Source organism: Styela clava, chromosome 7, assembly GCF_964204865.1.
Source record: "Styela clava chromosome 7, kaStyClav1.hap1.2, whole genome shotgun sequence".
In the NCBI taxonomy this organism is placed as follows: Eukaryota; Metazoa; Chordata; class Ascidiacea; order Stolidobranchia; family Styelidae; genus Styela; species Styela clava.
The window spans coordinates 18,281,065-18,425,243 of NC_135256.1; the positions used below are offsets into that span (position 1 = coordinate 18,281,065).

General features: G+C 35.6%; 7 protein-coding genes and 1 long non-coding RNA gene across 12 annotated transcripts in view; 3 read left to right on the forward strand and 5 right to left on the reverse strand.

The window, feature by feature from the left end:
- Window positions 1–2,362: 2,362 nt before the first annotated feature.
- Window positions 2,363–13,335, forward strand: LOC120328161 (uncharacterized). Its single transcript, XM_039394579.2, has 5 exons — window positions 2,363–3,916; window positions 4,347–4,540; window positions 6,372–6,518; window positions 10,972–11,167; window positions 11,689–13,335. The coding sequence occupies exons 1-5, from the start codon at window positions 2,670–2,672 to the stop codon at window positions 12,137–12,139; spliced, it is 2,235 nt and encodes a 744-aa protein (XP_039250513.2). The 5' UTR covers window positions 2,363–2,669; the 3' UTR covers window positions 12,140–13,335.
- Window positions 13,336–14,187: 852 nt separating this feature from the next.
- On the reverse strand, window positions 14,188–27,229 carry LOC120328109 (uncharacterized). Of its 2 annotated transcripts, none has more exons than XM_039394513.2 (10): window positions 27,082–27,229; window positions 24,290–24,422; window positions 23,481–23,604; window positions 23,137–23,305; window positions 22,278–22,515; window positions 21,462–21,572; window positions 20,677–20,874; window positions 20,223–20,458; window positions 19,058–19,198; window positions 14,188–15,157 (listed from the first exon to the last, which is right to left on the reverse strand). In XM_039394513.2, the coding sequence occupies exons 1-10, from the start codon at window positions 27,182–27,184 to the stop codon at window positions 15,027–15,029; spliced, it is 1,584 nt and encodes a 527-aa protein (XP_039250447.2). In that variant the 5' UTR covers window positions 27,185–27,229; the 3' UTR covers window positions 14,188–15,026. The 2 variants fall into 2 exon arrangements, with proteins under 2 accessions (XP_039250447.2, XP_039250448.2); XM_039394514.2 differs by having other exon boundaries at window positions 24,290–24,419; window positions 27,082–27,228.
- Window positions 27,230–42,398: 15,169 nt separating this feature from the next.
- Window positions 42,399–44,483, forward strand: LOC120327687 (uncharacterized). The gene is made up of 2 exons (XM_039394028.2): window positions 42,399–42,981; window positions 43,295–44,483. The coding sequence occupies exons 1-2, from the start codon at window positions 42,532–42,534 to the stop codon at window positions 43,712–43,714; spliced, it is 870 nt and encodes a 289-aa protein (XP_039249962.2). The 5' UTR covers window positions 42,399–42,531; the 3' UTR covers window positions 43,715–44,483.
- Window positions 44,484–45,279: 796 nt separating this feature from the next.
- On the reverse strand, window positions 45,280–57,068 carry LOC120327686 (uncharacterized). 3 transcript variants are annotated; one of them, XR_013477207.1, is made up of 11 exons: window positions 56,913–57,068; window positions 56,033–56,737; window positions 55,428–55,687; window positions 55,033–55,197; window positions 54,258–54,425; window positions 53,984–54,151; window positions 52,252–52,416; window positions 51,869–52,030; window positions 50,775–51,754; window positions 50,125–50,660; window positions 48,472–48,611 (listed from the first exon to the last, which is right to left on the reverse strand). XR_013477207.1 is itself a non-coding variant. In XM_039394025.2 (10 exons), the coding sequence occupies exons 1-10, from the start codon at window positions 56,941–56,943 to the stop codon at window positions 47,824–47,826; spliced, it is 2,115 nt and encodes a 704-aa protein (XP_039249959.2). In that variant the 5' UTR covers window positions 56,944–57,068; the 3' UTR covers window positions 45,280–47,823. The 3 variants fall into 3 exon arrangements, 1 of the variants encoding a protein (XP_039249959.2); XM_039394025.2 differs by lacking the exons at window positions 50,125–50,660; window positions 50,775–51,754 and adding an exon at window positions 45,280–47,943 and having other exon boundaries at window positions 48,441–48,611; XR_013477206.1 differs by lacking the exon at window positions 50,125–50,660.
- Window positions 57,069–70,310: 13,242 nt separating this feature from the next.
- On the reverse strand, window positions 70,311–79,327 carry LOC120328642 (uncharacterized). Its single transcript, XM_078114836.1, has 14 exons — window positions 79,112–79,327; window positions 78,415–78,576; window positions 77,995–78,282; window positions 77,705–77,789; window positions 77,191–77,403; window positions 76,927–77,115; window positions 76,559–76,824; window positions 76,186–76,350; window positions 75,570–75,737; window positions 75,294–75,461; window positions 74,429–74,593; window positions 74,063–74,224; window positions 72,019–72,189; window positions 70,311–71,340 (listed from the first exon to the last, which is right to left on the reverse strand). Exons 1-14 carry the CDS (start codon window positions 79,196–79,198, stop codon window positions 71,221–71,223), a joined length of 2,409 nt encoding a protein of 802 aa, XP_077970962.1. The 5' UTR covers window positions 79,199–79,327; the 3' UTR covers window positions 70,311–71,220.
- LOC144425276 (uncharacterized) lies at window positions 79,198–81,844 on the reverse strand. The gene is made up of 3 exons (XM_078114837.1): window positions 81,070–81,844; window positions 79,693–80,991; window positions 79,198–79,436 (listed from the first exon to the last, which is right to left on the reverse strand). The coding sequence occupies exons 1-3, from the start codon at window positions 81,089–81,091 to the stop codon at window positions 79,348–79,350; spliced, it is 1,410 nt and encodes a 469-aa protein (XP_077970963.1). The 5' UTR covers window positions 81,092–81,844; the 3' UTR covers window positions 79,198–79,347.
- A 13,636-nt stretch (window positions 81,845–95,480) lies between these two features.
- LOC144425135 (uncharacterized) lies at window positions 95,481–99,031 on the reverse strand. Its single transcript, XM_078114506.1, has 2 exons — window positions 96,708–99,031; window positions 95,481–96,339 (listed from the first exon to the last, which is right to left on the reverse strand). Exon 1 carries the CDS (start codon window positions 98,599–98,601, stop codon window positions 97,396–97,398), a length of 1,206 nt encoding a protein of 401 aa, XP_077970632.1. The 5' UTR covers window positions 98,602–99,031; the 3' UTR covers window positions 95,481–96,339; window positions 96,708–97,395.
- A 12,276-nt stretch (window positions 99,032–111,307) lies between these two features.
- Window positions 111,308–144,179, forward strand: part of LOC144425183 (uncharacterized) — a 32,980-nt gene continuing 108 nt past the window's right edge. The window contains exons 1-7 of one of the 2 annotated variants that reach the window (XR_013477364.1): window positions 111,308–111,377; window positions 112,063–112,124; window positions 113,343–113,461; window positions 117,622–117,742; window positions 134,501–134,539; window positions 135,097–135,211; window positions 143,606–144,179. The exon at window positions 143,606–144,179 is cut by the window's right edge and continues 108 nt beyond it. This is a non-coding gene — a long non-coding RNA (uncharacterized LOC144425183). Of the gene's footprint in view, window positions 111,378–112,062; window positions 112,125–113,342; window positions 113,462–117,621; window positions 117,743–134,500; window positions 134,540–135,096; window positions 135,212–137,163; window positions 139,262–143,605 lie in introns of those variants that run through there. The other variant, XR_013477363.1, reaches the window with a different exon arrangement.

Genomic DNA, 144,179 nt, shown 5'->3' on the forward strand with positions numbered 1-144,179 from the left:
GACGTTGGAAATATGTCTAGGGTTATGCCAAGAAATTACAAAAGAAATACTTCTAGAGGTTGACATAAAGAAGACATGGAAGTTTGTTCATTTGTCATTGATAAAAAAAATTGTTGTTTTTCTGAAGCTGTTTACATTCTTTTGAAAATTGTCATGTATTGTCCTTCATGTGATAAGACGAACATACTATTTAATATGCTAGAAAAATGTTCTGTTTAAATTGTTAATCCTAAGACATCTAGGCGTTGATGGAAACATTATGCGACACAACAAGGTTTATTTTGTTGTAGCCTATGCCCATCCCGTCCACAAAATGTTCAACTTACCACAATATTTTTCAGTTGAAAATCGCGCGTAATTTCCGATTCATTTCCATAGCAACACTGTGCAAATATGACAAGATAACTGAGGGGTGGGTGCAGCGCCGGATTACCCATTAAACAATATAAGTACGTGCTTAGGGCACCAAGCAGAGAAGGGCACCACATAAATTTTAGAGCAAAATTTTATATAGTTTATCGGTGTTTATTAAAATATTACGAGTTCACCAGACGACTCAAACTTCAAAATGTTCGATTATTTTTTGTCGTCAAGTATCATATTAACCTTCTTTATTAAAAATAAACACAGAAACTTTTTTTAGACACGAAATAGGCCTATGAGTCGTTTTCTTAAATTATTGTTGTTTTTTCTTCCTAGTTTTCTCCTTGTTGCTGCATTTTTGTTCTGAAAAAATTCATTTTCTCTTCAACAATTGGACCAATGAACTATTTACACTTTGTGGCAGCTCCACGATCGCATTTCAACGATCTAGTGGTCAGCGAAGTCGGGAGTTTTTTGATAAGGTAGGCCAGGGCGGTCCAAACCCTGTCATGCTGATACATTCCGTGCGCTCACAGAACAATTTTAGCGTATTTTTGTATCTAATGGAGGAACGCTTATGAGTTTTTTTTTAGCTATTCCAACTGGGGTTTGGATCCCGAGATTCAAATCCCTTTTCTAACGCTTTGTGCCTTTATTTTAGTAAAAACACTCCTCTGTTTTCAAGCGTCGGCCATGTGCCAGTGACAGTGACGAAACGCAGAGCCGACTTAATTCCGCGCAATCCAGTTATTTTTAGCTAGGTCCCGAAATACCAACTTAGACGGACTTGGTTGGTATTTGACGATGGCACTAAGCTTGCTCACGCTGCAAGTTTTTAAATTACTCAACATAACAATTCGTGATAAAATGATTGTCGCAGGAAAGATGACATAAGGAAAACAAGGCAAAACAGTTTTGATATTTTATCATACGTGGTTGGAGTAAAAAGGGAATTTTAGTTATTATTTATAATTTTACGAAACCAGATGGCAGATTTGCCAGCATACATATCTTATTATTTTTTCGAAAATTATTCGGAAAATATAAAATAAAATTATACAATACCGGCGTAATACGCTTCGTCGACTCGCGAAATTACTGTGACTAAGAAAAACGCCGCAAATCTTATATTCGATAGTTTTACCCGCGGACATAAGTTAAGTTTTACCAAAGCACGACGCGTGTGAAGTTCTTTAAAGGTAACAATATCTACCCAAGGCAGTAGTATTTCAGTAAAACAAACAAGCTAGCTAGCTACATGTAGGAAAACATGCCGCAGCTAATGGTAGATCAGCATTAGTGACAGAAGAACTTAACTAAAACACAATTAACTTTGGATAAATCGTGTCATAAAAAGTGGTGTCCACAGCTATTGTTTTTATCTCGGTATTTTTACTGAAATACCTCGACGAGATAGTCATGTTACGCATGAAATATTTTAAAACGCGTTATCTCCATTCCTTACAAGTTAATTCAAGCAGAACCGTTCGTCATATCGAAGTCGCATAGCAACGTGGGGAAACGATACGCTGTGTTAGAACGACATTCTACACTCTGCAGGTTAAATTATGAATACATACATATTTCATGATTTTAGGTTCTGTGTGTCAGCTACATACTAAATAATGCACACTTAACAGTATACAAGAATGTTAAAAGTACAGGGAGTGTGTCATTGTTAGTGTTTTGGTAGAAATATCACCGTAAATTTCAGAATTCGCAGGAATGGAAGTAATCTGGTAATGCAGTAATGATTCGCAGTGAAAGTTGGTTACCCGAGCCTCAGTCTATTATGCGTCTATTAGCCTACAACCATTGAATACCGTCGCTTATGTCTTTATTTTTTTTTAAAATACTGAAATAACATTGATTATTGCATCTTAAATTACTCAACCACTCTGATTAACAAGTCTATGAGCTCTCTTTGGTAAATTTTTTATTTCATTTTCTAAATTCAACCTTTGAATTAAACAGTGAGACTGGTACCCTTAGAATGGCGGTGGATAATATTCAAACGCTTATAGAGCTTGTAATTTGCAATATTTAAGTTCGTTGTTAAAAAATCACTTTGAAAACGATTTCTTCCAAGATTGTAACACTGATTGACCTAAGCCACTTAGGATGGGAGAAGGACGGCAAATAGTAAACACACTTTGACGTTGACCAACCAAACTTAAGCCAAATTTATATACAATTAATTTGAAGACAGCAGCCGAAGCTAAAAATTCTCAGCAATGATCGTTGAAACAATGTTTTTATATTATTTGTCTATAGTTTATTCTCTTTACGTCATGTATGCTTGATAAATGATGTCAGCGTCAGTTCAGCTAAATACCGCGGACGATCGTCATGTTGGAAAGACGATGCCGACGATTAAGCCTAACGTGCTGTATAGCACTGCTAAATTACGTATTGACAGAAGTACCATTGAGGACTCGGAAAATTCAAAATATGGATCCACAAAGGACATAATGAGAGCACTAAGTATGGATGATAGTAAATGTACTAATAACGATTTGCAAATCTACAGGCCCATAAAATCGAATTCTCGAACGAGCAAGCGTAGTGTTATTTTGCACCCACCATCTCCCTGCGCTGGTGTGTCAGACGAGTGCATTGCAATGGTCAGAGCATGCAGTCATGATCATGATTATTCCGGTCCATCACTGGAAGTGCTATCTCCTCGATCTATGAATGATGGTAAAGACGTTTTTAAGCGGCAAAGTATTTCACCTGGTGTAATAATTAAGCGCGAACCGGATGAAGTTATAGACGTTTCGTCTCTGGGAGCTTCCAAAGAAATAAATAGAACACCTAGGCCTGCAAGATATAGACCGGGCAGGATTGTGTTGGTTCGAAAAGGGTCGATTGACTTAAAAAGTGTTGCTGGCGCTCAGAAGGATCTATCTTCCGCGGCTGTGGAGAAACGGTCAACAGAGAACGTAGTTTTTCAGGCGGATACCAGAATCTTAGGAAGATGCGAAGAACCAAAAGAGCGGCAATCAGAACGAGATTCAAGTTTCACTCTACGAATCGGCAATGAGTCTAAGATTTTTAAAGATTGTAACAATGATTTCGATGGAGACATAACGTCTCCGAGACCAAGTATAACCCCTTTTCCACCTGCCGAGAAACGTCGATCAAGGCGGAGCTCTTCGACTTTCGTGAAAAAAGTAGACCTTGTCAATGATGACGCGGTAAAATTAGACAAAGAAATCAAAAAGGAGCCCGATGACAAGGATAGTGAAAATTGTAACGTCAGTATAGATTCCGCTTACTCATCTCTAAATTTTTCTTCCGCATCTAAACCACGGACTCCCTCTGGAAATCGACCGGCTTCTGGAGGTAAAAGAAGCGCCACTTGTGGGCTTACGTCGTCATCGTCATCTGGGGCGTCTTCCGATGAATGGAGTGACCTTGAATCTCCGAGAAACCCGCAATCAAATTCAACCACATTATTAACAGATCCCGACAATGCTGCTACAGAAAAAGTCGATTCAGATATTGAAAACGAATCAATCACCGTCGGAGTTATTTCTGACGATAAATCGAGGTATGCTTCAACATGATCCGTAGACAATATTATGTATGTGCCAATTACAAGGTTGATAGATAGACAAAATTGAATGGAGTTATTTGATTAGAGGCCATCTTGTACAAGGCGACCACAAAAATTAGAACTCAGATCGTTTGGAACATATTCCGGGAAAACATAACTTTTGAGCAAAGCGTTCTAGATCACTGAAACTTTTCGGTGCAATCATACACAGAAGTTCAAGTGCTGAAGTGTTAAATAAATTATCGTAATTTTCGTAGAAGTAATTAAGAAATTTATGAGTTCTGTTTTTGGGGGTTAACTTAACTAATTCATGAAGGCATGCATAAGATGTTTTGCTCAAATTTGAAATCCTTGTAAACTATATAACTCATTGATTATGATTTTTGTCATATATTTCCTTTCATTTTAATTTATTTTATGTCAGGGGGAAAAGTCCTCGTCCTTCCATAACGGCGTCTCGTCATCATCGAAAAATAACGTCCGGCAAAAAACTGAAAAAGCATTCCGCGCAACATAATACGACAGAAGTAACCACAACAAATCCTAATACTTATCAACAGAAATCACAAGAAAAGATACAATTTGTACCGACTCCACCGACAAGAAAGCCCAAGAAAGGTGACAACGCATTTATAAGTTGGTGTTGTTTGCATGCAGTTCTTAAATTAAACGAATTGTTAGTGAATGTTTCTGCATTTACGTGGCTCAATTTGCGTTTCTTTATTTAAGTTCTTCAAAATGGTAGAAATAAAGACAGCAAAATTGTTTGGAATTTTATACCTCATCCTTTATTCATTGATTAATATATCTGTAGCGCGAGGCGCAATGTATTTCCTTAAATTCATAAAAATGACAAACAATTAACAATTAAACAATATAAACGGGATAGGGTAAAATATATTATTTTTCTTACTTGACTAAAATTCGTAACTCGTAGTTATAGAAAGTTAGAAACACATCAGATATTTCATTTGGATAATTTTTTATAGGTTTTCGCTACTTATAAATACTCTCCTAATCAATGTTAAGGAATCTATGCATTGTGCAGGGCACAAGTTGACGAATTATAAATAATTTGTATAGTAGCACCATGCAAATATTACGGGTTTGCTTGTTTCATCCTATATAAAATATACAACTTAGGTCAATTTTACAATAAAACGCATACTATTTAAAGACACGCATAAAAATTCAAAAATATCAGAAGAGGATTACAAATTTTTTGCATTGCAATATAGGAATATGTGCTTTTTGAAGCTTACGTCTGCTCTGGCTGAGCTCTTGATAATTATCGTAGAGGAAGTGATAGGAAGGAGAGAGTGTTTGCCTACTATATTAGTTTTCAATTTTAACGACTGTGACATCCCTTTTCTCTACTACCAGTAGTGCACGTGCTTCAGCGCAGCATAATAAAAGTTGTGTTGTGGCAACGTTTTCTTTGTTATGGATTTAGATTATGTCTCGGTAAACTCTGTTTTCGTATTATATAATACAATGTAATACCTTCCATGGTCCACAGGTAATTCACGCTTACAAATTCCATAAATGAATCTGGAATTTGATAATACATATTTTTCATGTCCCGAAAACTTACACTATTTTTTATAGTCGGTCAACTTTGAAAAGAGATTTAAATTAAAGTTTTCATTCAATGAATACTTTGTAATCTTTGGCACAGGCCTGATTGAGTTTATTCTGATATTTTCTTGTTCATTCTTTGAATGACTTTCATTTCCTTTGTTTGCATTGTTATAATATTGTAATCGCAGAGCAGTCCTTGAGACGTCATAAATATTAAATTAATATTTTTCTAGTTCAAATAAAGCAAAAAGAAGGTCGATTAGTAAGCATTTTCGCCAATGATTTACAATGACATTGGGAAATAATGGTGAATAAAGCTTATAATAATCAATACATCAAGCATTACATTACAAAATAATTGTTTTGTATAAAGCTTTTTCATAAAACAAAAATGTTGAAGAATTTGAGTTTTCCGTCCCACCTAGTTAAATATTTGTAAACAATAGTTAGATACTCTTCGGATTTGGTATTGTTAATAATATATGTTTGATAGAAGTAAAGCAATGCCTGCTTTGTTTAGGACTTCTAGGTTCTGGGTATTCAATTTATCAACGATACGAAGATGAGCATACGAAGAATAACCAGATGCCTCGCTCTCTTTTATATGTTTTTTTTGGAGTAAATTAGAAATCAGTTGATGTAACGGAGACCAACTATACCTATCCTTAATATAAATAAAGATGGCTATTCTATAGAATTTTTTTTTCTGTCATGGTTGAACCATGCTTGCCTGAAAAAGTCTGAGCTATAGATCTGACGAAATTTTACACAAATACATTTGTGTTAGTGTTCAACAAAACTTCCGATACACATTACAAAGTTAAATTAGTTTCCAATGCACGAATAAATAAAAGTTTTACTTTTTTAGGAAAATATTACCGATCGGTGCCAATGCGATTACGAGCTTTGCCTACTTCGTTCTGGGAAGAACCAAATAGAACAAACCCTTCATCTTATACTATTCTACCTCCAGTACAACCTTTGTTCCATCAACATGAAAATGAGGATATTGCAGGTAAAGCATTTGAAATTTTATTTGTGAGATTTCCATTACCGTCCTCATTCCGAACAAGGCTTTAGGCAAGCAATCAAATTGAACTGTCTAGCTAATATAACCCAACATACTGGATTCTTGGTGGCATACTCTGTACTTTTTGATTGCTCGCCGAACTAACAGTCCTTGCAAATACCTAACTATTAATCTGTCAGTCAGCAGTTTATTTTTACACATGCCGAAAATACACATTGTACATACAGAATAAGAAAAGATAAAAAAAATGCATTTCAGTGTGAAGGCAGAGCTATCTATGACAGATATTGTATTAAGCATTGGATTAATTGAAACCGCTATAAGCACATTCCTAAAGGCCTATATATTTAGTTCAATTTCAATACGGACCATTTATACTTCCCTAACTTTATGATTGATATGTAGTGAATAGTGATTGATTTTTATGTTATTCCTTAGTAATCTAGATTTTCCCAACATTTAGTTTACAACGATTAAATCATTATTAAGTTAGTGCTTTAAAAGGTAATGCGTACAATTTGAAAATACTTGCCACCGGGTACTGTAATCTTTTATAATGTATATCATTTTAATAATGTCTGCCAGTATCCTAGAAATATTTTTGCCAGCGTAGTCTTGCATGACTACCGCCGCACCTCAATTGTAAATTTAGGTAATGTTATAAGCTCCTACGATGGTTTGAGATGTCATTTGACCTGGAACGACTTATTTTAGATAAAGTTCAATTTTTGTGTTCGACCTCATACTCGAATGATTTTATACTATCGAAATAGATATATACTACTACTCAAACATACATTAAAATGCTTTACGTAAGAAACTACATTTGGCTTGATGTATTATATATATATATACGACCTTGGTCAAAAATCGAAATTAATTATTACGTATATGGTTGTTTCAGTAGGGTAGGCATCGCTCCGTATGTTTGTCTCTGTACATATTACATTGCAACATGCTAAGTTCGGCATACATCGAAATTACTACGTTTTGGGGTATTATTCGGACATATATGTCATTATGACGCCTAATAAGCATTTACAATAATGTGTGTTCATATCAGCTACCCACACAAGGTAAAGAAACTTGTATTTTGGTTATGATTGAGTTATTAGTGACTTACTCCAAGTTTGCTACTAAAATAAATGGACCTGGCCCAAAATCTTCGTTTTTCAAGCAATTATCTGAGGTGAGATTTAGTCTGTTCTAATTTTATCACCAAGCAACAAATAAATTTAAAAACTATCAAAAATTCACTTTTGAATCTATCACCCAAAAATTACTTGAAATACGTTCGAAGCGATTTTTACAATTTGGAATGCATAACGATGGTATTTGCATGCGGACCTATATTTTATGTTCGTTAAATATTTTAATTAATTGATTTAGTTTTCCCAATTCTATTTTTGGCACCTTTATAATAATTCAGGATAATTCGAAACGATTTTAAAATATATAAAATAAAACGACTTTACTACGCAGACGACCTAACGCTATTTTTAACTGCTGACTATTTCAGCTCCACGCTTTGATGGTTTGACGTCATTCTTATCCTTGAATTACGAAATAAAATAAATGAAGACAACTCTAATTTGTTTAAGATTTTGTAGCAGATTGATGTAGCAGTTCGCTAGGCGGGATCAAAGATGTCGAGAAACCCTGGCTGCCTTACCATTTCCAAATCATGATTCATAATTTTATGACAGTTGTTTATTTAAAACGTGTCTGGTAGCCGTAGCATGGAAATGGAATTAGGTCTTATGGAAATAAGTAGTTGCTTTTGCGCGTCAAAAATAGATATTATATTTCTAAGTGGTGCATTGTCTTGATTTCTATTTTAAACAAACCTAAAGCGCAGCGGTTTCCGAACAGCGGTTTTGTTCGTGCGGCGCCAAATTATCAGGGGAAAAAACCCACGGCACACTGATACGAAAAAATGTAGCTTTTTAATAAAACTCAATTTAGTGATCGTTATTGTGTACTTTGAAAAGTCAATTCTTCGACCTCATCTCTGCCTGGTTGTACTTTGAAATGCTGAAAAAAATCACTCGAGTTCTATAAACTACGTTCAGCAAATAAATAACGACATACAAAGGTAAAATGAACTTATTGATTCCTATACACAGCATTTAAAATAAGAAACAATAAAACATTTATAAAAAATACAATATCTAAAATATGCAATCATATTTTAGTATGTTTAACACAATTCTGTTAATTTTCGCGTCGCACCCTTTGAGAACCGCTGGTACAACGTATGTATGGGATTTTCACAGCTTTGCCCCGATCAATATAGAAAGGTGGTATGTTTAATGAAGTCAAAATATAATATTCTCGGCTTGCCATTAGTCTTCTATTGTTCGATAACGTGGTTCCAACGTGGTTTAGCCCCAACTCACGACTCCCATGATTTAGGGTAATTGGGTTATAATACTTATAATACCTATGCTTGGATTAATATCTCAAATCAATGCGATTATTCAGGTAATAGAGTAAATAATTTTGACTGATAATTGTGGATAAAATCGAGAATAAAAACCATGAATGATATTGTTTTTTACAGCAGTTTGTTTTTTCGAAAAATCATCGAGTCTGAAATAAGAAAATAAATGATATATATTGCAAACGTAGCAAGCATCTGTTTGGAATACTGCAATAAGTATTGCAATTTTACGTACAAATATTCCCGAATAAATTTGACAAATTTGAGTTAATATTTCAAACTCTTTGTGCTAGAACACAATTAAAAAAAAACTAACTTTTAAAAACTAAATGTGAAAAGCAATTTTTAATCTGAACTTCTGAAATGAGCATAAAACCCATCCCTCGTTAAAAACCTTTTGACTCCAACTGCAGCTCCACATCTTCGAGATAACGAAATTTCTAGTATGAAAACGTTGCGTTTGGTAAGGCTCATTCTGTTCTCATTCGCCAAAAGCAACACTGAAATCACAGCCTTGCTGACACAACTGAACAATACTGAACGCTCGTACGCTGTGCTCGAAAATTTCTTCTATTTTGGAAGTTGTTTGAAGATGTTTTTCATTTCCTCTCGAATAATTATTAATGCGAACTAGGTAATTCATTTTTAACCTTACAAATTGAATTACTGGCAAAAGGTCATAGTTGTAATTTACGTTGCATCACTACGAACAAATAGTTTTTTACATGCCTTTATTCTGTAATTTTGTCAGGGCCAATAAAATCACTGCTTTTTGATAGTAAATCAGATAATACAGGGTATTTCGCACCAAATTAACTAGGATTTTGTTGAAGAAATATTTCTTGTTCGGTATTCGGTAAATTGCAAGTAAATTTATTTCCCCTCTGTTGTAGTCAATCAAGTTAATTTAGTCGAATAAAATGTTTTAGCATTTCTACAGGTTTTGTCTAAATACCCTCGGGACATCTTCATACTTGAAATCAATCTAGTAGTGGAAGTGGAATTTAGTACTTTTAACGCCACATAAAAACAATGACATAATATTATGAAATGGGTTGTATCAAATTACCGACAAAATATTCCATATTCGTTATGGAATGCTGCTGTCTGGTAGAAGCGGAAACATAGAAAGCTTTGTTTCAATAAATGTGCTAATTGTGCCATACTGTTGTGGAACGAGCAAATCTACCACTCCGTATAGTGATTCCTCAGTAGCACGTTTTTATCAGCGAAAAGTGTATAATTTGCACATATTTATAGTCACTAATTTTCATTATTACAAATTCTCTATTTGATCATGCACCGTTCTTATGCTTGATTTATCCAAAGGTGAAAGGGGTATATGTCGCATTTTTGTGTTTTAGGCCAGCAGGGTCTTGCGCATGCATCCTGTCTAAAACATTTATAATATCTATCTGTCATATCTATTATATACCATTTTGCTCTATTCTTGAACGATTTACTGTCTCGCTATTAATAATTCTTTCTTCAAATGAAGTAGTCGAGTTAGATGAAAATGTGCGCTTTTATACCCTGAATGATTTCGAAGTAAGTCTGTGAAGAGATTCAGTGACTGCTTTTATCTGGCTGTGTTCGGAGCGAAAGGCGAAGCATCGTTTAACGTCAATATACAAAAATTAATTTGAACCCCAATTTTGCGCTGGCTAAGCTGTTGATTAGATAGATACTCTATTGATACTTTACTTACGGAGTCAACAGTTTTTTTTTCTCGAACCTATAATTTTCCTCGAATGCGTAGTACTATTCTGAATGAATGATTATTACTACCTCAATAGAATGTTAGCATGACAGGCTTGACAGCCGTATCATGCTGAATTCCAGGTGTTAATACTATTGCTACCATGATTATATATTCGACTAAATTTATGCATGGCAAACTCTGGAGGACAAATTTTGAGAACGAACTTCTTACCCAGATTCAAATTGTAACGGGACTTTTCCAACATCCTGCATTTTATATTATTTCATTGACAGATATCCGGCCAGTGACGCCTCCAAACGAAAAAGAAACTTCGGGATCAAGTCGTCAAACTATATCTGCTACTGGTTGCGATCGGCCCAGAAATCGAACAATTATAAGGACGGGCGATACTGATTTATTGCTCAGATTATTTGATAAAGTTGAAGCAAAACAGCAAAATCAAACTGGGATAAGAGCGAAGCGAGGAAGGTGGGTGGTCGAACTTTTTGTTAATAGTGATGGCTATAAGAAGACCTTGTAATTATAAAGGTTTCATAATAACAAGTGCAGTAAAAAATATTGCCACCGTTTACTTTTAGGTAATTTAGCAGCGAAATCAATGTTTGTTGATTGGAGTAGCATGTAGCTACACTACTGCTTCGTGCTCTATGTCCCTGCAGTGTCAGTGAATCGATATGCGCTGACTGCTAGGACGATTTAGAAAAAGTCGGCTATAATCAGTAATTTGAAGATTTTGCTTTACATTTTCACAATTTTTTTTTGTAATGCCTCGCTCGAACAAAATCAGGCAAGCAGTTTGCAACAATTATAAGATATGTATCGATTATTCTTATTTAACTTCTTGTCTGGTGGAGTCTTACTTTGGTCAGACGAAACGTTACAGAAAAAAATTTGTGAAAGTTTGATGCAAGACCGTTAAACCACGAAACCTGAATTGTTGATGGTAAAACTTTGAAAAACGATTGTTTTAATATCTTCATTTATTTCAGACCGAAACGTCCATCATATTGTACAATGACCACTTCTAGGCGGAATCACAACGACAATCCATGTATTATGAATTCAATAACAGAAAAACTATTTCCTAAACTATCTCTGGGTCACCGGCATCCTATCGCTGCCATGATGACTTCCTCAGCAATAGCAGCGTCGGCTGCGCTACCTTTACGACCTGTCTCTGACGCCACCACAGAGGAGCCAACACAGAGTCACGTCACAAAATTCAACGGATCTGGTCCTCAAGACTTCAACTCCGCTATGTTTTTAACGGAAGATGATTCACCAAGCTCTAGTTTAAACTTTGGGACCGAGGTTGCGATGGAAATGTCTTCATCGTCCCCATCGCCGACACTTCAACCGAAACCTTCGCCAATCCTCCCGCAACTGGTTATGCAAAAAGAATATTCTCATCTTTTAAATGAATTGGCTGCAGTTTTATAGCCAAGCCATTTTGAGTGCAAAACTGAATAGTAGTAGTTCTTGGTTATCTAACTGAAAAAATCTAACTCGTTATCGTTCCTCTTTTTCGGATTTCTAATTATAGGGTGGAATCAACAACTCGTTTTAGAGTTTTATCTCCAACAACTGCACTCAGAGTGCTGTGGAAATGTATCTTCATAAATAGTACATTGATTAGCCTATTTCGGAAGTTTGATCGCAATTGGTGTAAAAATGGACTTTTTTGACTGAAATCTACACGCCGAAATCGTTGGTTAGTTGGTTCTTAATTAAATACCTTTGTTCAAGTTATTATTCACAACCTATCGTTAGAATTGACTGCCTGCGTTTTAGTAACGTTTATAATAGTACAATTTCACGCCACCACCTCGAAGAAGATCTCTAAGACTCAAGAGGTAGAGAACTTTTAAATAATGCTAGGGATTTTTGAGTTCAAAGCAGCTCCGCCAATTGGTCATAGGGCTGGGCATTTCGAATCGAATAGTAAATTATTCGAATAGGTTTAGAGCAAAATTTCGAATCGTCGCCATCTTGTTTTTTTTCCGCCAATGTTCAAGGTAAATTTCTTATTTTTTCAAATTTTTTCAAATCAATTCTAACATACGACTCTTTTCTGTGGTGAGTTATTGATGAAAACGTGTTTTTATTGTATGTGAATGCTGAGCAATTAGTGATATATTCTACGTTTTCAGTAATTTATGTGTCTGGAGAACCTAATACAATAAGAAAGTTACATACAATTTCATACCTTCCAAGTATTCGAGATTCGATTCGATTCGAAAAAAATATTCGATTCGATTCTGAAATCATCAGGTATTCGGAAATGCCCAGCCCTATATGGTCACATTCTAGCAAGTAGCAATAATTTTATTCTTTCTAAACACTTGATATTCTATCGTTTTCCTTTGTCACATTGAACGTGAAATATTGAACCACCTACTCCTTATGTTTAACCGTTATCCTACAGCTGCAATACTAACACTGTTCACTTGACATACAGCAGGATATGTATAGCGCCATTATGGCTCGGTTTATCACGATCCATAAACATTAGCGTGAATATGTTGAACGTCACACAAAATTCAGTTTTCTCATTCCAAGACTTTTTTGAAAAGTCAACAGTATTATTGTGCCTAATTTTGCTTCCCCTTTTTCACCCTGCAAGTGTTTAATTCTACTTTTTCATTCAATAAATGGAACTTGTATCGCTTTATGGGCGACTGAAGTGCTATATTTCGATCATGTTATCTACTCACGATTATTTTGCTTTTCCCGGGGTGGTTGGTCAACTTATCGAAAGCATGAAAGTTTGCAACAAGGATTTAGTCCATGTATATATATAAAGTAGTCGATCGTACGATTTATATTCAATATTCGGCGCTCCAGAAATGTGTGTACCAATATGGAGGTAACTAATTTTGTTCGCCCATTTTACATGAAATTGTGTAAAGGGACAGAAACCTATGAGCAGGGGGTACATTCACTTAGCTAACACACACAGTCCGCGAACTCATAATAGAACTAAAATAAGGAAAATCGGAGTAAAATTATGGCCTGACCATATCCTGGTACACACACGACGGTAGTACCCAATATTCTACAATGGAGTGCGAAAAAAAACCATGACTTCTATCAGAAATTAAAAGCAATTAGAAAATACCCAGCTGCTTCACAAATTCTATTATGTAGAGGTGGACTATAGAGCCCCCAACAAATCAAGCTCTACCACAAGGCCACCATGTATATGTTATACGCGCAACAGATTGTCCGACGCGGTAACCACATAGTCATCACTAAGTAAGGTATAGAGGTTCAGTGATTTGTGATTCGATGCATGTTACTTGACACAATGCAATATGTGTTTCTAATGATTTCCATTTCCTGATAATATCCATAACTGGGTCTGCCTTTGCGACAATCTTTCCAATGCCATGGCTTTGCTATAGAGACGCAAACGTCCGGTCTGATATATAGTTTTTCTTATACGTTTATTAATGTAAAACCTATAGAATGAAAATTTGTCACACACACAAGGTTTTGCGAAGTTTTAATGAAAAATTGCAAAACAAAAACACAGTGTAAAAGCAAAACGATACAAGAACACAATAACTACTTTTTTTCTATAATACAGATAAACGTTAAGGTGCTTTTAAAACTCAACATATATATATAATGTGGGGCGTGAACAAATCTTGGTTTGTGTTAGAGAAAGCACAGAATCAGAACAACTAAAGATGATATATTTTTGAACAGATTTGATAATAACTATTTCATGTCATTTATTTTCTATTAATAAATTTGTCGTAGAAGGCATGTTGTAAGTAGAAATAATTGAAATAAAATAGACTCTGTATAAAAAGAGCAATACGGCATATCATGACGACGTAACAATAAAGACTACAAACATCAATTCACCTTGTTTCAATTTTGTCAGCGTCGACAAAATTTTACAGACTTCAAATTATTGAACAAACTTTGGTAAAAAATTTCCTGGCGTGAACACAAGTTAAAATATATTATGTGCATTTAATATGATAGGTTTTAGAGTTTATATGGTTAAAATTATTTATTTTTTTGGTGGATTGGTATCAAGAAATATTAATACATCTTCGAAGAAGTCGTATTGATGAAAGATAGGAAGACTAAAATAGGCAGTGGGCGCAGAATTTCCGTCATTATAATACATAAAAAAACTCAGTCAATATAAACAAAAGAATAAAAGAGATTGAAAAGATGTATAAATGTTGACAATTCTTCAAGGCGGAATCGTCTAGTTCATTGTTTATTTAGAACAATCATTGATTGCAAATCTTCGCTGAAACTTATCATAAAGAATGGGTTTGTGAGCAATTAAGTGAATTCATCATCTTTAAGACGTCGGGTGATAAATTCCGCATGCTTTTCCTTGGTAATGCTGTGGACAAACACATCTACCTTCATAACAGACTCCGTTGTTTACACATTTATTTGTGCCACATTTGATGCCTTTCTGTCGCTTTGCTGCAAAGATAACAATATGATATAGGCACAAATAAAATATATGAAGCCAAAGTGGATCATCCGCTACATGTCTTCCAAGAGCACACTAGTTTTGGGTAGAATATTATTAATTCACTCAAATGAGAATGACGGACGAGCGGGAAAGGGTAGATCAGTGCGATAAAGTTTACACTCAAGTTCAGTAATATAAAGGAGAATTTTAGGAGTAAAAGCGGAATTTTAAAAAATTCCCTGAGAATTGTTCAGATGGATTTGTCCAAGTTCAGAAGGATGTGGATCATCTCGCATCCTCCAAAATTGATATAAATGTGTTTCAGTTTCGTATGCATTGAGTTAGGGTTTTAATATTTTTTCCGGATAAAATAAAGTTTCACATATTAAATGATAAACCACTACTTCCCATACGCTAACCCAGGGGTCGGCAACCCCTGGCACGCGAGAGGATTTCTCGTGGCCACCAAGCTATTTGAGCCATATTCAGATATTTATTTTCGTAGTGCGACAAACATTCTGCAATTGAACAAAAAATGCCAAATCGACAAATTCATTGAAAAAACATGCAATATTTAACTGCAATCGACGAGGGGTCGAAATTTGTACCCAAAATCGGTGTAGATAAGCGTGTGCAGTCGATAATCCCCCTCTTTTCAAATTTTCGGAAAACTGAAAAAGTCGCAAATACCGCATGCGATTGTTTTTTGCTAAAATTCCTGATTGTTTTTATCAGCGTGACGTGTTATTTAGGCTGTAAACACTTTCAGTTGGTGTTTATTCTCCCTGAATCACAACAATTATTTCACGACAACGATAATAATTACTTTATTTTTGCCCAGCGCTGAGAGTTATTATCCAATCAATCGAAACTAAATATAATTAGGCATGTTTATCTCATAAGTTTACATCAAAAGATTGAGTGGTATTTCAGACTAATCATGTTTATATTTCGACGCAAGAAGACGTAACCGCGAGTTACGTTGGACACAAAATTATATTAATATAGAAGAAAGTTTTAGATTCTCTGTCATGAAATGAATGTTTTAGTGGAAGTTGGTATACGCTGAAAAAACTCGGCCTTTTTTACGAGCGCGTAATCGCGGCAACTGTTTCAAAAGGGAATGGAAATTTTCGGTTTTTATATTGAAACACCCCCTTTCGAAAATCCTGACTGCGCGCCTGGATGATTTTCATCATTTCACCAATTGTACACCAATTTACATGTAGCCCTATAAAAAACGATGAAATAAAGGCGCTCGGTAGTATGTGCACCAAGATGGCGGACACCGGAACGTAGAATATGTAACAGGTTTGAGTTAGGACATAATTTTATTCCAATTTTCCTTATTTCAGCTCTATTACGAGTTTGGGGACTAGCCGATTGACTCCCGTAGTATTTGTACCTGAAATTATAGCCCAATCCTAACCTGGTACACACAATACGTTCCGGTGTCCGCCATCATGGTGCAAATACTACGGGAGTACCAAAATAAATTTTATCTTCTTTAGTATTTATCGCGATTTCATTGTTTCTGGCTACAAAACTAATCGCGAGTGGCCTTAATACCTCTTACTTAAGTCGTCCAAAGACAGGTCGGATGTAGAAATGTCGTATGCCGAAATCTCTCGCAAGCTAGTTTCCATGCACTTTATCCAATACAATAAATTTGTTTTTCATCCGCTTACTATTCAAATCAGGTAGTTGGCTATGGAAACCATACACATGAAAATGTTTGGCACGCGAAGGTGCTCATTATTCATAAACTGGCACGCCAAGTTCAAAAGGTTGCCGACCCCTGCGCTAACCAGTATAAAACCGATATAGACATGGAATACGAAAAATTAAAGTTTTCACCATTTGATAAAATTATTGGTCACAAATTAACCTACGATAAGTTTTGGTGAATTGTTGTTGAAGTTGTTAATAAAACTCGCACTCCTCCGCAACTAGTAACCCAGTCTATCTTAAAATTTCAACGCCTACGTTTATGAGTTTCAGAAATGAATACAACGTCCATCAGAAGAAATCATGTACTGGGAATTGCGGTTTATCACTCACTCGTGAAGTCATGTTATGGGAGGATATGTAACAACGTATTTACTATGGGAAATTTCCACACACGTACTGTCCATGACTTTCACAAAATTTGGACTCGAAAACGCTGACGCTGAATGTAGTTGTTTAAAACAATAGCATTCTAAAGCTTCATCCACTGTTATCACAATGTTTTCCATAACGACATTATTGTTTTCATATCTCAATGGTGAAAACTTTCCCTAACTTGACGTGCGGAATATTTTTGCGTTATTTTGAATTCTTTCCTGACCGAAATGATTTCTTTCACATCTGAAAGGGAAAATTCCATTTCCGTGTATTTGAAGTTTTTGCATTAATGTTGCGAAATTGTTCGACCAAAAAGGTACATTGTAAGCGTATATGATAGAAGTAAAAATCGCCTTGCTCATCAACTACTATACAAATAGATTTTGAAATTTGTAGCGGTTAAAGCTGTTTGTTGTCGCTAGGAGATTATTACTTTTATGCATTTTAAAATTACTCTGGGCTCTATGGGATTTTTTCTCACTTCGAAGTTATGTGTGATGACGTCGTCAAAACTAAAATTTGCGCAACATGCCGTGGTCCCGTGCTCACATCTCAGTGATTCGGTGGTTAGACTGTCGGTACTGTATAATATTTCGGGCTATTTCGTTTTGGCTCTCGTTTTCGTGTATTTATTTGACCATTGCTCTCTTGTTTCCGTAACAATGACCAATCATGTTCACGATGATGTAACTATTCACACGTTTTTTTCGCTCAGATGGGTTTTCAAAAATGAATATAATCATTGCCTCGCTTTCATTCTTTTGCCTGCCATTTGCCAGTTTTTAGTTGCGTTTCCAAATATCAAATATTCGGTGTGCATGAAAAAATTAATGTTCATCATGTTTTCCGGGGAGTTTCTGTTTAGTTGTAGTAATCCAAAATTAGTCCCGAAAAAGCAGTTATAAATAAGGCTAAAATTAGTTATTAGCACATGAAACGACACATAGTTAAATGTTTATAATAAAAACGATAGCTTTGAACATGTAAAGCAGTTTGTAAGTGCCAACTTGCAAAAACACACACAACACAAAATGGCAAAGTATAGGGAAAATTCCAGCGGGGAAGTGGGCAAACAGGTATTTTGCTATCTGAAATCCGGATATTATTGCGACGGTTAACCGGATAAGAAAGTTAAAAAATAATACATGTTCTCTATTGTGATTTTGATATTTGTGTATTAAGTGGCGACTGACATCCACTAGGGTCTTAGAGCATATTATAACAAGTAATGTAAAGAATGAAAGAGGCTGTTAAGAATTCAATTGAAAATCTTTGAGAAGTTAGTGAGGACTATTCGATGTTTGTGCCATTTGGATTCGGGTATATCGTCGGGAAAATAAGGCAAATGGAGGTGTGTTTTGGACGTGGTTCAGGGCTGGGGGCTGGCGCGGGTGGGTAGTACATTTTTATTTTGCTTATTATATGGTGCATGATTTTCTTTGTATTCATGATTTCATTCAAGTATATATATATGCTCATACAGTGTATGAATATACATTTACAATAAAAATGTTTAAATGCTTTTTAATCAATTCATCACAAAAATCTCGTGAAATCGATTCTCTAACAATTAGCAGTAATTATCCGGATCTAATATCTGAGGAATGTTTGCTCGTTGTACGCATAATATAATATGAATCCCCTACTTTGACTTCAAACAAATTAAATTGGAAATAAAATTGAATGGCAGTTAACTTTGATGTTTTGGTCGTTTGTGGCATATCTTTGGTGTTTAGTTTTTATCGTGGTGTATGATTACGTCACAAATAAAACTTATTTTCATTACGTATTTATCAATTTACCTCGCATGCGTAGAATTCTTTTACGTACTCGCTGACAAAATCTACCTCTATATCCTTGTTTGCATCTACAAGTTGTCAATCCTGGGATACATATGCCGCCATTTTTACATGGACACGATGACTCTGCACCTGCTGATTTACCTGGAAAACCAAATTTTCATTGAGAGTTTGTCAAGCATTGCAGACATAAATTTGTTTTTTAAAATTAGGGAAGATTTTCTGAGAAAATAGTATTGCTGCACAGAAATTTCCCGAAAAATGTGGCGACTCGGAAGTAAGCAATTTATTATAACATACAAAGATTTCTGCCCGTGTCAAGTATATTCGAAAATATGAGACGGTACAAGTATGAGACAGCAATATAGTAGACCAGTTACAAGCCTTTTAGTTATGATCGGTACTTGATCAAGGCGCGAAAATTTTTGTCGCAAAATAGGAAAAATATTGACCTTTTGCAACACATTTAGTGACGTTGAATGCGACTGCAAAATGACCTGAAGTAAACTTCAAAAAGAAAAGATTCACGCGTTGGATTGGATAATATATGGAAGGCTGGGTGGCGCCACTTTTTTGACCGAGAGTAACCTCAACCAACTTTCGCGATTTGTGATAAGCAGATGACTCAAGACTTGTACGATGTTTACCAAACGCGGTAAAAGCGGGGTTGGGTAGTTTTTAATTCCCAGGTTTACTTGAACCCGACAAACTTTGTTTCATAATCGTTCGCATGTCAATATCGCTTTATTGTGGTTTTTATTACGTTATTAGAATGGCCAAGCTGACCAAGTTGTTTGGCTGTAATATACCTGCAAATTAAAAAAAAAAAAACATGTTTTTTTCAGCTTAACTTATGAATAAACATTGTCACTCATTAGAGTTATATGATAATTCGTTTGGCGCTATGTGGTTATGGAGAATTGCCATACGAAGTTCAAATGTTCGTATGGCCAGGTGCATACAACCCGATTATTGCCAAAGAAAACTACCAATGGTATATATTATTTGAATCGTCGAGAACAGCCAAACTGTTACCCGTCGAATATATACTATATCCACTAGCAGTACTCTAGTTACGTTATAAACATCTCGACAAAACATGGAACTTCATAGTAACGCCGTTTTATGATTGTGCGACTATTACAGATTGTAGATAAGGACTCCTTACCTTTCCGTCTCGTTGATGTTTTTCTGGGAATTCTTTTTCTACAACATGCTACGCCGGTTGTTGTACCTTCAACGTACACACAGGAACGAAGACGTTTTCGCGAAAGCGTTTGTGACTGCGATTTGGGGTTCACATCTATCCTTCCTCGCTGCATGCAAGAGTATCCATTTTCTTGAAAATTTCCACAGCCAGCGCCAATGCCGGACATTCGATTGGCTATATTGTTTGGTCTACACCTGAATGTAAATGCATAAAGTATGGAATCATATCATAAGCATTGCATGGGAAGCTGTTGCATACACTACTATTATAAATGAACAAAACTGAGATATTAATCAAATAGATCACTGTAAAAATATGCAGTATTTCATCGTTACTCTGAAGGGTACAAGCGTGCTCACACATCAAATAAAACGACACTTTACTTTCCACATTAAGTATTACAATATCTTACGTGGTACAAGGATAGAACTTGGATGAAGCAGCATTGTATGCGTAACATCCCGTAATATTTGTCACTTCTTGCCAGTTTACATAATTCAGCGCATGCATATTTTTAACAGAGCATACTTTCCACCCTCGTGCACATATTTTGTTCGATGCCCGTTTCACATGTCCATTCCATTTGCCATCACAAACCGCGACATCGGAGCTGTAAAAAATAGATAGGACCTTGAGAATTGATTTATGACGAGTAAGTAGGGTAGGAAGAAAATGTCTACCCAATAAGTTGCAAGAAAGATTAGAGTTGCGAGAATTGTGCTGAGAACTTCATATGTTTAGCAATGCGAACTGCATTTTCTATAAAAGCTGTATCACAAAAATGGTTTCACGGAATAAACCAGACAGAAATTTCAACAAAGATTATCCCTAAAACAAATCACAGCCTGAAAGAACGGAAAAACGTAGTTTGGGTAAAGTACAGCTGAAAGCAGCCTGCCCTAGAGCTTGACCAGCACTTCTACAAAAAAAAACAGCAAAAATGTGAAAATTAAATTTAAAAACACTCAAGTGTCATATACCATCTTCAAGATTTTCTTCATCCAAAGTATTTGATATTTATCGATTTTTGTTTAAATGAGCGTATTATTATTATATACGATATACAACACTGCATATTTGCCTGTTTGCTATATTATTTGCAACTATTTTGATGATTTTCTGTTACAAGAGTAGGGACTTAAAAAAGTCATGGGTGGCCAACAGCGCATGTCATGCGTGGGGTCATGTTTCTATTACCTTACAAGCATTCTCCCTCTGCTTCGATTCCGGCATGCTATTGCAGGCTTGTTGTTTTTCCGGAATTGTTCCACGTTCAATCTAGTCCCATTCGACAGAGAAAATCCTAAACTGAAAAATATTGGTCAAGTTTCAAATGCGTTTCTATCATAGAATAATAGTTATATCCGATTGACCTTGCAATATGGATGAATTAAGTAATTATTGCCTATTCATCCATTTGCCTAACTTGGACCAAATCTATTGTCTTATTGGCTTTGCTCGCCATTACTCCTAATACAATAATGCAATGATTAGAAGCCGATGAATGAAATTTTGCAGAATTAACATTGAAAATGCAAATGAATGTGAATGGGAATCGATACATCCTACTTTCAATTATTGCAAAAACAAATTTCAATCTTCGATATAAAACGCGGTGACCTCGGTCGACATTGCAAAATCTTCCATTTGAAAAATTTATTTTCGAAGAAAAAAAAAAAGAAATAACCATGTTTCGTGAATATTATAGCAAAAGCTATAAATAAGATTCGTCCGATCAATGTTATCATCAATTGTAACAAAATATTTTTTTCCCAACTAAAATAACCCAAGTTGGCAGACAAAGTCATCAATTCCAAATATATAATAATGTATTGTATGTACACACGTAATCACAAATATATTTATTTACCTTATGTAATTGAATATACATATTTCAATTTGGGGGATTTATATTCAAAGCTATTCCCCGGAGTATAAGGAGTCGGAAATTATACTCCATAAGTCTGAGCCCCATTCGGATAATTTTGCCTAAATTTATAGACTTCAAATCACCTGTTTATAGCCAAACACTGCCAATATCCTTTGTCTTTAGTCGCGACTGAATTTATAGTCAAGCTTCCGATTGTACTATATTCTTCAATATGTTTATCAATCGATACAGGAGAACCGTTTTTAAACCACTTATAAGTAGGCTTTGGTTCCCCGGTCGCTTGGCAGTTCAAAGTCACGCTTGACCCTTCGAAAACGTTGATACTTTCTTCGGGTTGCACCACTATACTCGGTTCATTTTCTGAAAGTGGATGATTCGTAAAATCAAATTGAGCAGTTAGGTTAGTTTTTCTTATGACCAACCATGTAACAAGATGTTGTTATCTTTGATTAACGTTTGCACCATTTCAATATATTATTGTATAAGTGGTTTCAACCATGTTCGTTTAAACACAATGACGTAATTATTACACTCAGTAAACGACAGAATGATAAAAGCTATTCAATTGTTGAAGCGCTTTAGGAAACCATTTCCTAAACTATTCGTCGTTCTTCTAATTTCCCCCTGGTGTCTGAAGATTACATGGGAGTTAATTTGAGAGTCTACTGTTGACTTTTTCAACAACAAAATGATTAGTTCGATATATTTTTCTGACTAACAAAATTATACTCCTCAACGAAATGCGACTTTAGTTTGCTTGGTCACAATATATTACAAATAAAAATGCTTTGTAACTGCTGCATTTTTCATACCTACCACCTTCGAGTACCACGAGGTCAGTATGTTACAAAAGTATAATTCATCTTAATTAATCGAAGTAGAATCTAGAAGTCGACAAATTATAAATAAACATACGTGTGTTTTTTTGCTTTTCTTATACTGTTCATTGTTTATGCCCTTTCGAGACAAAAAAGCACTGACCTGCAATTTTATTTCGGCAACACAAGACTCCTGATATCCAGGGTGCATGATGACATGGTACATATTGTGGTATATGACTAACACTTGCATCTATTCTTCCACCACCGAAGCAAGACAATGAAGATTTGTTAAATCCAACACAATCTGCACCAATGGCTGCCATCTCAGCCTAGAGTAGAAAGGAACAAAATTGTGAATAAAGTACAGCTTTCGGTACTTTATTTTTAAGTATTAATTGGAGACAATGAAACTAGGACACATAACAAAAGGTGACAAAATGTACTCAAAAGTTAACAATGGAAGTTTTAAATTTATTGGATATTATTTTTTGATACAATTCTTACTTCTCGTGGTTTTCCTTCGCAATTAGAACAAGTACGATCATCATGAGCAGCATTGATGGCATAACATCCGCTTACGTGTGTCGCTTCGTACCAAGATATTTTGTGTAAGACCTCCACATCATCCCTGATAATTAATGTTATGTTTACAAATATATATAAATTTTGCCAGACGAAGCTTATACCGATATCGCAATACTCGGTGGTGTTTTTTACTTTCAATTAGTAGATTTTATTTGAATTACCGATCGATTTACTGGAATACTCTCCCACAATAACCCCTTTTGAAATTTTCAAATTGTATTGGTGTTTAATTACCCATATAACAGTGTGTAAACCGATGCGGCGCAAACAGTGAAAAACCCATTTGGTTACAGGTTCCTTTTTTTTGCAGAAGTATTAATGCTACGTGGGCGTAGGCGGGTGTTGTTTAACAAATGTTTGAATTTCAATGCAGTTCAAGAAGGCGATTAAAGAAATAGGTTATTGATTTTGATGTCATTAGCTATTAAAATATACAAATGTGCTGGGGAATTTGGTAATACAAAATTTAAATACATAAATATTAGGTTTACAAGCAATTTACATCAAAATATTTGATCAGCTGGTTGTAGGTCGCATGTAATTTTAAATTCAGTTCATTTTCGTCTAGTGGCTAAATATAATACCAACATCAGTATAATATTACTTATGATAAAAAAGTTCTGAATTTAATGGAAAAAAATCAGTTGTGTCACTGCAATTCTACCAAACACCGTAATGTACAAATACAAAGGCGGCAGTGAACTATTCTTCCCATAGCAATATCTCACCATGTACAAAGATGCCACACACTTCGACAAATATTATTTGCAGATTTGATATTTCCTGTCCAACTACCAGCGCAGACAGCGACATCATCATGTCCTATCAGTTCGTGTTGCAGTCCCAGGCATGGTAGTCCTGCTAAAGAAAGGGGAAGATGTTGCGAATTTGTTTACAATTTCAATATAGCATTAAATAAAAGGCGTTAGACTAATTTTATCTTAGCCCAAGCAATAGTAGAGCAATAATGGACCGATATTATATTTTACGACGATCCTATATCGCCAAAACTTGCCGATGTCGATATTCCGATACAGGAAAATCGGCAATGACTTTACACATACAGAAGATGGAATCTGAGCTATCCAGTTATCAAAAATTTTACCATTTGCTTTCAATATTGAAAAGTGCCATATTTGATAATTGCATTATTGTTTGGAATAAGGGGAATAACGGCGGTCATCTCACGTTACCTCCGATTTTTTTTGTAGAAAGTCTCGGCCACTGCCAACGTGACGAGCGCAATCTGCAGTACTCAAAGAGTGGCAGGGGTGTTTTTCTCAAAATCTACATTTTTGCATTAGTGGCGAGGGCTTGCTAAAAAAGATCAGTTATCTCTACATTGCACAGAGATTGAGAAGATTTGAGTAATTTCCAAAATATTCTATTTTTCATCAACCTTTCTCGCAATAATAGTAGCCGTGTGTTTTTCCTTTTATGTTGCAGATTCAAATATCTTTGCCACGCTATGTATGATTTGATGACTTCACGCCATAAACAAGTATTGACGGGGTATATTTGCACACTTGGGTTAGGTCTCCGTATAACAGCTATAAATGGCGACAAATATATTTAATTACTGGGTAAAAATAAATACTAAACTGATGGGTAATTAATCATTTACATGAGTGTAGATTTGAATGAACGAACGGTAACAGCATTTTAACCTCTGATTGCCAGCACATAAAATATGAACACGAACATTTTCATTACAGGTAAATTGAGTTTATGCTGCTGGTTGTAGGTCAGAGATATAGGGATCTTTAGAATAATAATGCTTATGTAACAATAAGATAAAACATGGTTTTGTTAAGTGCTTAAGATCTTTGCTGGTTTTGTTACTTAAGCGAACCAATCGCTCAATAAATATTTACCTACTTTTAAAGCAGCGTTATGATCATAATTTGATCGAGCATAGTCCTTTAATAAATCGATCACTAAAGCTCAATTTTATCCCCATTGAAAAGCTAACGAGCTATTTGACATGCCAATCGGGTCACATCACTACCATAAAAAGCGCAGTGATATTGATTTAATTAAAATAAATTCACAAAATTTGGCACAGTTGGCTATTAAAATGACTATACGTACGGAATTACGCAACACATTTTCGTTGCCGTACATATCACCCAAAAGCGATCAAATTAAGGTTAAACTGACACTTCGACGTCGTTTTTTCGCAATGTGTAATTGTAAAATGAGAATTTTCAGTACCGGTTACGTTTAGCAGGGCGTGATCTTGAAAGTTCACCTTTGGACTTTCGTGATTCGTCAGACTAAGATAACTTTCGCCGGGGCGTGATACGTGCACAAAACACAGCATTGAACATGTCGGATGGAGTAATTTTCGTTTGAGTTGAGTGTTCATATGAACGAATAAATTACGGTGTGGTTTATTTTAATTATAATATTACAGGATATTTCATCATCACAATTCGATCGTATGGTTCGTAAGTGAATATTCGCCAAATATGGCTCACGTTTTAGTACGTTGATGTCGAGTATAATTTTCTAGGTTTTGTTTCGTGTTGAATGGCGCTCATTTTTACCCGTCTACTTCACTAGCCCGTATCACAGCTGATATATATATTAATAGTAGGCTTCGGACCGTACAGCGGAATGTAGTTGGACTTTGAACGGAGTCGGCGTGTGGTATTTTGCCCAGTCTCTCATTATTTTTTCTTTTAAATAATTTCAATTTTCTTTTAAATAATTTCAAACGATTCTGTCAATGAGAAATTTATAGATAGAATATTACTGAAGTATCTAAGAGCCGAACATAGAACGCATTTCCCAATGTGCGACAAACTTTCGTGTTGTGAAAACTATACTCGAAAAGTTGAATTTATTTAAAATTATTTCTCACACAATCGCGATTCGAGATAGTCTACACGCAAGCTGGACTAATAGACGAAAGGCGCTCGAAATGCTATATAAATTATTACTTCAAATCTGTTATTGGCGGACCGATACAGAAATGAAGACGTCGTTTTTTAGTGGTTGGGAAAGCAAATATCGATATTCAATGATATCGTTTATTAATTTTCATTTAAAGGTTTAATATGGTCTCATGGATTTCCACACGAGTAAATAAAACTTTAACCTCCCCAATTCTCCATTTTGCTTATGTTAAATTTGATTTGAAGTGTTTTGAGTCTCTAGTATTTAATTACGTCATTGTGATAGCGATTGAACATACGTCAAACGTAGCGGCACAGTTGAATCATTGTTTCTTTGACACTATCACAATGGATTTTATCAAAATAGTAATATCCTGAACAAGGTAATATATATTTGGATTCCCATTCCCTGTCCCTGTCCCTTAGACAGCTATGACGACAAATCCATGAAAAATAATGTTTCGATTTCGCAAAATCCAAAAATCGAATTTAAAATACGTATTTCTAAATACGATACAAATAGAAGTCGTTTGCAATGTATGAAAACAAGCGACACAGTCTGGTTCATCATAAAATGCTTTTCATATACTTTACTATATCAAAACACAAATGTCACTTACCACCGTCAGCATCTATGTTCACAGTTTCTACAGAATAGACGTCTGCCAGTAAATTCGCAGAAACAATGATTAACATCCATTTATGATATATATAATCGATCATTCTGATCTTATCAAATATCAAATATCTCTATACGATTTTATCTTCAAAAAAATAAAAAACTTTGATATGATTTTACAAAGATTTAAAAATCAAAAATTCGATAAAATGGTTTCAGTCGCATAAGAAGAAAACTAAATGAATCGAATTGACGTTCTATGATTCAAAATCCAGTTTCAATGTGAAAACTCGAAATTTTCATTCGCACAAAAAAGAATTTTCCATTTTTAGGACTTATAAATTCGCAATCCAATTCACAGTTCCTTGTTTAGATCAGCATTCGATATTGGTTATCGCTCAGACCTCTGAAATTGTCGACTGACTGTAGGACTTATACCAACCGTTTTATGTTGACCAGAGAGGGGAATCTTTGCGAGTCGGTCGAGTTCTCTCTCGTTCAAAGGTCGAATTTCAAAACGAGAGAATGTATTTCCGGCCGGTTCAGGCAAATTTCGGTACATGTTTCTCGATATTTCAGTTTTTGTCATTAATTTATCACGACAATTCGAATCGTTTGTGTGATTAGTTGAACTACTGTATACGGTTCGGTGAGACCAGCGCAATATCCTAAAAGGAAAAAGATGTATATTAAAGAGCGGGCTATATTCAGAACCGTAAGCTCGTCGATACACTGGAACGATGTTTGTAAAAATTGTTTCCCTTATATCTTTAACCAAGCCTTAGGTATATTGCATACTCTTAATACTGCAATCGGCATTTACTTCGTGTCGTCTGAAAAGGAATGCATCCCCAGATTTTGATTCTTTTAAAAAACTACATTCTCGCAAAATCACATTCCAATATTTTTTTTTTCCTCCAAAAGTATATTTGCACAAAATATTGTTCCCGTAAGTTTATATTTTTGTAAAAATCAGTTTTCGGTAGATCACATCATCTTGAAAGTATACGTTCCAATAAATTACATTCTGGCAAAAAGCCATTTTCAGAAAAACTACAGTCGCATACAAGAGTCAGCATTTCAAAAACATGAGTGTTCGTGCAATTTTGCTTTATTCCGAACAAATTGCACGTGCCTAGAAACACGATAAACATTATTTAATTATTTGAGTTGCAGTTTTTTTTAACTTGCTTTCGAGTTTCATATAGATACATTTTCGTGTACCCACATACGATTATGGGTCCACATTGGTAGAAATGTAGCACACTAAGTCCACACATTGAGTAAAAATATCTCAGATATGTTATTATATTTCCCTCTTTATCAATTTGTATATATTCAATATTTGTATGCTATCTATACTAAACTATCCATTTGTTTATCCTGAAATCTCATGGGCAATTAACCAATACCACTACCGCAAAATACCAACCAGCCTTTAATGAATAGCCTGTAATATTGTTTCCATACCTAACTAAAAGTTCAGCTTTAAAACCACCGGTATTTATTATTACGTCTTTCACTATTTTTCCCGTTCGAATTATCTTATCTCAAGCAATGATTAATATTTGCTACGTGATGTTAATTTGAGTTCTCAAATTAAACTTGGAACTGTTTTTCGTGATGAGTGACAAAACTAAGCGAAAATTTGTATATTATAAATTATTTGAATATAGAATATATCAAATTATTAGAGAGTTACATTATCTATATCTGAAATTCGGCAAGTCCTCCTTATACAGTAATAAAAGGGATTATTATATATTGTATATTCATATTTTATGTTACATTACAGTGGTTCGCTCTCTCATTCAATACATAAATTATGTATGTTTTATGAGGAATTATTACATTTAAATATTAATCTTTTGATTCTTCAAATTTCACCGTATGCCTTTGATGGTGTCAAGATAAGAGTAACGCTGTACAAAGTGAAAACTTCGTGGTTGCAAAATAGTCTAACACGTCAATCATTTGGTGCAAACAGATTTCAGAAGTCTTACTTGCAATATGTAATTTTGAATGTATAATATTGCCGTTTCATATATGGGGACTTTCGAGATGAGTTCGCCGCTAACCACCTTTTATATTATTGCCCAAGGTTATACTACTAGTATACGTTTGTTTGTTTTCAACTGAATAGGGTCAAAGTATATCGAAGCATTTTGGTATCAAAAACCCATATCATTTACTGACTTACATGCTTAAATTTTGTTCATAGTTGAGAATCATGCATCTGTAAAAATGGACTAGAGAGGTTCGAATTCCCCAGGGAAGTCGAATATATTTTGCCAAACGATAATATTCTAGTTGCATGTGTTTTTAGGTTAAACTAGAGTAAAAATTACTTAAAAATAAAACTTGTTTCGGAAATATTCGGAGACTTGTTGTACACTACAAAGAATGGAAGTAAATTTTATTGTATTTTACATGGATTTTCTCTGAAATATCTGAATTAATTAATGGGGCGGGCTGCGTATATGTAACCCGATTTGACACTGAACGATTTTTCTGTTCTTGCATCTGTTTAATTCCATATTGATCAATAAAATTCTGATAATTTGTAGGAGTTTTCATACGGTATATTTCTCAGTCCATGCTGATAAAAAGTGCAACTATTGATTTTTATAATGAGTTAGCTTATTTGCAAAAATGCACGAACTGGATTCATTTTATGAAAAATAGTATTGTTCAGCTTAAAATGTTCGCAATTGCTTGCAGTCATGACTGACCAGTCCCTTCAAATATTTTGCGTAATAAGTGAAGGTGAAATGAATTGCCGTGCAAGTCGTATCTTTTATATATTCTGCAAATATATTTTATATATAGATAAAGCACATATTCATTTGGTTGGCTCGCAAAAAAAATATTCAATATTTCTATATTATAATCAAAAAAAAAATAGGCCCCAAATGTCATTTGGGGGCTCTACGAGGGGGACTGAAACTTGTGACGTCACATGAGGGCATTCTAACATGTTCATTTTTGGATGGTAGGAAATAAACAAAAAAACGCGAAATTTTTTTGTTGTTTGAATTTTAAGTGTAGGAATAGCATTGCATGGACTAAATTTCTAGAATGCCGAAGAGGTGTTATTGTAGAGGTAGACAGACGCATTGTACGAGAAACAGTGCTATAGAGAGGATTGTTATTAGCATCTAACCTTACCGGAACCTGGCGTCAATATTCGATGGGCCGTTCTAATTCCCGTGATTCTCAAATAGGGTGATATTATATTTCGATTCTCACCACTACTACTTAGTACTTATAAGACTTCTTATAAATCTTATACGACCATTTGTTGTGTTATCGTTGATGGTTTAACTTCACATTCGCGTCTTGACCCACGACACTTCCGTGTCGCATGTACGGACACAGCTCTTTGTCAGCATATAGTGGTCGCCATTCGGCAATACAGGCATGAGGTTATTTGATTTTACATTGTATAAACCGCCTTACCACGTAAAGCTTTTATGTGTTTATCTTGTCTCTCTCGACTTTATACGTATTTTTCTTCTTCTCAGTGTAAACAATACTATATGCAATGTTTGTATGCTAGCTCTACCAGTGCAGACCAACCGTTAAGCTCAATGGTTCCTATCCTTTATATGAAATTCACCCCTTTTCCTATTTTGCAACTCTTTATTCTTCTCCGAGTGTGCATATATAACTACTTTATTCATTCAATCTTTAAAAGATCCCTTGGTAATGGTATGCGTGAGTCGTTTTCCCGTTTTTGCACAGTTTAAGTAGTTTTTATTGTGTGCACAAATAGGTATTACCAGTGGCGGCGCGTGGTCATTTTGACAACCGGGGCAAGCTACTGCGGGACCAAGTCACCCCCATCTACGGGGACAGGATGAGCGCTGTAAGTTCTCCCATCATTTTATGAGTATAAAAACCATTCCATCAGTAACAACCAATCGGCAAAAGCGACAATTTTTAACGATAAGAAAGTGTCTTTAAAACCGGTCCAAGGGATTAATAAATATAGACATAGTTTATTTTGAAACCTCTTTCAAAAGGAAAGGCAATATTTACCCAGATAAATACAATGACATATTAACAGAAACTTCGGGAAAGCAGACAAAACCTAAAATAAGGTTTAAAACGTTACTGTGAAGAAAGGAAAGTTAATGCAAAGATAAGGACATGCGTCGCTCACTAATAGATATATATGCTGCTAGACTTCTACTGCTTGAACATATATGCAACACGCCGCGGTTTCTTGGAAGCAAAAGGCTCAATAACGCGCTGATTAAAGTCATGCATCCCAGAAATAACGTCTCTGTGAATGGATAAAACAGCCAAGGAATTTAATCTATCTTGCTTCATTGTGTTTCTGAGATACGTTTTAATACGCTTCAGCGTGCTGAATGTTCGCTCTGCGTCGGCGGAAGAAATAGGCGTCGTCAAAATGAGGTCCAGAAATTTTGCAGACGCCGCAAAGGTAGTTACTAGAGTGTTATCTATGAGGAACCCATAGAGCGCGCAAGTTGATGTGATGTCCAAAAAAGTTTGATTGGTGTATATACATCGCAATTCATTTTCCAATTTACCCACGTTTATCATGGGGTAAAATTTGGAGACAGTAGCCAACAAATGGATGGGAAATTGACGTGCAAATTTTGAAAAATTTCTGGGGTTCATCAAAGAGAACGCGGCAAGGTGTTCAGTGCGCAGACGATCGCCTATTTGATTCACCAGAATGTCACAGCATTCCTTTGCAGACAAAATCAAACGCTGCGTTGTTTGCCCGCTGCGTAAAGAAGCACTCCATGTGTCTTCGTATTTTATTGTTTCCCGGATACGAGATACAGCATCGCAGAAGTCTGAAATACACGACTGCACAGACGCTCCATCCATTAGCCTTGACTGCAATGCGCCGTATAATACAACCACGTGATAGAATATTGTGGAGAAAAAAGCGAGAAAAAATGAAAACTCACCATCTTCTAGCAGACGCTTTAGACCTGCCGCCTCCCTCACAGAGCGTTCGTCCCAAACCGGAGAGCTCTGAATGCCATTGAAACACTCAATGAGCTCAGACCTAATTTCGGACACGCCCTGCACCACGCGTGATTGGAAGTTCCAACGTGTTGGTGCACAAGCTGGGAGACGGCGGCTACATATCTGGCGAAGGAGGTCAGAGCGCTTAGACGAAACGGAAAAAAATGAAGAAAACCCCGAAACATTTGCAAAAAAGATACGGACGAAAGGGGTATCAAGACACATATTTTCAATAACGAGGTTAAATTGGTGTGCATAACAATGTAAAAAATGCGCATGAGGAAAATCTTCTTTTATATGAACTTGAACACCATGTTTCGACCCACTCATGACTGCCGCGCCGTCATAAGTTTGAGCTATCAATTTTGACTTCGCGTTGTAAGGCTGTAACACTTCTTTCAGTACAGCCGATATTCCGCAAGCCGTGCGATCAACGATTGGTACGAAGCTGTGAAATCTCTCGGTAGGTTTACCATCTTTCACAAACCGTAAAATCACAGGCACTTGGGAAACGCACGTGATGTCAGTTGTCTCGTCAAACTGAATCGAAAGGAACTGGCAATTCTCAATTTCCAGAGCCAAATGTTGTAAATAAATTTTATACATTGAGTCGAGCAAATCATTTTGGATATCCTTAGATGTCCCTTTCGAAACAGTTGCGGCATCAAGATGATCTCTCAATACTGTATCTAGGGATGCGGTGTATTCCACCATATCCAAAAATACCCTTCTATTAGAAGAGCCAGCCCGTTCATCGTGCCCACGGAGGGACAGCTCGTGACAACCAATGAACTTCAAAACATCTATCAATCGACCAAGAACATGGCGGTTTTTCTCGACGTTTTGGTTGTGCCGACGAACAGAAACCGCGCGTCCTTCATCCAACTGTGCTGCAATATTAACATTTCCGAATGTTCGGTATTTTACTGCATTGTCCAGATGCTCCATAGAAGATTGATGATTCCTGGCACACTCGGAAAGATGTTTAAGATCTCTAAAACCAAATTTACACCAACGTGAGTCACGGGCGGTAGCAAAAAGTAGGCAATAAAAACAAAAAAGTGCATTTTTGTCCTCACTGTAACACAACCATTCGTGTTTTTTATGCCAAGTTTCTGCGCAGAATGTACGCCGACGCTTTCCTCCGTCATGGGATTGTTTCAGTGAACAATTTTTTGGTTGATAAGGCCCAAGACGTTGTACCTCTAATTTTTGTTCCAGCGGCAGCTGCGAAAACGGAGTGAGAAGTAGTGCATCAACCTTATTCATTATGAGGTCTAAGGCTAAGAAATGCGAAGCCGGAAAGAAGTGAGAAGCTCAAAAGGAATGTGGAAAATCGAAAGCAAATGGACTAAAGGTCTCTAACTGATTCAAATAGCGAAACAAGCGACAAAAACGAAGGCGAGGAAACTATCAACTCTTCAAGCAACCAACGAACGAGAAGGAATGCGTGAATATGTCAACACGTTGTTGTAAGAAACGTCGGCATTGTGTCGTCATAATTTCGGGGCTAGCCCCGATCGGCCCCGATGATTTAGTAAAAGAAACAGAAAACAAACGAGAAAAACGCGGCGAGTGGAAGATAAAAGAGAGAATACGATATACAATGAGCAACCGGGGCAAAATCGGCGTCGCCCCGTCGACGTTCGGCGAAGGCTTTGCGAGCGAAAAATGAACCATGTCGGGAGAATATGGCTAGTGTAGACAGTCTGTGCAACCGATATTGAGGTATTTTTCGTATATTCTTTATTATACCGAAAAAAAAAACGGGGCATTGCCCCGGTTGGCCCTATTGACGCGCCGCCACTGAGTATTACAATAATAATATTAACATGATAGCAATGCTCAAATATATAGACACGAAGACCAAGACGATGCGGTATCGAATCTTTCACAGGATCGGTATTCAGACAACCAGATCATCGAGATGTGATCACGGAACCACGGCGAGCAATTTTTAATTTTGATGACGTCTTTACACAAAACTTCGAAGTGAAACACGAATCCCATAAACCCTACAGGTAATTTTGAAATGAATAAAAGTAATAGCTTTCTAGTGACAACAACCTCTGAAGATTTCAAAGTAATTAGTCCAGTAGTTGAAGAAAAAAGCGATTTTTCGAAACAACATAATAATAACAAGACGATCGACCCGCTTACTTCGTGTTCAATAATATTAAAAAATTAAAGATAATAATTATACTACAGCAAATACAAAGCAAAATTCCTCTCCGATTGGTAAACGTTGCTTCCAGCTCAAGGCACACCCGGTTTGTCACGGCACGCTCCGGAGCACGAATTATCTTATATGAATATACATTATATGAATATTAAGGAAAACTTACAATAAATAACTTACGAGAAATAATTTATTAAGAACGGTCTTACATATGCATCTACAATTTTAATGTGTCGACAAAAATGCTTATTTTTGCCCTGCTTATGGTCTTCGACGATTATTGATTATAGTAATTTCATAATTTCACGCCCAAGTTAGAAGAATAACTGACTGAGCTCATATAACCCTCAATGAAATAGTTCAACGAAATTTGAAGATAAATAAACAAAAGATCGATGCTCAAATATAAGTACACGAAAGCCAGAACGAAGTAGTACAGGTAGGCAATCCCTACCGGCACAGTAGTGTTCACGTTTAACGCGATCGCGGAACCGCCACAAGGTGCGCAATTATGCATGATGTCGTCGCACACAAAAACGAATCCCATAGAGCGCACAGAAATTTTTGAAATAAATGAAAGTAATAGACTTCTAGCGAAAAAGACAATGAAAATTTTAACGCAATATGTCCAGTATAGTTTATGAGAATTGGGATTTTTTCCTAACGATAAGAAGAAAAATACCAACATGAACAACAACATAATAATAACAAAACGATCCCTATGTACATTTCGTGTCCAATAAAAATTATTACGTCAATAGATTTCTTAGGGTGGATGAACTGTCGTCATATAGAGAAAACGTTTTCCAGAGTCAACTAAAGCGTAACTCTGACCGTAACGATGCAAGTGAAAACTGAATTCATTGGAATTATTTAGAATGCTATAAAATACAAAATTTGTTTTGAATATACTGTTCATCATTGTCAATTAGTTATGTTGTTTTTCGTTTTAGAGTCTCATTTGTTGCAGGAATAACAGCAACTATGACAACAATCACTGATCACGCGTCCTTTGTGACGTCACACCCCATGACGATTTTAAATGAACCACTTGCTGTGATTTTAAGCGAATAATATAACACTTGAATCTTTGTGTCATAATGTTCATTGCTTATATAGATCAAGCCGTGTTTTTGTTGTGGTTCTGCAGTCTCATACTAAAACTTTAATGAATATTATTTTACTGAAGTAGAGATTTAGAAGTGCCAGATGTGACTGGAGAATGCCATGCCATACAATGAAATTGACAATCTACTTCTTCCCAGGGGAATCTGCTGACTTTATTATTTTGTATTTTGCCTGGTATTTTCCCTCGTACATATCAAACTCCCGTCATTGTATTGACTAATTTTCGTCACCAATACACAAATTACATTACATATCAAGTTGAATCTATATCTTTGATCGATATCTCATTTTAGATTTCAGTCAAAATTTTGATCTCGTGGGATTCATAATAGGTTGCCAGAGTCGGAGTTAATGTTGTGAGCCCAACGGTCTTGGGGCGTGAAGAATTAATCACAAAAATAGCACGCGAAAATCGGGAGGGGGGGGGGGGGTCGAAAGATGAAGCTCATGGGTGTTTGATTTAGATGTAACTCATTAAAAATCTTCTAATGGTAAACTTTTATATGTTTTAAGTTTCTTAACTTGCGGCGTTAAAAAGGGCAAGGCATGGAGGGAGACTTCTTAAAATCCAACGTACTATATTTTTATATGGGATTCGGCCCATAGCAAATTGAAAGTACAGTAGGGAGTAAACAATCAATGGCAATTTTTTTCAGATTAGATTCGATTGGTTTGGTTATTGATGATTTTCTTATTAATTAAGGTTCGTATTGGAAAATACGATGATTCCATCATGAATATGTATTTATCAGATATTCATATTTTATCATGACTACAGCATATCGTATGTTTTTTTTTAATTTTTAGTCGGAAAAACTCGCTCCAATTAAATTATTATTTTTGTATAATGTTACATATTTCTCACTAACAGCATTACTTAACATCTTTTTGTTATTGTTGTTATGACCCAATTCATTGCGTATTTAATATTTATTTTACAATAGCCAGATTACGCACTCTAACTGCATTCACAATTAATTAATCCATAATTCAAGGCATTTTAACAAAGAAATTAATGTAATGAAATCCGGAAATCAGTAATTATACAATATATTCACAATACCGGCCCCTGCCACGTGATCTGACTTTAATCTTTGCAGATTCAGCGCGAAGCATTGTTGATTATTCATTCATTATTCCTCCTATTGTGATTGTTGCTGTTAATAACGCGTATATTAAATTGATTCGCTTTGCTAGAATAAGTGTTTCCATGTCATAGAAGTTCTTTTTATGTATAATTGTTTTACCAATGGCCTATTTATCGTAGTCCAAGGTTGTCCGACTTCCACTGTGAAATGATTGATTACTAAATTTTGACAACTGTGGGGCATTAAAGGATATTTTCTGACATACGGGCAACAATTTTTGTGTTACAGTTTAAAGCTGGTTACAAAAATACAATGCGGCAGGGACTCCAGTACCATATCAACATCACTTCTGTCTATTGACTGACTAAGTTAGTCATAATAACACTATTCAATTCAATGACATTGGTGATGTAACAAAGATTTTTCAAGTTATTTTTATGACGAAACAATATGCAATCGAGATACCGGTCAGAGAGCGCCGACTTATCGATCTAGCGGCGTGTATCCTTCGCTCCGAACTCAATAGCGACACCGCGTGTCCCATCACTGATTAATTAATACCTCGCCAATTATACGACATAATTCATCCGAGTGATGATATGATGAATGCACATGCGAAATTTGGAGCAGATTCAGCAGAATGAGACCACTAATTGTTATCTATACCAACGAATGTGACGAGAACCACGGATAATGAAGCCGCGGGCCTGGGTTCGGACCACCATGTCCTATTTAGCTGTTGTGGCGCTTGCATGTCCCTAACGATGATGGTTCTGCCGTGAACTTGGTATCACTCTATACGCCAACCGAGGTGAAAATATTCCCTATCTAATTTATATTGAATGATAGAAATGGGTAATAATGATATGGGATTTTGGAAAATTGTAGTTTCTAACGACCGATCAATCCTTCGATCGCGCTATATGAAAGTTAAGTATTTTTTGAAATATGATGCTGGCGTTGTACATATGAAACAGCAAACAAGAAGCAAAATAACGATCTTGGACCATGGACTAATATAAAAAACGCAGATGTGTGGAACATGTAGGTACAATAAAATTGTTGGTCGTATAAATAAAAATACTATGTCGATGTAGGGATGTGTACAGCTTTATATGTATGAAACTCAATATATCAACTTAAAATCGGGTGTAACAAATATCTATGTTTTTGTTTCAACTGAGAATACGGTCTCCTAAAGAGATGAAAACTGGCGTAAAAAAACAAATTGCCGGAAAGTCGATACTAAAATAAACGAATGAATTTTGACCTTGCCTTTGATCGAAGATTAGGACGGGCGAAGAAGTCATTTTGTAATTAGAGGGACCCAGTTGTAAATAGCTGAGGTAATTTTGTTTTGCATACTTTGATTAGGCTTGGGCAATAGACGATTTCATTTTAAATCCATATTTGGTTGAAATACAATGGCGAAAATGTAAGTACGGGCCACCTATATATTTGTTGTAAATATGAAGGATGCTTTATATAATCGCCTAATAGGCGATACAAGACCAAATGGGAAATCGGTGATAGTATGTCGGATACATCACGATATCTGTCTGTTTCGTCAATGGCAAAAACTGTGAAACACGCACGTTACAATAAACATTGATTGTGAATTGATTTATACTTTCCGCCGTCTGTTCACTTGCATGTCATCAAGGTTCATGGCACGAGCAAAGCGACTGGCAAGGACAAACGAAATTAGACAAGATATTGAAAAATTACGGACCAATAGAATTCTCAAGAGTAAAAAGAACGAGTATTCAGCTTTCAAAAATGAGTCAATGGTTAATCTTGAATAGTTGCGATAAAATACCCAAACATTTGTTTATTTTTCAATATAGAATCATTGTGTTCGTTCGGTTTATTAGATACAAACACTCGCATCGAAATGCGCACGAAGACAAATATTCTGACTCACAAATGACATATTAAGTAGGAAATAGGACAAGCAGTAAATTTATACGAGAGATTATTTTCATTTCCAATCTTTGTTTCCACTCGGTAATATCTAGAGCATGGCATAAATTTATATACGCCTTTATGAATGGTTTGGTTGAGGCACTGTAGATAATACGAATAAAGTGAGCAATAAAAAAGATTATTTTATACTGGACTCGAAATTAGGTCATCCACATGAAGGAAAAACGAATCGTAACTGTGAGCTGCCTCACTTAGTCAAGCCAGTGAGGTATTTTTTAAAGTTATCCAATATATTAAATAACACGAAACCATATTGACCGTCTGTATAATTGTTGCATAAAAAGGTTACCTTAAAAAAAGATTAGCAACAAAATGTTCGGCAAATGTTTGAATTAGAGCAAATTGATAGACATCGATAAGAGACCTACCGGAATTGGTAATTCGACAAACGAATATACACAAATTATCAGGCATGAATTTGAAAGGTGAAACACTTGAAGATCTTTCATAGTTTTTTACAAACCTGGAAACTCTTATTGGTTTTGAACGCGTGTTCCTGTTGCATGTACACCGTGGGTAGGGTCAGAATCAAAATAGAATTCGTTCATTTCAATATAATCCATTTTCCTTACATTTAATTTGCATAATGGGATATTACACGACAAAACACACTCGCGGGAGTTGAGAGGATGTCATCGAATTTGCACACAGCAGATGCCGCGCAAATTAAGCATAATGGTTTTTCTTTCGCAGATGCGCAATCTCTCGTTTCAAATATGACGATTTGCTATTAGTCTATTATTTGCTATTTAGAAAGTAGGTCGTTCAGGATTTCTGCCAGCTTAACGTTATATTTTATTCACAGTTTTATTTATTTATGTGCGACTTGAGGTGTGGCGACTCGAAGATATATACACACGTTCAATTTAATTGATATGATAATTATATTTGATAAAATGTGCGCCATTGTCTCAATTACTGTTGCGCGACCACGTGTGTAAAGTGTTGGTGCATATATGTATTGCCGGTATACAACAGTATAATTAATAGCCTGACAATCTGTTTTCTTATTGTGTATCTCGTTTGAAGTTTTTTCTTATTTTGTATACAACAAATGTAAAAAATTTAGGAAATACTTTCAAATGCTTAAAATTAGATTGAGGTGTTAGCTAAGACAGAAAGACTTTAATTTCTCCTACGTGCATAATTTTGATACCTGTACCGTATATAAGTATACAGCATAACGATTCAAAGGCAGCCTAAACTAAACAATGTTATTGGTCGTATGTCAAAGTGAAATTATACATTACTTTCTTGTTAAAACAGACATGAGTTTCATTTGGCAGGAAAACTTTGTTTTATAAACCATTGGTCACAAAAGCCTAATCAACTATGGTAAATTCGGCTTATGATAATTTAATATTTTTTTGTCGCCCAGCGCTTCCATGGGTCGTCAGAGGGCTTTGAATGGAGAGATCTGTTTTTCGACTAGATAGCTTTACCGATAGCAACGGAATGCGCATTTCAACATAGCAAGCATTTCAATATGACGCGGCTAGTAGTAATTATTGTCAAGATTGTCAATAAAGCAACGCTAATATAATTTGATGATAATGTATGTATTTCCATTTTATTTCACCATGGCGATGTTTTTTCACGTTATTTAGGACATTCTATATAGATAATATAACCACTGAGCATCTGTTCAAATTTTCATGTTAGATGTGTTTAATGACGCTCATATCCGAATCCCGAGCTTCGTTTTTTCAGATTTTCTTCTCGTGTTTTTATTTTGATGATATTGATTATTTTAATTTGAATTCACTATGTAAAAATTTACATAAACAGTGATTTCACAAATCCTATAATGCCAAATTTACAAAAATAGTCTTCATCTGTTTTCTTAAACTTATTCGGGTAGAGTTTATTTCAAATACTTTGTTTTATTGTTTTTGTCATCACTAGGGGTAGATTGTTATATCGCGAACTTTAAAATTGGTTTTCGATAGTGCAATCAAAGTACAGCAAGTCTTTATTGATTTTAAATTGCAACTTAAGTAAATTTAGTCGGTCTCAAGTGAACGAAAGTGCTGCTGTGTGATTGGATCATTCCAAAGACTGATAAAATTATGGACTATTTTTAGTTTCAAAGGTCACTTTTACAAATTAGCGTTCATTGTTCAATTAATTCAAGGTCAGTGCGATACAAACTTGAGGCGGAACGACTTCTATTAACGAAATTCCACGTAGTAATGCAACCCGAACTGATTTTAGAAAGACACGCGTCGCAATGATTTCATTCTCTTCTCCGCTTAGCTTATGATAGATTAAGAATTTGCGATGTAAAAGCTATGAATAAATGGCACATTGGAATTAAATTCAATCTAGGCCCAGGTTAAATACTTTCGCTCTTTTCCTTTCACTCCAAATCTGCGAAAGTCTTAATTATTCACTTCAAATCCCGGTAGGTCCGAGATATACAGACGAAATGAATATCGGCTTATGCGTTGTTCGCGCCTTCACTGTGTTTCCCGCTATGCTAAATTCGCACAATTCAGAGACGTGCGACGTTGACGAAAAAATTACCACAAAGAGGGAGGATTTAAAGAATATTAATAAAGGATCACACAGCAGTATTACAAATTCTGAAGACCGGTAAACATCATCTGTCAGAGCGATTTTTGAGGTAGACGAAAAGGGAGTGAGTGCGTCGAAGCCTGCGATATGATTTAATGATGTCTAGAGCTGAAATTGGCAATACTAATGCACATTCTAAATAAACAAGGATCGCTATACAGTTCATCGGCTGTGGATATTTAGTTGTTATCAGTCGTTCAGTCATACTGTTACGAAATGTGATGCATTGTGAGATCGGTTAAGGCTTTTTAGCAATACACCGACATCGATAAGACTTAGCACTTTGTCTCTCCATAGTCCTGTAGTCAGTTTATAAAAGAGCCATCGGTGGAAATAAGTGGGGCTAATTTTGTCGATATTGGAGGTTGAAGATTTTAGATTCTGACAGTTGTCATTTCCTTCCAACTTCATTAATTTTATAAATTATGAGGAATTGATTGGATTTGTCAAGTTTGTTTCGATAACATGCGAAATTTCGATCCCATAAGTGCAGTTTACAGCGAAATATATATGAAAAAGTTCAGACAAGAAATTACAATAACAAAAATCAACATCACATGTAAGGCCCTCAAGTTTATATAATGACAAAATAGAATTCTATCTCGTAACTGTTACAGTGTTGTTCTAACGGTGACTTGTTGTTTCAATATGCCTGTTGAAATGCTTAAATAATCGCGGTCTCGTCCCTCTTATCCATACGCTATAAATACACATGGTGATAATTCAGTTAATCATTTGTATTTGCTAAAGGAAAGAATTATTGCTGATTTGGAGGCGCTTTCGCATCAGTGATGTGAGTCGGTCGGGATTTACAGGCGCAGGTCGAGTTCAGTGTTGTTTCAAAATGTTTAAATCTCAAACTTACGTCAATATTCTATGTCATCATTCTGTAAAAGCGATTGTCATGCGCGAGTATTATCACTGTGAGTACTTCTCATTTGAGTACTTCTCAACGTACTTTGAGACCCGCATCTGGGCTTCAGGAAGATTATTCATTCAGTTGAGGTCGGGTTGTATTCACGCCTAAAGAAGTGATTTCGCTTTCATTTGTTTCATTTTTTGATGGACAAAATTGTAACTTATAAAATCTATATTACTCGGGCGGATAATATCATCATCGAACATGCTTGGTCCAACAAAAAATGAATTGAACGCAAACTAATTTTGCCAACGGGCAAAATCATGCCAGATGTTCAGCGATAAACAATGCGGGAATTCATTAGATTAATTATTCATTGTTGTCGGAGAAAACAACTAACAAGATTTCCGTCGTCCACGTCCAATAGTTCAATGGTAGACAATGCATGCACTACTTTTACCGGACGTTCTCTAAAATCACTAAATATAATTTTTTTCATTTATTATATTGTTCAGATTTCATACCACTACTTTGAGTACATGATTAATAACTTCAAAAAGTAAGGGCTTCATAAAACGAAAAATATATTTAGTTTGATTGCGGGATTGGAGTAAGGTATTAACGATGTCTTCCTGTACTACATTCTCTTGCTACCTGCAAAGTTTAAAAACGTCAGCAGAACTTGAGGGAAAATTAGACGGTAACGAAAGCATGGACATATCTAATGAAGAATTTGCTGAAAAGATGCGCCAAGCATCTGAAGATAAACTCAAAAGTTTGAACTCTAACACTTCGAACAATTTCCGGGTGATATTTCCCGTTATTCTTGTCATATCTATATTAGTTGTAATTGCCGTGGGATTTTTGCTACACCGCCTTATCTCATCATTTGCTTGGAATAATTGGGCGATGCCTCCTGAATCCCAAGAACAAGACTGCCCGCGATCAGGGAGGTTTAGACGAAGAGGGAGAGGGGTTGTTAGAACCATCAGTTCTTACGTTGATGTGCCACCTAGTTATCGTCAAGTTATGAAAACGAAAAAGTCAGAAATGCTACCTCCAACGTATCAAGAAGTGAGTATTGAAATTGGCGTTTTTAGAGTCGGAGAAAAGTGTCACATGACTCTTATTCTCCCACATTATCGAATCCAAATCCATGCCGCGTTTCAAAAACTTGTATTTAATATTTCCAGCTACCGGGGTGAAAAGATTTCCACTACGGATATATTGTGAACTTCTGTGTATCTTAGCAATAAACTACGTGACGGATTGTCAGTATATGAGATACTTTATCATGAATTTAGCATTATGTAATGTTTCTTTTAACACATTTTTGTGCCTTCTTATGGATGACATTTGATTAACTATGTAAAAATTTGCATTTCAGGTAATGACTGGAGCTGTTAACTGCGCCTATGTTTCGGACGAAGATTCTGTAACAACATTAGGAAGGTATCAAATCAACATAGACGACGGTGATGCTGGTGAAAAAGGCAATACGAATTCTTTGGTTCATTCTCGAACACATCCAAAGACAATAAACGACGTTCATAATATTTTAGTACACACTGCTGAAATATTTTCACCTCCAACTCCAAATAACGAAGTTACTAGTTCGGACGAGCAGCCTCGAGATAACCCGCTGACTGGGTCTGACGAATCTGTGGAAAGTTTGTCTTCTGGTGTTACTGTTGTTACTATTGCTGACATCAATATTAGATATTCAGATGATGATGTAATAAGTTCTGAAAACAGTGAAACAGACAGTCAAAGTGACATCAGTGAAACAATATGTTCAGCTGTATAAACTCTGTTAAATGCACGAAGTTGTTCATTTTGAACGGACAATGATATCGTGGCAATGAAGAAAACCCATCCGCCGCACGTTCCCGACTCACAGTAATACACTCGGCGAAAGTACACACTATTTTTATTTAGTATCCGTAAGCGGGTATTGCCATACCGAATAGCGTCTTCGGGCTAAGTTCATATCCAAGTTAAGTCACCCGATCAGAGTACTTGAGTGCTATATTCAGTTATGTTTTTTATGCTTATTGTGATCTTCTTCCAAATTGAGCCGCATTTTAATCTTTATTCAATCCATGTTTCTCTTTATGTATATGCAAGAAATGATAATGGCTACAAGGCTCAAGAGGCAGGTTGTTTTCTTCACGCCACAAGCTTTCAGATTAGCATTCAAGAAGTCTCATCTTATACTTTTGTTATAAAATTATCATATGAAGATATAAGTAAATTATTGCGTTGGCGAATTGTATTTATACCAGTAGCCTTATTATTTCAATTCGTTAATGAGGATCTACAGACTCATCTCAGACATGTACCATAAAACATGAATGGTGGTCACTGCCGATTTCTCACCTACTCGTGCCGTAAAACGCATTGCACTAATGCGCCTTTTATTCTTTCGGCACCGGAAAGCGTACATTTTTGTTGATAACAAAACTCGATATGCACTGTATTTATGTATTTGTACCTCAATTTTGCGCCCTCCAAGTGCGATTTAATAGTCGTTTCATTGTACTTTTTACGCACTGAAAACAATTTTTGTTTGAAAATACCTTGTGTTTCCATATATATATATGTGGGGATGGTGGTATATAATTAGTTGAAAGGCGTCATGCCCAAAGAAATATGCGTATAGCGGGTGTATGAATCGTTCAATGATTCTTGGATTTCAGAGTTCAAACGTTCCGGGTGTACTCATGAATGCCACGGAAAGCCTGCAACAGGCATTTCTAATCAAAATATTAACATCACAGAATAGGGTGGAGCGTCGTCAATACGCCATCCGAAGGTTGTCTGCCTGTGAAATTACTAATTCAATTGGTAAGCATTAGGAAGATGTAAAGAAATAATTACTATTGGAACTGATTACGAAAATTTGACAATTTCCACTATTTTATTGCAAGAGCGTGTAATTCAAAGCCATTCAACAAGTGTGCATTCTGCCGCAGTTATATTAACATATCGACATTTTAGGGAAGTAGTAGCGAACGCTTTGAATTCACAATATTTCTAGCTGTGCTGAATGCACACTCTGATGCTGGTAGCAGGCACACGCATATATTTTTGCGGCATTTGCGCTCTTGAACCGTTGTGACGGAACCATCCCAAATTTTACCTTATCACGTCAAACGTCACGCTACGGTTAACCGGTTAATTTTATCCGTTCAACGGTTAAAGTGTTTTCACTGAAATTCCCAGCCCTACTAATCAGCATGTCGTTAAATGCACGAACTCGGCGAAAATGAGAAGCCTCATATGCAACCAGTATTTATGCGGGAGCCCAGCAAATAATTCGACTTGCACAAAACAGTATCCAACGTTTCCCGACTCAAAGATTCTGTGTAATATGATAATATCACTTTCTCAACCGCGAAGACTCAATCTGACGATATATTTTCATTTTTTCTATTTTCTATATCTCAAGACAAAATAAAAGCAAATAGTAAAAAAATTAAATCCCGATTGCATAATCAAATTACAAAGTATATAATCACAGCGATTCAAACAAGCAAAATGCACTTCAACGAAAACAATTCAGGAAAGGAATTCGTACGTCCATTTCGTGTCCAACGCTTAGGGAACCCAAAATTGTGACAAAATCTTAAGAAAGGTTACATCTGCTGGGCGTTGTAAACAAAAAAGAAAATATGTTCAATGCATGGAAATACAGTGTGCGTTGATAGATATTGGAGATGTTTCTGGCGCAACAAAAATAAAATACCATGAAGATACGGTTTTTAATAATTTAATAAAAATGGAGATCGCAGTGTCGCTTCATTAAATTCGTCACAAATACCGTACAATCACTAGAAATAAAGAAACTGAATAATATATTTAGCTTTTGGTAGTTGCTTTCACGTATGGGAAATTTGCACTTCAACGATAAATTTAAAAATTAAAGTTATGAGCTATGAAACATAGCTCTAATAACACAACAAATAAAGTGATGACATACATCTGTTCTAAATTGTTCAAAGGTTCGCTGTATACTTTCAGTTAGTGTGCAACAATACTGTTGAATAACTCGAAACAATCAACATAGGTATTTAAACAGCAATGTACAATGGTCATTTGAAACCCAGCTCACTCGGAAAAATAAAAGTGACTTAAACAAATCAATTTTATTCCCACGACAAAACAATTGTAACATTAGCTCGAATGATAGATATGGTCAACCAGTGCATGATTTTTGCATTTTTTGTGTTTCATTGTGAGTTTTTTTATTGGGAAAAAAATTTTTTTTTGTCCTTTTTAATATTTTTAACACGACAGATATGATCAAGTTTTTAAAACTGGAACCTTTTTCACTCGTTTTACGTATTTCCTACTGGAGCATTAAGCGACTTTTTAATAAAGGCGTAATTACATGAGAAGTTTTTGTATATATACGTTTATTAAAATTTAAATGGACGTGGTGCTGCAATCATAGTTTGTATCATCGCTCTGAAAGAGAAAAGACATGATCGCATCACCACGTCCATTGAAGTTTTAATAAACGTATATCCAAAAACTTGACATGTCATTACGCCTTTATTAAAAAGTCGCTTAGTGCTCAAGTAGGAAAGACTTGAAACGAGTAAAAAACGTGTCACAGTTTCTAGAAAATTGATCATACTTGTCATGTTAAAAATATTGAAAAGGGCTAAAAAATTTCATTACAATAAAAAAGCTTACGTTCACTAGGGAACCGAAAAACTACGGAAAATGAAAATTTATGCTTTAGTGACCATATCCTCCATTCGAGCTACTGTTTTTTTTTTTTTTTTTTCTGCCACTTCTAGGTTTACTTATTTCGGAAAGAGGAGCACAGACGTCGTGCGGTTCCTTGCACTAGTCGAAAATAATACTAGTTAACCAGATAATTGTTCCATACGTGGATATGATAAGCCTTTTCTTATTAAAAGCATATTTTGATATGATTTTATGATTATGAATCTGTCCTATGGGCAATGTCGTAAAATAAAATGTTTTTATGTCTCTAAAACTTGTTTGAGAAAGCATCTATGGTGCTACATTTCATTGCATGGGATGTGAATTAGATACGAAACATTATAAAACGATGGTCGTTTCAGGAATTGACTTATTAGGGAAAGTATAAGGAGCAAAATCTATAAATGATAAGGAACCAGACTAGATTAAAAAGCTAATTTTGATAAGATTTATGTACTATCAGACACTTTTTAGTTATTGTTACTAGATAAACAATGTAGCCATATATACCTCTATACCATATATATATACTCGTATGTTGTCCGATTTCAGAAAAGTGCCTGTATGGGCAGAGAAACGGCTGATAACTAAATAAAATCATGTTTTCATCAGTCGTGCATTATTGTTTAAATAAATAAGTGGATATCTATGTCAACTATTCAGTATAAGAATAGTTAACTATTGATTGTTCCATGTATAAATATGGATCCAAAAAAACAAATGACGAAACAATAGGGATATAGGTTAAAGTTAATTGAAGTAAATTAATATTTTTCAGCGGTCATAAGTGCTATTGTTTATCTTAAAAAGTACAAAACAAAAAACCCATACATGGGATTGGTAATTCGCACAACTGAGGTGAATTACATTCACAGAAGGCAATGCATATTGCACAGAAAGTACAGTCATGAGTCATGACAGGTAAGAAACATAGAATATAAGTTTGACAGGCAATAATAAACGGGTATATTGTCCACTTCTATCTATTAAATGCATTTGATATCAAGAGGCAAGGTAAAACAATGCACAATGTTTTGTCCTTGCTATCAAATATATTCCATAAAGTCATAAACAAATGTGCGGCCGTTATCAATATCATTCATTTCTTACCAGTAATGCATGTACTTAATATAAAACACTGGCTATAATAAATATTACAGTGAACCATACAACAAAACATCATGAGAGTACATTGGTTTTGTATACAAGATATTTCCGCATGTCGATAGAAGGAGTGAACTTGATGTTGTTTATTGGCTTGATGCTGTCAGTTTTGTAGCCATATGTAACACGAAGATTCTGTGGAATTAACAATAGAGTGATTACTGTAAATACTTACAGCAACTTAGTGGGTTGTTATTAACTTTTATTTGCGTTCAAACAGAATAAACAAACGCAAAAATTTAATTTTTGCAGTCGTTCGCAGTCTTTAGATCACGGTTCACTATACATACCTCTATGCTTGGAAGTTTATATCTGCTTGCATTCTAGAATTTTTAAATATATATATTCTGCAGGAAATTTTTTTCAACCAATTTTGAATAACATCAATTTCAATTATATTTAAAATCTTTAGACAATACTAGAGTCGATAATGCTCGGATTTACATGATATTTAAATTCAGTCACTTTGTTAATCGTGAATTTCGGTAAGTTTTCTATACTAACTGATCATACGTGAGTCAAGGAACAACAACATCGACAAAAACCAACTTAAAAAAAAAAACCGAGGAAAAAATTTCGAAAGCCCAAGATCAGAGCATGAAATTCTATATCTACATATAAATTTCACTTACTTTGTTGCCAGTATGATCCAATGTTGTTTGCAACAAATCCAAGCAACCTTCAGACATGCGGGAGAAGCATACAGTTAACTCTTTTTTAACTTTTGGAACAAGTTTGCAGACAACTTTAATATACTCAGTGTCCACATATCGCTCTGAATCACTGATATTTAGAGTCTTCAACTAGAAGAAAACAAAAAATCGAATGAATATAAAATATCGATACCTACACAGCTTTGTGGGATAGGTTTGTCAAATTTATACTGGGGTAGAGAAAAAGATAGTTCAATCACCGACTAACTACTACAGCATCTGATTGAAATATTCCAAAGCAGCAATTGATTGATGAGGTAATACGAGTGGAGAAACCTATGACAGGCCAGCAGCACCTTAAACCACCTCCAGAGCCCACACGTACATGCAGAATAAAAATTATTTTGTAGGGACAGTTTCTGAAAGCTAAGTACAATACAATCCATCATTATAACAAATGTAAAATAAACGCAGCGATGCATCGATCGCACAGAAGTGTAATTCGCAAATTGACCGAGAGTAAATAATATTCGATCTTCTGTTTTGCATTCGGTTTAGTAAGGTCAAAAGTCACCGGAGTATTAATCCAAATATGAAACCAGGGAAAGACAAAAATGGTTAAATGGTGGCATAACTCTGGCCAGATATACCATAGGATCGCATTTTGTGCAGTAGTCCGGTGTGTCAAACTGTATCACAAGTCTCCAAAATATCCAGTGTAATCGATTTAGCGTTGCCACATCAATCTGATAAGCACTGCTTTTTACTAATCGATCTTTAGATCGGTAAGTATGTTGATAGGTATTTGTCTGTTTGATGCACGCGATATCTCACGAAGGCGTGGTTGCTCTCTCCAAATTTTGCACGTGCATTCATCATATCTCGGACCAGAAACCTATTGATTTTGGATGAATTATTTCGTATAATTGACAAGTTATTAATTAATTAGTGATGGGACATGCGGCGTCACTATAGAGTCATGAATCAAAACCGCAGTTTCGATCGATAAGTCTTCGGTCTCCGACCGATATTCTCGTTTGTTTGTTTGTCTGTTAGATACACGCGATATCTCACGAAAGCGAGGTTGGATCTGCTTCAAATTTTGCATGTGCATTCATCATATCTCGGATCAGACGCCTATTGATTTTGGATGAATTAAGTGGTATAATTAGCGAGTTATTAATTACTGAGTGATGGGACACACTGTGTCACTATGGAGTAAGAGCGCAAAACCTTTTTCATTGCGCAATTTCAGCTTTGGTCTTTAGTATTTACAATTTTACAGAAAGTTTAGAAACAGTATTCCTAGTACCGTACTGAAATCCGCCAACAAATTTCACCTCCGAGTGATAACTATTGACCACTGCCTCTGCATTTCCTCTTACTTGCTTGAAGGTTGATCATTACAACACCTTTAATTCAGATGGAAGATGTAGAAGAACTCACCGAGTCTTTTGGAATTGGAATTTTTTTGCTGTATGTCATTTATTATACTCTACACATAGTATGAAAACGACGAGGGGGCAAACGCCAAGATCTCCAACACAAGATATGCACATAGCTTCAAAACACTGACAACTACCGATGGGTTATCACATCAAGTAGCATTTCACCAATATTTTTGTATTGGCATATGTACACCACAACAAAAATCTTACCATACCTTGAGAGGTTCAGCAGTCATCATGTACCTTCATCCGAAGTCTGGGTGGTCATTGATGATTCCCATTTAGCAACTATTATGGTCGGTACCACTTTCAATGTCAGGTCTAGCTCACACAGTGATCTCAAAATTACTTTGAATTTCAAAGAAGAAATTCACTGGAGATTGACAGAACAGTCGTATCAGCGCTGGTTGCAATCTAACATAGTATACCAAGTAGTCTATGGTGCTATGCCAGGTAGTCTGTAGTGCTATGCCAAGTTAGCATCGAACTGAATTCAGCCCGGAATTTACCACCATTAGACTCAAGCAACTGATATGTTGCTTGCATGACTGTCAGTAGTACCAACCATTTCTATCCTGCTGCCAGAACAGCTTTGATACACCTAATATGCTAGGTCAATTGCTTTTGACATATGACCCTGCAGTTGGCGTGGCAGTCGCTATGGCATCAATATTTGTGGAGCACCTTGCAGGTGCCACCACTGCCATGTCAATTCCACAGTACAGTCACAGATGTATTAGCCAGATTCTTCCTATGAAAGTAGTTCATTTTAAATAGTGTGCACATTGAAGACTACCAGTTGTTATTCTTCAAAAACAAAAAATATGTCATTTTCGGTTCAATTCTGAATAAAATTTAAATATACCTGAGAAGAACCAAGTTCGTCCACGAAAGAATTCAGTTGTCTTGTGTTGAACATGCATTCACTCATATCGAGATTGACAATAGGACAAATAGTATTCCTAGTACCGTACTGTAATCCGCCACTAAATTCCATCTCCGAGTGATAAATATTGACCATTGCCTCTGCATTTCCTCTCACTTGCTTGAAAGACCTTTGATTCAGACGGAGGATGTAGAAGAACTCACTGAGTCTTTTGGAATTGGAATCTTTTTGCTGTACGTCATTTATTATACTCTACACATGGTATGACGATGACGAGGGGGTAAACGCCAAGATCTCTAACACAAGATATACACATAGCTCCAAAACACTGACAACTACCAGTGAGTTATCGCATCAAGTAGCACTTCACCAATATTTTTGCATTGGCATATGTACATCACAATAAAAATCTTACCATACTTTGAGAGGTTAAGCAGTCATCATGTACCTTCATCCGAAGTCTGAGTGGTCATTGATGATTCCCATTTAGCAACTATTATGGTCGGTACCACTTTCAATGACAGGTCTACCTCACACAGTTATCTCAAAATTACTTTGAATTTCAAAAGAGATCAACTGGAGATTGAACGAACAGTCATATCGGCGCTGGTTACAATGTAACATAGTATACCGTACCAAGTAGTCTATGGTGCTATGCCAGACAGTCTGTGGTGCTATGCCAAGTTAGTATCGAACTGAATTCAGCCCGGAATTTACCACCATTAGACTCAAGCAACTGATATGTTGCTTGCATGACTGTCAGTAGTACCAACCATTTCTATCTTGCTGCAAGAACAGCTTTGATACACCTAATCTGCTAGGTCAATTGCTTTTGGCATATGACCCTGTAGTTGGCGTGGCAGTCGCTATGGCATCCATATTTGTGGAGCACCTTGCAGGTGCCACCACTGCCATGTCAATTCCACAGTACAGTCACAGATCTATGAGCCAGATTCTTCCTATGAAAGTAGTTCATTTTAAATAGTGTGCACATTGAAGACTACCTGTCGTTTTCTTCGAAAACAAAAAATATGTCATTTTTGGTTCAATTCTAAATAAAAATTTAAATATACCTGAGAAGAACCAAGTTCGTCCACGAAAGAATTCAGTTGTCTTGTGTTGAACATGCATTCACTCATATCCAGATTGACAATAGGACAAGTTCCAACCATTTCGCCAACATGTTTAACACCATCACGTATTGACACATTGTCACTGATGTTTAGTGTTTCAAACTGTAATCAAGAAAGTAAGTTTTTGAAATAAATCCAGGAAAAGGGTGAACAAATGAACCTGATAATGCATGCTTCTTCTGATAAGCACAAGAACACAAATCATGACATTTTATAATAATAACAATAAAAAGCTAAGGTTTTTGGTTATCCACAAATGTAGGCCACTTGCAGATATATAGTTGAATATATAAATCATATCGTAATATATTATAACATCCTACCTTATGCCCTTGTAAAGCTTTTCCCATCGATTCAACTTGATCTTCCGTCAGCTCACAACCGGATACATTTAGGTCTTTGACATTATGATTTTTTATCAGCAGTATTAAGTCTGATTTGTTCTCAAACTCCAAACATTCATTATAACTGATGTCAAAGGCACGAATCTTAAAAGAGACCATGGAAATAAATGTTTTTGTCAAATAAAATCAATCTTGGGCTTTTCTATGAATCTTTCCAAAACAACTCATATTATATTTGAAACAAAGGAATATAATAAGCAAGATAGTTTGGTGAGTTTTTTCTGAAAATTGTTTAGTAGCAGTATAATTTTAGTCGAGCGTTATACAATTTTGATCTGAAGAAGCTTAATATTTTTTTATACTCTGTCGAATAAATTATCAGATTATCATCAAAAAAACCTTTGCTTTTTCTGTGAAGCATATTTTATCCGCCCCTCATTGCCCTAAATATTTTCATTTGAGGTTGTGTGACTTCAAATTAAGTTTTGAATTTTGCAATATTTCTACTATAGTACAAGAACATTCTTTCAGATGTCTCATATTAGATCAGTGATTTTCAACCTTTCTGCTGGAGCGGAACCCCAATAAAACATTTCAGAGGCTCGTATACTCATTTATATATATATAAGCAAATCTATTCTAATACTGGAGAAACAAAATGATCTGTGAGTTGAATAAAAGTGGCAAACATAACAGGTATTTAGTTATATTCAAGCAGTATACATGTAAGGTAACAATGTAGAATCTCAGATTTGGAGTTAAACCAGCGGAGCCCACGGACAGTACTGGTGAAACTTTTCGTTACCATTGTTTTAGATCAGGGGTGTGCAACCTTTTTCGCAGGCGGGCCAAATATCAATATGGGTAAAACCGCGGGCCGCACCTTCATTTGACATGGGCTTTCTTTTAGTTGCAGGCACAAAATAGTGTCTTTTTGTTATTGATCTCATGTCGTCATCATTAGGGGTCCTTGCAGAAATTATGAGTAAAAACGAATAAATTTCTTAAAATTGTAATTCAAATGTATTGCCACACCCAATTTCAACGAATTCAGTGAGAAATTTGCTGCTGGATTGTTTTCCCGACTACTTTTATCCAAATTGGCTTAAATGGAGCAATTCGATATGACGCCCATTTAAAAAAAAATATGTAACCGAAAAGTTCCATATTTGAAGCCATGACGTTTTTCAAATGTGGAAAGTTATTTTGGTTGAGATGTTTTCGGTATAATACGCCAAGATTTATTTCCAATTACTTTGCTGTCAAATCTTATTCTAGATTAGATTTAAACAAAATCAACTGATAGACTGAAACCAAAATTCATTTAGCTTCTGTATCTCTTAATGTTAAATTTTTTCAAACTGCTATCCAGTTGCCTTATCATCAATTGCCCATTCTTACAAATTCATTAGCGACTGCTCGGCTGCTCCCCATTGTCCTCTAAATTGTTCGCTGCTCGGCAATTGACAGCTTTGTGAATCGTGTTGTTCGCTTCGCTGTTAGGACGCTGTATCGTCATGGGCATATATAATAAATTGGACTCGAATATAAGCATTGCAACGCAAAGGGAACCAGATCAAACTAAAAAAGAATTTTAGCTGACCGTACATCATTCAAAATTGGCACTTCTCCGCGGGCCGCACAATTTTCCCTCGCGGGCCGCACTTTGCACACCCCTGTTTTAGATGATAACAGTAATGATGTTTCTCACCGAAGTTCCAGATTGCAATGACTCCCGTAATGCATTGATTTTCTCATTGGTCAATTCGCATTCACTCAACCCAAGAAAATCAACATCATTCGTATGCAGCAAAGAAACGATGATTTTGAAACAAGAAGATGTCATTTCAGGATTGTAACTCAGATTCAGATGTTTTACCTAGAAATATCAGATTTAGTCGAAAGTGACACGCTTTATTTCATGATTGATATTCAAAAACATAGTATAAATATGTTTAATAAATAACAATACTATTGTATCTTGCCTTTCCCTCAAAAATATTTATGGTTAAAGATTTTAGGTTTTCTTCTATTATTCCACAATTCATCAGTCTCAATACTTCAATTGGTAATTTCTTCATAATATCAGCTAGCGAAGAAAAGTCTTGAATACTTGTGTTATGGCTGAGATCTAGCCCAATGAGTGTCTTCACCTAAATTAGTTGATAGAAAGTATGGTATGTTAAATGTGACTAATGGTATCTAAATAAACCAACCCTGAATTGAAAGTAGGATAGGATAGGATTTACATATTTATCCCGGGGAGAGGAAAGCCGATAAGACGGCTTATCCATATGGCGAACCACGGCCTCTCGTCCGGCTATCATTCCAAGTCGGGTATGGGATTAGTTATTAGTTGTTTGTTTTCAGAAGCATGGACTTGGTGGTGGAGGAAGCCATAACCGACCAGCAGTTACATGAACCACCCAACGATGGCAAAGAGTCCAGCAATCCTCTCGCACATAACCATCCCTGCATGGGATTCGAACCTGCGAACCCACGCAGAGTAAGTAGAGGTGCGGTGGCGAGCGTATTCCTAACGCTTAGCCCGTTGAGTCACACCGCCGCGCCAGGTAACTTGAGCATTCAAGTGAGCCATGGGAACAATAGTACAAAAACATGATTACAATGGATTAATGGATAGCTGAGGTGCAATAAATAAGGTAGGTTTCGATTCACCAACCACATTCTCTAAATAAACCTATTACCTCATGAATTTCAATAATGACTTGATAATAAATTTATTTCATTAAATCTTACCAAGTTCGTATCATCAAGAGTCTGGGACAACTTTCTTAGAAACTCTTCTGAAATATCATTTTCACTCACGTTGAGTATTTTAGATTTGCAGTTTGATAAGATGTTGCAAATCGTAGGCAGTAGAGTGGATATGTTTTCTTCGCAGTTAACTGAAAACTCGTGTATCTATAATGTACAAAATTGAGGAAAATAAAGTATTAACTGTTTGTATGCTGTTTAAAGGCCCTTGAAACTAAAATGAAAAAACTAGTAAATGCCAATGGCCATATTAATTTCAGAGTACCAAATATTCAAATAAAAAATAGTAGGCTACTGAACCTGATGATTCATATTTTCGATAGTTTTTTTTTCATATTTTTATCATTTAGACCAAAAAAAATATTTTGAAATCTCACATGGCAAAAAGAATTCTTGAAGTAAGAGAGAATGGTGTCTGTTGTCAGGTTTACATCACGCAATGCAAATTCTAATATACTAGATGAAATACTGATGACTTTTGAAACAAACTCAATTGTAGATTTTGTAACATTTGTATGAGCGATTTGAATCTCATTCCAATGTAGTAGTACATTTTGTTCTCGCCATTTTTCGATTATGTCATGAGGCGTTTCTACTCCATTAAGAAAATTTGACATGAGTTGTTCCACAGGTAAATCTAGAATAAATGAAAAAATTGAATAGATGGAATCTCAATCTATTTCCAGGAACTCAATAAGTAGGATACTAAAGTAGGAATCTCAACTTGAGCCATAAATGTAAGTAAAAAATTCAATGGATTTCACTTGACTTCAATTATATTCAGCTTAGCGATATCTTTTCAACAAATACCTTCTTTTCACTCTTGTTTACAAAATCGATATTCAATTTGACAACCGTTCCAAAATTATTAATAGGCAGGGCAAATTAATTTTTTTACTCATTTCATATATTAATTGTTTCTACTTACAATTCATAATCGTGAGTGAATATAATGATAGTTGATTTTGATATGCATTCTCACCTCCAGTTGTTTCCTTGGGCATCCTAACTTTTAAAGATGTGAAATCTCCAGTTTCTTTCAATGCAAGGTGGTGTCTTTGTAAATCTTGAGAATTGAATATTGCTTTATTCTTATGAATTCCTGTGTATACTAACATATTCAATTTTCCAAGAAGATCCTCCATATTCAAAATATTTTTCGACCCTATCATAACATCTGATATTGAGCTTGGCTTAAAATAGTCATCAGTTTTTATGCCAATGATGGAGTATGTCAAGAATACTGGAATGTTGCAAAGCGATGAGAGTGAAGTTGATTTCAGTTGTGGAATTTGCATTATTTCAATTCCATGTGTTCCCCCAAGATATCCTATAGCAATCATTTCAATAGAATCATGAGTCAAATCACAAAAAGCTATTATTTTCTGAGGCTCAGAATCATTTGAGTTGAAATATCTCTCAGATGTAATGACGCGGTCATGAGGAAACAACTTTTCATGAATCAGCTGCAACAAAATTCTCTTTCCACAATTACGGGATTCATAATCCAAGATTTCAGGTACATCCAAAACAAATAGGCATTTTCCTGGTTGCTGTTTGATCATCTCTGATATGGATATCTTCTCCTCTTTATCAAGTTTGATATTTTGAAAAATAAGATCTTCTGGTGTCATGTTCCTTTTTGGATCAAGATTTTGATAATTCAAGAAAAACATGGGGCATACATCTGAAAGAGTTCGTGTGTTTTCATTCATTACTACTTGATATATAATTTTAAGTAGAGTTGTTTTACCGAAACTTGCGAAACGACAAAATATTTGGTTTCACTAGAGCTGGTTGATATAAAAATTTACTTCAATATAATTTTTTAATGTTAATTCATTCAATTATTCTCAACTTACCCCTATATCCAGTTGATTGGGAGGATTCCATGGTTCTTTTTTTTAATTCCGTTTATTTTCATCTCCAAATTATATTATTTTATGCATTGCTAATAATTGAAACTTCACCCTACATAGACTATATTTGAATTTCACTGCATATTAGCAAACATACAAAACATGTTATTCATAGTTCAGTTCAAACTTGATTTATGCTAAGTAATAAAGTTAGGGTAATCGAAAGTATACTGCTTATCAGAAATCAGACAATAAACAAAGCTACAACAAATTTATTTAAATTGTATAGTGCAATAGGATTTAACTGTTAATCTTTAGGTCAATTTCACAAAACATGTAGTAATCATTCCAACAATGTTGAACAACAATATTCCAACCAGGTTGAATTATAACTATCACAAAATGAAAAAACAAATTAACAGATTTTGATAAACTTGGGATTTGGCAATTGGCCTTCAAGATCTACGAACATGTTTCATAATACCAATAATTTTAATAATCTGAATTCTTTAAAACATTTTTCAGGAACAGAAATGTGAATATGGTGTAAATTACTTCAAACATTCAACAGATCATTTATATTTATCATACAGTTGTTTTTGACTTACAAGAAAACATATAGTTGCAGATATAAATCACACGAAAATTTTATAACTCAATAGTAAAACACCTCATATTATAAATGTTGAAATAGATTTCAATAGATAAATAATTTGATATAGTCAAGTCAAGTTTTAAATTAAAATATTATATTACCTGTGCATACAGTTTCCTCGGTATGACGCCAATAATACTTCTAATAAGTAACTCAATATTTACAAAACCGATGTACAAATATTGAATGAAACGTTGACGAAAATCTACCTTCACATTAGGAATTTTACCCGGTGACAAGGGAGGTTTCACAATTTACAGTAACAATTCCTGGCGCATCAGAGTATCATTATTCCTATTTTCTCACAAAAATATACCTATCATATTTTTTCCTAAAATTTTTGAGTTATCATGAATATTAAACTGGGATGAACAAAACTCAATAATTTCCACCTAAATCTGTCTGAGGTGATATTCAATATATCCTGCTCAAAAGGACATATTGGATATAAACCATCATATGAAAAAGTTTAATGTTTACAATACATGAAAGTTTGTTCCTGAAATCAAGAATTCATCATAAATATCCGATTTACAAATCTTTGATATTTGATAATCCAAAATAATACCTTTGCACACTAATTAACAGGAAATACAAATAAATCCACAAAATTACATACAACAAACAAAATGGAAATACTTAAAAGCGTTTGATAGTATCTTGCTATGCTTGAAAATACTTTTCTCAACTTTCTTCACATTTGTGAGATTGCAACAACAAATCCTTTAAAATTGGAAAAACCAAACCATACTCATTGGTGGTATCAACGAAGCTGAGTTAAGGACACTCCAAATCTAAACTGAGTAAAAGTCGTTTGAAAAACATATCCGAATGCGATTTCACACTCTTTGTTGACAGAATAGAGTGAATTACTCCAGGTCGGAATGAATTTCAATTTTTGTTCTGGGCAAACCAAATTTAACTTGATTTGATGTGTTTATGTTAATAGATTTTGATTTCAATTATCATCATTATTAGTCTGAAAATACTGACTCGTTACTCCAATTGATTCAAAATTTGGCTCTGGCTTTAACTCCTGGTGGCTTCAAAATTTGACTTTGACTCCAGTATCAATGAAACAATGCCAGACTCCAAATACACATCCCTGCGTGCTTCGATGGATCATTGTTAGGCTTACCATACTTCCCGCTTTAGGCGGGACAGTCCCGCTTTAGTTGGGACAGTCCCGCTTTTTGGCGTCTTGTTCCACCGTCCAGACAAGTCAGCAAAATGTCCCGCTTCTGCGTTCAGCCATCCAGCATAATACACGAACATGTTCTCGTTACTGTTGTTTCTGTGTTGCACAACGCTAGCCTACTTACTGGAGGTGAATGCGTTTGTTTTCCGCTGATTCCCATTGATAGCAGACATATCGCATGTAAAACCAATACCAATTAGTCTAAATTCGAATTATTTGTACCGGTATCGTTACCGTCAATTTCTTTCTATTTTCAAACTGAACCCGATATTTGGACAGAAGATATGCGCATGAAATTTCGATAACAACATGGTCAATAAAGACAGCTTTAAATGTAGGAATGTAGGCCTATGTAGTAAAATCAGAAAATGTAAAGTTACAAAATCACAGCTAAGGGGTCGTTGTCTTTTGAGGCGTCCCGTCCCGCTTTAAAGTCACAAAAATATGGTAACCCTAATCATTGTTGATGTGTTCAGATATGACCACTAGAGCAATAATATGAAAGAAATAACCAATGAAGGTAGGTTATGTTAACCTCACATTCGCTTTGAATTAAGATTAGTACAATCGTAACTGGGCTCTGTTTAGGAGACACATGTAAAGTATGTGGTCAAGTTTACAGATTTTCTCTGTGCAAGCAATTACCTAAAATATGTAGTGCTCACTCCCATATTTGCTCTAGATCAGGGGTCACCAACCTTTTCGAAGCCGGGGGCTACTTTTAGGGTACAAATTAAGCTGCGGGCTACCAGTTCACTTCTCCAATGTACACTTCTAAAAAAATCAGTTGCTCGATTAAGCTTCAATTATTGATATAATTACTGGTATTTAGTGAAGTATAGACACTAATAAACTTTAGGATTCTTCAGGAAATCAAACGATTATCACAACGTTGCAAATAAATTTCTATCAATAACACTTGTATTTCAGAACTGAGTGTTTTTAAATTGATTTTCAACACTCTGCACAAGTCTAAGATAAAATGGACTTAACAGTTGTACTATCAAATGTTGCATAGTATTATACTCCGACGTGTAACTTGACACTGTAACTCTGAGCGAGTCTTGCAGATTTTCATCAGTGAGGCGTGTTCCATGTTTGTTCCTGGTGAAGTGAGTCGCAGCGCTATGGCCCATCGTGAGCGTTAGGTTCGCAGATTAGAATCTCATACGGGGATAGTTATGTGCGAAAGGATTGCTGGACTCCTCGCCGCCGTAGGGTGGTTCACGTAACCGCTGGTCGGTTAAGGCTTCCTTCGCCATCAAGTCCAGGCTTCCGGAAACAAATAACTAACTAATCCCATACCCGACATCGAATGGTAACCGGCGAGAAGCCGTGGTTTGTCATATGGTGAAGCCGTCCTATCGGCTATCTTCTCCCCCGGGATAAATATGTAAATCTCCTCCTATCCTGAGATTGTCAAAAATGTTGATTCGAAATATAGGTTAAAACAAACGATGGTCTCGTAAAATAGGATTGCTGTATGATTTGAATCGCGAGCTTTTTCTGTCCGTACTGTGCTGACCAGTGGGTAGTTAGCGCGGAAGATTACGTGACAAGATGTGAAATATTTCTCCGCTCTGCCGTCGCTAAAATCGCCCCACTAATGAGACACACGCAGGCTGTTTTTATGGTGGTATAAATATATCCACCTACCATTCATCGTGAAAATGATGGATTTTTCTTTGGAATCAATAATTGTATTGTTACTGCTCCGCTAACCAACGGACAAGAAAAAGCGCGGGTTCGTGGAAAGTGATCTCAGTGTGATGTCATAATTGGAAGAGTGTTAATTGACCCACCACATTTCTGAGGTCAAATAAAATAAGGTTGATGATTACAATAATTAATATAGTGTCATTTATAGTTCCCATAAAAGTGTGATTTATACTAAAATAGCAGGACAAAATTTAATTGATCTAGCTTACTTATAAAAGCCGTTATTAAGCTTAGTTTGGAACAGACCTGCGGGCGACTCATATGGTCTTCGCGGGCGACTTGGTGCCCGCGGGCAACGCGTTGGTGACCCCTGCTCTAGATTATGCTCTGTACAAGCAACCAATCAACAATAAGTATTAACATGTCCATAAATATAATCGCTACCAACTAGGCTTTGTACAAGCTTTCCATTAACTCTTAACTAGGCTCTGCACAAACAACAGCTTTCAATTATAAGATGCCTTTTCTTGCGCTTTACAATTGACTATTAAAAAGGGTGGGAGTCTCCACCAATATATGCAATGTGAATCAGGCTTTGTACGAGCTACCACAACAGAGTATGGGGTTTAGATCATACGTTAGTTAGTGCTGAGCCAAGCCCTATTCAAGATGTAACCTAAAACTTTGGGGTTGTCTCATTTACAGTTTTGCTGTGAATCACATATATATACGTTATATTTTGTACAGAACTTAGATTTAGTTAGACATATGCATAACCATGCCAATACAAATCTGTGGTTTGTTATGTAGTGCCAGGTTTTGAAAGAATTCACGGATGAAAACACCCATTTACTTTTGATCACAGTTCAGTTGCACAAACAGACAGAGCCTAGTTCAGACAGTAAGGATGAACACAAGCATATATTGACTATCACGATTTTCATAATAGCTTATCCACAATTAAACTAAATTGCGGTAAAACGGTGCTATTAAACCCTATAAAGTATTTGCATATATACCAACTGAAAAGTTGTCTATGCGATCAGCAACTATTTTGAGGTACCGTAATGAATAGCGAATTTTTTTAAAAGAAAGTAAACTGCCACGCACCTGTACCGAATATTTTCATTTCCATCGTTGTTTCAAAATTTATACTTTTGACATTCAAATAAAACAAATTCATAATAAGTTTTCTCTGCGTCTTATAGTTTGCCAAATATCACAATATCCTATACGGTCAGAATATCTGGAATATTCGAGTCATACAAGTTTCCTCCTAGCAACCAAAGCCCATCATAGCAACCACTATATCATGTGACCTAACAGAGGATGCACAGGTGCGTTGTGACTCTTTTTACAGTTTTATTGAGAACTTCAGCCAATGTGTACCATTGCGGCTAAAAACCACGAATGACGAGGACGTTCAAAAAAGAAGAAAGAAAATTGACGCAAAGAACATGAGAGAATGCTCAAACATATTGCCATGGAGGTCAAATAACTAATATGGCTACCTCAATAAAATATCGTCGTTATAGATAGTCGTTCAAAATAGTGCTCGAATAATAACTCCTTCCTAAACTCAGAACTAGGCTCTGTACAAGCAAATGAATAACATGCACATACAAATCACATTAACTTTTCACTGGCTGCTCATATACAGCCTGATTCAGAGCAAATATTGTGTATGTGGATGAATACCGGAATAACTAGCGGCTAAAGCCAAACCTAACAGGCGGTGTCCTTGACTGTGCCACGACAGATGTTATAAAATTATATACAAAGATGAAAGTTTGACTATGCACCCAGCCATTTACGACAATAAAAATTGGGTCGCAATGCCAATTTAGGTCGGTTTATTGAATTCAACTGAAATAAACTGCCACGAACCTGAACAATATCATTTTTCGATAATCTATACTTCAAAATGAAAAAAAGTATATGAGGCGATGCACATCATGTTCCAAATATGCGCTACAGCAAAAAATATCAGCATATCTGGAACCTTCGGGTTGAAAAGTTCCTTTAAACACTCTGTCCATCACTTGGCACACCTTATGATAACGTAGGCCTTTTGCTGTTATGGTTGACTATTTTGAATGTCCTGATCATAAGACATAATCATAATATTATCATATTCATAAATCACGTACGTACATTCTACTGTCATGAAGGGTATAAATGCAAAATGGCAATATTAACTTCCTCGTTGGATTTGAATAATCAAAGCGTAATAGTTCAAATGAGTTGCATTAAAATGAGAGTGATGATTCATATTAAATAATCACCTACTTATCATTTGAACCACTTTAAATGGCTTTCAACGATTTGATTGCAAAAAATATATTCCGAGTTTATAATACCCAAGTTTTAACAAAAAAAAATGTCTTAATTGCTGAATGACCGAATTATCTGAATCTGTGTGAACATATACGCTAAGCCACCGCTGTTCTAAAAACTCTCTGTTCTGGATATATTACACATGTGTTGCTCCTGTTGTAATCACTTTGTATATTGTCATCACCTTATTAGTCTGACTTCCCCAGCTAAAATTTCGCTCTTGCACTTGCTACAGTCCTAGCCCCCGTCATCATAGAATTTATACACTAGCTTTTAGTGAAAAAACGGCTGTTTTGCCGATCGCTGTTTCTAACCCCTAATCAGTGTGCGAACGTGAGAAACTCGGCCACGTAAACGCCTTATGCATGATCGGTTGTTGCTTTTTGTTTTCTAGGATTCTAACAATATCGGAATAAATACTAACACGGCAGCATCTGTGAAAAAAAGGGACTTTGGTCAAAACAACGATAACAAAAACAAATAAAATAGTGAAATTGCACTATTTGGTTTTTAAATGACCTTCTGAATAGACGTGCTTTATTCGCCGGCGCCGAGAAACATATTCAGCATCAGTGTTTTGTCCAACCTGAATCAGCGTCCAAACTAATGTTATAGATACATATATACAAACTATCGAAGTCGCATAGTTTGAATCTACTCTTCAGAAGTTTTCGCCCTCCCCTCCCAAACGTAAGCATATAAGAGTTTAAAATTAGAAACTTTTATCTAAACATATATATATATAAATGGGTTCCATTACATTTGAACCCACGTACATTTGAACCCATGGCAATTGCACCTGCATACTATTGCACCTATGGAAATTTTTTTGTTGTACGGATAGTTGAACCCATACTAACCCTAACCCATGGGTTTCAGCACCCGCATATTGATTGAACCCGCGGATATAGACATGGGTTCAAATGTACGTGGGTTCAAATGTACGGTCACCATAAAAATGAAATACAATTTTTTACGGATTGTAACAATTACACAAGCAGGGTTGCAGGTATATATATCACGTTCAAAAAAGCACATCTGTAGGTTATAATTTACAACAATAAAGCATTTTAATTAAAATAACATTAACTTTATTACAGAAAGTATACTGAACATATAACAAACATTTCCTTTGAAGATTGTGATGTATTTTCTATAGTTTTCAAGCACAGTTCTTTTTAAACCAAGTTTGATCATTACCTACAGAGAATTGGTGCTGGATTGGATCGGCCATGTCAGGTTCAAGGACAAAAAGATATTATATATATATGAGATGAGTAACGAGTCATTGAACTGTACTTTCGTGAAGGGAACCTAATTCATTGGCCATGGGCAGAAGAATAATTATAGGTGGCATATCATATGGCATTAACGTTAAACAATGGGAATAAAGAAATATTATTCTAGTTATACAAATTGAAGATTATGCATTTGTCGTTGGGCCCGTAAACATCATTCTGTGTTTGTGTACAAAAGGTAAAAGATCAGGATATCGTGAGGAAAAGAACCTCCAAAATCCGACTGGGTAACTCTGAAAACATCTCTTGACGTTTTGATTGCTCTCCCAATAATGGGCTTTACGATTACGGAAGAAACGCAAAAGATCACATAAAGAATCTTTCTTAAATTCATCCGACGTCTTTACCAATATCACGGGACCAAACATCTCAAACGGTGCCGTTTCTTCATTTATTCTTTCCTTTTCTAGTAATTTTTTAATCTCTTCTTTTCTACCGATTTGGCTTTCCAAATTATTGTTGTTGTTCGATATAAATGATTGTAGTGCGGTCCAGCTCATTTTAGTCAGTTTTGATTTTTTCTCATCGTACAGGTATGTTGCATAGTCAACCTTTGTATTTTTTGTTTTGCCCGCCGCCAAATTCTTCAAGATATCTTTATTGATTTGTTTCTTTTTTCCATTTATATGCACAGCTTCAATTTCTGTCTTCTCTCGAGGAAAAAGTGACAGTTTCGTGATCCAATCTCCGCCTGTTACTGATCGCGATTCTCTTTCCACGCTTTCCTCGATTGACCGGTGTTTAATAGAATCATAAGCGTCACAAAGAAAATTGATCTTTTTTTCAATAGTCCACAAAAACGGATGTTTCAATATATCTTTCGTATTAACACTTTTTTCCAACATTTCAGAAATCAAGTCATCTGCCGTGGATTTTTCGGAGCATTGTAGGTGACTTGGTTTTTCTTCTTTTTTCCATACTTCCTCAAGAAACCATTGGAAAAACTTTCCCAAAAATGCGACATCTTCGGCTTTATCAAGATCGTCGTTTTCGTCATCTGCTTGACTACATTCTGTAAGAACTATTTTTGGGGTATCATGCTGACTTTGCTCGTGACAAGATAAGTAAACGTGCTCAGCCGTTATTCGACCAAACGTTTTTCCAAGTTTATGCAAATGATCGATAGCTCCGGTCACTTGCAACAATATCGACATGATAAAATTATCCGACAAAGTAAAGGTTTCTTCATCCAAATGCTGCTGTAGGTTCGTTTTGTATATATCGAGTGAACTTAACTTCAAGTCTTTGTAAAGTATTTCAGTTTGGCTAAATTCTAGTGCCACGTTTTTGTGACTGTCTAATCTTGATCCAATTTCTGGTGTTGGTAACGAAGGATTCAAGAATATTATCATGCTGTGCAGCACTTTTTCTCGATCATGCGGCTTGATGAATACTTGTCTTGTGCCTGATCCTACCACAATGTCTTCTTTATTGCAGTCGTTGGCAACATTGCCATGAAGCGGACTCTGTGAAATCATGTTATTCTCGCGTTCTAATACTTCTGGTTCTCGATCCTGATCTCGAATTTTCGAAGGCATCCTTCTTATCAAATGTTTGCATTAAGTTGATGCAACTGTGACTGCTTTGAGCTAACAAACCTCCTGAAAAACTTTTAACTTCCTTATCATGAGACAAACGACGTATGCGTTTATCGATTACGCAGTGTTGAATGAAAAATAAAATCGACAAGAGTGATGCTATCTGTTTCACGCAAGTTGAATACCGTGGATAACTGCGTTTCAAATATCAATATGTTACTTATTATTTGTTTTTTAAGATGAGTAGATACGTTAGTGTATTCGAAACTGTTCTCTCGGTGACGCGCAACCATGGGCGTGTTTGGGCGGAATACGAAGGCTTGGTGTCCTGCTGGTCACAAATTAAATTTGCTCGATACAAGTCTTAGAATAAAAATGAATCTCTAATCCCGGGTTGTCCAATCTATTTGGCGGAAAGGCCACCTTTAGTTTACGAATGATTGCGCGGGCATCTTGCCACGGTAGTTATGTTCTAGTTTCACTACATCGACTACAGGTTAATGAAAAAACGGTGCTCCAGAAGTATGCGCACCAAGATGTCGCACAACCTGCATCCAAACCGGTACACACATACTATGTTCAGGTTGTGCGCCATCTTGGTGCGCATAATTCTAGAGGTCCGAAAAAACAAACAAAAGCCTGACACCAAAATTATACGAACAATGAAAATACGAAGATAGTTAAGTCAAAATTTTTTACCACGTATTCACTGATTTTATACAAAGTTGTCAAGATTAGGCGCGATGGACGATGTAGAAATGCGAAGCAAATTTTTCATATTTTGACATGGTTCATCCGTGAAAAAATTTGCTCCTATTAGTAAGTGCTGTCAAATATTGAGGTTATGAAAACTGCCTCTTCTAGCTTTACAGAAAAAAGACAGGAAAAACGATTGAAATACATAGCAGACGATAAAAATGAATTTAAATACATCTCTCAGGCAATAACGGTTGTTAGTGAGTTCGGCACAAAATATAACCTGTTATAGAAATTTTGAAACCCATCACTGCTTCCAGCCCCTCTTGTGTGAAGACATAGGGTGCAACAAATAAGCAATTTTAACATTGGGTCTTATCTGTGGTCGACGGAACATAAAATAACAATTTTCGCAATTTGATCAAATAGCGTCTTGTTCGTCGGGTTGTTCTCAGTCAACTCAGACTTACTCCCAATAGCATACCGAGAAGTTAAGTTCCTGTGAAAGACTTCAGAAAAACATGGGAAAATGATATTTTCACATGGAATTTTAATTCATAATTTAGCCAATTCCAAGGAATTTTTATCGCGGAATTGTTTTGATCTACTATTCTACTGCGACCGTGGTGATCAGGTGATGTTGGATTTCGCTAGTTTATCCCACAGCAGAAATGTTGGCACTTGTGCATGAACATGTGTTATATATATATATTATATATATATATTTATATATATATATTTATTTGTGTTATATATATTCATAATGTGATACCGATAGCGCCAATATTGCCAGGCTTCGTTCCGGCACTAGGGGCCAACGCTGGGGCAGATTAGCAAAACTAAGTATTGACAATCCTCGCACGGGCGAGAAATTATGATTCATCGCACTGTTCAGCTGTTTTATCGTCTTTTACGAGATCAATGTCTCGATGTAAAACAAGAGAGTAATGCTCAATGATATGAGCACGAAAGCCGAAACGAAGTAGGTCGGGTGGTTCCCGTACATTTGAACCCACGACAATTGCACCTGAATACTATTGCACCTATGGAATTTTTTTGTTTTGCGGATATTTGAACCCATACTAACCCTAACCCATGGGTTTTAGCACCCGCATATAGATTGAACCCGCGGAAATACACATGGGTTCAAATGTACGTGAGTTCAAATGTACGGTCACCAGTTTGGGTATGCAATCTGTCACAGTAGACTACCGCTAACGCAGTCTTCTCGTCTTTGCCTGACCACCAGATAACCACTAAAGCGAACGCGGAACCGCGACGCAGCGTGCGACTTCCAATTTGGATGACGTCATTGCACACAAAAAACGAATTCTACAAAGTCTACACAAATTTGTGAAATGATAATAGAAGTTATATATAGCTCTCTAGCGAAAAATACAATTTTTAACCACTGAAATTTTTGCGCAAAACGCGATTTTTTCATAACAACAACATTAACTATACGGAAAAGGCTACAATTGCTGATGAATTCTTTGACCCATATCGAGGAAATCAGATCGTAGATCAGTCTAAAACTCTGAAATATATTTAAGTATAGATTGGTGTTGTCTTTACAGTTTTAGGGGCGCATTGTTAGGCGCGGGAGCAAGAACCGTTTTATTGTTAGTTTCACTAATGCGAGTTTTACGCTTTCTGTATCTGAAAGCTTATATTTTTGTTGATAACAAAACTCGATATGCACTGTATTTATGTAATAGTGCCTCAATTTTGCGCGCTCCAAGTGCGCTTTGATAGAAGGGTCATTGTCCTTTTACGCACTGAAAACAATTTTTTGCCTAAAAGTACCTTGTGCTTTTACATGTGAGGATGGTGATATATAATTAGACGTCATGCTTAAAAGAAATATGCGTATAGCGGGTTTATAAATCGTTCAATGATCTTTGTATTTCAGAATTCAAACGTTTTGGGTATATACAAGAATGTCAATGAAAGTCTGTGACAGGCATTCTTAATCACAATATTAACAACACAAAATAGGGTGGAGCGTCGTCAATACGCCATCCGAAGGTTGTCTGTTTGTGATATCACTAATTCAATTGGTAAGCCCCGAAAAAATGTAAGGAAATATTTACTATTGTTGCTGATTATGAAAATTTGACAATGACAATTTCAGAATCAGTTTCCGGTCAGAATATAATGTTATACGATTTTATTGCAAGAGCGTCTAATTCAATGCCATCCAGCGACTGCGCGCGCAGTGATATTAGCCTATCGACATTTTAGAGAAGTAGCGATGAAGGCTTGGAATCCGCAACATTTGTCGCCGTGCTGACTACACACGCGTACATTTTTGCGCCATTCCCGCTGTATTGCCTTTTCAACGCTACAGTAGGCCAGAACTGCGAAATTGCTCTTGGACTATTGTGACGTACAATTCTATATTTTACTTTATTACGTCAAACGTCACGCTACGGTTAGCCGGTTAAGTTTTCCCGTTTAACGATTAAAGTGTTTTCACTGAAATTCCCAGCCCTACTAATCAGAATATCGTTTCATGCCTGAACTCGGCTGATATATCGAATTGCACAAAAAAGAAACCAACGATTCCCGAATCAACGGCCTTGTGATAATAACACTTTCTTAACTGCGAAGACTTTTTTGATGATTAATTCTTTATTTTTACGATATTTCGATCTCAAGACAAAATAAAAGCAAATAGTAAAAAAATTAAAACGGGATTGCATAATCAAATTACAATCAAGTATATAATCACAGCGATTCAAACAAGCAAAATGCACCTCAGCAAAAACAATTCAGGAAAGGAATTCATACGTCCTTTTCGTGTCCAAGGCTTAGAGAACCCAAATTTGTGACAAAATCTCAGAAAGGTAACATCTGCTGGCCGTTATAAACAAAAAAGAATATACGTTCAATGCTTGAAAATACAGTGTGCGTAGACATATAAGATGTTTCTAGTACAACAACAATATCATGAAGATAGGATATTTAATAAGTGAATAAAAATGAAGATCGCAGTGTCGCTTTATCACATATGTCGTAAATATCGTACAAGCACTTAAAATAAAGAAACTGAATAATATATTTAGCTTTTGGTAGTTGCTTGCTCTTATGTGAAAGGTGAACTTCAAGAACAAATTCAAAAATTAAAATTATGAACTGTGAAACATAGCTCTCATAACACACACAAAAAAAGTGACGACATCTGTGCCAAATTGTTGAAATGTTTTGCTGTATACTAACTGTTAGTCAGTGTGCAACAATACTGTTGAATAACTTGAAACAGACAACATATTTATTTAAACAACAATGCACAATGGACCCTGGCCATTTGAAACACATCTTACTAGGAAAAAATAAAAGTGAAATGAACAAATCAATTTTAATCCCACGACAAAACAATTTTTAACATTAGCTCGAATGGAGGATATGGTCACCAGAGCATAAATTTTCGTAATTTTTGGTTTCATTGTGAACGTGAGCGTTTTTATTGGGCAGAAATTTTTCGGTCATTTTCAATATTTTTAACATGACAAATTTGATCAAGTATCTAAAAACTACACGTAAAAAGGTCACGTATTATTACTCGTTTTACGTATTTCTTACTGGTGCACTAAACGACTTTTCAGTAAAGGCGTAATGACAGTTTTTTTTTAATATACGTTCATCAAAGTTTGAATGGGCGTGGTGCGGCAGTCATGTCTTGTATCGTCGTTCTGAAACTGCTTTTTCTAAAAATAATCAGTATCTCAACTACCCGTATGTTAGTTAGTAAATGTAAAACCCGTAGTTGATATATTGATTCATCGCAGAAAGAGCCGTTTCAGAACGACGATACGAGACATGATCGCATCACCACGTTCATTGAAGTTTTAATAAACGTATATCCAAAAACTTGACATGTCATTACGCCTTTATTGATAGGTCGCTTAGTGCTTCAGTAGGAAATACTTAAAACGAGTAAAAGAATGTGTCTTAGTTTCCAAAAATTTGATCATATTTGTCATGTTAAAAATATTGAAAATGACCAAAAATCTTCCCAATAAAAAAGCTTACATTCACAATGAAACCTGAAAACTATGGAAATGAAAATTTATGCTTTAGTGACCATAAATTTATTCGAGCTAATGTTGAAATTGTTTTGTTTGTGCCACTTTTAATTATATTTATTTCGTGAAGAGAATAAGTTAAAAACCTAATTTTGATAAGATTTATATACTATCTGACACTTTTTAGTTATTGTTATTAGGTAAACAATATAGCCAAGGCAAGCCACTCATCAATTTATACCATATATATATGTTCTTCCATTGCAAAAAACTGTTTGTATGGGCAGATGAAGGAACGATAATTAACTAAAATCATGTTTTCATCAGTCGTGCATTATTGTTTAAATAAATAAGTGGATAACTGATGTCAACTATTCAGTATAAGAATAGTTAACTATTGATTGTTCCATGTATGAATATGGATCCACAAAAACAAATGACGGAACAATAGGGAGATAGCTTAAAGTTAATTGAATTAAATTAATAATTTTCAGCGGTCATGAGTGCTATTGTTTATCTTAAAAAGTACAAAACAAAAATCCCATACATGGGATTGGTAATTCGCACAACTGAGGTGAATTACATTCACAGAATGCAATGCATATTGCACAGAAAGTACAGTCATGACAGGTAAGAATCATAGAATATAAGTTTGACAAGTTTACAGGCAATAATAAACGGGTATATTGTCTATACTTCTATCTAATAAATGCATTTAATATCAAGAAGCAAGGTTAAAACAATGCATAATGTTTTGTTCTTGCTATCAAATATATTATTCCATAAAGTCATAAACAAATGTGCGGCCGTTATCAATATCATTTATTTCTTACCAGTAATGGATGTACTTAATATAAAACACTGGCTATAATGTATATCACAGTAAACCATGAAACCAATCATCATGACGGTATATTGGGCTTGTATACAAGATATTTCCTCATGTCGACAGAAGGAGTGAACTTGACGCTGTTTATTGATTTGATGCTGTCAGTTTTGTAGCCATATGTAATACGAAGATTCTGTGGAATTAACAACAGAGTTATCCTTTCAATGATTAACAGAGACTTAGTGGGTTGTTAATAATTTTTATTTGCGTTCATAAGGAATAAACAGACGCAAAAATATAATTTTTGCAGTTGCTCATATTGTTCACTATAACTCTATGCTTGAAAGTTTATATCGGCTTGCATTCTAGAAATTATTTTCAACAGAATTTTGAATAACAGCAATTTTAATTATGTTTAAAATCTTTAGACAATACTAAAGTTGATAATGCTCAGATTTACATGATGTTTAAATTCAGTCACTTTGTTAATCGTGGATTTCAGTCAGTTTTCCATACTAACTGATCGTACGTGAGTCAAGAAACAACATTGACAAAAACCAACTTTTAAAACAAAATTTCGAAAGCCCAAGATTAGGGCATGGAGTTCTATAGGTTTTGTTATACTACTGTAGTTTAATAATCAAACAATGGTGCCTCTGTTTGAAATGACGTATATATTTAAGTTTCAGATTTTATTTAAAAAGTTTTTTTTTATTGAGTTTCAACCGATCAACGTTTCAATTTTGTGTCTGTACCACTGAAGTCGACAAACAAAATTCTGGTCAACAATTCAAATTAGTTCATTGTACATTTTGTATCTTCTTATTAGTTATTTCATTTTGACTATCCATATGCGATAAATATCACTTACTTTGTTGCCAGTATGATCCAATGTTGTTTGCAACAAATCCAAGCAACCTTCAGACATGCGGGGGAAGCATACAGTTAATTCCTTTTTAACTTTTGGAACAAGTTTGCAGACAACTTTAATATAATTTGTGTCCACATATCGCTTCGAATCACTGATATTTAGAGTCTCCAACTAGAAGAATACAAATAATCGAATGAATATAAAATATCGATACCTACAGTGCATTGTGAAATAGGTTTGTCACATTTATACTGGGATGGAGAAAAAGATAGTTCAATCTCAAACTAACTACAGCATCTGATTGAAATATTTCAAAGCAGCACTTGATTGATGAGGTAGTAAGATTATGGGTGGAGGAATCTATGACAGACCAGCAGCACCACCTCCACGCCTGCACAAACATGACGAATGAAAAATTACTTTTTAGGGACAGTTTCTGAAAGGTACAATACAGTCCATTATTATAACAAATGTAGAATAAACGCAGCGATGCATTGATCGCAAATAAGTGTAATTCGAAAATTGACCGGGGGTAAATAATATTTGATCATCCGTTTTGCATTCGGTTTAGCGGGGTCAACAGTCACTGGAGCATTAGTCCAAATATGACACCAGGAACAGACATATCAGTGATCAAGATCGTTCGGAAGGGCATTGATGAATATTGGAAACAATGTAGGGTCAAATGTTGAGTTCTGAGGAACTCCAGAAAAAATTGAATACATCTATCTGGAACCGCTATTCATCAACAATGACAATGAGTTTGCGAACAGAGAGAAATGATTTTAGAATGTCAAAAACATGACCAGAAATACGATTGTATCGTATTTCGTGCAGTAGTCTGGCGTGTGTCAAACTGTAACACAAGTCTTCAAAATATCCAGTGTAATCCAGTACGCATTGTCACATCAATCTAATGAGCACATTTTTTCCTCAGTAGCTGTTAACAAACCGGCGTACAAACACTTGAACATTATAGTTTTCATAAAATTGGAGACAGTAAAGATCACAAAACTTTCTTCATTGTGCAATTTCAGCTTCAGTCTCCAGTAGTTGCAATTTTAAAGAAAGATATAGTATTCCTAGTACGGTACCATACTGTAATCCACCACCAAATTCCATCTCTGAGTGATGGCTATTGACCATTGCCTCTGTATTTCCTCTCTGCTTGGAGGTTGATCATGAAGTCTTGTAGAAGGTCTTCCACACCTTTGATTCAGACAGAAGATGAAGTATAACTCACCGCGATCCATCGAGTATTTAAAATTATTCGAATCATTCATAGCTTCAAAACACTGAGAACTACCGGTGGGTTGTCACATCGAGTAGCACTTCACCAATATTTTTGTATTGGCATATGTACACCACAAAAAAGCTTACCATACTTGAGAGGTTTAGTGGTCATCATGTACCTTCATCTGAAGTCAGGGTGGCAATTGATGATTCCGTTTTAGCGACTATTGTTATCGGTACCGCTTTCAATGACAGGTCTCGCTCACAGAATGATCTCAAATTACTTTGAATTTCAAATAAGCGATCCACTTGAGGTTGACAAAACAGTCATGTCGGCCTTGCATGCAATGTAGCATAGTGTACCAAGTAGGCTATGGTGCTATACCAAGTAGTCTACTATGGTGCTATGCCAAGTTAGCACCAAACTGTATTTGGCCCGGAATTCACCTCCATTGGACTCGAGAAACTCATATGTTGCTTGCATGACTGTCAGTAGTACTAACCAACCATTTTCATTCTGCTGGCAAAACAGCTTTGATACACCTAATCTGCTAGGTCAATTGCTTTTGGCATATGACCCTGCAGTTGGCGTGGCAGTCGCTATGGCATCAAAATTTGTGGAGCACCATGCAGGTGACACCACTGCCATGTCGATTCCACAGTACAGTTACAGATCTATGAGCCAGATTCTTTCTATAAAAAGTAGTTCATTTTAATTAGTGTGCACATTGAAGACTACCAGTTGCTATTCTTCAAAAAAACAAAAAACACGTCATTTTTAGTTCAATTGTGAATAAATATTTAAATATACCTGAGAAAAACCAAGTTCGTCGACGAAAGTATTTAGTTGTCTTGTGTTGAACATGCATTCACTCATATCAAGATTAATAATAGGACAGGTTCCAACCATTTCTCCGACATGTTTGACACCGTCACGTATCGACACATTATCACTGATGTTTAGTGTTTCAAACTGCAATTAAGTAAGTAAGTCTTCAAAACAAAATTCAGGAAAAGGGTAAGCTAATAGACCTAATAATGAATATTTCCTCTGATAAGCACAAGAACACAAATCATGACATTTTTAAAATAAATAGTCAAAGTTTTTGGTTATCCACAAATGTACTTGAAGATATATAGTAGAAGATAGAAATCATATTATATTACAACGTCCTACCTCATGTCCTCGTAAAGCTTTCCCCATTGATTCAACTTGATCTTCCGTCAACTCACAACCGGATACATTTAGATCTTTGACATTATGATTTTTTATCAGCAGTATTAAGTCTGATTCATCCCCAAACTCCAAACATTCATTATAACTGACGTCAAAAGCACGAATCTTAATAAGTACCATAGTAATAAATATTTTATTGTCAAATGAAATCAATCTAAGGCCCTTCTGTGAAATATCTTCCAAAAACAAAACATATTGTATTTGAAACAATGGAATAAGCAAAATAGTAATTTTTTCCAGAAAGACGTTGAGTAGCAGTACTATTTTTATCGAGTGTTACACAATTTTGCTGCAAACAAGTTCTATAATTCCTATATACTCTGTTGAAAAACTACTAAAATGTTATCATCAAAAAACTGTTGCTTTTTATTGTGAAGCATATTTCATCTGCTCCTCATTGTCTTATTTGAGATTGTGTGACTTCAGATTAAGTTTTGAATTTTGCAACATTTCTATTATAATGCAAGAAAATCTTTTTAGATGTTCTATGATCAGTGATTTTCAACCTTTCTGTTGGAGTGGAACCCCAATAAAACGTTTCAGAGGCTCGGATACTCATATATATATATATTAAAGCAAATATATTCTAATACTGGAGAAACAAAATGATCTGTGAGGTGTATCAAGTTGAACAAAAGTGGCAAATGTAACAGATATTTGGTTATATTCAAGTATTATACATGTAACGATGTAAAATCTCAGATTTGAATGTAAACTTGCGAAAACCACAGACTGTACTGTTGGAACTTTACGTTACCATTGTTTTAGATAATTAAATTTCCGTAACAGTAATGATGTTTCTCACCGAAGTCCCAGATTGCAATGACTTCCGTAATGCATTAATTTTCTCATTGGTCAATTCGCATTCACCCAAACCAAGAAAATCGACACCATTTTTATGCAGCAAAGGAACAATGATTTCAAAACAAGAAGATGTCATTTCAGGATTGTAACTCAGATTCAGATGTTTTACCTAGAGAAATATCAGATTCGGTCGAAAGTGAAATGTTTTATTTAACAATTGATATCCAAAACAGTAGTATAAATATGTTTAACAAACAACAATATAATTGTATCTTGCCTTTCCCTCAGAAATATTTTTGGTTAAAGATGTTAGGTATTCTTCTATTATTCCACAATTCATCAATCTCAATACTTCAATTGGTAATTTCTTCATAATATCAGCTAGCAGAGAAAAGTCTTGAATATTTGTGTTATAGCTGAGATCTAGCCCAATCAGTGTCTTCACCTACATGAGTTGACAGACGGTATGTTAAATGTACACACTCATGGTATCTAAATAAACCGAAGCTGAATTGACAGCAACTTTAGCATTCATAGTGAGTAGTATGCGCAATTATACAGAAACTAGGATATGACGGTTTAATAACTGGGTCAAACTTAGGGCCGCATCTTAAGCTATCTAGTAGTTGCAGGCACAAATATTTTAGTTATTGATCTTATGACATGCGTTGTTAGCTTTGCACAAGCTAGCTGTTAGGACATTGTGACGACATATGCATAGATATTGGATTGGAATCTAATGCAAAGGTATTGGAATTACTCGCACATGCCAGATTATCCGAATTAAAAACTAGTTTCGTGAGCAGCACAATTTTCCTATGTAGGCCGCACTTGGCCTGCGGGCCGCAGTATGCACACCCCTGCTCTAATGAATTTAAGTCATTAAATCTTACCAGGTCCGTATTATCAAGAGTCTGCAACAACTTTCTTAGAAATTTTTCTGAAACATCATTTTCACTCATATTGAGTATTTTGAAGTTGCAGGTAGATAAAATCTTGCAAATCACAGGCAGTAAAGTGTTTATGTTCTTTTGGCAGTTGATTGAAAACTCTTGTATCTATTAGGTACAAAATTTTGGGAAATAAATTATTAAATGGTTGTATACTGTTAATAGACTCTAGAAACTAAGATGAAAAAATCAGGAAATGGCCATATCAATTTTAAAGGAATACTCAAATGAAGAGTACTATTGAACTTGATAATTGACATTTCTGACAGTGGTATGTTTTGCTTATTAGACCAGTGAATAAATTTTAAAAACTCACTTGGCAAAAAGAATTCTTGACATTAGAGTGAATAATTGTTAATAAGTCTGCTGTCAGGTTCACATCACGTAATGCAAACTCTAGTATACTTGATGAATTACTGATGACATTTGAAACAAAGTCGATCATAGATTTTGTAACATTCGTATGAGCGATTTGAATCTCATTCCACTGTAGTACATTTTGTTCTTGACATTTTTTAATCATGTCATCAGGTGTTTCTATTCCATCAAGGAAACCTGACATGACTTGCTCCTCAGCTAAATCTGAAACAAAGAAGTTGATGTTATAGGAATGAATATGCTATGCTTTTGCAGATATGATGTAATAAAATTCCCTCATTTCAGATATTATTTGTTTCCACTCACTATCACGAATCGTGAAGGTTGTCAACTCCTGGCATGTTGCACAAACAGGATTTGCAGATTGAAGTTTACAATCATTAAGTGAACAGAGAAACTTCACCATGTTTTGATCAATTATAATCTTCAGGCTCAATGTTTCTGCTTTTGGTACAGCCCAAAGAATATTCAGAATACTTCTTCCAGAAATGGTACCTATAATAAAATAATAAATGGAATAGAGCATAAGATGACGTTTAAACTATAGTGATAGTTAATACTTCTTTTTACCTCCAGTTGTTTCAGTTGGCATCCCGACTATAAAAAGCACATAATTTTGGCTCGTTGTAAAAGTTGAAATCAAATACTGTTTTCCTTTCTCCATTTTAAATTTTTCGCTTTTGTTATCATCAAATAATAGAACAATATCATATTGTTTGTAGACATCTGATTCCTTCCACTTGATATCAACAGGTTTGTTTAAAGTAATATCTTTGGATAAATCTGAACGAACAGAGCATTGACATTACAATCCAGTGAATACCAGCTTATTCGAGTGAGTGTAAATACCGTAACAATCAAGAATTTTCTCCAATGAATCTGTATATTGAACCTAAGTTATACATGATATTTAATTTTGAATAGGCTGTATACTGCAATCAGGCATGTCTCAATACTAATGACCAAATCACTCTTGCTTTAAAGATATAGTTTGCCTTAGGATTATTATTTTGTCAGTCAACCTATGTACCAACTTTAGTGGAAAAATTGTAACAATCAGGCTATAAATTGAAAAAGTACAAACCAGTAAACTGCAGCTGAGATTCTGAAAAGTCTGCCAAATTGTTAGTACGAAGTATGTCGTTTTTTGATAGAGTTATAGTCTTCCCCTTTAATAGAAAATATGGAATAGTAGCATTAAGAAAATCATAGCAATGACCTCATGAAAATAATTTAATGTGGTTTGTGGTGCTGTTATACAGAAATCAGATGATTATGATCTAATGTGATTGTACCAATGTACCATATTGTAATACTATTTTAAAATAACAAGTAACTGGTACTAGATTGCCACAGAAGGATATAAGTTCTTACAGATTGCAAATAATCCATTTCCGTCTCAAGAATACCACGAAGATGTCTATTGAATTTCCAGCCATCTAAATTTAGGTCTTCTTTCACGCAATGAATGAACAAGTTAGATATTGCCATGCAGTTTTCGAAAGTAACAAAAAATTCGAGTTGCATTGGGAGCTGGAAATTAAATTTTCCGGAATCCACTTTCTTAACTGACAAACCATTGCTTATATAGTTCAGTTTGAGATCCCAAGAAATATCCACACTAGGAATGTCAGGAGGAGAAGATAAATCAATTCCATCAACCTAAAAAAGGTAATGACATGATGGTTGATTACAAGTATTGCAGTACAAGATGTATAAATGTGTTGTTAATCACGCCAATTCACAATAAACGTGCATGATTTGTAATCAAATACAGTAGAAACTAATGGTTACCTTGTATCCGTTAAGTGATTCTCGAAAAGAATTTAATTCAGTAGATGAAAAGCAGCACCCGCGCATCTGTACATCTTTAGTTTTACAGTGAGATATAATTGATCCAAGTTCCACAATACCATTTCTCAAATTCGGATTGTATGAAACACTGAGATTTATTATCTGTTAACCAACAGTTGTAATTAGATTCAAATGCAAAATTTATTTCTTTAAAGTAGCAATATTCATAAATGCTGATTAATGTTTTTTTTAAAAGTCCAAAGTAGTGTCATATTTTTAACACCATATATTATCTCGAGAAATTGACTAGTACGGATTTTCATTTAGGATTATACAAGACCTGTTAGGCCTACTTTATCTTTTTTTTTTCAAAACTTGATGTGCTCTTGTCGATTGATCCGCAGAAAATACATATATATTATACCACCATTCTTTTTATAATAACAAAATGTGCAGAAAAACCACAGAGAAATTTTGAAAACAAATACCGTATACTGTATGTAATATCGCTATAAGAAATATGTCCAGCTTTGACTACTGTGCATTTGCAAGCGATCGTTGAGTGCACTGTGTGAGGTATCCATTTAATGTGGATTCAACAAATCTTATCTAAATATTGAGTTGTACTGATTCTCGGCACTCTCGATTTCTAAACATAGGTGCTATTTTTGTAATAAAATGATGAAATTACAAATACCGAAACAGTGGAATTCTCCAAGCAACTTTTCAAAACGGATGCTGTATAAGGTTGTAGATCCGTGTTCATAACTGATAAGCTCTCCATTTCGTTGCAATGTTGAGCTACAGACCCAATAATATGGGCATCGTTAGGAGATAGGGAGTAAAACGTATTTTCAATCTTTATAGAATAAATGTGTTTCTCAATGATATCATGAATTCCTTTGCTTGCTTCGTAGATACATGCTAGTAAGTTCAAGTCAGAGATGATCCCTTTGACTGATTGTATTCTTGCGCAACAACTTGTTTCAAAAAATCCTGTTTCTCTTGCAATTGAAATTCAACTGAAAATATTCAACATTATAAAACTAATACATTTAACAGTTTAGGCATTTAGATTCAGATTCTTGAATGATTCCAAACATATAATTGATATCATTGAATATTAAAGTAATTTGAATTGTTAAATATTAGTCCAATTTTCCAAATATAAACAAATGCAGTATTATACTTAATTTTTAAAATGAATTTTAATTCTTTAATATAATATAACAAAAAAATATTATTATCAAATTGAATTTTTTAAAATAAGAAGTCTACCTTCTAGCAAACCTTTTGAAGCTTCAATAACCTCATCATCAAGTATAAGACCAAAAATATTTCGAAGAATTGCACTATATTGAGGTTTGTCGAATATTTTGATTACAGTTTTTTTGAATTGATCAATTGGAAGCTCAGCGATAAACATTGCAGCTAGAAACATTTGTATCGAAAAGTGATTGAACTGAATAAGTTGCTGTTCTTTGAAGACCTGTACAAGACATTTCAAAGATGTAAAATCACCGGTCTCCTTGAATGTGAGATGATGCTGTTCTAAATCTTGAGAATTAAAGATTGCTTTATTTTTTTGAATTCCAGAGTACGATAATGGTTTCAATCTTTTGAGAATATCGTCCATGTTTGGATTCCAGATATTTTTTGACCTGACAAAACTTTGGAGCACATTGACCATAACACCTGACATTGTGCCTGACTTGAAATTCCTGTTGCTTTTCATACCAATGATGGTGTATGTCAAGAATACTGGGATACTACAAAGAGATAACAGTGAAGGAGATCTTGTTTGCAAATTTTGCAACATTTGAATTCCGTCTGTTTTACCAAGATATCCTATAGCAATCCTTTTAATAGAATCTTGACTCAAACCTGAGAGAGCTATTATTTTCTTAGGCTCAGAATCACATGGGTTGAAATATCTTTCAGATGTAATAACGCGGCAACAAGGAAACAACTTTCCACAAATCAGTTGTAACAAAATTTTCGCAGGTTGGCATTTCTCTCCTTTGGCAAATTTCTTTCCACAGTTACAGGAATTATAATCCAAGATATCAGGTGCATCTAAAACAAACATGCATTTTCTTGGATGTTGTTTGATCCTCTTCAATATCGATATCTTCTCCCCTTCATCAAGTTCGATATTTTGAAAAACCAGTTCTTCCAGTGTCACATTCATTTCTGGATCAAGATTTTGACAATTCAGGAAAAACAAAAGGTCTACATCTATTAGGCTTGGAATTTTTTTATTCAGTACTGCTTGAGATACAATTTTGAGCAGAGTTGTTCTACCGCAGCCAGCTTGACCAACAAAACTGATTCTTCCCTTATCAAAATCTTCAAATATCTTGCTTATAACTGGATAACTGCAACCATCAGCATCCCTAACATCTTGATGAATGGTGATATGTTTCTTAGAGACATCAAAAGAGGCTTCCTTGAGTTGTGGAAGTTCTCGAACTTTAAGGGGTTGTAGAATATTAGTTTCTTGTGAAACATCATAAAATTCAGTTTCACCAAGATTGAATTCTCTTATTTTTTGTAATGTTTGTTTGAGTGAGTTTCCTAAAAAATCAGGTTTATATAAAAAATTAATGCAATATAAATATTCATAGTTAATTCATTCCATTATTTTCCACTTACCAGTTGATTGAAGGGAGTTCATGGTTGTTTCTCGAACTGTAGTTGTTTTTTATCTCTGTAGTTGTTTTTTATCTCTTAATTATTTCATTTTATACATTACACTTAATTGGAACTTTACCCTAACTACGTACGTTCAAATCTTAACTGCATATCATAGAAACAGAAAAAATATGTTATTTTTAGTTTATCCCTTGATTAATTTATGCTAAGCATTAAGCAATATAATTAATCCAAAATATAATGAATATCGGAAATCAAGTCATCACAAGAAACAGAATTACAACATATCTATTTAAATCGTATAGTACTATAGGTTTTTCAATGTTTTTACCACGAATAGATGAAGTAGGGCTTCGAGTTGAAATATCTAACTTGGCAACTAGCAATATCAGACCTTTCTCCCCCTTTGATAATTCCAGGCTAGGTCCCCGCACAGCAGGCTAAATCGTTCGATATCCACCACTGTTTTTTAAATATAAATGTGCTGTAGTGTCCTAGCAGTAGATACAATAGATCAACGTAAGAGCCAGTCGACCATCATAGCGTGGAATATTCATATCCAAATAGTCAGTTATTTCTCAATTCTTCTGTACAATTAAACTGCGTTTTACTGAATAAACTGATCTGATGAGAAGCGAAACCATCATAGATGAAAAAGTTTACTTTATAACTACGGCAACTAAAACTTGAATTCGATTGAATCATTTTACTTGAAATAACATGTATTTTGATGATTGGTGTTGAGGAAATGGAATGTCATCCATTTAGGAGTACATCAAAGCCTTATTATTGAAACATCATTCACATACAGTTCCTTATTTTGTTTTTTGAGGTAAAAATTCTTACTCGGACATAAATTATTACATTGCGCAAGTCATGAATATAGAATACACGTTCGCAACATGTGCTATTAACTCAAATATTCCAAATTTGGATCTTTCGTAATATTGTCAGTTTTTGTAAATGTAAAATATCACAATTATCACACAGTATTAACATTTCAGAGAATGTGTCTGCATAGTAGTCTTCAAATCTAAATAGTTTGGAATTATGGAAATTTCATTTTAAAATAATTGTGATTAATATGTTTGAAGTAATTTTTTAGCAAGATCATAATGTAAGCCAAACATGGAGAAATATTTCATAATTTAGTCATAGAAATGGCAAACTTCAAAACCAAAAGAATAACTTTATTCATCCTAATTCTTAAAAAATATTTTTTTGGAACAGAATTATGAACACGGTGAAATTTTCTTAAAACATGTAACAGTTTAAATATATTTTTTGTTCTTACAGATAGTTTCAACATAGTCTATAAGTAGGAATAGGTATCAGTGGAGACTACACATCACAAATATTTCATAACTTAATAGTAACACACTGTATATTACAACTTATGTTGAAATAGATTTTATGATGAATTAAATGTATGAATTACTTCATAAGGTCTTGTCAACTTTCCAATTGAAACATTAAATTACAGGCTTGTACAGTTACAATGGTATTTCGCCGACAATGCGTTCAATAAGTAACTTATTACTGATGTTCAAATAACGAAACGTTGGCAAAATTATACTTTCACATTGGCGGTTTTCACCCCATGACAAGGGCGGTTTCATAATTCACAGTGACAACTACTGGGTTATCAAAGTATTATTACTTCATTAGTCCTATTTTCAACGGCTATGAACAGATAGTTTTAAAATAATTCTAATTATTATTTCTGTTTTCTGTATAGTCATGAATTTGAATCAGTTTTACAACCCAAGGTCATAAGCCATTGATCTTGTTGTAATTTCATTCCCACGCTAAAACTAATCGAGATTATTGGTTATTCGGATAGTTTCCACAAAATCGGAAAATTTCATTTGGTGGTCCCCCAAATATTCATGATCCAAAAAGTGTTCCGCTTTTCTAATAAAGGTTGAAAATCACCAGTATAGAAGTTATTACTTCAGTTTGGAGTAAACTTTGATTTCAATTTTAGCTCTGAAAACCAAATTCAACTTAAAGCGTTTAAAGTTTCTGTTGAAAATTTGGCCTTTAGGTATCGCCATTGTTCGAAAAATTCTGATCATCGCTCCAAATTCCAAATTTGGCTCCCGCTCTAACTCCTGGTGGTTTGAATATATTACTCTGACTTTGACTCCAATATCAATAAAATGATGCCAGACTTAAAATTTCTGTGTGCTTATATGGATCTATGTTGATATGTTCAGATATGAACAGTATTGGTAATAAAATGAAAGGAACTCACTAAAATAAAAGTTACGAGTAAATAAAAAAATAAACTCCATACTTCTCCATACTCCATACTAAATCTGTGGAGGATGTCTCATAATTAGGCTTTGTACAAAAACTAATCTAAAGAATGGGGTTTTGTCCACAGACAGGTGCTGTACAAGCAATCACTGTAAAGTAAGGTTTCAATCGATATTCGCTGGGCATGAAGTTGACTTCAACATTTGCTTTAAAGTAGGCTCTCTGTCTAAAATTATGTGGTATTCATCCACATAAAATCGAATATTGGATATTTTGTAATTCTGTCAGTTATTGTAAGTATAAAATATGTGAAATTCGCTATTATAACACAGTATTGACATTTTAAGACAGTGTCATGTACAGGAATGTTCAAATCCAATACTGTAGTTTAGTATTCTAGATATATTATTTGAAAATAATTTGTTTGACATGATTGGAGCTATTTTTCAACTATTTTACAACTAAAAGAATACTTTTAACAATCTGAATTCTTCAAAAACACTTTTTAAGAACAGCAAAGTGAATATGTTCAAAATTACTTCAAAAATGTAACAGATCAGATATAATCCTACAGGTATTCTTGACTTGAAAGAAAATATATAGTTGCAACAAAACATAAATACAGTAGTAACAAACCTCATATTACAAATGTTGAAGTAAATTACAAATGGATAAATAATTTCATATAGTCAAGTCTTTTTTTATATTGAATATTATATTACCTTAGTGTACAGTTACCCTGGTATGGTGCCAATAATGCTTTCAATAAGTAACTTACTATTTACAGAACCGATGTTCAAATATTGAAACGTTGGCGAAATTATACTTTCACATCGGGGTTTTCACCTTGTGACAATGGAGGTTTCGCAATTTACATTGACAGTTATCAAAGTATTGAAAATCCTCTTCACAATCCACAAAAATATACCTGTCTGTTTTCTTGAAATTTTTAGGCGGTTAGTGATATCCAACTAGAATGGACAAAACTTAATAATTTTTACTGTCTTGGATATGTTCTGAAGCGATATTCTAAATGTCCAAAAAAGAAATATGGACAAACCATTATATATTTGAAAATTGATTTTTATAATGCTCCTGAATTTAAGAATTCATATTCAATTATCGGATTTATGAATCTTTGATATTCAATAATTTATGATAACATTGCTATATATATTATGTAAATGGAAATGCCTTCAAATTCACAAAATCTCATGAGTTATACAAAAATTGAATACTTAGGAGTGCTCAATAATCAATATGCTTAAAAATATTCTTTGACTTGTATATTCTTATTCCTATTTTTCTACAAAAATATCACTATTATCTGTTTTCTTAAAATTTATTTATTCTTAAAGAGTTATAGATATTGAACTGGGACTGACAATTTTCCATGTCTAAAAACTGTCTGAGGCAATATTCATTATATTCTAAATGCTTGAAAGAATATATGAAATAAACCACCATGTAAGGAATGTTTAATGTCAACAATGCCTAAAAGTTTGTTCGTAAAATCAAGAATTCATCTTAAATATCTGATCCACAAATCTTTGATATTCACTAATACAAAATAATACCGTTACACACTATGTAACAGAAATACAAATGAATTCTACGATTCATGAACAACAAACAAAAATTGAAACACCTAGGAGTGTTTATTGCTATGCTTAGAATATTCATTAACTTTTTTTTCACATTCATAAGATAACAACAATGAATCCTTCAGAATTGAAAATAAATATATATATATTCTGAATGGTGGTACCAGCTTGGATATGGAGTTAGAGACACTCCAACTTTGAACTATAAGTCATTTGAAAATATATCCTAATGAGATTCCCCACTCTATGTTGAGAGAATAGAGTCAATTTCTGCTCTGAGGAAACCAAATTCAACTTGATTGGAGATTTTGAAATTCTGTTGATCTGTTTATAATGATGATAGGGTTTTGAATTCATTTATCCCCATTAATAAAAAATCTGACTTGTTAATCCAACTATTTTAAAACTTGGCTTTGGTTTTAAATCCTGGTGGTTTCAAAACTTGACTTTGACTTCAGTATCATTGAAACAATACCAGACTCAAAATGTACATCTATGTGTGCCAAGATGGATCATTGTTGGTATGTTCAGACTAGACCAGTGGAGCAATAAAATGAAAGAAATAACCAGAATAATTGCTTCGAGCAAATGAAAATATGTTCATTACCTAAACCTAGGAAAGATATCTCTTACCGTAAGTAAGCTTTGTACAAGCAACAACCTTAAATATGGGATTTTGTCCATATTTATATTGTTCGCTCTGAACTATGCTCTATGCAAGCAATTACCTAAAATATGTAGTGCTCACTCTTTCATTTGCTCCAGATTAGTGTTTTCCAAACTTTTTGAGCTGCGGACCCTTATCTGTGAATCTTAGTTTTGACGCACCCTTATCCTATGTTGTATCAATTGTTGTGCTTAACTAACGAAGATAGATAATGCTTCATTTACAACCCAAACAGCATTATTGTGAAGGATGAAGTAGCTTTCACTGCACAATTGTACTTTGTACAACATGTACTTTGTACAAAACTTGTACTTTCTTTAATTCTTTATCATCATATTGGTAATAGCTGAAAATGCTGCCTCACACATACAGATCATATAATTTTTAATTGCTTTTTTTTCAGCAATGGATATTCCTCTGCAACGCTCAGTCAAAATAATGCAATGCTTTTTGATTGAAGCCAATCATTAAAGATCAATCGACTCTTTTCATATCGTTGCGGAGCCCATGTGCAGTCATCACGGACCCCAGTTTGGGAAACCCCACTTTAGATTGTGCTCTGTATGGGCAACCACTGAATAAATATTAACATGTCCATCAATACAATTGCTACCAACTAGGCTTTGTACAAGCTCTTCATTAACTCTGAACTAGGCCCTGCAAGAACAACAGCTTTCAATTATAAGATGCTTTTCCATAATTGACTGTGAACATTGCGCTTTACAAGTGACTACTTAAAAGGGTGGGAGTCTCCACCAATATATGCATTGTAAACCAGGCTGTATAAGCTATCACAACAAAGTATGGGCTTTCTATCATATGTATGTGCTGAGCTGAGTATTGTTCAAGATGTAATTCAAAAGTTTGGGGTTACCTCATTTACTCCTTGCTCTGAAACACATACTCTCATTCATACATATTTTGTACCGAACTCAGATCTGGTTCGACAAATGCTTAACTATGCCCATAGAAATTTACAGATGAAACCACCCATTTTACTTTTAATAACATAGTTCAGTCGCACAAACAGACAGAGCTTAGTTCAGAGGGAATGTAGGGCTGACACCAGCATATATTGACTATAGCTTAACACGACTTTTAAGATAGCTTACCCACATTCTGCAATCAAACTGAGTTGTGGTAAAACAGTGCTATTAAACCCCATATATGTATATATAACAAGTGAAAATTTATCCATGCGATCAGCCACCATTTTGAGGTACGTAATAAATAAATATTTTTTTTAAAATAAAAAAAGTAAACTGCCACGCACCTGTGCAGCATATCTTCATTTCCATCGTTGTTTCAAAATTCATACGTTCGACATTTATAAAAAAAAAAATCATAATAAGTTTTCTCTGCGCTTTAGTTTGCGCAATACTGCAATTTCATATACCACCAGAATATTCCGGAACCTTCGGGTCAGATAGGTTTCCTCCTAGCAACCAGTATATCACGTGACCTAGAAGATGGCATAGGTGCGTTGTGACTCTCTTCATTTTAACGACTTCAACCATTGTGTACCATCGCGTTCGCTAACCACGAACGAGAAGGGATAAGCAAAAAAGGCGATCAGATAAATTGGCGCATAACGAGAGCATTAATTTGTATAAGTATAATTCAAGCTACCATCATGAAGAAAGAACAAGACAAAGAAAGTAAAATATGTTGTCGTGGAGGTCAACTAATAACTAATATTGCCACCGAAATGAAATATCGGGCCCAGTATGACAGAAAATTTGAAATTAATTCTTCCATTGTCGCGACAAAATGTATTTTACACAACCACAAAATTACGCAATTACAATTACGCAAAACCATCGGGAGGTCCTATAAAGTCTTCCTTGTATATTAGGAATATTGTTAAAAATGAGTCGTTCAACAAGGTGCTTGAGTAATACCTTCTTCCTAAACTCAGTAGTGGGTTCTGCACAAGCGAATGAATAACAGGCACATTCAAGTCACATTAACTTTTCACTGGTCGCTCTTACAGAGCCCGGTTCAGAGCAAATGTGAGGAAGAACACCAGAATAATTTCGAACGGCTAAATTCAAACTTAACGGGCTGGAATCCCTGACTGTGCTACGGCATATGTTATAAGACTGGTGACCGTACATTTGAACCCACGTACATTTGAACCCATGCGTATATCCGCGGGTTCAATCTATACGTGGGTGCTAAAACCCATGGGTTAGGGTGAGTATTGGTTCAAATATCTGTAAAACAAACAAAAAAATCCATAGGTGCAATAGTATGCAGGTGCAATTGTCATGGGTTCAAATGTACGTGGGTTCAAATGGAATGGATTCGTCACTCGAAACTGCTACACCCCAGCCATCATACATTTGTAATCGGTCAAAATCACGATGTTGAGATGATATGAACATTCATCATCTATTCCAGGAGTGGCCAACCCGAGGCGGTTTTAGAAAAAAATAACTTGCGAAGCACGATTCATCACAGCTTATTGTGCAAAATTATACTACTGCGGAACTTCTAGAGCAGGGTTACTCAACTGACGGATCGCGGTCCGAATCCGGACTTTTCAAGTATATTCGATTCGGACTGCGTCTGATTTTATTTTTATTTTGGAGGATTGTCTCCATTTAACTTTGGATATATATGTAAAAGGATGTGGAATATTTTTCAGTTACTCAGTTTTCCACAACTCGCGTTTCCTTAACTATTCAAATGGAAAGATAAAGTCACTAAATATAGTTAGGCGCAATATGAAAAACATTTTCTGGTCAGACCGGACCCCAGGAATTTTCAAGTTTTGTATACGGACCTTTAGCAAAAATAGTTGAGTAGCCCTGTTCTAGAGCCGCCACTCATAATTTGTTGTAGATGTTATATGTTTTGTATTTTGTACCAAATCTTATCGTAATTCAAGTTTCCCAAACATTGGCATTTACTTAAATTACACTTTTCGAAACATTTGATTCGAAGTGCTGGCAACATTCTGTACATCGCTGGACAACCTATCGATGAGGTATACCCTTTAAAGATTTGTATACACATGGTCGACGAGCACTGCTCTATGCATATGGTTGGCCCAAATGTACTAACTAGCATTTATAATGAAATGAGACTTGGGACAAAACAACGATAACAGACTTCTCAATTAAAATCGCCCTATTGTTTTCAAATAACTTTCAATCAGGCGTACTTTATGCGCCGGCGCTAAGATTTGCAATTACACAAATATATTTCTTCGACGTTTCGTCTTATGTCAGTATGCAACAAGTATCTTGAATCTTTTGGAATTATCGATGACTCATTTCACGTAACTTCTTAAGAAATATAATTAGCATCAGTGTTTTGCCCAGCGTCCAAAATGTTATTAATGCATATATACAGGGGCGGATTATGCCCCTTTGGTGCCCTAAGCCAGGGGTTCTCAAACTTTTGGTGTTGCGGAGCCCTTGAAAAGGTTTACTATTATTCACGGAGCCCCAAAAAATAAATGTTAAAATTGTTACTTTCAGATTAATATTCCTGAGCAAGTTAAAAGTACTTTACTTAATTTAAATGCTGAACCTTAGGGTTAATACAAGTCATACATAAATTTAAATTTCAAACATAAATTATATATATACTGAAGCTGTAAAATTCACACTTGACAAACATTAATAAATTAGTGGTCGAATCTTTTCCCTTTCGACATTTTTGGAAGACCTAAAAGGCCGCTAATAACGTGCGCGATTGCATTTTGTTCGATTGCCGATATTTTTCGTCAGCATGGCGTATCTTTGAACCTTTAAACATCTTTACCGCCGGTGTTTATTCTCCGTGAATCAAAAATTTCCCTCGGCATATATATACATGTATTGTTACACATTGACGACGTTAATTGCTTTTTTGTTCTCGTGGGGAATTATGAGTTCAATGTGAAAATTATGTTACCATATTATAGCCATCGGCGATGAAATGCTAAAAATAATAATTAATAAAGAGGTAAATCCGCAACTCAAATTTCTTGATTGAAAAACGGCATTCTAAAATATTAAAACTGAAACTTAGAAGAGAAGATCACAAATTTGGTTTTCAGCAGACTCATCTCAGATAGAAAACGTTTTTATAGACATTGTAAATTACAAAATTTGGTGTTATGTTAGGTTTTCATCGTAGTAACTGCGAAATCGAAACACAGTCAATTGTGCGCGCGATGTACCTTTTTCCCATTCTGAAACTACCGACGGAGCCGCACACAGTCAATTGTGCACGTGATCCGCGATGTACCTTTTTTCATTCTGAAACTAGCGACAGAGCCGAATGCAATAAAATAAATTTCAATTGTTCGTGTTTTGCACCGACAGTGTGAGTAACGATGAGCACAATTACATTATAACGACGAGACACGTTAAATGCTCGCATCGGTCATGGGTTGAATATTTTACGCAACAGAAATCTCGTTATCCGTTTTTTTAATCGCGAAGAATGTTGCGCGGAAATTTCCGATTCCAATTTTGAACCATTTCCCTCTTAAAAATCCTGGCTACGTTCCTGATTATAAATAATGTCATTTTTTCAATTTCGCCTCTTTACCATATTTCGAGGCTATATTGTTGTCAGATTTTATCTGAGCTGTTATCGCTTCTTTGAACAGTTACAAAATTTTGAGTCAGTATTTGAAAAGTAATCGAATAGCTCGCGGAGCCCCTGGGTTTCTCTCGCGGAGCCCTGGGGCTCCGTACGGAGCACTTTGAGAACCTATGCCCTAAGCACTGGAGACTTTGGTGCCCCCTTATGTGTAATTGAAATTATAAAAACAATAAACCACATAAGTGTATTATCCATTAAAAATAATCGCAACCAACAGTAAATAAAACTACTTTTACAAACATTTTTAGTTTTTATCAACTGTTATATCTAGCCGGTATATATCGGCAAACACGCAATATCGGGCCGATATATCGGTTGAGCTCTAGTCCTGAGGGAGCGTTACAATGGAGATTCATGAGTCCAGTCTCCACGTGAATCGAAATACCAAAGGATACAAGTCACAACTGTAGTTTGAAATTTTACCGGTACCTGGTAGTCTACCTCAGGGTGGTTCTAGGTTGAAGGACCGCGAAAACTTTTGAGGTCTCGCGGGCCGCAAGTCGGAGAAAACCCAAAAATGATCGAAATATCGCGAGATTACATACTTTTAATTCAATAAACAACGAGAGTTTATTGTTCTAACCAGACTATTATTATGTTGCATGGGTGGCGTTCTTTTAAAGAATATATATATATATAAAGCCTTCAGTTATTTTAAAATGAGCTCCCGATAATTACCGTTGTATTTTCCGCATCTCGCGTTTAATGTCGCTTCAAATTATATTCTTCGTGACAGATATTACTTGAAAGCAAGTAAGGGGCGTGTCAAACTAGTCTGCTGCCCGGGGCCAGTTTCTGATAATGCTGCCCCTTATACCTAATTTTTGAAATAATTTGGGTGATAAACAGATTATAGATGTTGTCATACACGAAAATAAATCAAATAAAGGTCAAGTAAGAAAGAAACGTTTGATTTATTAAACCAAGCATCAAAAATGTTGCAATTGTAAAATATAGGAAATTTTTTCCCGAGGTCAAGAGTCGGGGAACCAATCCTTGTTGAATACCATCACCACAGAACACATATTGTTAGCTTTAAATTAAATAAGAACACATCTAGAAGAGCATGTGTAATAACGCAAATTCTACAGCTTGGTTCTGCTGCCCCCTACAATGTGCTGCCCGGGGCGGTTGCCCCCTTCGCCCCCCTCTAGGCACGCCACTATTAAACAAGAGTGCTAAAAAATACTGGATTGCGCGGCGTTAAGTCGGCTCTGCGTTTCGTCACTACTGTCACATGGCCCACGTTTGAAAACAGAGGAGTGTTTTTACGTTAGTCGTTGGTTTTTACTAAAATAAAGGAACAAAACCTTAGAAAAAAGGATTTGAATCTCGGGATCCCAACCCCGGTTGGAATAGCTAGAAAAAACTCAAAAACGTTCTGCTATCAGATACAAATATATGCTAAAATTGTTCCGTGGGTCGCACGGAATTAATCATTATGACGGCTTTGGACCACACTGGTCTACCTTATCAAAAAACTCCCGACTTCGCTGACCACTAGGACTAGATCGTTGAAATGCGATCGCGGAACCGCCACATACTTGGAAGAAAAACAACAACAATTTAAGAAAACGACTCATAGGACCATTTCGCGTCCAATAAATAGGTTTCAGTGTTTATTTTTAATAAAGAAGGTTAATATTATACTTGAAGACGGAAAAAGCGAATATTTTGAAGTTTAAGTCGTCTGGTGAAGTCGTAATATTTTAATAAACACCGATAAACTATATAAAATGATGCTATAAAATTTCTGTGATGCCCCTCTTCGCTTGGTGCCCTAAGCACGTGCTTATATTGTTTAATGGCTAATGGCTGCATATAAATATATATACCAATTATCGAAATCGCAAAATTCGAATCTACTCTGCAATATTAAACACATTAGATTAGACCATGAGACAAGGCCCTGAAAAACGCCTAGAAAATGAGTTTCGTAGCGCACATAAGGGAACTACCTGAAAATAATTCTAAAATGTTCCCTAGAAATTTAGTAACAAATAATGCCTTGTTCCCACTTCCAAAAGTTGCACGTTTGACGGAAAAGACGCTTTTACTACAAAAAATATGTGCTACGATCTGTCCTATAGTCTCTACATTTCCGGCAATGAACAATGACTTCTGCATGACGTAACAATTGAATTGAATCAGCTGTTAGCGAGCGGATGAATCTTAGTTATTGCTGCTCGATCTTGCGTCGAGTTGGGTAGACTTTCCATAGCCCTGTTATTATTAATTAAGTTATGCTAAGACGTTGTTGAAAAGTATAAGTAAGTTATTAAACATTTGTAGATCCTCACCACGGATATGGGTCGTGAGACGAGGCCTTGAAAAACGCCCAGAAAATGAGTTTTGTAGCGCACATCTTGTAACTTAATAAATTCTTTAGTTTTGTATGAAAAGGAACATACTGAACGCATTACAGCTTGTTCCACAATCTTGATGCGAAATTGAATATAAGGGGGTCCCGGAAATTCAATAACCATAGGTTTACAACAACGCAGCATGCAATTTCAAGAGCACACTAACACAAATGTATTTCTATAACGTCTTGACTTCATCAGTCAATCAAAATTTATTAGGAAGATTACGAAAAATATGCCATACATGTAACCAACAACAAAAAATACTTTTAATTGTGTGACAGGAGTCGGGAGGGACCTCGAAAGGTCTTCAAGCAGCGACAACGCTGATTCAGATTAGCGAATAAATTTTATGTAATAACCACAAGCAGTTTACAACAAGAACCGCATAAGAAGTTGCATTCACTTCATAGAAGCTATCAAACGTAATAATTTTTAAGCAATGAAGTCACAAATTAACATCGTGAGCACAAAAACACAAATAAATCAGTTAGGGGAAGGTGGGGCACGTTGGGACATGGGGCACAACCAATCCTTGTTGAATACCATCACCACAGAACACATATTGTTAGCTTTAAATTAAATGAGAACACATCTAGAAGAGCATGTGTAATAACGCAAACCTTACAGCTTGGTTCTGCTGCCCCCTACAATGTGCTGCCCGGGGCGGTTGCCCCCTTCGCCCCCCTCTAGGCACGCCACTATTAAACAAGAGTGCTAAAAAATACTGGATTGCACGGCGTTAAGTCGGCTCTGCGTTTCGTCACTACTGTCACATGGCCCACGTTTGAAAACAGAGGAGTGTTTTTACGTTAGTCGTTGGTTTTTACTGAAATAAAGGAACAAAACCTTAGAAAAAAGGATTTGAATCTCGGGATCCCAACCCCAGTTGGAATAGCTAGAAAAAACTCAAAAACGTTCTGCTATCAGATACAAATATATGCTAAAATTGTTCCGTGGGTCGCACGGAATTAATCATTATGACGGCTTTGGACCACACTGATCTACCTTATCAAAAAACTCCCGACTTCGCTGACCACTAGGACTAGATCGTTGAAATGCGATCGCGGAACCGCCACATACTTGGAAGAAAAACAACAACAATTTAAGAAAACGACTCATAGGACCATTTCGCGTCCAATAAATAGGTTTCAGTGTTTATTTTTAATAAAGAAGGTTAATATTATACTTGAAGACGGAAAAAGCGAATATTTTGAAGTTTAAGTCGTCTGGTGAAGTCGTAATATTTTAATAAACACCGATAAACGCCCAGAAAATGAGTTTTGTAGCGCACATCTTGTAACTAAATAAATTCTTTAGTGTTGTATGAAAAGGAACATACTGAACGCATTACAGCTTGTTCCACAATCTTGATGCGAAATTGAATATAAGGGGGTCCCGGAAATTCAATAACCATAGGTTTACAACAACGCAGCATGCAATTTCAAGAGCACACTAACACAAATGTATTTCTATAACGTCTTGACTTCATCAGTCAATCAAAATTTATTAGGAAGATTACGAAAAATATGCCATACATGTAACCAACAACAAAAAATACTTTTAATTGTGTGACAGGAGTCGGGAGGGACCTCGAAAGGTCTTCAAGCAGCGACAACGCTGATTCAGATTAGCGAATAAATTTTATGTAATAACCACAAGCAGTTTACAACAAGAACCGCATAAGAAGTTGCATTCACTTCATAGAAGCTATCAAACGTAATAATTTTTAAGCAATGAAGTCACAAATTTACATCGTGAGCACAAAAACACAAATAAATCAGTTAGGGGAAGGTGGGGCACGTTGGGACATGGGGCACAGTGAAAAATCAGCTCTCACACTAATACTATATTCGGAATCCGGTCCGCGGTTTGATGTTTCAATCCGCCCTCCGGTGAGTTACAACGTCCCCGCAAACGGACAGCGGACGGGTAAAGCGACGCAAGCTATGAGGTAAAATTGGTTTCGGGGGGTTGAAATTAAAATTTCACCGTTCCAGTTTTTTCTTTTCTCTAACTTAGCCTTTTCAACGTGACAAACCACCGTCTGATATATTTCAGCTATAGTCCACTTTGAAATATTTATAACGTTGTCGAGTGGATGTGCCTTCCGAATTTCGCCGTGGGATGATCTGAAGATATTTGTTGATTATGGGGAACAATGGACCGGGGTTCAGTGGGACATGCCCTACATGGCACAATTCGACAGTGTTTGATACAACAAGTGCTTAGAGACCTAGAGATGCGTTATATTTTTATGTAACATTATGGTATCTTTCGACTCGTGGTCCAATATGAAATATATTCGAGAATCAAAAATATTTCCAGATTTAGATTCGGATTAGAAAATAATGTAATTTGTAAGCGAATTTTTTGGTGAAATATCTGAAATATTTCGGTTGAACATTGATTTTAAAAATCCTAAATCTTCAAATTTGAGGTCTCCCTGTTCTTTAGACGATTATGCTGATTGCTTGCTTATTTTTAAGGGCATACTTCGTTGAATTTTAACAGAATGACCCATTGTGCCCCAGAGTCTGTCCGAATGTGCCCCACAAGTGGGGTACAGTGGAACACTTGACAAACGTTTTTCAAAGCATTTTGGTGGTAAGATGTGTGTCGCAAAATTTCTTAGTCGCTAAATAAAAACTACATTTATCCCTTTCTGCATTAATCCCGCAAAGTCATATGAATGTGCAGAATAAAGGACTCAAAATATGAAAAAGAAAAAAAAGTGTCCCAACCTTCCCCACTTTCCCCTATTTCTCACTTAGAAATTTACCGGAAAGGTAAAGAAAACTAAATAAATGTACATTATGTACATAGCATAGTGAACAAAAATATTACAGTTAGTCTTTTTTTAGTTTATGTGGTTATGTATTTGAACAAAGGCATTAGGCAATATTATTTCTAGAAACAAGACTACGACACTAACAGATGTCCAAAAACAAATAAATAATATTTTTTGTAAATCACTTCAATATCTAATTCACTTTCCTCTGAATTGTTTCCGAAATCCACTATCTCGAAAATCGACTTTTCCTCTATAAGTGTACTGTGGTTTGTGCAGTCAATATAAAAACAAAAATCTGTGCAATTTAGGTTGATTTTGGCACACGTGCATAAATTATTTTAACTATATTTCTTACACTTGCACTTTGCCAACTCAAGAACTGATTTGGGGGCTGGAAGTAAATCCATCAATTTAACCCGCAAAACACCCTTATCAAGAACACATTTATGGCCGATAGGTGGGAGAATAATTGGCCCCGATTCTAGGCAACAATGATGAAGCCCTGCCTGGTAATTTGCCATCAGCTTGCTTGTTTCTTGCCCCACATGCTTCTTCAGTGAACCATTGTTGGGTGGACGAGTATAATAGCATATGTTTGCCAGTGTTAAAAAGACGTATCATTTACATTCTTCATATCCTCTCCATACAGTGAACAAACAAATTCCTCAGCTTTATTTATTAATGCCTCGTTAACCTCAAAAGATCTTCATAGTTGAGAAAAAAATTATTTGAAAAACTCAATGAAGTCTCCAACATGAGTTTGATGGGCAGTTCCAATTGCAGAGAAGTGCGAAAGTATTTCATTATAAATAGCCCATCTAAGCTGTTTGCAACTCTTATGATTCTCATATACCTTTACACTTCAAGACTTCTTGTTCGATTCATTTTATAGCACTGATAGCAGCAGGCATTAGAGCCTGCGTTGGGTTGGTATGGTGAAACATTGCCGTTTTCTTTTGTAGTACAGTAGCCTATCTAAAATGAGGAAGAAAGTTATATTTGGAACAGCATGAGCGTAAAAATACCACTAAATACTGACCAATACCTTTAATACATAATGCATTTTATCTGATGTACTCAATGAGCGTATATACGCGTATATATATACATATACACGGGGGATCCACCTACAGCTGACAAATTTGATTGTTACATCTTGCAGAAATCTGCGTTCATTGGCCCATGATGCCGGAAAAGCAGAGAATATAGGACAGATGGTAACACATATTTATTGTAGTAAAAGCGTCTTTTCCGTAAAACGTGCAACTTTTGGAAGTGGAAACAAGGCAATATTTGTTACTACATTTCTAAGAAACATTTTAAAATCATTTACAGGTAGTTACCTTATGTGCGCTACGAAACTGAAAGATAAACGGCCTCGTCTTGCGGCCTACATGGAAGTTTTCGTCTTCTATCCCGATTATGAGCCTTCGATTATTTGGTTAAAAGGAGAAACTTTCGAACAAGCATTCAATAAGAAATACAACCTTTTTTCACGGACAGTAACAATTACAATTTTAGACGAATAAAAAATGTACGTAGGTGCAAAAACAAATTAGAATTATAGATGCTGTATATCAATCATGTTCAAAAAGATTATTTGCTTGTAATCGTAAATATATAACTTACAATAACTCAGCATTTTTATTGATAAAGCATTAATTTTACTACAAGAGTGATAAACACATGAAAACTATTTTTATTTGAATATTGTGATGTCTTGATGGTGTATTTTTTAGATTTTAGATCAGTGGTTTCCAAACCGAGTTTATTTTTTACCAACGGGGTTTAGCTGAGACAAATTAGAGGGTTACGAACAGAATGTACCAGACGAAAAGAATACATGTAGTTTAGTAACTGAATGCACTGGAGCAATAACAATTAAATGAGTAGCTACTGACAATGGTTCAAAATTTTGGAAACAACTGGTCTAGAGTCTTTTTCAAGGAACATTATAAATAATATTGTTATCATTTTGACGCTTAAACAACGGAAACACTCAAAAAATGTTGACTTAGTTAAAATTGGAAATTATGCATTTTGCGGAGGGCCCATGAACATCAGTCTGTGCTCGTATACAAAAGGTAAAAGATCAGGATATCGCGAGGAAAAAAACTTCCAAAATCCGTCTGGATAACTTTGAAAACAGTGCTTGATGGGTTGCTTACTCTCCCAGTAATGGGCTTTGCGATTACGGAAGAACTGCATAAGTTCGCACAAAGAATCGTTCTTGTATTCATGTGACGTCGAGGAGCAATTTTGGGTTTTGCTCTTTGCAAGATTTAATATGGTATTTGGGTTTATTTGTCTCATTTTTCTTTCGAGTTTCAAAGCATTTTCAATTTTTGTTTTTTCAATAGGTGAAAGTTTTAGTTTTTCAAACCAGTTTTTGCCAGTTACTGATTCTCCCTTTATTCCTAAACTTTCCTCAATATCTCGGTATTTGATAGAGTCATAAGCGTCACAAAGAAAATTTATCTTTTCTTTAACACTCCAGAAAAAAGGATGTCGTAATATACCATTTGTATCAACCCTTTTTTCTAACATTCTATCAATCAAGTCCTTCACCGTGCCCTCGTCGGAGCATTGTAATAGTTCTTGTGTTTCGTCTTCCTCCCTTACTTTCGTCAGCAGATACTCAAAAAAGTCTCCAAGAAATGCAATATCTTTGGCTTTATCAACCTCGCCGCTTTCGTCACCTGCTTGCCTAGATTCTGTAAGAACTATTTTTGGGGAGTCCTGCTGACTTTGCTCACGACAAGATAAGTAAATGTGCTCAGCCGTTATTCGACCAAACGTTTTTCCAATTTTATGCAAATGATCAATAGCTTCGGTCACTTGCAACAATATCGACATGATAAAATTGTCCGACAAAGGAAAGGTTCCTTCTGCCAAATGCTGTTGCAGGTTCATTTTGTATATATCGAGTGAACTTAACTTCATGTCTTTGTAAAGTATTTCAGTTTGACTAAATTCTAATGCGACGTTTTTATGACTGTCACATCTTGATCCAATTTCTGGTGTTGTTGACGAAGGATTCAAAAATATTATCATATTGTGCAGCACTTTTTCTCTATCATGCGGCTTGATGGATACTTGGTTTGTGCTTGATTTTACCATTACGTCGTCTTCATTGTACTCGGTAGCAGCAGTGTTAGAATGCGTATTCTGTGGCATGTTAATCTCCCGTTCTAATACTTCTGGTTCTCGATCCTGGTCTCGAATGTTTGAAGGCATCCTTCTTATTAAATGTCTACATTAAGTTGATGCAACTGTGACTGCTTTGAGCTAACAAACCTCTTGAAAAACTTTTAACTTCCTTATCGTGATACAAACGATGTATGCGTTTGTCTATTACGTAAGGTCGAAATGAAATATAAAATCGACAAGAGTGATGCTATCTGTTTCACGCAAGTTGAATACCGTGAATAACTGTTTATATCAATGCGTTACTTATTATTTGTTTTTGAACATGAGTAAATACGTTGGCGTATTCGAAACTGTTCTCTCGCTGACGCGCAATCATTGGCGTGTTTGAGAGGAATACGAAGGCTTGGTGTCTTAGTCATAAATTAATGTTGCTTGATATAATATTTGTGTGGGCGAAAATGCAATATCTTAGAATATAAATGAACCCCTAATCAGTACAGTACTCGATGAATATCGGTGTACACTGTACTTTATATGCAACCAGTACACATCGCGATTTCTGGTTTTGTTCACGGCTAACTATCATTAGGCTATATTATTACTATTACAAACACTCTCAATAACGTCATTTGTTTGATGAACTTCCTCGAATCGTTTTAACTATTTCAAATCATCGATGAATAAATATCATATGCATCATGGCACGTCCGATGATATTATCGCTTATAGTAGGCTCTTTTAAATCATTTTTAAGGATTCCAATTATTTGGCCTTTTCAAGTGTCTATTTCCATTTCCAAAAGGGCAATATCCAAGGCTTATTATGTTAAAAATAAATGCCACTGCAATCTGCCCTCAATTATGAGTTTGATCAGTGTTCGAATAACTAATGTCATGACTTGATTCCAAACTATATACTTCGGAAATAGTAAATGAAATTAGTCTGTAATAGATACAGACGCCTGATGTTTTTGTTTTTCGTGTTACCAGTACCAAAGTAATGCCTATAGAATTGACCCAAAATGCACTCGCTGTCAACCCTGGCCATTTTATACAAGGAAATGACCTTTGTTCTGACTAATCCCGATGTGATGATCAGCCAGCGAGTCATTGTGCAATACCAATTATCAGTTTATATATACATCAGGTGTCAACTAACAATATTTCAACAAAAGAGCAATTTTAAATGTGTCGATGGTAAAATGACTAGTATGCTAGGTAAATGATAAAAGAGTGTATTGAAAGTCGTATGAAATATGGAAGAATTGCACAGCATTTTATACATAGACGTCAAAAAAAGATATTCCACACCATATCTCCTCGTTCGTATAATAAACGTTGGTCATAGTCAAGCAGTGATTAGATTCGCCTGAACTCAGTCTTGAAATGTCGTGATAATAAGCCAACTCATTTTTGAGACTTGTGGGTATAGACAGGGCTATATGTTCGACATAGTTTCTGAAATGAGCTAACCCAGTGAGTTTAGCCCATTTTGTGTGAAGAAATAAAGCTCCACGAAGAGACAATTTTAACACTAGATCTTATCTGTGGTCCCCGGAACATAAAACAACATTTTTTGCAACTTAGTCAGAACAAGGATGAGGGCACTCGTGAAATCTTGATGTGAAGATATTTCGTTTCAATCACATGGCGATGTGTTATGTATATATATTCACAATTTGATACTGGCAGCGGCCATAATGTCAGTCTCCGCTCTGGCAATAAGGGCCCATAGGTGGGGAAAACTAGCTATTGATATACATCGCCCGGATGAGAAACCATGATCTAATAAACTATTAAGCTATTTTATTGTCTTTACAGGGTGAATGTGTTGGTGTCAAACAGGAGAGCAATGCTCAAATATAATATGGGCACGTCGGCCAATACGATGTACCACCATATAGCAACTGAAGCGAACGCGGAACCGATACACGGTGAGCAATTGTTAATTTTTATGACGTCAAGAACACAAAAAACGATTACATAGAGGCCACAGAAATTCTTGGATAAAAACAAAAGTACCGGTAATAGCTTTCTAGTGAGAAATTCGAGAGAAAAAAGCGATTGTTCCATAATAAAAACATGAAAAAGAGGAGGAAAAACAACCACAACAACATAATAACAAAACGACCCATGTGTTTCCAAAAAGACTAAATATTTCAACGCAGTTGGATGGTCGTTGTTGGGCTATTCAAGTTCACGTATTTGGAAGGATTGCCTGGCCAGATAATTCCACACCTGAAATCCCTGCTGACTGACTCTATTATGCCGCGGGGCAAAAAAAGAACAATCCATTACCAACTGCAACTCGTCTGCGCCATTCCGGACAAAATAATGACACAAATGCGGATGAAGTCTTTGACCCACAGCGATCGAAATTGAATCAGTCTAGATCAGTCTATAATTTATTAAATGAAGTTGTCTTTACAGTTTTACGTGCGCTTCATTAGGCACGAAGAGAAGATGCGGCACACAAGATGAGCAAGAGCCTTGTTAGTCACCAATTCAACCACGCTCATGAAATTATTAAATTAACTTTTCCCAATTCCCACAGAACTGGCGCAATATAAGGAGTCTTGTAGGCAGGGGCGTGCAAAACTTTTCTCATGCTATTTGTTAGTTTTTGGTTGTGTTTTGGAAATTTCATAACGAATCAAAGAACTCTATAATTAAGTGACAGCACATTTGCACCCACGTACATTTGCACCTGCATACTTTTGCACCCAGGGACATTTCCACCCATAGATTTTACCACCCGCATATAGATTAGACCCGCAGACATTAACACCCATGTACTTCTGTACCCAGTAGGCTACACTTTCATCCGCGGACATTTGCACCCACGAACATTTGCACCTATGGACATTTGCACCCTCAGACATTTGCATATTGGACATTTTTACCCACAGACATTTGCACCCTTGTACGGACATTTGCACTCTGGACATTTTTAAACATAGACATTTGCGCCCATGTACTTCGAGTTTGCAGTGAGTTTGTTTTCATTACAAATTATAAGATTAGGATGTCCCCATTTCGGCACAAATGACAATAAAACCTCTTTTACTTCAAAGGGTATCAATGGGTGTAAATGTTTACGGGTGCAAAATTCAATGGGTACAAGTCTCCAGAGATGCGAATATCCGTGGGTCCAAAACTTCATGAGTGCAAATGTACTGAGCGCAAATGTTCGTAAGTTTAAATGTCCGTGGGTGCAAAGATAATAGAACCCAATGATTATACTGTCTTCTCATATTATTTAATTGCAGTAATCAAAAATTAGTCCAAAAATAACTGTGATCAAAAAATCTAAACTTTTCTACCGGTTCTTTAAAATAACAGGGTTGAACAATATTTTAAATTAAAGTGATTGTTTGAAAATATAAGCCATTTTTTATGCGCTAACTCGCGAAACCACCCTTAAAATGAGCACCAAAATTGTTTTAATCGTAAAATAAGATATAGGAAGAATTTTTCTGAGGTCAATGATCGGTCATTGTTGACTCACATTCACCGCAGTCAGCCACACAAGACTAAACACATAATGAAAGTTTTTAATTGAATAAAATTACATCGAGAATAACATGTGTAATAACGCCAACTATACAGCTTGGTTCTGTTGCCCTCTACAACTTGCTGCCCGGGGCGGCTGTCCCTTTCGCCCCCTCCTAGGCACGCCACTGCTTGATACGCCGGAACTTATCGTTTGCTGCCTTTCAGCAGCAGTCGTGTAAAAGGAACAGTGAAGCTAAAATGTTACAATTGGTACATATATACTGCACTTCCAATATATATGAAGCAGTGAGTATGCTCAATACGGGAGCAACATATCTATATTGATAGTACCAGGTAGGTGGTATTGATGCGCACGAAGAAGACGTAGTGAAAAGTATAAACATTCACAAAATTATTCATTTCCTTGATGATTCAATAATACTCACTCCGTGTCGTAGTTTCCTGTAAATTAACGCGTGCTTCGAATATACCGTACACAAAAATTACTGTTGATAATTCTGTTTTATTGGACACGAAATGTACATATGGATCGTTTTGTTATTATGTTGTCGGTATTTTTCTTCTCATCGTTACGAAAGAATTTTCTTTTCAACTAATAGACCAATTGCTCTGAAGTTTTCGGTGGTTGAAGAATGCATTTTTCGCTAGAAGCCCATTACTTTTCTTTATTTTAAAATTTTTGCGGGCAATATACATTTATTTCTTAATTTGAAGAAATCAGTGTTGTCGGAAACATTTCCAAACCCGACTGCAAGGCATTGAAAAGTCCTATACGATGTTTGATTCCGGATTCAAATAAATTTTGACTCTGTCTTTTGCTTATCACACCTGATTCTGAATAGCAAATATTCGATTACAAAGCTATTCAATTGAGTACTAGTGTAGCGAGTGACTGTAGCGAATCGTCAGTATATGTATACATTTTCCCAGTTCGACATATCTTTTATATGGTCTGGTATCAATCTTTTTCTCAATGTTCACTTCAATTAAGGCCATTTTAATTTTATTTATCAACTCACAATCTTAATACAACCAAACTCTTAATTGAATCACTGGAATCACCAGGCTTAAATCACCGGGCATCGTAATGTAATAAAAACTATAATATGGTCCATCGAATTGATATATTAGAAAAACCCTGAAAAGATACTTTAAACACTCCTAATAATATCACGAAAAGACTCTATTCTGTGGCTCTGGAGAGGATTATTTGCTCCATATATTCTCATGGCTGCCATAATTAGATAGCGAGATACTTTGCACACTTGAAGTGATATCCTTATCAATTCGAATAAATATGGGAAATCCTTGCCAAGTACGGTAAAGCGAGCAAGATCCGACTGCATTTATCCTTCATTTGAATCGATACCTAAAATCGACTTCTCATCGCTCCTGACTAAATGACGTAATAGGTCCAGTCTGCAAGTTTGCACATTTAGGGTGAAATTGACCATAACAGTACCCCAAGTTCCAGATATATTTCCAGCGAATTATTGGAATACAATACGATAGCGAAAAATTTTTCCTGTTTATCCTCAAAATCTTGTCAAAAGATAACCGGGTCTAAAAGGAGAAATCATGATATATATTTGTAGCCCCAACTTAGCAAAAACAACTACAAGATAGATAACGGTGCCTAGAAACTGTCGACAAGAACCTGAATCACAAAAAGTTTCACACTTTTTGCTCCTAAAGAAAATAAAGTCCAAACTATTTGTGCGACAGCAAAATGTGACCCAAATATTACCGTCGCCCAAGTACAGCGAAAATAACCCCGTGTTGTCGATCAAATCGATAAAATAGGAATACATATATATAAATTGCATATTTGCTATTTTACAACCGACCGTTATGAATATTTTCAATGGGTGCATTGGTTTCAACATATTTTGGTAATTTAGAATACTGAGTCACCACGTGCTATTTTTGTCAGGTTTTGGCGTGCTCGTTTCAAACTAATTTCATAAGAGGAGAAGGCTGAAGTATTAATCGCAGTGCATGTCATGGATTCTCTCAAGATCGCAATAATATATGTAGAGTTCGACTGGTTTCAATTATAGTAGCACATGATACTATTTACCTCTGCAAATAGGAAATCTGATAAAAATGATTAACGTATCGCAAACCATGTCGAGCCAATCAGTACATTTGTGATCATGACCATTCCAATATATTGTATTCGAAATTCAAGTAATGTGAAAATTGTGGTAAAGTGTACGAATTATATCAAGAAAGGCTGAAACATCATCAATTTACAACTTTACTCGAAGAATATAAATCAGTACATAGCCATATTTTTTTTTATTCAGTTGTTAATCTTGGGGGTAATACAGGGCTTGGCATTCAGTTCCCGAGATAAATATAGCGAAGAGTTTATGTTACGTCTGCTACTCGTGAATGATGATTAGGGTGCTCGACGCACATGAAGTTTGTGCATTCCTTCTATATGCAATCAGAGCAAAGAGTGTGTGTTTGTATATGCAAATTTACTGAAAGCAAAGTTATGCGCATCACTCAAAAATATAGAACAATAATCTCTGGGCAAAGTTACAAAAGACAAATGAAGTTGAGCGAACTACTGATACGTTTTTGCACTTTTTAGCAAGGTTTCTAGTGCTTTTTGATGGTTTTTTATTGTTTTCACACGGCGTAGAAATAAGAATTGGAATAGGTTAGGACTGCAACACGAAATAAATACTTCATCACAAAACTTAGATTTTGAAATGTTTGTTTGTCGAATACAAAATCTACCTCGATTGTAAAATTCGAATTATTCGTTTGCTGAATATGAAAATATTTATAAAACTTCGAATTTTAAAACTTTGTTTACCGAATATGAGATATAATCTTCACAGCTGTTTGCAAGTTCACGAAATGTTTCGTTTCTGCACTTGTTTCAGTCCTATACATCGTTCAAAAGAATATGAGACAAAATAAGCATATGGTTTGCCTTGAAGTAGTGGGAGTGACGGTGTCGTAGCAATTGTGTTCATTAGGCAGTGGGTAAAAATTTATAATCGAGTACGCTGTGAACAATCAAATGGAGATGAACAAGACAGTTATGCTCAAATTTATGAGCACATAGCGCAACATAGTGACAAAATTGTGATGGCGTCATATCACACGAAGAAACGAATCCCATACAGCACACCGGGATACTTGAAATAAATAAAAGTAATAGCGTTCTAGCGAAAAGTTTAGTTTCAAATTAGTCCAGTAATCAAAGAGTTTTTTTTTCTGTTACAAAAAACAAGTACAACAACAACATAATAACAAAACGATCGTTATGTCCACTAACGTGTCCAATAATGCAGAATGCAGCCAGCCTTGCACAATGGATACGACGGCAAAATAAATGACATGAAAGAGGAAACACTTAAAAGTTTGATATCAACCCTAGCGGTCTAGATTCACGTTGGATGGATCGTTTACAACGTAACGAGTTGTATATGTGACGAATGAAAATGTAGTTATGATAAGTCTCCGCGATCATTTTCTCACGGTGTTTCGTATTTCCACTCAGAACGAGGCTTCACGGAAACTGTAACTCTTACGTAAAAATCTGAAACTTGCGGCTTTGGTAGGAATATACTGCTAGACCAAGCAGGTTTCGAACCTAAAATACTTAATTCACAACAGCCGTGTATAGAGGCAGGGTGTGTGCTAACTACATATGCGCTCAAGATCCCCTGCATATTTTAATCTGTCTCCTGTTCATTTTAATCGGTTCATATATTACTCGATTCCTCACTTTTACGCTTTAAATTGAGCAAATTGACATTCGAAATGTCTATCTTTATTATCTCCACGTTTTAGCAACGGATAAAATTACTTATCTAGAATTTTAAAAAAAGTCGGTGATTGGACAACTATTTTCATTTATAAGTTTACCGCAATACTTCCCACTGAAGTTAAACTTTAATTACTCATTGTATTTGAGATGTTTTTAACAACTGATTCATTTTAGCATTTTAACCCATTTTTCTTAAATGTGTGATAATTATGATAAAAATACATTCGGTTATTATCGATTGTTTGAGCAAAAATTTATTTCATCTTAAAAGTATTCTAAGATATTAGGAGGAGGTAAAAATCTATCACGAAGGGTTAATTCATACTTTAAAAAGGACACCTAAGTTCATAATATGCACCATTTCTTACGGCGATGAATGAGATCCGTCAAAGATTTTAGGCTAGAGCGAAATGTTAACAGGAAAACAAGTTTCTCACTTTGGAAGGAACGTTTGCAAACGCGATGACCACTACACTACGGAAAGACATCAGGGTCGGTTTCAAGCCGATTCCACGAACCACGGGTGTATACGTTTCCCAATGTAGAAGTCTCCCAAGAGTAGTGTTCATTTTAATATGACCCACCAGCGTATGCGTTTCTGTAGTGTAGTGGTCATCACGTTCGCTTTACACGCAAACGGTCCGCATCGTTTAAAAATTGGTATTTATCTAGTTAGTGTTAGGAATGATTTGAAAATTAGAATTTCTTGCGCAATCTTTTTTTTTTAATTTTGAGTGGTAGCGAGTGTGTTTATTTTTTGCCCTAAGATCCGAAATTTTGAAACAAACGATTTCATGGCATTTAAAGTTAGACACAAAGTGGTATGGACGTCTTTTTCAATACTATTTTGCTCTATTCTAGAGCTATTCACTGATATTTGGCCGTTTTGGGGCTTACTATCAATTCATCCTCCAAAGACTTACGCTCAGCGGAACCTAGTCGCTACCCATGCGCTACGGTTACTGACGAGGACACTGCCGTCAAAATATTACTTATAGGCAGGTTTTTTTGTCGAGGCTAATTCGGAAATTAACATGCTGCGTTTGTTCGTGCGGTTATATATGTTTATTGTATATTATTACTAAAAGTTTGTAAGAAAGGGATAGGATTTACATATTGGTCCGGTGTATGTATGTATGTTTATTCGTCTCGTAAAAGCAATATAAAAGAAATAGTAATTACATATACTGAAGACGGTATGTATGCACAAGAGCATACTGGCCTAAAACACGAATGTGCGTCATACACCCCTTCTGATATGTATAAATTATAATACGGTAAATCAAATACGTATAATATGGTCCTTTATACAGACAGTTGTGCAAGGATGGTGGGTGGGTTTGGTAACAGAGGTAAGAGTGGAGTATCCAAAACTGTGTGTACAAAGGAGTTTGTATAACAAAACAACATCTATATAAACACAGACACAACGCAACATGAAACACACTGCATGTAAATATAGTAATAAGATTAAGAATTTGAATGCAGGTACAATACCATTGAGTGTTGATACCACATATATACTATAAAACGGGGAAATGGTCAAGTTTAACGGGTGTGTACATATATGGTATGCACCACTCAAGGGTGATAGTGTTATAAGTGGTCTATGGCTGTTCTGGCAAAAATGTGACCCTACAAGTTTTGGTGAAATGTGATAATGTTATGTATCAAATTACTCACTCTTCTAAGGTATTTTCGATTTTTGGATTCTGCCAAAAGCGATGAAGTTTCAAAAAATAAAAATAAAATAAGAAGCATTTCCACACACAATCCGGTGGGGGTGATGAAAGCCGAAATGACTGTGTAATCAAACCTGAGTACCACGCCCTTTTGCCAGGTTACCAGTCCGTGTGGGTTATGAGATTAAAAATCGGTTATGCTGTCCAGTTAGTCAAGTTATCAAACATGGAATCATTTACAGTATTGATGCAACCCAGTGGTTTTGAATTTTATTTTCGGGAAGCATAACCCAGTGGAACATTTAAGGGGCCCGAGGAATCCAATAGTGCGATAGTTCAGTTGTTTAAATGGTAGGCTACATATAGCAAATCTAATACTGGAGACACAAAATTATTTTTATCCAGGTGTCGTAAGTTTTATAATAGTGGCGAGTCCAAATGGATTACGAGTTGGGTTGCGCGAGACCAACTTACTGTACTTCCAACATGTGGTCGACTATGTCGAGTATATATATTATGTATTTTTATAGTCTTTCTTGGCAGTTTAGTGTGGTGGCCTGTAACTTTGCTCAAATATCGGTCTCCTGTATTTCTGAGTGAGTGCGCGTGATGTTACCAAGTTAGACTTTTTCAGCTCAACTTCTCATTGGACACTGAGTGTACCAATGGATCTTTACAAGTCAGTGTAATAAATATATATTATCCAACTGGAGATCCAGAGTCCAGACTTCAGTCGCCCCCCTATATGAAGATCCTACCCAAAGCGAAACCCATGAAGGCACAGGTAAGCCTTCCTCACTGCTTCAACTTGTAATGGGCCGGTATCGATTCTCTTGCGTTTTTCCTTAGCTTGGAAAGCTGGGAGATAGCCTTCAAATGATCAATGAAATTGTGCATTAATTAAATAATGAAATCCATCAGTCGATGTTATGGTTGACACGAATCATCCAACTGAGCCAAGGCGGGCCAATTTTTCCAACCACTAAAATTTAGGCTAGCCCTACTCGCGGCCAAAGTTATGAAGTTGAGACGTTGAGCCCTAGTTTCGTGGAGCTGATGACTTTATGAAAATGTTTAATCTATGGCTGCAAATATTATACACCATGAGATATTTTCCTCCGGTAGTGGGAAAACCTACAAGAAAACATCTTTTTTATATGGCGTTCGCTTAGGGCTAAATTGGTCGCCATGTCAATCACGTCATCGTAAAGTTGTCGCCCAACTAACGACTGTTGAATATCGCGTCACCGTCGGCCTAAAGCTGCCAAACTTTTTGCGGGTGGTGGCATTTTCGTTAACCGTCGGCCTAGCTTTTTGATTGTCAAATTCAATATCAAGTTTACAGCTTTTGGTTTAGCTGTAGGTAAACATGTATGCCTGAAGGATAATGGCAAAAGGTCAACTTTTCTTCCTCCACCTCTGCCTGGTTACACTTTAAAATGCGGAAAAAATTACTGATGTTTGCTAAACTCGATTTGGTAGATAAATAATAATAGATTGAGCAGATAAATAAAAGTACTTCATTGTTACGTAACATTAAAGGCACACACTACGTAATAATCGACATAGAAAGGTGAAAAGAATTTATTAAGTAAATGACGTTACGAGCATGCGAGGAAAACTGTTTTTCGTATGGAACGTAAACGTGCTACGTGCCAACGTAATTGCTTAACGTCGCTGCGTAACGGCGTAAATGTGTTAGGTCGTTATTTAAGTCACCTTGACGTCGCCTCGATCTTGCGACAAACAAAATCACGAATAAAAATGCTTCTAAAATTTGAATGGTGCAACATAATTTCAATCTAATGGTATCACTGGAAAGCTATCTTCTAATTCTCCAAATGTTGTTGATAATTTACTAGGTTTAATCGAAAACAAATTGAAGTTTTGTCAATTAGATTTGAGCAATTTTCAGAAGTTTTTTATGCTTTTTAATTTTGCCAATTTTCATAAGATGATCACGATATTTTATCTCAATTTTAAAAGTATACTTAGTCCTGTAGATTATCTTTCACACGATGTAAAACTTGTCTAAATATAATATATGGTTCGCGAGATATGAGGTTTCAAAGTTGCATACCTCTTACGGGATGCGAAACCCGCTAAAGCGGCTTTTAGCGTCAGAAGACTTTCTCGGGAAAGCCGCTATAGCGGCTTTAGGGTTCAAAGAGTTAATTCCTACACCCAGCATTTAAATCAAAAAACAAAACAAAAATATCAAATCATAATTTTAGGTATTCGCGGCGCATTTAGCAACTCGCTGCATTACATCATTTTTCTTTATCAATTTCATTTTTGGTGTTCCGCGAGGCGACATAAAAAGTGCAAGTGTTCCGTGGCTTGGGGTAGGGGTGGCGGGAGGAAGCCGCCAGCAATCCTCTGGTATTAAATTATCCCCTACCTACGGGATTTAAACCTGCGAATATAAGCGGGGTAATCTTAGGTTAGAAATCAAGCGTATTCCTAGGGCTCAGCACGATGCGCCACCCAACGCAAACGTAGTCAGCTGCAGTGCACTGGCTGACATAGATACTAAATACATCAAAATACGTGTATACCCTTCCCCTGGGTGTTGAAATCTCAGGATTGTTCTTTACGGCCTTTCATACCTGTATCATGATTGTTCCTTACCAATAGGTCTAATCTAGAGACAGACTCAAAGTGCTTCATACGGACCTAAGGTCTCCGCGATCTATTCGTTTACTCAAAATAGCATTAATAAAATTTGAGCAGAAGCAAATACATCCGAGTTATTAAATAGAGTAATTTGAATTCACCCATCAATATTGATCGCTAAGTACTAATTTGTTTTTGTTACGTTCTTATTGTGGGGTTACGTCAATAACAGTCCACCTCTTCACGAGCTCCATAACACCAAATATTTGAATGGTCTCGAATAGTTGATCTATATATTATCAGTTGTTGTTGTCGGTATGCTCTTGTCTTGAGCAGTAAATTATTTACTTCACATAGAACCGTGATTAATTCTGTTGCTGATGTTATGTCTCCGCCGTTTGGTTTGGGCGAAGAAATTACTATATAGTAGGCATCGAAACAACGTCACATTATGACCTCCCTTTAAACGACATCGCCCGCACGTTATTGTATGAAAACTTAAAATTATTCTTGGCTGCGCAAGTCAATGAGCTAAGATTTGTACGCCAATGCAGAGAATGCATCGATATAACGCTGAACCTGTACACGCCGTTATTCTTTCATTGAGTTGTAGGAAGGTTACATTTTTGATGGCATTCACGTGCGCGTTTACTCGACAAATGTAAACAGACTAATATAATGGAATTGCTGGATTCTTTGTACTAAGCTCCCGTCACTGATGCAAAAATGTGGAATCTGAGCTAAACACCCCTGTCACGTTTTAAAATAAAAAATGAGTAATTATGCAGTTAGGGTTTTGGGTTAGAACGATTCGAAAATTTGAATTTCCGGCTGAATCTGCATCCCTTACCTTAACTGAATAAGTACTATTTTTATTTAATTCGAGCGTTGGCGGGGTGTTGTTTTGGGGCGGGGCTTGTTACAAAAGATCCTTAGAATATTACTGTGAACTAGGTAATATACTATGTATAAAGCAAATTCCAACCGTCATTTGCATTCTGCAACTTTGAGATCACGCGCCACAAGCGTGATCGACTCGTAACGACAACCTGGAGTAATTAAAGTAATCAGGTAAAAACATTTGATTGCAAACAATCAGATAGCTTTTTTCGTCAGATATTTTTGCGCGGGAAGCCACAAGCGACATCGCTTTCAGTCAGTCACAAATGTTTGTGATAGGATAAGGTTTGATTTTGTGTAGGATGTATGGATAGGATGACTGTTGGGTTAAGACAGCGAGTTGGAAACAATATTCAGGTGAGCTAAATGTTCTTTATACCCATTGTTTTCAATGCTATTATATTGCTTTCATTTTACTATTGTGTAAGTGGTAAATTAGAGGTTTTCGGGTCTGTACGAATTGGACTTATTAACCTAATACAGAAGTCTAGATTGATGGATGATTCTCTTTTGCATCCAACTCACTAACAGCGGGTTCCATCGTTTTCTCACAAATAGGCCAAACTTAAAACTTACTTGACAATACATAAGCTTATCATGAAGAAACTTAAACGTAACACACTGATCTACGTAACTACGTAAGCTGCATTTAACATGGTACGCTTAACATGAATGCAATGCATAACTTTCAAAACTTTCGCAAATGCAGCGCAAAATCCATGGTTTAATAGAGATTCGCCATAGCCTTTTGACTTTAATATATTATTGTGTATAGATTGAATATTTGTACAAAGACCCTACCAACGTTCAAAATAAGAGACTTAGTAATTATCCAGTTTAGGTTAGGAATGCAGATTGCGCTGGAAATTCAAATTTTTAAATCATTCCTAACCCCAAATGGATAATTACTAATATATATGTCATTTTAAAACGTGGCGGGAGCTTTGTGCAAAAGATCCGATAAATTCAGTCCCACTGTCCATTGAATATGCTAGCTACAGTTCTGCGACAGTTTATTTATCAATATCTTAACTTTTTTCAGATGAAGAAATTTTAAAGGTTGAAGATTCAAAGACACAAACTTAAGAACGAGGAATATTACAAGTAAATATTATTTGAACATTTTATTTGACTTCCGACGCCTATTGATTCCTGTATGCCACTGTTTTTGTTTAAAATGCTAAAAAATTCGATGCGAGCGCACCGCGTCTCTGGTCTTGCGATCAGAGTCAGCATTGTTATGTCACTTATTTGATCATGTGTTTTCTCTCGAAATTGTAAGATTCCTATTTTCACAAGTTTTGAATAATTGTCTTTCGATTCAAAAGTCTAAATAAGTCAGACCCACGTTCACGTTGAAAATGCTAAATAGTTCGATGTAAGCCAACATTGGGTGCTCCTGATGTATGCGCACCAAAATGTCGCATGACCTGAACCCTAACCAAGTACACAACCTGAGTTCAGATTGTGCGCCATCTTGGTGCGCATACTTCAGGAGGTCCCAACATTGTTGTGTCGCTTTTTTGATTCTGTGCATTCTATCGAAATTGTAAGATTTAGATTTTGCACAAGCTTTAATAATTGTGTTTCGAAGCAGAAGTCCAAAAAAGTACTATAAATATAGTACCTTGTATCAAATTGGTGTACTCTTTGCGACCCCTAAAATTCGTTGCGCGCTTCCCTGCTGGATAGCGATCCCCAGTTTGCGATCTCTACCGTGAACAATGTGATAATGCTACAAATTACTGATCAGAGATAATTAATTAGTCATATACTCCATGAAACAGTTATAAAACTTCATTGAGTATTTTATTGTTATTGTAACATTTGCAATTCGTGCAGTTTGAAAACTACACCTGATATGTTATAGAGTTTATATTTGAAATTTAATGGCAATCGCTGAATAAATTTTATTCGTCTATTCGTCTAAATTTCCTAAATTTTAGATTTTATGAAATTAAATGTCGAAATTTACCCGTTAGTATTTTATTAAAACTTACGTATATTTTTAGAAGAAAATATTCAGAAAAGAGTCTTACTTTAACAATACAAAATGAGGTACAATATGATACACTAACTTATCATTTTAACTAAAGGATGTAATTTTGGTGAAATCAGCGACATAGTTTAAAATGACCTCAATTGAATTACATAGTTGGTTTTTTGTATCTTTAGCATAAGCATAGCTTTGTAGAATCTTTGTCAAATAACATTTGTGTGAATTAACTACCTGAAAATGGCATAGTTGGCTCAACGAAATTTAGTTTAATTCAAATTTAGAATTGGCTCACACAAAATCACGATCTATATATTGATTTTCAGCGTTTTAAAACACTGCTTGAAAGTCGACAGAACAATTTATCATTGCACCAAAAGAAATTCGTCAAGTGTCAGATTTTCATCACTGAGTGAGATGGCGGCCTATTAAGTCTGAAGAGCAAGTATGTAATCATATCATTTGAAATCTTTCAATTTACATGTCTATAAATAAATAATATGCTGTATTTTTTTCGGGAAATCGACAGACAAATTATTACTTTTAATATTTTGAGTATAATCGCGAAATTAACTATTCTGTACAAAAATTAACTGTAGCAATATCCGGTGAATAATGGCGTAGTCGGTATAGCGCTGCACGTTCAGGGGCTAACTGCTGTGTTGTCCCATCTGCTGTTGTTTCGTTTAATCGTCCAAACCGGAAGACCAATTACTAACTTGTAATGTCAGTTAGGTTAAATTTCATTGGGCCAGCATGTTTAAAAGGCGTTTCATGCCAGTATGTTCCCCAGCTTTTCTCTTTAGGGGGGGTGTTTCAAAATTTAAGGGGTGGTAAATAATTTGCTATCAGAGATAAAACTAGGCTATTTGTATTCTTAAAAAAATGGTATGTATTTAAGAGACGATGTACATGGGAGCCCCCCCCCCCAAGTTGATTGACGGCGAGTCAAAGTCCACAGCAGAATGAAATTGTAGGGCCAGAAAAGGGGAGCGAAGAAAAGTGCGGGACGACACGGCTGGAGTTCAGAGCGCGCTTAAGCGCCCTGAGAAAAATTTGAGAAATAGGCACCAAAATAGGCTCTAAGCTTGATTTTAGATACACCTAGCATCGCAGTTTGTTATGTAATAAAATCAATAATTATAATATTTAGCTGATAGAATTCCCGGGGAATAGATAACAAGCACGGCTTTCAACCGTAAATATATACTATTACGTTTCAACAAATAATTTGCAAATGATAGTGACTAATGAAGTTACTTGCTCATCTGTCATTGTATAATTATGGCTACTTATGGCTAGTTTTGTTACACATTTCTTATTTTTTTGAACATGTTTGTTTGACTTTTGTATGAATTAAATTTTGAAATACGCTCGTCAACTGATCATAATGTTGTATTCCTTCAGAACTGAAATATTTTGTTGGTAAGAAGACAAATCGCTGAAGTTTGATTCTTTTCAATAAAGAAATAAAAACGCTGTCATTCATCTAAAAAACGTCTGTTTTCAGTGCCTAGTTTTCGTTTTGTGACATCTTTAAGCTTTCTTAATATACGGCTGATATCTAAAATACTGCAGTGTGTAATCATTATACCCATACCTATACATAAGATACCGGAATAATTCAATTGTTACGAAATGAACGTGCTTAAACTGTTATAATGATGTAACAATAGACGGTATCTAAAACTCAAAAGGTACCACATGAAGGGTTAAACTATTTCACTCAAGTTCGGCGGGCCATTTTAAATGGTCACGCGGGCCGTAATTGCCGCAGACTGCGGTTTAGAACCCCTCAGTGTGGAATCGCACCTCAAAATTAGGGGGGGTGTTTGAAATTTTAGGGGGGTGTTCACCCCCTATAGGGGGGGTGTAGGGAAATCACTGGTTTCATCGCAATAGGGCGTCACGTTGTGATTACTACAAACAGTGAATTTTTTTAAAGTGATACTATAACTTAATCCAGCAGTGTATATCTGCAGAGATACTGAAAGGATTTGAACTATGCCTCGTTAAGTGCAATTCGGTTAAAACACAACCCCAACTTAATAACCATGCAAATATTAAAACTTATTGTTTAACTTGTTATTTATCATAGGGTGCCTATATACACACTAATATGCCTAATTTGTTGAAATCGTAGTCCTGGCCTTTTTTATTAATCTGATGAGCGTTTTTGCCACAAATGGTAGTTTACTAACTAGCATACTGTTTAAAGCAGTGGTTGTCAACCTGTGGTACGCGTACCACTAGTGGTACGCGGGAGCTTTTCAAGTGGTACGCGAGCAGATTTGACATATTGCAACAATTAACCTTTCAGTTGGCTAAAATATGCCGGCAACGCTTTATCTTCCTTACTGTATGTATTCGCTGAACAGCGTTTATGGATATTTCCCCAGGCATCAGTTTCCTCGTTTTTTTCCGCTCATACACTTCTGTCGCTCAAACAGTTATACAAGCATGGTTGCAAACATTGCCTGTTTTTTGTAGTTTTTAGTGTTATTTGTCAGTTTTCAGTTGTGTTTCAAGAAAATAATATTGAATTAATTAATTTAATTGTCATCATGTCCTCCCCGGAGCTTTACCTTAGTTGCAATGATCAAAATTGAATCTCGCAAATGCTGCGATGGACAAGGCTAAACTTAGCTATATCAGTACCTGTATAGGTAATAAAGATGTTATACCTGCAAATGGCACATGGTTGATTAATTTTAATAAAAATTATGATTTCAAACACGTAAACCAGTTTATATGCGCCAACACACCAAAACACTCTCAGAATAAGCATAAAGTTTGCAATAGTGAAGTATAAGAGTAATTTTTCCGGGGTCAATAGTCGGGGAAACGTTCATAGCGCTGGTGCGCTATAAGTTCTTGTCTTTAGAGATCGCCCTCGCCCGCTATTGCCCACCTTAAATGAAGCGATATGGTCATGATTTTGTTCGTTTTGCGTGTTACGCCACAATTAATGTAGTGCCACATTACAAAATACACACACAGCATGTTTCTTGTGTCTTTTTCCCCACGCCAAAAAAGGAGCTTTGTCGGTGGTACGCGACCATAGTAAAAAACAGTAAAGGGATACGCGGTCAGTAAAAGGTTGAGAAACACTGATTTAAAGTAATCAGACTAATTTCTAAAATTTAACTGTAGCTCATCGTGACCTGCACGCTCTGGTAGTAAACAGTTGATAACCATGTCATTGGTGTTCACAACTATACTTCAAACTGAAATCGCCCCAAATTTCCAATAATGATATTATCAGAGTGAGTCATGCTAAGTGTATTAAGATAGCCGATAATCTTACACCTTAAAGAACTCGTGTCCCAACTAAAATTTCCAAAATTGATACCATATAAATTATATTCAACCAAGTGTAAACTCCTTTTTGGTCCATATCACCTTGGTAAAAGTGCTAAGTATTCATATGTTCATAACTTTAAATTTAGATACATGGAAATATTTTTTTTTTTAGCTCTTGTTGGTGCGTCATGTTATGCCTAATCATGTGTATTAAGAAGAGCTTAATAAATATAAACTCTCGTTTATAATCTCTACTGAATGGTGTTAGTTAGATCGTTTATACGGCACTCACCGTCAATATAAGATATAGTAGTTTCAAAACTCTGGAATTCTTACTTTTTTAATTAGATATTAGAAACTTGGGTGTCGCTGCTCGATAACCTGTTTGAAGGTTACTATAGACACGAGATCCCACCAAATTGTAAATCTACTATAGTCAGCCTATATCCCCTTTGCTAGTAGTCTCAGTAATCATACCGTCCCATGTTCATAAATGTTCGAATCAGGAAATATATTCCTTATTTCCCTATCGTTTATTCCGTAGTAACAATCTGTCATGTTCTTATTTACATATATATATATATAATGTCTGTGGCTGAAGTTATTTATTGGCGTATATTTTCAGGAGGTCGCTGGGAGGGAAAGACTATAGAGAACTTGAAGGTAAAATATAACACACTAATAAACTATTAACATTTAGGATTTAGATAATAAGATACAACATAGCACACTGACAGATTATTCAAAATAAGTAATATTTATAATATTGAAAATCTGCAAATAATATAGAATGAACGTAAATGAATATCGGTATGCTACCAGTTGTCGTCTTTGTATATTTAGAATAAGCATAGCTTATCACAAGGGCGTGGACAATTTTTTGAGGTGCGTAAAAGTAATTAAGAATAGGAATATTTGTTAGATTTTATCTTTCCCGCCTTATTTTTGATCTTTTCATTTCTTGAATATGTAGCCGTATTTTCAACGTGCTCTTCATGAATATAAATATATTTTATGTGATGTGTTGCAATATTATACACTGACAAATAAGTCCAAAGTAATATTTGTAATTTAGGGCGAAATCTGTGAATAATTTGTCAATGAACTGAAAATTAATATTTTCATTTTTATGTATCTAAACTCTAAAGTATAAGCATAGCTTCTCTGTGCTCCTGTCAAATTACATTTTCTGTAACTTATAAACCTAAAACTTAATAATGACGTAGTTCGAACATCTATATATAATTCAAATCAATATCATACAAAATTTACCTACATTTTATTATCTCATATTAATTTCAGCTTTCTGAAACACTTCTTGAAAGCGGGAAAGACAATTCATCATTATATCTAAAGACATGCGGAGTTATTTGTACGATTATGCATCACTGAGAGAGGTGGCTGCCTCGAGTCTAAAGAGCAAGTATGTTATTAAAATCTTTTAAATCTTCCTAATTTAAATTCATCACCACTATTCACGGATCCCCACAATCAATTTTAAAATTGGCAGATTGAAAACGCATTTCTAGACATTGTAAATTTGTTTTATGTTAGGATTTCTTTAAAATGTATACCATATAGTAACTGAAATGAAAACACAGTGAATTGTTCGCGCGATGTACCTTTTGTCTATTTTGAAACTACCGATGGAACCCAATACGACTTTTTCTCGGTATGATATATAAGATAATTAATTTTTTTTGCAATATTTTAAATACAATCGTTCATATTTTGTCGATATCTTTAAAATAATTTTGAGTGCCGAAAAAACAAATCAAATCTGATTAACTTCGAAATACGATTCCGGTCTACTTAAAGTTGGCAGTTTGGGACGTATTTCATGCAGTTTTCAAATATTGATTTTTCATTCAAATAATCGTAAAAGTTTTCTCGACTAAAATTCGAGTAACGAAGAACACAAATAAATTACTATGAAATTACTATGACAAGATATCTTGAATGCTCGCACCGGCTATGAATTGAATATTTTTCTCGAGAAACCATTTTTATCCACTGCGATCTTACTTATATATAATGTCACATTTGAATTTGCGCTCGTTGTCATATTTCGACACTACTGATGTCAAATTTTATTAATGATGTTATTACTTCTTTGGACAATCACAAAATTGGACAACTCAGTATTTTACTAAGTAATCGAATGTCGCCTAAGTTTCTCCCACGGAGCACTTTGAGAATCTATGCACTAATAGACCAAGGAAGAAATTTTCGTAAGAGTGTTTGAAGTATTGTTGTACATGTTTAATAGCTGAGTTTTAAGCAGAATATTGTACAATTTTAGCATCTCTTTGAAAATTAGCTGTTTGCATCTCATAATTAAATATTCACTCCAGCTTACCATATTAAGATTTTGTGGCAACGCTTCCGAATGGCCAAAAACTTAATATTGATACGCATTATCGCGAAAGTTACCTTATGTCCAGGCTTGTCCATGGGAAACGTGCCATGGGATGGGATGGGACAACACACCTTTGTATTTCCCATGGGACGCGTGGGACACGAAAACCATATGATTTTCAGGGAAATGATGGTAAAAAATTTCGTTATGGATTTCGTGTCCATATATTTGAGCATAGCTCTCTTGTTAGTTATGAAGAGCAAAACGTATTCAGCATTAACAATATAATTCGTGAAGGGGCTGATAGACACATATATAATAGTTAGGAATAAAAAGTTGACTAAGTCTGTAAATGTTGTTGTTTTGCATGTCTGCTCTTACATGTAGTCCTATTTATTAGACGCAAAACCGAAATTTAACAATTTTTATTGAATTTTATTCCAATGGGAATCCCATGGGATGGGATGGGAAGGGACAAGAATAATTGCTATGGGATGGAAATGGGAGAGAAAAACATGATTCATGGACGGGCCTGCTTATGTCTATATTTATTAGCATGTGTCTCATAGTCGTATAATGTTATTTATTTTGTTAATTGCAATTTGAAACTGATTTGTTTTTTCAATCGTGTAAATTACTTGTATATCTATCAATAAATATTATCTGTAATTTTTTCGGGAAACCTGCTGACAAAGTATTATTTTTATATAAGCTCAGCTTTGGTTTGTCTGTCAAATGAATTTTTTTTTGGAAAATCCCGGTAATTTGGAAATTGTTTTTTTCTGGCTAATAAGCGAATAATACAAGAAGGAATTTTAGCAATATAAAATCGTGTATTTGTCATATTACCGCCCAATATTCGGAATAAAACTTGCATTACTTTGTTCCAAATTTTGTCAGATTTTCGTCATTGTTGAGAAGGAACTTTTCCCCTTTTGTTTGCAGTAATACTGTTAGTTTAGGCACCAATGCGCGCTAATAATTTTATATGGCAAAGTCTTTAGAACCGGACCCGTGTTCATTTCTTAGTATCGTCGGCATGAAATTTAATATTCTACCCCAAAAATGTTATTTAGCGTTAAAAAAAGGAACAGCAATTATTCACTGGGGCAATGGTTGTCAAGGGGTGGGGCGCGCCTTGCAAAAGGGGCGTAGACAATTTTTTAGGAGGCATGTGGCTAATTAAATTCATTTTTTGTTTGTTGGACTTAATTGTGCATTTTTTGGATATTTACATTCTATTCCCGTCTAATCTTATATATGTAATTTGAAAGTATCATGATTTATGACCATGGTAGTAACCAGTTAACCGTGTCATTCGTGTTCCAAGCTAGAATTACATTAGCTTTCCAATAACGATGTGATATAAGTACGTCCAACCGAGTGTATCAATGTGAATTCTATGCCATTTGGCACTGGTTAACCACGCCATGCAAGTCCAAAACTAAAATATCGTTTCCAGGGCGATACTGTAACGCAGTGGTTCTCAAACTTATTCGTATTGTGACACCCTCCAAAAAATATGCTCAAGTTGCGACTCTTCGTGGAAACCGTATTAATACCTTCCAATAAAGGATATTTTTTGCAATGAGTTTTATTTAAACGATCAAAGAAAACTAAACCAAAGTCAGTGAAATTGCATTTAATGGGATGGGAATACTTGCGTCTTTCTACATTTGTTACTAAACCTTGGTAAGATTTGTGAGAGCCGCACGCATTTCTCTCTCAACATTTACTCGAGATCAATATTTTGTGCATAATACGACCATCAAAAAACCTGCTTCGCATGAATACGAAGTCGCAAAAGGGATCAGAGTGCGCAACGCTTTTTTAACCAAGGAAGGATAATCCTTATTGAAGAAAATCCAAAAACTCATTTTCAGATTTAAAATTTCTTTTTACATCGCTTCCGTTCAAAAACGGCGAAGAAATGCAGCAATGTATCGTTGAAGCAAGATTTTGGACGGTGAAACATGATATCTAATAAGCCCAAACGGCATTTAGTATCATCGCATCCCCAGTTGCAACAAAAATCACGGAGCTTTACTACTTGAACGATCCAAAGTCAATGTAGCCTACGTCATACTTGCGTTTTAGTCTTTCTTGTTCAGTATCATTTTCACGCTTGTATTATTACTTTTTCTACGCGCCGCAAAAGAGATTCCGCAAAAAATAAATAAAATTTGCGACGCCCGAGCAAAACTGAAACGACGCCCACTTCGAAAACCACTGCTGTAACGTATCAATATAGCCGTAAATCCTATTGGTAATAGTCTGTTCGTGTTCATAATTGTCTGAATCTAGAAATATATTTCCTATTGCTATATCGTTGATTGCAGGTACTAATATGTTAGTTAGGACTCAGTGTTCTTCAACTTTTTTTTTATCGTGGTATACCTTTTACAATTTTTCAAGAACTTTGTATACCTTACAAATACCAATGTTTATTTAAGGCTTAAATGTTTAAATGTTTATTTAAGGCTTAAGGCTTTATTTAAGGCTTAAATAAACATTAAATTTTAATCACATACTGCACTGCAATATCATCATGCAATCTAATAGACTAGTGTCCGCAAGTTATAAATTTGCCTGACGGCCTTTGCGTCAGCGGGAATAATGTTCAACGTAAATCAAACGAAGTGCATGGCAGCCGAAATCACCAATCCAGACACGTGACCGCATTATCTATATAATTTGTGATGTAACAATGTGCTCACGTCGGTTCTTTGCGTAAATGACATTTTGTATTTCACGTGTGCCGCGTTTGCATTGTTGTCTCCGCTTGAATATTTTATAATTTATTATATCAGAGTTTCGAATCCCTGACTTAGACTGTACACCCCTCGTATACCCTTTATCAGTTGTCTACTACACAACTTAGGGACCGGTATACACTTGGGTATACCGTATACCCTGTTGAAGAGCACCGTGTTAGGTTATTATGTGTATATTATGTGTATCTATATAAATGATGGAATAGAATAAATACACGGGTTTGTCTATATTTCTTATGTTTTATTATTACGGGTATTACGGTATTGATAACATGGTTCTGATTATTCTGTGTAGAATTTACTTGTTTAATCTAATGGGCAAAACTCGTTTTGCCACAAAATAGTATCATACTATAACAAAGTATCCGATTAAGCGCAGAAATGTATCTGTAAATTATCATGGTTTATACCAGTGGTTCCCAAACTTTTTAGTCGCAGTAATATATATTCGGTAATATAAACAACTTCATCGCCCCCCAGTTTAAAAACAAAAAATTGAGGTCAGAAACGAATATAATACAGAACAAATAGATTAGCTTAGTGGTCTTCCAGAGAGTATTTTTGTCAAATTAAGAGAGATTTTCAAAAAGACACATCTTTATAAAAATCACGCATCGATGCATCTCTCAAATATAACATATGGATTTTATTTCCTAATTTCATTGAATTTCAAGGAGCTCCATTTAAATTAAATATTTTCTGCGGTATTGAACCCCTGCCCAGTGCACTCAGCCTCAACTTTTTTGCGTGTTCCGATTCGTCTAATTATATTTAAATTGTAGGATCGTTAAACGATTAACTGTTCACCAAATTATTGGGTTATAATATAATTTACTCTAAACATGTCTCACGATAAATTCTGTTACGTAGAAAATATGATCTACTCAGAGTGTAGATTGAATGATTAATTCAAACCCGCCGTTTTGTCCCTATAATTCAGTGAAGCGTCGCGAGCCGGATTATTTTACTTCGCGGGTCGGATCATGCCCACGGGCACCGCCGGATTAACCATTAAACAATATAAGCACGTGCTTAGGGCACCAAGCAAAGAGGGGCACCACAGAAATTTTAAAGCAGAATTTTATATAGTTTATCGGTGTTTATTAAAATATTACGAATTCACCAGATGACTAAAACTTCAAAATATTCGCTTATTTTTCGTCTTCAAGTATCATATTAACCTTCTTTTTTAAAAATAAACACTAGGACTCATTTATTTGACACGAAATGGGTCTATGAATCGTTTTCTTATTTTGTTGTTGTTTTCCTTCCTAGTATTCTCCTTGTTGCTGCATTTTTCTTTTTAAAAAAATTTCTTTTCTTTCCAATAATTGGACCAATGAACTATTTCCACTATGTGGCGGTTCCACGGTCGCATTTCAACGATCTAGTGGTTAGCAAAGTCGGGAGTTTTTTGACAAGGTAGACCAGGGTGGTCTAAACCCTGTCATGCTGATACATTCCGTGTGGCTCACAGATCAATTTTAGCGTATATTTGTATCTAATGGAGGAACGTTTTTGAGTTTTTTTTTGCTATTTCAACTGAGGTTGGTATCCCGAGATTCAAACCCCTTTTTCTGACGCTTTGTGCCTTTATTTTAGTAAAAACAATCCTCTGTTTTCAAGGGTCGGTCATGTGATAGTAGTGACGAAACGCAGAACCAACTTTACGCCGCGCAATCCATTTTTTTAGCTAGGTCCCGAAATACCAACTTAGACGGACTTTGGTTGGTATTTGACGATGGCACTAAGCTTGCTCACGCTGCAAGTTTTCAAATTACTCAATATAACAATTCGTAATAAAATGAGTGTCGCAAGAAATGTGACATAAGGAAAACACGCGGAAACGTATTTCCTTGCCCATCACACAGTGTCTGTTTTGACTTCAAGTACCGTAATATCTGTCACGAAAGAAAATAATTTGAAGCGACATTAAACGCGAGATGCGCAAAATACAACGGTAATTCTCGGGAATTAACTTTAAAATAACTGAAGGCTTTGTATATCTTCTTCAAAAGAACGTCACCCATGCAACATAATAATAGTCTGATTAGAACGGTAAACTCTCGTTCTTTATTAAATTTGAACTAAGTAAACTAGCGATATTTCGATCACTTTAGGGGTTTCTCCGACTTGCGGCCTGCGAGACCTCCTTAAAAGCTTTTGCGGTCCTTCAACCTAGCATACTTGAAGCACCCTGGGGTAGACTAATTTCAACTACAGTTGTGACTTGTATGCTTTGGTATTTCGATTCACGTTGAGACTGGAGGCATGAATCTTTATTGTCACACACCCTCAGGATTAGAGCTCAACCGATATATATCGGTCCGATATTGCGTGTTTGCCGATGTAACATATATATATATATATATCGGCTATATATAACAGTGAAAAAGCTAAAAATGTTCGTGAAAGTTGTTTTATTTACTGTTGGTTGTGATTATTTTTAATGGATAATACACTTATGTGATTTATTGTTTTTATAATTAAATTACACATGAGGGGGCACCAAAGTCTTCAGTGCTTAGGGTACCAAAGGGGCTTAATCCGCCCCTGCCCACGGGCCGTTGGTTGCCGAACCCTGGGCTACGCGAACTACTTTAGGGGGAGTAGTCCAGCAATTCTATCACATGTGATTATCGCCGTCACAATTCAAATCTGCAAACTCTCACAGAGTTTGTGGGCAATATCGCCCACTTTGGGAATCACTGGTTTATACCACCCGGTAAAAAACAGGTAATAACCATGCCATTCATGTTCCAATCCAAAATCGCAATAAATTTTCAATACTGGTAATATTGGAGTGAGTCTAATCAATTGCATTAATATAACAGTGAATCTTACTACCTTCGGTACTGGCATTTAATTCGTGTCCCAAACTGAAATTTTCAATGGGAATAATATAAATTAGGCCAATTGCACCAATGTAGCCGTAAATCCTCTACACCCGACTTATACTTCCCTTGGTAGTCCTAGTAACCAATAACCGTACGTTTCATGTTGATATGTGTTCGAAGCTGGCAATCCTCGGTACTCCCAGTAACCATACAATTCATATTGATAAGTGTTCGAATCTGGCAATCCTTGGTAGTCCAAGTAACCATACGATTATTATTGATAAGTGTTCGAAGCTGGCAATCCTTGTTAGTCCAAGTAACTATACGATTCATATTGATAGGTGTTCAAAGCTGGCAATCCTTGGAAGTCCAAGTAACCATACGATTCATATCGATAAGTGTTCGAAACTGGCAATCCTTGGTAGTCAAAGTAACCATACGGTTCATATTGATATGTGTTCGAAGCTGGCAATCCTCGGTACTCCCAGTAACCATACAATTCATATTGATAAGTGTTCGAATCTGGCAATCCTTGGTAGTCCAAGTAACCATACGATTATTATTGATAAGTGTTCGAAGCTGGCAATCCTTGTTAGTCCAAGTAACTATACGATCCATATTGATAGGTGTTCAAAGCTGGCAATCCTTGGTAGTCCAAGTAACCATACGATTCATATCGATAAGTGTTCGAAACTGGCAATCCTTGGTAGTCAAAGTAACCATACGGTTCAAATTGATATGTGTTCGAAGCTGGCAATCCTCGGTACTCCCAGTAACCATACAATTCATATTGATAAGTGTTCGAATCTGGCAATCCTTGGTAGTCCAAGTAACCATACGATTATTATTGATAAGTGTTCGAAGCTGGCAATCCTTGTTAGTCCAAGTAACTATACGATTCATATTGATAGGTGTTCAAAACTGGCAATCCTTGGTAGTCCAAGTAACCATACGATTCATATCGATAAGTGTTCGAAACTGGCAATCCTTGGTAGTCAAAGTAACCATACGGTTCATATTGATATGTGTTCGAAGCTGGCAATCCTTGGTAGTCCAAGTAACCATACGATTCATATTGATAAGTGTTCGAATCTGGAAATTCTTGTTAGTTCAAGTAATCATACGGTTCATATTGATAGGTGTTCGAAGCTGGCAATCCTTGGTAGTCCAAGTAACCATACGATTCATATTGAAAAGTGTTCGAATCTGGCAATTCTTGTTAGTCCAAGTAATCATACGGTTCATATTGATAGGTGTTCGAAGCTGGCAATTCTTGGTAGTCCAAGTAACCATACGATTCATATTGATAAGTGTTCGAAGCTGGCAATACTCCCAATGCGCTGTTATTGAGTGCGAGTATTCATATATTATATTCATGCGTGTATGTGACTATGTATGACGCTTTATTATTGCAAATATTACGACTCTAAAATCGTTTATCATGAGGTACCTAAGCTAACATGACCTTATCATTCTGCATACCATATACCATTCTTTTATTATTCTTCAAACCCGTTTTCACCAGAGGGTATTAATGTAGTTGTTAAGCCCCCCTCTCCCAAAATTTGTGTCCTTAAACTAAATTTCCTATAATATACTATAGCCGCAAATACCTTATAACCGGTATAGACCTTCATTGGTAGTGTTCCCAGACCCCCATGCCTTCATGTCCTTAAGTTTTCAAATTTAGAAATATACTCCCTATTTATTTATAGTTTATTTCGAGTATTAATATGTTCTTATAATGAATGTATAATGTCTACAATCCCTGTGGCTAATTTGACTTATTGAAAATTATTTGATGAAATCTATACTTTTAGTTGTTGGAAAGAAAAACAAGAGAGAACCTCAATATTAGGTGAATATAACGCACAATGCCTGTGGTACACAAACATTTTAAGCCGCCCAAGTTTGGAATATCTCGCGCCCACCTCAAAATAACTAGTTAACAATGTGCTACAAAAACACAGATACTTAGGGCGGAAGTTTTCGTCGGGCCTCATTTTATAGTATTTATTGTATTCGTACTTAATGGGTTTGTTTCGTCGCCATAGCGTTTTGTTAGTTTTTCAATAGTCTAGAACAGTGTTTCCCAACCCGAGTCCTCGGTCTCAAATGAGTCCGCGGAGCGTTTGAACGAGTCCGCAACGAGCCGGAAATTCACAGCTGGCCGCAAACGTTTTTGCAAAACTTAACCATCAGCCAAGGAACTATTTACGTTAGAATTTACATAAAACATAGAAAACAAGTTTATTCACATAACATTAATCGAGTCAATAATTACTGGATACTGAGTAGGGCTGGGCATATTCGAATATTCAACTAAATAGCACTTTACTATTCGAAAATTTGGTAGCAGGTGACGCGACAGGTCACTTGCGCGTCGCTTGATCAGACGATTGGATTTCACAACTCACTTGCGGATTTCCGACAAAAACAAGAGTCGGCACGCGCGTGGATAGATAAATACCTAAGTGGTGCTTCTCGCAAGCTCGAACAACGGGGGATAATTTTTGTTCTGGTGGGTGTCAATGGTGGCAACCTAAATTTTCTCAATTAAAAAGCGACAATACAAAATACTAGAAATAAAACGGAGAACACCATAACTTCCATTTCAAATTAAAAACGCTCTTTTAGACATTGCAAATCGCAAAATTTCGGGTGGTACTGTAGTATACCTGTATCACGGCATTTTCCCCTAGGATTCTTTGCTTTACTGCCTCCACATTGGTAGGTACAGTACTGGAGCGCCGTAAATGTTTTACGGACAGCTCAGATTTGTCGAATTAACAAAACTACGAATCAAAACAAAATATAATCGGGCACCACGCATTTTTGTGTCCACTGATTGTCATGATATTTTCAGAGTAGTATATTTTTATTTCGTCGACAAACGCAAATTAAAATGATCACAATAAAATTTATATTATAGCAAGGCGATGATATATTTTTTTGATTTACTAATATACTTTAATTATATTTTATATATTTAATTATAATTTCTGGAAATGTATAACAGATAATAGGATTTTTCTAAAGCCGATAACAAATTCAGAAGATTGCAAAAAATATGTATATATATATATCAAAACTAAATATAATGGGTCAATATATTCTCACATTATTATGTTTGCAGATGGCCGTGGAATTTTAAAGAAGTAATGCTTTCATTTTGTTATAAATCGACGCAACCGCGAGTGACCACGAACACAATTAAATTAAAATAGAACAGGTTTATGATAACAACAGCATTTAACGTTCTATTTGAGAATATACAGCAAATATTTGTTATCGGGATTTCATTCCCGGAGTTTGGAACTGGAGTTTCAAGACCCAGGGGCGTAGGAACGTGTCTAAGTTTCTGCTGCCTGGGACAAAATTCTAATAATGCATGATGTCCCTTATTCCTCCCATCTTAACCAATAGTTTGGGGGATAAACAAATTATAGAAGTTGTTATACATGAGGGGGGATGTCACATGTGTTGCATGTTATAGTGTCGTTGCTTAGATGACTTAAATGATTAATATAAGCATGTGCTTAGGGCACCAAGCAAAGAGGGGCACCACAGAAATTTTAAAGCAGAATTTTATATAGTTTATCGGTGTTTATTAAAATATTACGAATTCACCAGATGACTAAAACTTCAAAATATTCGCTTATTTTTCGTCTTCAAGTATCATATTAACCTTCTTTTTTAAAAATAAACACTAGGACTCATTTATTTGACACGAAATGGGTCTATGAATCGTTTTCTTATTTTGTTGTTGTTTTCCTTCCTAGTATTCTCCTTGTTGCTGCATTTTTCTTTTTAAAAAAATTTCTTTTCTTTCCAATAATTGGACCAATGAACTATTTCCACTATGTGGCGGTTCCACGGTCGCATTTCAACGATCTAGTGGTTAGCAAAGTCGGGAGTTTTTTGACAAGGTAGACCAGGGTGGTCTAAACCCTGTCATGCTGATACATTCCGTGTGGCTCACAGATCAATTTTAGCGTATATTTGTATCTAATGGAGGAACGTTTTTGAGTTTTTTTTTGCTATTTCAACTGAGGTTGGTATCCCGAGATTCAAACCCCTTTTTCTGACGCTTTGTGCCTTCATTTTAGTAAAAACAATCCTCTGTTTTCAAGGGTCGGTCATGTGATAGTAGTGACGAAACGCAGAACCAACTTTACGCCGCGCAATCCATTTTTTTAGCTAGGTCCCGAAATACCAACTTAGACAGACTTTGGTTGGTATTTGACGATGGCACTAAGCTTGCTCACGCTGCAAGTTTTCAAATTACTCAATATAACAATTCGTAATAAAATGAGTGTCGCAAGAAATGTGACATAAGGAAAACACGCGGAAACGTATTTCCTTGCCCATCACACAGTGTCTGTTTTGACTTCAAGTACCGTAATATCTGTCACGAAAGAAAATAATTTGAAGCGACATTAAACGCGAGATGCGCAAAATACAACGGTAATTCTCGGGAATTAACTTTAAAATAACTGAAGGCTTTGTATATCTTCTTCAAAAGAACGTCACCCATGCAACCTAATAATAGTCTGATTAGAACGGTAAACTCTCGTTCTTTATTAAATTTGAACAAGTAAACTAGCGATATTTCGATCACTTTAGGGGTTTCTCCGACTTGCGGCCTGCGAGACCTCCTTAAAAGCTTTTGCGGTCCTTCAACCTAGCATACTTGAAGCACCCTGGGGTAGACTAATTTCAACTACAGTTGTGACTTGTATGCTTTGGTATTTCGATTCACGTTGAGACTGGAGGCATGAATCTTTATTGTCACACACCCTCAGGATTAGAGCTCAACCGATATATATCGGTCCGATATTGCGTGTTTGCCGATGTATCATATATATATATATCGGCTATATATAACAGTGAAAAAGCTAAAAATGTTCGTAAAAGTTGTTTTATTTACTGTTGGTTGTGATTATTTTTAATGGATAATACACTTATGTGATTTATTGTTTTTATAATTAAATTACACATGAGGGGGCACCAAAGTCTTCAGTGCTTAGGGTACCAAAGGGGCTTAATCCGCCCCTGCCCACGGGCCGTTGGTTGCCGAACCCTGGGCTACGCGAACTACTTTAGGGGGAGTAGTCCAGCAATTCTATCACATGTGATTATCGCCGTCACAATTCAAATCTGCAAACTCTCACAGAGTTTGTGGGCAATATCGCCCACTTTGGGAATCACTGGTTTATACCACCCGGTAAAAAACAGGTAATAACCATGCCATTCATGTTCCAATCCAAAATCGCAATAAATTTTCAATACTGGTAATATTGGAGTGAGTCTAATCAATTGCATTAATATAACCGTGAATCTTACTACCTTCGGTACTGGCATTTAATTCGTGTCCCAAACTGAAATTTTCAATGGGAATAATATAAATTAGGCCAATTGCACCAATGTAGCCGTAAATCCTCTACACCCGACTTATACTTCCCTTGGTAGTCCTAGTAACCAATAACCGTACGTTTCATGTTGATATGTGTTCGAAGCTGGCAATCCTCGGTACTCCCAGTAACCATACAATTCATATTGATAAGTGTTCGAATCTGGCAATCCTTGGTAGTCCAAGTAACCATACGATTATTATTGATAAGTGTTCGAAGCTGGCAATCCTTGTTAGTCCAAGTAACTATACGATTCATATTGATAGGTGTTCAAAGCTGGCAATCCTTGGTAGTCCAAGTAACCATACGATTCATATCGATAAGTGTTCGAAACTGGCAATCCTTGGTTGTCAAAGTAACCATACGGTTCATATTGATATGTGTTCGAAGCTGGCAATCCTCGGTACTCCCAGTAACCATACAATTCATATTGATAAGTGTTCGAATCTGGCAATCCTTGGTAGTCCAAGTAACCATACGATTATTATTGATAAGTGTTCGAAGCTGGCAATCCTTGTTAGTCCAAGTAACTATACGATTCATATTGATAGGTGTTCAAAGCTGGCAATCCTTGGTAGTCCGAGTAACCATACGATTCATATCGATAAGTGTTCGAAACTGGCAATCCTTGGTAGTCAAAGTAACCATACGGTTCATATTGATATGTGTTCGAAGCTGGCAATCCTCGGTACTCCCAGTAACCATACAATTCATATTGATAAGTGTTCGAATCTGGCAATCCTTGGTAGTCCAAGTAACCATACGATTATTATTGATAAGTGTTCGAAGCTGGCAATCCTTGTTAGTCCAAGTAACTATACGATTCATATTGATAGGTGTTCAAAGCTGGCAATCCTTGGTAGTCCAAGTAACCATACGATTCGTATCGATAAGTGTTCGAAACTGGCAATCCTTGGTAGTCAAAGTAACCATACGGTTCATATTGATATGTGTTCGAAGCTGGCAATCCTTGGTAGTCCAAGTAACCATACGATTCATATTGATAAGTGTTCGAATCTGGAAATTCTTGTTAGTTCAAGTAATCATACGGTTCATATTGATAGGTGTTCGAAGCTGGCAATCCTTGGTAGTCCAAGTAACCATACGATTCATATTGAAAAGTGTTCGAATCTGGCAATTCTTGTTAGTCCAAGTAATCATACGGTTCATATTGATAGGTGTTCGAAGCTGGCAATTCTTGGTAGTCCAAGTAACCATACGATTCATATTGATAAGTGTTCGAAGCTGGCAATACTCCTAATGCGCTGTTATTGAGTGCGAGTATTCATATATTATATTCATGCGTGTATGTGACTATGTATGACGCTTTATTATTGCAAATATTACGACTCTAAAATCGTTTATCATGAGGTACCTAAGCTAACATGACCTTATCATTCTGCATACCATATACCATTCTTTTATTATTCTTCAAACCCGTTTTCACCAGAGGGTATTAATGTAGTTGTTAAGCCCCCCTCTCCCAAAATTTGTGTCCCTAAACTAAATTTCCTATAATATACTATAGCCGCAAATACCTTATAACCGGTATAGACCTTCATTGGTAGTGTTCCCAAACCCCCATGCCTTCATGTCCTTAAGTTTTCAAATTTAGAAATATACTCCCTATTTATTTATAGTTTATTTCGAGTATTAATATGTTCTTATAATGAATGTATAATGTCTACAATCCCTGTGGCTAATTTGACTTATTGAAAATTATTTGATGAAATCTATACTTTTAGTTGTTGGAAAGAAAAACAAGAGAGAACCTCAATATTAGGTGAATATAACGCACAATGCCTGTGGTACACAAACATTTTAAGCCGCCCAAGTTTGGAATATCTCGCGCCCACCTCAAAATAACTAGTTAACAATGTGCTACAAAAACACAGATACTTAGGGCGGAAGTTTTCGTCGGGCCTCATTTTATAGTATTTATTGTATTCGTACTTAATGGGTTTGTTTCGTCGCCATAGCGTTTTGTTAGTTTTTCAATAGTCTAGAACAGTGTTTCCCAACCCGAGTCCTCGGTCTCGGTCACAAGAGTCCGCGGAGCGTTTGAACGAGTCCGCAACGAGCCGGAAATTCACAGCTGGCCGCAAACGTTTTTGCAAAACTTAACCATCAGCCAAGGAACTATTTACGTTAGAATTTACATAAAACATAGAAAACAAGTTTATTCACATAACATTAATCGATTCAATAATTACTGGATACTGAGTAGGGCTGGGCATATTCGAATATTCAACTAAATAGCACTTTACTATTCGAAAATTTGGTAGCAGGTGACGCGACAGGTCACTTGCGCGTCGCTTGATCAGACGATTGGATTTCACAACTCACTTGCGGATTTCCGACAAAAACAAGAGTCGGCACGCGCGTGGATAGATAAATACCTAAGTGGTGCTTCTCGCAAGCTCGAACAACGGGGGATAATTTTTGTTCTGGTGGGTGTCAATGGTGGCAACCTAAATTTTCTCAATTAAAAAGCCACAATACAAAATACTAGAAATAAAACGGAGAACACCATAACTTCCATTTCAAATTAAAAACGCTCTTTTAGACATTGCAAATCGCAAAATTTCGGGTGGTACTGTAGTATACCTGTATCACGGCATTTTCCCCTAGGATTCTTTGCTTTACTGCCTCCACATTGGTAGGTACAGTACTGGAGCGCCGTAAATGTTTTACGGACAGCTCAGATTTGTCGAATTAACAAAACTACGAATCAAAACAAAATATAATCGGGCACCACGCATTTTTGTGTCCATTGATTGTCATGATATTTTCAGAGTAGTATATTTTTATTTCGTCGACAAACGCAAATTAAAATGATCACAATAAAATTTATATTATAGCAAGGCGATGATATATTTTTTTGATTTACTAATATACTTTAATTATATTTTATATATTTAATTATAATTTCTGGAAATGTATAACAGATAATAGGATTTTTCTAAAGCCGATAACAAATTCAGAAGATTGCAAAAAATATGTATATATATATATCAAAACTAAATATAATGGGGCAATATATTCTCACATTAATATGTTTGCAGATGGCCGTGGAATTTTAAAGAAGTAATGCTTTCATCTTGTTATAAATCGACGCAACCGCGAGTGACCACGAACACAATTAAATTAAAATAGAACAGGTTTATGATAACAACAGCATTTAACGTTCTATTTGAGAATATACAGCAAATATTTGTTATCGGGATTTCATTCCCGGAGTTTGGAACTGGAGTTTCAAGACCCAGGGGCGTAGGAACGTGTCTAAGTTTCTGCTGCCTGGGACAAAATTCTAATAATGCATGATGTCCCTTATTCCTCCCATCTTAACCAATAGTTTGGGGGATAAACAAATTATAGAAGTTGTTATACATGAGGGGGGTGTCACATGTGTTGCATGTTATAGTGTCGTTGCTTAGATGACTTAAATGAATAATAATGATACAAACATTTCACTTTTACTTGGTCTTCATTCTCATGTATAACAAGTCCATAATTAATTTATCTGCCAAATTATATTTGGAAGTTAGGTATAAGGAAAAAATCGTCGTCATGGATTGAATGTTGTGCGAACTGAAAAGGCCATTTATACACTAAAAAAGTCGACTCTTTAACAAACGCGTAATTGCGGCGAATTTCCGATTTTAAAGTTCTATTGTGTCACACAGAGTACCCTTGCGATAAACGCACGTTGAGTCCGCAAAGGTTTTCGCCGGTGAAAAAATAGTCCGCGACCAAAAAAGGTTGGGAAACGCTGGTCTAGAACAACGTTTCCCAAACTGTTCCGCGGAACACTGTGTTCCGCGAGCGTCTTCCGAGTGTTCCGTGGAAAGGGAATCAAAAAGACGTTTAAATTGGTCGCCATGGCGATCTACGGATCGTGAAGTTGTCGCCCAATTGACTGTTTAATTTCGCGTCACCGCCAGCCTGAAGCAGACTAACTAAGGTGGGGTAGTGGTATTTTCGTTAACCGTCGGCCTAGAGTTTTGACTGTTAAGTTTATTATCAAGTTCACAGAGATTTAAGTTAATTTGTATGACGCAGTTAAGTGACGTCATAATGGCGCACTGTGTCTTAGGCAGAAATGTGTCTTTGACTTGGGGACATACGCAATTTTGCAACTTTACTATGCACCAGTCCTGAAAACTAAACATTCCAAAAACGAATGTACTTCTCAATATCTACAATGTCTAATCCCCAAAATAGCTAATCAATTTCAATTACATTATTTTTTATGTTTAAAAATAGATATTTCATCAATATAACACGTTCTGCACACCCACTGAAATAAGACTAAGATTAAATATAAAGAATGAAACAGCAATGCACCCAATATAAAAGCCAACCAAGGTGAATTGGATTCGGACAGTGAATATCCCAAGTGCACGCCTTCCTATACTGTAGTATACATTCAAATTAATACGCGCTAAGCTAGAATCCGAGATGCAACAACTCGAAAATTCTTCGCCGAGGTTATTTTGCCTTTGAACGTCACAATAGCCCTTCGGTAACAATGATAATTCTTTATGACACAATAATTGCACAAATGTGCATGTCATACTGAATCTCCATTTTTATTGGTTTCGGAATTCTTAAAGTAAAATCTGAGTTAACAGACAGGCATTACATAAATACCTATTTTAAAAAATACTCAAAATCGCCAAAAATGACTTCCGCAACTCGGTTATTAGCGTGACGTCATAATGAATGTATTATGTCTACAATCCCTGTGGCTAATTTGACTTATTGACAATTATTTGATGAAATATATATTTTTAGTTGTTGGGAAGAAAAACAAGAGAGGACCTGAATATTAAGGTAAATATAACGCACAATGCCTGCGGTACACAAACATTTTAAACCGCCCAAGTTTGGAATTTCTCAAGTCTCGCGCCCCAACTAAAAAAAAACTAGTTAACAATGTGCTACAAAAACACAGATAGTTAGGGCGGAAGTTTTTGTCAAGTAGCACGTTGCAAATACTTGGATGAAACGTAAATAATGAAATAAATTAAGAAAATAGGGCGGACAAGATTTTACGCTTTTTTGAGTTTCATCAATCAGCTTCACGTTCCCTTAAAATGTTTACGCCCCCATGTGAGACGCTGCCCCACCCCCGTACAACTATATCTCTTTTCTGTATTTCTGTCAATTAGCATTTTTTTGTGAATTAAATAACTTGATAATGTCTTAGGTCAACGAAATTTAGTTCCACCTAAAGTTAGATAGACTCGGTATACACATAATCATGACATTCAATTTATTTTTTTTATGTATTTTTAATATAAGTGTACCTTTGCTTTACCTCTGTCAAACAGCTTTTTTGTGACTTATAACTCTAAAACTTGATAATGAAACTACATATTTATTTTCAGTTTTCTAAAACACTTCTTGAAAGAGTCATTGCATCAAACCGAATCGACATTGTTAATAGTCTGGTGCATCACGGAGTGAGATGGAAGTCTATATACTCCAACGAGTAAAGAGCAAGTATGTAATATTATAAATCTTTCAATTCATATTTTGTCAGGTATAAACTAATATATCATGTTAAATCCCGCTATTCAGGAAGATCTGCAAATATTCGAATTATCCTCATAAGATGTCCAAAATATTTCTCCCAATTTTATTTATATATATTATTAAAGTTATGTAATGCGGTGGCAGGGGCGTAGCCAGAAAATTTCAAAGAGGGGGGGAGTTCTGATTTTTTTTCGCCAAGTTAGATCGAAACTGATAGCGGGTCCGATCGAACGCTGGAATACGCGTGTCTTAGCAGTCTTGGGAGTCTAAAAAGGGGGGGTTGCACTGTATATTAAATATTTAAGTATATTACCACAGTTGAAAATGTTTCTTTGGAAAAATGAGAGATTTCGGAAAACACCCCCGCTCGCTTTAAAATAACAAATTAGTAGTTGTTCAGCTTGGGTTATATGGTTCGGGTTAGGAATGATTCAAAGATGATTTGCATGTTTTCGCGAGAAATTTCGAGCGAGCGCATTTATTGTTTGTTTATTATTGTGCGGGTAATGGTTACTAGCTTATTTACGCGCTGAAAACGATTGCTCGCTAGCTCAAATTACTTTCTTTCAAGTTATACCATATTCCTCTGCATATTTCTTAGCTTTGAAATACTTACAGACACAAAACTCGGAGAATTGAAAATATGATAAAGAGAAATGACGTGGTACCGTGGCCACAAACAATCGGACAAGCATATATCATACTTGAAAACGACGCAAAAGTTACTTATAGCTTTTGTTTTGATTTACTCTTTTGACTTAGTGCACGATGAGACGTATAAGTAAAGGATATTAACTCTTACTCACCAATCATATTAGGGCCATATTTTTATAAGCACTTAAGTGCTTTCCCGGCATAACAAATTAGTAGTTGTCTATATTGGGTTAGGGTTCGGGTTAGGAATGATTCAAAAATTTAAAATCTTATTCGGGGATGTTTTTTTTTCTGAAATTATTGCTTCCATTGAATTGAATTTAAATCTGTCGTAACTTTAATGCTCGACGCAGATTTATGTTTGGTAAATTGAATTTTCATTTAAATACAAAAAATTCTAATGAATAATAATTTATTTCTAAGTCATTGTCACATGGATGTCTTAGCCGTACAAAAATACATTGAAAAATGCCCAAGGATGTTTATTGTTCTTACTTGAGTAAAACAGTAATGATGGAAAGTAATAATGTTGAGCTAAATATTGGAAAAATGAAAGCAAACATATCAACAAAAAAGCGCTGAACGTTTCCACGAATTTAAGAAAGAAATGAAATGGTCACTTCTAATTCTCTGATAAAACGTAATAAACTGGTAGATTTTAAAACACGCAACTTGAGGACTTTTTATTAATTTTCTAGGATTTTCTGACTTTGTCGTATTGATACTGATCAGTTTGTTCTTCATTAGAGCTTGCGAGTACTTTTGCAGAGTAATGCTTTATTACACAATGGTATTTTGCGAAAATCTTAAGCTACGTGGTGAAGAGATGAAAATGAACTGCAAAATTCTTGTTCCTAGTACCTTGTTTTATTTATACAAAATTCCCACACTGTATCTCCGCCATAACAAAAACGCTTGATCAGAGGTTTGAATGCTATGCACAACAACAGATTCATAAAAAAGCCCAATTTATTGGTGCAAATATTTGACTGGAAACTGGAGCGAAAGTTTTTCGGATTTTGTCTCCCTTAGTAAATTCATTAGAACCGTTAAGTTTTATGTCAGACAAGACATAGTTTTGGTGGTAAAAAATGTAAATCAAACAGCAGGGGTGTACAAATTATAATACAGGAATAATAATACATACATTCATATTGTTTTTGATTGTTATCAAATTGTTGTGTTTGATTATTGCTCGATCTGTTTATCCTCGGTTTGTGCGCTTGATATTTCAACGGTTGATGTTTCTTACTTCTTTTCAAAAGGTGCAGTCCGTCTGTCGGGTATCCAATGTAGCAAAGAAATGTGATTTCTTGTGATTGGTTGCTAAATCTGTTGAAGGCTGCAATGTTGTATATTTGACGCTTACACTGGATATTCATATTTTTGAGCGCATAGAAAACAGTTCCAAACAGGCTGGCAAGCCAGAAAATATTCAATTTAGACTGCACACATGACGAGTCATATTAATTAATCCCTCGCTTAATCGTTTGTTCATCTATTTTAGCTGATTTTCTGCTAATAAGTGGACATTTAAAAACTTGTTTGGGCATGCCACTATAATGTCGTATTACCATACAGTTCTTCAAATAGCCGCGTTTTCATTACTTTAACTTGTTTCTAATTTTAAGGTTGGATAGTGTTAGATTAATTTTAGGTTAAAACACGTCCAACTAACTGTTAACTGAAGGCGCATATATTCACCCAATATGCTGGATAATGCCTCTGCTACAAATGCGAAGCACTGGTTAAACTTGTGCGTGCACTGAAAAATATACACAAAAGGAAACTAATTTATAATTTAAAGCCGAGATAAAATAATGATTATGAGACAGAATGTGTTTGGGCGCTAAACTGTGTTTGGAAAGACAAAGTTTTGCCGTTGGATAGTTTTAAATTTCGCCGACAGAAATGCTTTGCTTTTATTCATTTCGTATCACATTAATGAAATTTGAAGCGCCAAAAAATAAATAAAAATACGCTCGTTGCGTAAATGAGCCTTGTTGGCTGTAATTGTGACAAAATTATACTACTTTGAGCATTTGAAAAAATAAAAATGCGGATTCTACTTGCTTTCATGCAGGTACATTTTAAATTCTCATTTGTATTGCGATTGTTTTGGAATCATATTTTACGAATATGTTAAACGTAACTATGAATAGTACAAAATATAGAACGCCGTTAACAATATAAAGAGGAAAATATGGAATACATGTAAAGAAGAAAAATGTCTGTCCATGTTATACTTCTACGGACATTTTTTTTCTGTAGTTCCTTGCGTTTCACACTTATTCATTTTTTTTGTTTTTAAGATCGTTTTTAATTTTACAGTTTTTTTTCTCTTGGTTTGAAAAAGACCATTTATTGTGAATGTTTAATCGCATTTTCTATTTGAGTCTCTTGTTTATCGTTTGTTCTCCTTTTTTCCCCTAATAAGAGATCATCTATAAACTTGTCCTGGTATCACGGTGCCATGAAAATATAATGTCATTGTAACTTACGGGTCGTCTTCTGATAGTCTCGTTTTTATTACTTCGAACTTGGTTCCAATTTTAATGCTAGATTCAAATTAAAATAATTTTAGGTTGAAACACGTCCAAATATTAACTGAGGGCAGCTAAACTAACACAAATTGCTAGGTTCATTTTGCAATAATATCGTCTGGCTTGAATATTAATTTTTTAACGAATGTTCATATTACTATCGTGTATTGTTTACATGTTTTATTTTATTATTAATTGAGGTATATTGGCTTTTCATTAATTTCAATTTCGGGTTGGAGTGGTTAAAATGAGTGTTCTATCTTCTGCTTAAAACAAACATCAATGTCGTTATACAGTCAGTGCTGGACAAAACTAAATTAAGAGGCTTTCGGTAAAAGGTATCGGGCATCGGTGATATCGTCAAAATATTTGGTATCGGTATTCGTATTGATATCGGTTAAATGTAGAATAATATTTCCACCATAATTAACTTTTTGATCTATTCCAGAATGTTTTTGAAAAGTAGCTCGAAATACCAATATGAAAATTATTTTTTGCTTCTCACAGTATTAGCCTCGTTAAGTATGAGCAATGCTGTTTCCCAACCGCGCGAATAGAAACCGGAATAGGATTATGACAGTGGCGGCGCGTGGTCATTCTGACAACCGGGGCAAGCTACTGCGGGACCAAGTCACCCCCATCTACGGGGACAGGATAAGCGCTGTAAGTTCTCCCATCATTTTATGAGTATAAAAACCATTCCATCGGTAACAACCAATCGGCAAAAGCGACAATTTTTAACCATAAGAAAGTGTCTTTAAAACCGGTCCAAGTCAAGGGATTAATAAATATAGACATAGTTTATTTTGAAACCTCTTTCGAAAGGAAAGGCAATATTTACCCAGATAAATACAATGACATATTAACAGAAACTTCGGGAAAGCAGACAAAACCTAAAATAAGGTTTAAAACGTTACTATAAAGAAAGGAAAGTTAATGCAAAGATAAGGACATGCGTCGCTCACTCATAGATATATATGCTGCTAGACTTCTACTGCTTGAACATATATGCAACACGCCGCGGTTTCTTGGAAGCAAAATGCTCAATAACGCGCTGATTAAAGTCATGCATCCCAGAAATAACGTCTCTGTGAATGGATAAAACAGCCAAGGAATTTAATCTATCTTGCTTCATTGTGTTTCTGAGATACGTTTTAATACGGTTCAGCGTGCTGAATGTTTGCACTGCGTCGGCGGAAGAAATAGACGTCGTCAAAATGATGTCTAGAAATTTTGCAGACGCCGCAAAGGTAGTTACTAGAGTGTTATCTATGAGGAACCCATAGAGCGCGCAAGTTGATGTGATGTTCAAAAAAGTTTGATTGGTGTATATACGTCGCAATTCATTTTCCAATTTACCCACGTTTATTATGGGGTAAAATTTGGAGACAGTAGCCAACAAATGGATGGGAAATTAACGTGCAAATTTTGAAAAATTTTTGGGGTTCATCAAAGAGAACGCGGCAAGGTGTTCAGTGCGCAGACGATCGCCTATTTGATTCACCAGAATGTCACAGCAGCCTTTGCAGACAAAATCAAACGCTGCGTTGTTTGCCCGTGGCGTAAAGAAGCACTCCATGTGTCGTCGTATTTTATTGTTTCCCGGATACGAGATACAGCATCGCAGAAGTCTGAAATACACGACTGCACAGACGCTCCATCCATTAGCCTTGAATGCAATGCGCCGTATAATACATCCACGTGATAGAATATTGTGGAGAAAAAATGAAAACACACCATCTTCTAGCAGACGCTTCAGACCTGCCGCCTCCCTCACAGAGCGTTCGTCTCAAACCGGAGAGCTCTGAATGCCATTGAAACACTCAATGAGCTCTGACCTAATTTCGGACACGCCCTGCACCACGCGTGATTGGAAGTTCCAACGTGTTGGTGCACAAGCTGGGAGACGGCGGCTAGATATCTGGCGAAGGAGGTCAGAGCGCTTCGGCGAAACGGAAAAAAATGAAGAAAACCCCGAAACATTTGCGAAAAATATACGGACGAAAGGGGTATCAAGACACATATTTTTAATAACGAGGTTAAATTGGTGTGCATAACAATGTAAAAAATGCGCATGAGGAAAATCTTCTTTTATATTAACTTGAAAACCATGTTTCGACCCACTCATGACTGCCGCGCCGTCATAAGTTTGAGCTATCAATTTTGACTTCGCGTTGTAAGGCTGTAACACATCTTTCAGTACAGCCGATATCCCGCAACCCGTGCGATCAACGATTGGTACAAAGCTGTGAAATCTCTCGGTAGGTTTACCATCTTTCACAAACCGAAAAATCACAGCCAGTTGGAAAACGCACGTGATGTCAGTTGTCTCGACAGACTGAATCGAAAGGAACTGGCAATTCTCAATTTCCAGAGCCAAATGTTGTAAATAAATTTTATACATTGAGTCGAGCAAATCATTTTGGATATCCTTAGATGTCCCTTTCGAAACAGTTGCGGCATCAAGATGATCTCTCAATACTGTATCTGGGGATGCGGTGTATTCCACCATATCCAAAAATACCCCTCTATTAGAAGAGCCAGCCTGTTCATCGTGCCCACGGAGGGACAGCTCGTGACAACCAATGAACTTCAAAACATCTATCAATCGACCGAGAACATGGCGGTTTTTCTCGACGTTTTGGTTGTGCCGACGAATAGAAACCGCGCGTCCTTCATCCAACTGTGCTGCAATATTAACATTTCCGAATGTTCGGTATTTTACTGCATTGTCCAGATGCTCCATAGAAGATTGATGATCCCTGGCACGCTCGGAAAGATGTTTAAGATCTCTAAAACCAAATTTACACCAACGTGGGTCACGGGCGGTAGCAAAAAGTTGGCGATAAAAACAAAAAAGTGCATTTTGTCCTCACTGTAACACAACCATTCGTGTTTTTTATACCAAGTTTCTGCGCAGAATGTACGCCGACGCTTTCCTCCGTCATGGGATTGTTCCAGTGAACAATTTTTTGGTTGATAAGGCCCAAGACGTTGTACCTCTAATTTTTGTTCCAGCGGCAGCTGCGAAAACGGAGTGCGAAGTAGTGCATCAACCTTATTCATTATGAGGTCTAAGGCTAAGAAATGCGAAGCCGGAAAGAAGTGAGAAGCTCAAAAGGAATGTGGAAAATCGAAAGCAAATGGACTTAAGGTCTCTAACTGATTCAAATAGCGAAACAAGCGACAAAAACGAAGGCGAGGAAACTATCAACTCTTCAAGCAACCAACGAACGAGAAGGAATGCGTGAATATGTCAACACGTTGTTGTAAGAAACGTCGGCATTGTGTCGTCATAATTTCGGGGCTAGCCCCGATCGGCCCCGATGATTTAGTAAAAGAAACAGAAAACATACGAGACAAACGCGGCGAGTGGAAGATAAAAGAGAGAATACGATATACAATGAGAAACCGGGGCAAATCGGCGTCGCCCCCTCGTTTTTCGGCGAAGGCTTTGCGAGCGATAAATGAACCATGTCGGGAGAATATGGCTAGTGTAGACAGTCTGTGCAACCGATATTGAGGTATTTTTCGAATAGTTTTTATTATACCGAAAAAACAACCGCGGCAACAACCCGGTTGGCCCTATTGACGCGCCGCCATTGGACTATGACCTGATTTTAGCCATTTATCAGCCCAACTAATTTGGCTATTTTTGCAGCCCATTTTTTATATTGACATTTTTAACATTACATGGAAATTATGAGGAAATATATCGAATGGGAATTTTAGATTTGTAAAATACAAAATACGACGTTATAATGGCATAAAATTCTGAGCACGCAACTCGATGTATCAGTTAGATAGAACGAGTAAACATTTATTTATTTTACCACCCACAGTAGCCAAACCCGATGAGTTTTCTATCCGAACACCGATATTATTAGCGTCAGTGTCCAATGTATTTAAACCGAAAAACGTATCAAGATCCAAATATTAATTTCTTATTATCTGAAATATGTCTCTTTCAATCTGAAAAATTGTGGTGCATGAATATTGCTTGTAAACTGTTACTTCAACTAGTTTGGACTGCGCACTTGAGATAATAATTACATAGCATGTAAATGTCGGTAATTTCTGCTTTAAAATATTGATATCGGCGTTTTATCGTTGTTGTCGGATCGGTATCGGCGACAAGTGGTATCGGTACATCTCTCTTGTTGGAATCTCTAGTATAATGTAATGGAAGTTAATATTATGTTTAAAATAGACATCCATCCAATGCGTTATTGTATCAAATGATATGTTGTAAAACAATGTACTCTTTTACTGCAAACATTAAAAACTCGTATGATATCGAATAGCATCCCTTATTATGCCACAATAGCATGTAATTGGTTACACATACTACTAGTCAGATTTATTTCCCCAGCTACAAACAAAGTTTAATTGTTTTATTCCGTATATATGTTTGATCCGAGGTTATTTTGAAAGCTATCGGCCATTGTACTTTTGGTGAATGACCGTTCGTAAACTACTCCTTTTATGGCAACCTAATCTCCTGTTCGTGGGACGAAAATAAGCATGTTGACGTAAACATAATCTTGTATCGGTCTTGTCTTCTCATATTCTTGTTTGTTTATTAATATTTCGGTATTTCGGATCATTGCGAGTCGGCTATTTAAGAGTTAATGCTCGCATTAGAAGTTTGTCGTTTAAGTAGTGTTAATTCAATTGTTGCAATAAACGGATTGTTTGCTTGTTTTATATTTTGGTCAAATGGATTCATTTATATTGCATAAATTATTATTGTTGCTATTGTTTGCATCTTTTGAAATTAAGTATGTTGTCGACATACTTAGGTTGGACGTAATCTTTAGCAACCCTATACATCTACAATATGCGTTTCTACCTCTACAATAATCAATTTTATCACCACACTATTTGTCGTATTTCATCACATATTATTTGTCTCTCGTACATTGTTCATGTAGATTGGATATTTCATTGCCAGTAATGGACTACAATCATATTCAAAGTAGTGGAGTTGTTAATATCGTGAAACTGGAAGGTTATAAGTCTAAGGGAATTCATGACGCACAGCGTCACCGCCCAACACGTTATAGGCGTCTTGTAGAGCCTCATCATACGTAATAAGTTTCTCATAATTTACTTCCTCTACTATAAAAAGACATAATTACTAAATGTATATATATTTTTACAGGATTACTCAATTATGGAACTTGACGACTCTTTCTGTTTTTCAAAAGAAAATGAAACTCAATTATTCGAATATGAAAAAGAGTTTTATTAAAGATAACTAAGATGTGCTAGCCACCAAATGCAGAGTCCACACACAAAGACTTTGATATAGAAAAATTGACTGTTGGTTTGAAACTGTATCCCATTGTCATACGTACTTTGAGCTCGTATGCATGTGCACTGATATGTGGTCGCAAACAAATGCACTGGGCAGTACACACAAGTGTATTTATATCAAATGAGACTGTTGTTTAAAACTATACCAAAATTCCATACTCACTGTAAAAGGAATATATGCGGAAGTTCAACATGGCTCGACCCGTGAAGAACTAACTATTTATGTAATTTGAATAATTGCAAACGAATTCTTGATTATTTATTTAATATTGAATTGAATCATAGCTAAATAAATATGTTATTTGTATTTTAACACCCTGTAATGCAATCCTTTATTTGATGTCCTGATATGAAAAAATTCAAAGATTTCTTTCGTTTTACGTTACACTTATATTTTTATTACTGTTATTCTATATTAC

Bases quoted from the DNA above. Each gene is read 5' to 3' on its own strand.
- LOC120328161 (XM_039394579.2), top strand. From the start codon at position 2,670: ATGATGTCAGCGTCAGTTCAGCTAAATACCGCGGACGATCGTCATGTT. The intron at 3,917-4,346 runs GTATGCTTCAAC...ATTTTATGTCAG, and splicing joins ATTTCTGACGATAAATCGAG to GGGGAAAAGTCCTCGTCCTT. The intron at 6,519-10,971 runs GTAAAGCATTTG...TTTCATTGACAG, and splicing joins TGAAAATGAGGATATTGCAG to ATATCCGGCCAGTGACGCCT.
- LOC120328109 (XM_039394513.2), bottom strand. From the start codon at position 27,184: ATGATCGATTATATATATCATAAATGGATGTTAATCATTGTTTCTGCG. The intron at 22,516-23,136 runs GTCAGTGCTTTT...ATCCACTTTCAG, and splicing joins TTGCCGAAATAAAATTGCAG to AAAATGAACCGAGTATAGTG. The intron at 19,199-20,222 runs GTAAGGAGTCCT...TTGGTTTTCCAG, and splicing joins AACATCAACGAGACGGAAAG to GTAAATCAGCAGGTGCAGAG.
- LOC120327687 (XM_039394028.2), top strand. From the start codon at position 42,532: ATGTCTTCCTGTACTACATTCTCTTGCTACCTGCAAAGTTTAAAAACG. The intron at 42,982-43,294 runs GTGAGTATTGAA...TTTGCATTTCAG, and splicing joins TACCTCCAACGTATCAAGAA to GTAATGACTGGAGCTGTTAA.
- LOC120327686 (XM_039394025.2), bottom strand. From the start codon at position 56,943: ATGGAATCCTCCCAATCAACTGGATATAGGG. The intron at 55,688-56,032 runs GTGAGAATGCAT...CATTTATTCTAG, and splicing joins GCCCAAGGAAACAACTGGAG to ATTTACCTGTGGAACAACTC. The intron at 54,152-54,257 runs GCAAGATACAAT...TGATATTTCTAG, and splicing joins TAAATATTTTTGAGGGAAAG to GTAAAACATCTGAATCTGAG.
- LOC120328642 (XM_078114836.1), bottom strand. From the start codon at position 79,198: ATGGAGAGCTTATCAGTTATGAACACGGATCTACAACCTTATACAGCA. The intron at 77,404-77,704 runs GTTTGTACTTTT...CTGTTCGTTCAG, and splicing joins ATCTCAGCTGCAGTTTACTG to ATTTATCCAAAGATATTACT. The intron at 74,594-75,293 runs GTGAGAAACATC...GTACTTATTAAG, and splicing joins CATTGCAATCTGGGACTTCG to ATTCGTGCTTTTGACGTCAG.
- LOC144425276 (XM_078114837.1), bottom strand. From the start codon at position 81,091: ATGAACTCCCTTCAATCAACTG. The intron at 80,992-81,069 runs GTAAGTGGAAAA...CTGATTTTTTAG, and splicing joins GAACTCCCTTCAATCAACTG to GAAACTCACTCAAACAAACA. The intron at 79,437-79,692 runs GTAGACTTCTTA...GAATATTTTCAG, and splicing joins TTCAAAAGGTTTGCTAGAAG to TTGAATTTCAATTGCAAGAG.
- LOC144425135 (XM_078114506.1), bottom strand. From the start codon at position 98,601: ATGCCTTCAAACATTCGAGACCAGGATCGAGAACCAGAAGTATTAGAA.